This window comes from Coloeus monedula (genome assembly GCF_965178545.1).
Source record: "Coloeus monedula genome assembly, chromosome: 7".
NCBI lineage: Eukaryota > Metazoa > Chordata > Aves > Passeriformes > Corvidae > Coloeus > Coloeus monedula.
This window is the reverse complement of record NC_138787.1, coordinates 29,393,393-29,537,571: the sequence shown is the minus strand read 5'-3', so window position 1 is coordinate 29,537,571 and position 144,179 is coordinate 29,393,393. Positions and strand designations below refer to the sequence as shown.

Below are 144,179 nucleotides of genomic sequence, written 5' to 3'. Positions count from 1 at the left end.
CACATGCCAAAATACCAAACCTTGTCTGTCCAGATTAACATCAACTCTACCCCTCACAGTGGTGGTACCTGTGAGTATGCTCTTCCCAATCAGGGCCCTGCTCCACAAATAGCCCTGTGAATTCCTTATGAAGTATGTGGCTACTGGTCTTGAGGAAAGGGCAGTAACATCTGGCATGGAACATGTTATCTTCACCAACTGAGCAATGAAGCTGCTGCTTGACCAGCATCTGACTAAAGCAGCTCAGTTCCACTTGGCTTCTCTTCGCAGGGGGAAAGATAATGGATTTGTACAGATCGCTAACTCATTTCTGCAGTTTGAATTTTTAAAGGTATCAAAATTAGAGGGATTGTTTGAAGGTCTGGTGCTTTTTTTTCCTTTCTAATCTTATTTTCTTAACCCACGAACATCCTTTTGATTCTCATTCTTCTCTTTTCATGCCATCTGGCTTTAGGGAAGACAGAGGTTGCTCTTCCTTGCATGGGCTATTGAGGTTGTCAGTAATTATGATTCGGTTGGCTGGAAGCTAATATGATTATTTGTTTAGTTCATCCCCTCTGCAGGTTGCTAGCAATGGGACAGTAAGCCTGTCTGCCAAACACAGCCTCATGCTTACAACTAACACAGCTAAAACCCCTTTATTGCTTGCAAAGAGATGTTCCCTCGCAGGTAACCATTCCAAGAGTGCAACAAACCAGTGTGGAATTGGAATTCTGAGGTCTGAGCTCCTGTGCTGCCCATGCTCCTGAGATGCTGAGCATGGATGTGCCTTGCAGGAGCAGTGTTGTAAATGTTTGCACTGCACCAGTGGATGTGCCTCTGGTGGACTGACTGATGATGCCCATGGGGTCTGAAGGACCAGGTACAGTGACAGTTCTTGTGTCTCCCTGACAAACAGGACCTTTACTGCAGGTTCCCAACTCATGAGCAAAAACGCAGAACTGTCTCTTGGTGCAGTGACAGGGTTTTGAGCAAACACAGTTTGGGAAGGAACTTCTCAGGCTTTGGGTCTAGAGCCCTGCCTCTGCACATCATCATGTTCTGTCATTCCATTCCTATTTGCTTTTAGTCATAAAAAAGGAGTGAGAAAAAGTTAAATGAAAGAGAGGAAATGAAAACTGGGAGAGTAAGCACAGCCTGGCAGATGAAAGGAGCAGAGTCCTTCATTGTGAATATTTCAAATGAGTTTTGTGGCTCTTGGTACAAAATGGCATTTTTATGTGTCTTCTGTCTGGTAGTTACAATGGGAAGAGGCTGTAGTAATTCTTTTTTTCCTTTGGTCTGTCAAAGCCTAACCTCTTGGGCCTGGTTCCATTGATTTGATGATCCATTTATTATACAGTCTAAAGTTTTAACTCTCAGGGAAAAATGACCAAAAGATGAAGTTATCTAGACCCAGAGCAAATTAAAGTGGGAATGAAAAACTTTTGAAATACAGATGTTTAAGCTTTAATGAAGATTCTGAAAGAAGATGTCATTCAGGACATTATAAAAAAGGGATCTTGGGCAGCATCTGCATACTGGAAGCAGAAGCCTTTTTACAGCACATGCTATTAGTGAAGGCTCAGCACACCAGGTGTCAAAGACCATATAAAAACTCTTGTGAATCATAGGTAAGACTTTACATGGACTTCAGTGGACTGTGGATAGTGCCTTTCTTGCAGAGCCTTAATCTGTTGTGTTATCCCAGATCACTGCTGTAGAAATGATTGCAACAGCCAACAACAGGGAGGCTTACAGCTTCCAAACAGCAGGCAGCAGGTGAGCTGTTATGAGCAAGATTTTATTTTCATGCAAATGACCTTCTTAAGTGAGAATGAGGAACTGGAGAAAAAACCACCTTGACTAGGAGACACAAATGGAATTGGTTTTCAATTGAACATTTTCAGTGTATGCCTTTATGCCTCACACAAGACATTTATTGCGAGGCAATGAATTGAAATGAATCACTATTGATAGTAATGCCCTATCAAAATAAATCCATCCTCTTAGATATCTGTGAATGTGAGGTTAGTAGACTGCCAGAGGGAAACTGGGGGCATGAACCATATGGTATCATCATCATCTTACTTTCACAAACATCCCACTTTGTAGGATTTCATTAACTAAGTCATTAGTATTAGGAGAGTCAGTGTTAACTTGCTATGCTCAGGTAGTCTTCTGGGATAATGGCTTCCCTCTAACCCTGGGAATTGTGGTGGGAGACAACAGGATAGTGTGTCATTAGTTCATTGAGGCATTCCCAGCCTGCTACTGAGGAGACTTAAGTGAAACGTTCCCTCTATGTATGATATAAAGTCTGGGCAACTGAGCCAGTGGCAGAAGTCCCATTGCCTTTGAAACATCGGAATTTCATTGTTGTATGTAAACACCTTTGTATCTTATTTCACAGTATTTACATACTGCCCTGCAAGACTGCAGGCCCTGTGGCCTCTGTGAGATTTTTCAGCAGTATCATAGTACAAAATGGTATTTACATGTAAACATTTCAATTTATATTGTGTTCTGAGCACAGGGAAATGCTATGGTATCTTTGCATTTTCCACACCATGGTGCCTGATCTACTAAGAATGACAGTGTCCTTCTGAAGCATTTTGATTTGGGTATGCATGTGTGCTGGCATATATTTGTCTTTTGGTATGTGTTTGCTGATGTGGTTTTATCTTTTAATGACATAAATAGGGATATGTATATTCTAAAGATACTGTAAGGATATAAATTAGGTTGGCTTGAAGTGTTCACTGAAAGTATTTGCCAGAAATGTCATTCTCTTGCGTTACGTACATTGTAATGCTTTTCCTGCTTAAAAAAGGGAAAAAAAAGGAGCAAATTTTGTGTAAGTAAATACATTTTTCCTCACCCCTAAGTGTATTGCTGTCAGCTGATATAATAGGTTTCTCACCAGAGTTGAAGCAGATGAGACTGCTCTGAGTCCTGAAGGGAGGCAGACAGCATAGCTATTTTGTTTTCAGATTTCAAATGGTTTTGAGGGCCTGCCATGAGATGAGGAGAAGTCCCAGGCTGTGATGGTTGTTAAATTACAGAGTGCGTGTTTTGACAGCCCAGCAGAGCCTGGGCTGGGTAGGAACTCGTTACACCCTGGATGCAGAGCGTGGGGCTGGCTGCAGCTTCCAGCCAACAAGTGCCGTGCCAGGCATTGCCCAGAGCCCATCACCACAGCCTGCCATGCCAGGCTTTTCCCAGAGCCCATCACCACAGCCTGCTGTGCCAGGCTTTTCCCAGAGCCCATCACCACAGCCTGCTGTGCCAGGCTTTTCCCAGAGCCCATCACCACAGCCTGCCGTGCCAGGCTTTTCCCAGAGCCCAGCAGCACAGCCTGCCATGCCAGGCATTGCCCAGAGCCCATCACCACAGCCTGCCATGCCAGGCTTTTCCCAGAGCCCAGCAGCACGGCTGGTGGCTCTGCAGCTCGGTTACTGATGGCCTGGTCGCGGCAGTGGCAGGGGAGCGCGGGCTGTGATTCAGTGAGCGCGCTGTGAGGGACCCGGAGCCGGCTGCTCCCGGCCAAGAGCAGCACATTAGCTCTATGACATACATTATGATATTGCCAGCAAAGTGGTCAGTGCCTAACTGGGATATGCTGCAGCCTGTGGAGTGGCTGAGGGCTGCAGCACAGAACATATGGAGATTATTTCCCGAATTTATGCAGCACGTGTTTTCCTATAAATTAAATTCAGTGAAAATGTGTATCATAATAGGGTGATGCTCGCAACAGCCTTCCCTGTTATGAATTACAATGACCTCTCTCAGCCTGCTGGGTGCCTAGCGAAACGGCTTCATGCAACTGGAAACAATAGTGTATGTGGTGTCCTGCTCTGAAAGCCTGACCAAAAGGCTCTCTAACGATAAGCAGGGCCTTCCCCGCCCCCAATCCTCCACTGTTTCTCTTTTTCTTCCTTTTAGAAACTGCCCAGTTTCCTCCTGAGGTGCCAAGTTGTCAAGAGTGTGGGCAAATGCCCCAGGGTCTGCTCTGTATTGAACTGGGTGCTGCCCTTGCTGAGGGGCTGCTGGACAGCAAAGGCAGCTCTGGATGTGGCAGCAGCCCCACTTCGTGGGTGAGAGTGCTGTGGGTTACCAAAACAGGAGGACAGGGGTCCTTAGCCAAAGTAACAAGCAAAGCAGCACATGTCCCTTCTGGTCCTTGGGCTGAGCATCCTGAGTCATTTTCTGGGTAAATACTTGATGTTCTGTTGCCTGGGGCTGGGGTAAAATCATCTTTGCCTTTTTCTTGGGTGTGCTGAAGCAACTGAAGGAAAAATACAGTAGACACAGTCATTGTAACTACCTTCCTAAAGCATGAAAAAGAAGTTATGTTCCTTACAACTCTGTATGTGAAATCTTTAGCAGAGGAAATGTAGGAACGGAGCAAACTGGAAACTCATAATTAAAATATAAATGTGTCTGTGTATAGATATATATAAAGCAATGGGTACCAGACATCAAAACGATCTGGGGTTTGCTTTGGGACAAATCACTGTGGAGTCAGTGTCTTCAGCTGTGTGTGAGGGACTTGCTTTTTCATTTGTAGCTGATTACAGGCTAATAGGATTTCAAAGGTTTCTGGGAGGGAACAGTTCACATCTCATTGCATTTGAGGGGGTGGGGTTTTTTTTGATGTTTCATTAATCATACTGATACCTAGCCTTAAAATACATTTTATTACTCTCCTGTTTAGCTTCTTGAACTGAATCTTTCTCCTTGGTCCCTTGCTGCTGTCTAATTGGCAGTTTTCAAGTCATTTGGGACTTTTTGAAAGATCTTATCAGCCTTTTATGTGATAGAGGAGAATGGATCATGGGGATTAAAAATAGTGTTGTGAATGTTTTTAGGTTTAGTCCTCTCTTTGTCTTTCACTAATACGTGCATGATGTGGCTTGTACATTTATGTTTTCTCAATGAAAATGAATGATTTGAAAGCAACTCATGGGAACGACCAATACAGCGGAATTTTATTGGTACAGACTACTTCTGTGACTGATCTTTTCTGTTTAGTAGCAGTAGTAGCCCTAGTTATTTTTCTTTAGCAGCTCACATGTTGGGAACACACACTTAGCCTGTAAATATGGATTCAGGAGGAAAATGAATACGGCAGTGTTCAAAGCAGCCAAAAGCCTAGAAATAATGTTCTGCTGTGACTTTTCCAAACTGACATCTTGATGCGGGGATTATAAATGAAACCATTGTTCCAGCAAAGGCCAAGACTAATAGAAAGCCTTTATTACCAGTCCATTGGCTAATTCTGCTTGTCTAACCCCTTTAGATGGACACAGTGTCAGAAAACAGTCACAGAGGTTGCTTTGTGTGAGATTTGGCCTGCTGCGTGTTTACATGGGGGCACAAAGATATCTCAATGACAAGTGCTCTTTGACTAAAATTTGTAAAGTCATTTTCTTTCCCTAGGCCTTGGAGAGGAGTGAACTGATGTTTAATCTGCAGCTTCTGTGAGTGATATTTGCTTTGTGTCCTATCACCCTTCTATTCATTTTCTTTTTCCCCATCCAAGCAGGTAAACCTCTGCTTAGAAGAAATTGTTTCTTCCGCTGAGCCTCGGTGCGGTTGACAGCTGTCATATATGAGGATTATACTTGAATACGTGTCTTTAGAGCTAGACAGTTTTAAGGGGCTTTAATCTTTTGTCTTTGCACATGCAGGGAATGCCTGGGAGCCAGAGACCCTTACTGTGGCTGGGATAGCAAGCAGAAGCGATGCACCACCATTGAGGACAGCTCCAACATGAGCCTCTGGACTCAAAATATTACTGAGTGCCCAGTAAGTGGAAGGAGTGGAAATATTTTATACATACTGATGTGTGTATGTGTAGAAGGGAGAAGGGGAGGTGAGTGTGTGGCAGTCTGAAAAGGACTGGCTGTTATAAAAGCAGTGGCATGCACTAATATCTGTGCACAGCTTCTTGTTTAGAACATGGAGACCCCAAATGTATTTGTTTCCTCTGAAAGAGGGATCCTAAAGCAAGCATTCAGTCTTCCTCATGCCCACCCATGCCTTGGGTGAAAAAGAATGGATCATGCTGCTGAGTTACTGCTGAGAACCATGTAAGCCCCAGCTGAAACTTGAGCTTGCTGTCTGCAGGATCTTCTTGGCTTCCCTGCAAGCTGGGGAATCAGAATAGCCTGCTGCTCCAGGATGCTAATACAGCACCCTGGGGCAACAGTCAGGTAATTTTCCTCTTGGATCCCTGAGCTGGGCCCAGGAGACAACACTGGTGAAAAGTGTTGTACTGGCAGGAAGAGCCATCTAGACAGCAGCACAAATTACTGCATGTATGGTTTGCAAAGGGAACAAAAACATACAGTGTGTACTAGAGAAATCAAGGGACAGGGAGAGTGCAACTGAGAGAGGGGGTGTGAGAAAGACAATATTGGGTTCTCATCTGACTCCAGCAGACCAGAGACCAAATCTACATGATATTGCAAGGAGATGGCCTTTTTTCCTGGCCCTGGTCTCCAAGAGATGCATATAGAAAAGAAGTGTCTCTGCTTGAATCAGTTTGAGTTGACTCTGCAGCTCCCTTTCCAGCCACCCACCCTTCTCTGATGGCAATATCCAGTTCCTGGCTGTGATCCCCAGAAGCTGTCTGGCCGAGTATAATTCCTGCTGCTTGAATTGTACCTGCATGCTGGCTGGAGAGAAAAAACCAGTCTTGTTAAATGAAGTGAGGGTGGGGGAGAAATTGTCATTAATGTTCATTGTTATTATCTAACATCAATTAGCATGTTAATACTGCTAAGTCCAGTAGATAGGGAGGGAGGACTGGATGGGTTGTATCTTCAGTACGCTATTTCTGTCTGGAGGTGCTGGGATGTTTATTCCCGTTATCTCCCTTACTCCTCAGATATTTTCCCAGGAAATACTAGCCATTACTTCAATCCATCCTCAGCTTGGCAGGCTTAAGTTTTTCACTGCTGGATTCAGAGGCTTGTGTGTTTATAACTCTCCTGTGTTGAACTGGGATGCAGTGCTTCTTGATTGCCCATGCTGTTATCTCGTCCTGCTTAATGCCTGTGTCTGTTGATAGGTGTGTGAGGTGTTAATCCTCTAGTTTGAACATGTCTGCTGTGGTGCACACTAGGGAACAAACTACTCCAGATCATTGTTTCAAGGTCATAAAAATTCAGCACAGAATATTCAGGAGCTTTGGCTGTTCTTGGGGTGCTAGTTTTACATTTGTTTTAGCATTCCATTGTAGATTATTTTCTGTGTAGATGCTCCCATTCTGTTACATATATCAGCCTTGTGCTCCTTGACTGACAGGCTGCCAAGCCGTTTAAAATCCACATGCAAGTACTTTCTTTTTCTTTCACCTCTGCCACTCACTAGAATGAATTCGCACTGGCGTGGAGTGGGATAGCTCATTTAAGCACCTACATCAGCAATATCCAAGTATTTCCTTGTATTCAGTGCAGGACAAAGGTCATGGCCAGCAGAAGAAAGGGTCTAGAAGAGCATGTGCAGATTAGCACTGAAAAGGGAGGGAAATGCAGTGACCCAATGCCAAACTTCACTCCTGCAAAAGACCTGTCTGAGTTTAGTTGGATGAGTTACTGTCATAAGAAGTCCTGGCTTTTCCCACCCCACTTTTCTGGGCTGAGCACCAGGCGCTCAGCTGTGCTGGTACAGCTGTACGTGAGATCACAGTCAAGTGTGAAATTGTGTCGATTAAAAGCACCCCTCCCAAATAAACTTTTCCTAACCCTGATAATGTCAGTGAGTTCTTTCGCAGCCTAGCCCACAAACAGATGTCCTGGCACAGCTGAGAGACTGGCATTCAGCAACTTTTAAAGCCAGAACTGGCATATTATTGAATTATATCCTACATGGGCCAGGCATTTGTGTGAGTCAACCACAACACTAACACAACTTGACTGCTGCTCTTGTGCAAACGGGCTTGTTCAGAGCTAGTCTGAACATCTTTGTACAGCACTACATTGTGCCACAGATTCCCACTCTCCAGCTTTAATATTAAGGGACTTTAGATAGAGGCTTAATCATGTAGTGTTAACACAATACATTGGGTAATGGTTAATATATGTTATTACTAGATAACATCCAGAATTTCCTAAAGGTTCATTACTGAGGTTGCAATGTCAACCATTTTAACATTAAGAAATGGTAGCACACAAATTCCACAAACTAAACTGCTCTTCTGTGTATGTGCCCATGCTTTATCAGGGAATCCTGATGAAGGATTGTATGTGCTTTCCTGGAAGAAGGGAGGGAGGTGCACTTTGATTTTAGAAAAACAGACACATCCTATTTTGTGGTATTTTACTGATGCCAACATGAGCCACCAGCAGGAAAGGAACTTCAGCTTTAGCCAACAAACTATTAGCCAAGCTCATGGTGTCACTGTTGAGGGTGGTTGGCAAGTCAGGAATTGAGTATTCCCAATAAAGTGTACTGTCCTCCTTATCCTCAGCCAAACAATGATCTTCCTTCCAGGTTTTCATTCCAGTCCCACTCTGTGTTTACAGCAAACCCCTATCTTAGTCATATTGCATCTTTTCCATGCTTCCTCATTTTCTTGCTAATCAGTGGCAGTTTCCCCACTCTGGTTTTGGGTGTCTTGTACCCTGCTGTCAATTCACGTGGACTGAGCTGCTCAGAGCTGCATTGCCCAGGGTGATCCTGCTCTGGCCCACACTGAAGCATGTCCAGTGCACAGAAAAGACGTTGGGTGCAGGGATCAAAATCTATGAATCTCTGAAAACCGAGAATTTTTCCCATGTCCCAAGGATTTTATACCCTGGACAGTTTTGAATGGCTTTTCATGGGAATTGAAAAAGGTGTTACAAGGACAAAAATTTCAGTTCCTTGCTCGGAACACTAGTTTGCTTCAAGGAAAATATTGCTACTTATGGACAGTCTTTTTTGCTTTTTTTTTGATTTTATAAATGGTTTAAGTAGTTTCACTGAAACTTTGCAAGACTTTTCAGCTTACATCAAACAGCTAACATGGAAACTTCCAGATTAAGTAATTAAAGCTTGGCAAAATTATAAGCTTTTGATATCTGAATCCTAAGACAAGGAATAGATGAACTGAAAGAACAAGGAATGCTTCAGTCTTACCTGTAATATCAGAATAAACATGGAAAATATCCTGGTAGCAGGGATTAGGAGTGGGCAGTCTGAATTTTTAGATCCTGCACTTGAGCCTTTAGATTCTACAACGAAGAAAGAAAAAGATGAGGCCTTTGGTGTGAGTGTGGCAGTTTATAAAAGACAAGAATTCCAGAACTGGCAATATTGTCAGGTGAGGGAAGGGCATTTGATCAGATGTGTTTTTAAAGATGTCCTCTCTGTCTGATGGGCACTGTGTGGGCTTCAAAGGATTTGCCTTGTAAAGGTATTCCTGAAAAAGATCAATGCATGTGGGTTTTTATCCCACTTCCCAAGTTTGCTCTTTTGAAGATATTTTTTGTGAATTTAAAGATGGAATAATAACCCATATGTAATTTCTTAAGTACAAAAACTTCCCACACTCACAGCGTGACATGTTTATAAATCTCAGCATTTTGGTTATGGTTGCTTATTTGTTTAATTTTTGGGTTGTTTCCCAGTATCACTTATGAGCCAATAATTATTTACCAGCTTTTTTTTTTAAATTGATGACACAGGCCATATCATACCATTGATTTCTGAACAGGAATCTTGCTGGAATCAGCAAGGCTTTCTGGGTCAAAAATGAATAGAAATGATGCAATGCTTGGATTAGGGCTTTTGTAAGGCAGGAGGAAAAAGGACATAAAAATCTAGTATTAAATGTCTCAAAGTACTTCTTTTGACTCCCCCCCTCCAACTTTTAGAAACCCAACTGTATTGATTTTTAAACAATGTTTAAAACAGCAAATTCAACAACAACTACAAAGCTCAGGGATCTCCTCTGTGGGCATCTTGTCTTTTAACCTGCAGCCCAGAGCAAATTTTTACAACTACATGATAATCTCTTGCAAACAAAGGCTTACAGCAGATGCCTGAAACCCCTGGCTGCATCCTGACAAGTGCAGTATCAGATCTAAATCGCTTCCATGCCACTGCTGCATATTTTTGATGCTGCTGTAGATGGGTGAGAGGGGAAGATGACAACCCACCAGAGGCACATTCTGAGTGTTTAACATAGTACCAGTCTTGGAGAGTAAGCACAGAGCTGGAAAGCACTCTTCCCATGGCTGTGGTTGGCTCCCTGTGTGGCTCCTGAGCAGCCTCATAGCCCCTCCATGTGTTAATTTACTTGTCTATAAAGCAGGGACAATCATTCCCGCCCTGGGGCAGCCCAGGGGCCTGCTCTTGCTGGCAGCAGAGCTCAGTGAAACATGGCACAGTGGGGTTTGTCAGGGCAACTGGCTCAGATTTGGGGCCAGGGCTGTTTGCCAGGACCCCAGCCTCTTCCTTCCTTCACCTTTCATTGCGTGTGACACCAAGGCCAAATTCAGTGTTTCCTTCAGCAGTGGTTTTACCAAAGCTGCTGAGCATTCCACCACCACATGGGTGACCCCACAGGCATGAGCCACTTGCAGGTGGCCACCATCTGTGCCATCTGCCTGCAAGGCCTGGCACTTTGGGATGGGGCATGGGGTGGGGAGCATGGAGGAAGCCACCAGGGCAGAAGTGCATGATGGTGCTTGTGCTGTAAAAAGGGAGTAGCTGTACACAGGTAGGGCCAGCACCAATCCCTTTCAGCCTCGTGTTTCTCAACAAGTAGTAGAGGGGATGCCAGGGCAGGGGTATTCAGGGCAGCTTTCAAGACATGGTCTTGGGCTGCAGGATTCTGCAGTAGTGGTGGAGTGGTAACAGGAAGGCAGTGGTGGCCAGGAGTGATCCCAGGAGAAGCAGGTAGCACACAGCCTCTCCAGACAGACTTGGGGACAAGGGGCCCAGCAACCTGGTCCCCCAGCCCTCAGCTTAGGGCTCCCCTAGCAGCACTGGTTAAAACAGGGCACAGGAGAGCAAGCTCTGACACACTGTCTACTGGAGGGTTGTCATCAGTCCTGAAGTAGTTCTGTTTCTCATGCTCTTGGTCTGCCAGAACTACTGTATTTTTCCTTTATTACAGCGTGCAGGAAGCTCTCAAGTCCCAGCCTGTTCAGGGCTGTGCAGGCATGAAGCAAAGGGCAGAGGGGACAGATAGTAGTGTGGTCTGGTCCATAAGTTGTCTTGAGATGAATTCTTGCTCTTTAGGTGACTATGTGATACTCAGCATTAATGCTAGTCATCATCATCTGCTTCACTTTTTGTTCTTCATCCACATGGCCATTTAGCTTAGAAAGGGAGACAGTTCTTACTGCACGTTTGGACAGGGCCAAACTCAGTGAGGCCCCAGCCTCAGCTGGTCACTATGGTTATATGAACACTAACTTGGAAAATACTCTGCAGGAAGCCCTGCAGAGGCTGCAACATGATGGAGTGGGGTCAGCCAGTATTGGCTGTGATGTTGCTTGAAAGACTGAAGCTGTGCAGCGTGGAACAGGGAGTGTGGTGGTTGTGTGGTGTGGCAGATGGATGCTTGCTCCTGGTGTGGTGCTGGCTGGGTCGGCTCGGTGCCTGTGTGCACATGTTAGGTATGTGGTGTGGAATTTGGAGGGTAAATATTGATGTGGCATTGTCTGAAAACAACCCTCTGTTTTGAATCCTGCTCGCAAGCACAGACAGCTCCCCTCTAAGCTGCATCCTAATCCCCCTGGCAGCTTTGTTTGGCATTTCTATTGTGGGCCTGTCTCCAGAAATGTAAACTTGCTATTAATGACCTTTTTTTCCTCTTAAAATTAGGTGAAAAACCTGACAACAAATGGAAGGCTGGGGCCTTGGTCCCCATGGCAACTGTGTGAGCATTCAGATGGGGACAGCACAGGCTCCTGTATGTGTAGATCACGTTCATGTGACAACCCTCGTCCTCGCTGTGGAGGTCGCAGCTGTGAAGGGGCCAGGATTGAGGTTGCAAATTGTTCAAGGTACCTCAGCTTCTTAAGGGAACAAGAGTTGTGTCTGTGCACAGCTTAGCTCCTTCCTTGTGACCATGTCATTGTATCCCAGCCAAAGTGAGGTGTGTGAGGTCGAGCTTGAAGTCAGTGTAAAATGAAGAAACCCAAGGGCTCTGAGTGAAGAGCACTCAGCCAAGGCTCTTGGAAGATGAGCACCCCAAATTACTGTACCCTACACTGTGCCTTGGTTTCCCTCAGTTGTACAGTGAGTAGTGACCCCTCAGGAGGAGGTGAATAAGGCAGAGGTAGTTGTCAGCCAGCTGAACAGCAGACTAAAAAAATCAGAAAGCTCATAACTTCTCAGAGTTTGGGTTCCAAGGCCGCATTGCCAAAAACAAGCAGAGCTCCTTCAGAGCAACTCCTGTAAGGACAGGGCTGAGCCTAGCTCCAGGCAAGGCTTGTTTGCCTTGTTCTGCGAGTCTGTGACCCGTCTGCAGCACAGCCTGTCTGCTGGGCAGGTGAGAGCAGCACGTCATCCTCTGGCAGCGAGCGGGCTCGGGAGACAGCCCGGGGACGGCGCCGGAGCAGCACAGGCAGCTCAGCTTGTGCCCAAATGCTGCCTGCCCACAGAAGCCTGGAGCTCAGCTTTGGCAGTATGGAAGCTGAATGTCCTCCTGTGGGGTGCCCAAACATAGCCATGGTGTTTGTGTCTGTGGTACCCCACCACCCTCAGACTACATCATGTCATGACTCAAGGGAAGATGATGCAATAGTGTAAACACTATTTAACCAGGGTGGGGGCAGCCAGGATTTTGCTAAATATTGGGTCAATACAGTTTTAATCTACTTTATCTTCTCCATAAACATTAATTCCATTAAGGACATCTGCCTCTTGACTCATCCCTGGAGATCAGTGCTGGTCTTGGCACCAAAAATTCAGCAATATTCATGTTTTAATTGGCATCTCTCCTTCCAATTATGGGCTGTGCTGCCCAAAAGGTGTGCAGTCATTCCTGCCCCTGTGCTGCCACCGTGGGCTGAGCAAAGCCTTCCCCAGGCAGGCTTTTTCTGTCAGTGGCAAATGGAAAACATGCCAGTGGGATGGGTTTCTCAGCACTGCTCTGATGGCAAAAGAGGCAGGAGCAGCTTCTAAGAAGGGGATGAAAAACAGATTATTCAATCTTAAGACATAACAAAACAGCATGGTTTGAAAAATAGGGACATCTGGTCATCCTACATCCGCTTCAGCCCTCAAATTTCCTTTAATTGACTTCATATGGCATTGAGATTTCTTTCTGCAAAGAGGGAGTAGGATGTTTAAAAATGAGTTCTATTAGAAAGCTGGAGATCTGAAAGTGGAAGGTGTCTTCATTTCTGCTAAAAATCCTGAAACACAAATAGATGTTAAGAGCTGTTGGGTTTTTGAGGATTTCTTTAGTAGAAATTACTTGCCCTTTTTGCAGCAGTAACAGCAACCTTGCATTTGTTTTTTTTTCTTTTCATGATTGTACATATAATCTTTCTTTTGAGTTAAAGAGTTGGGAGGTAGTAGGTGGTTTAAAACATAGCAGAATAAAATGGAATAGTAGGATTTTTATATGAGTGAATTTCTTGTTCTTTGACCTTGTTTAGGGTGGGAAAGGGGAAGGGAGAGGGATGAGAGAACAAGAAGAGGAGGGGGGAAAGATCTAACAGGGTTCTGAAATAAAGCTGCCAAGAACAGGCAAGAGTTGATAAAAAACACAAAAACTGTGAAGGGCAATGTGGGTTTTAACTTTCATCCTCTGCCCTGATTGGTGCTATGCCAGGAAATATTTCTTGCCAGCAGTGTTATTAGTTCAGTAAATGCTTTGAAAATTAACATCTGTTTTCAAGCTTAGCTTTCAAGTCAGTGAGCACCTGAGTTGTTTTTTGACTAGACTTTTTAGAAAGATTTTTCTTTATAAAAAAACACACCCCAGAAAAGATATTTTTTGGCTTAAGGCACTGAAGTGTCAAGATTAGACAGTTTTATAAGACACAGCATTACCACTGGCTCCATATGAAATGAAACCTGCAGCACAGAAGAGATGAGATATGGTTCCTTCTCTCCTGCTTCAAGGTCCAGTGCTGCCAAATCAGAGGAAGGTGAGCTTTAATAGATGCAAGATTTTAAAGATGAAAATGTTGGCTTCTGTGTAAGCACAAGTTTGAGGTACCTCACACAGCAGCGTGGCAGGAGCCGCCTGCACGTGCTCAGCCTCTCACAGGAGCTTTGGCAATATCTCCAGCGCTGAGGTGTGAACTAGGGGGTTTTACATCACACTGGCTTCAGGCTGTGTTACCACTGTTCAGCAGAGATGTGATCACTCATTAAACCATGAAACTAGATCCTGCCTCTGAGCTCTTAATTGCCTCTGGTTTCTACAGATTTAAGGTCACAGTACAGTGACGTCTGCAGGTGGCCATGAAAGCTAGAAGCAATTATTGTTATTTTTAATGAAATTTGAGATTTCCATTTAATAGGATTCAATGCTGAAGGGTTTTGGAATATTATATATAAGAATATACAAAATATGATGAGGTTTGTGATAAAAACATGGGAGCTGGCAGTGGTGTTGCTGTAAGAGATTTAAAGCATCAATACGTACTGAATTAGCAGAGGGTAGGTTTTTTACATCTGTTGGCACAACTGGCCTTCACGATACTCAAAACCTGAACTCTTTGTGCAGAAGTGTTCAAGACACAGACCTTTGGGATCAGCCATTGGGTCAGAAGAGCAGGGTTATGAGACATGGGGAAGATGATGGGGGAATAGTCAATGAAAGTTACACTAACGACACTATGGCCCAGCAAGTCCTAGGAGACCTTTTCAAAATCATTCGGCATTGTCTTCATTCTCTTCCTTTCCAATTCTTAGAGACTTCAAAGGGAGAAAAGTTAGGCCACTGCTAAGCACTTTCGAAACTCCCTTTTAAAAATCTCCCCTGATACAAAGTCTGGTTGAAATGAATAATCTATTCTCCCATGAGTTCAACACTTCCCCCATACTCTGTTCTCTCTTACCCTCTTTGTTAGAAATGGCGCTTGGACACCGTGGTCTTCCTGGGCCCCCTGCAGCACCTCCTGTGGGATTGGCTTCCAGGTCCGGCAGCGATCCTGCAGCAATCCTGCTCCACGGTATGGGGGCAGGGTCTGCGTTGGACAGAGCAGGGAAGAAAGGTAAGAGTTGTCCTTGATGGTGTGTGTTCATTTCTGTGGCTGTAATGTTGGCAGCTGGAAGTGGTGGCTGGGAATGCAGATTGAGGCTGTTGGGCTCAATGCAGAAAGCAGAAGCAGTCCCAGAGCCTGGGAGGCATGCAGCTGTTTACAAGCATGGACACTCTCTTTCAGTGAGCCTGTGAACATCAGACACTTCAGAGCTGCCCTCGCTCCCAAGCAGGACCCTTCAGGCCTTCACAAGTATTCCTGTCCCACACAGAGGACTGACTTCCTCCCAGAATGCAAAAGCTGTGCCTGCTGTTTGCACTGTAGAGTTTACAGGCACAGTTACTCTGTTCTGATCTGTCCCTGGAGTGGCAGCTGAGTATGTGCAGCTTTCACTGCCAGTTGCACCATTCCCAAGTCTCTATTACTTGTGCTGATGCTCCAAAAGCAGTTCATGACAAAATACAGCTTAACTCACAGATTCAGGGTTGAGTTTTTGTAGGGCATGGCATCAGAAAAACATCTTTTTTCCCCTCTAAGCTACGAAAATTTCACACAAAATTACTAAAACCTAATACTTTCTGAACCTACAGAGCCATCTGCACTATAATGCTTCTTCAAGCTTGGCCCCTCATGAAACACGTGCTTCAAGGCATCCCAGCTTCTTTCCAGGCCTGACATTTCATTAAAGGGCACCTCTACTTGGCAATAGGCTGTTGCTTGTCCCTTGAGTGGTCACTAAGACATATGTCTCTGCATTTCTCAGAATAAAAAGAGCAATTCATTTCATTGCCTTGTTTCAAGACATTTTAATGTTTGGTTTGATTTGTGTCCATTCACAATGGTCCTTTTTGGGTTTGAAGACTACCTCTGAGTAAATTGCAGTTCCGTGTGATTAAATTTGAGAACAATATTGGTTAAAAAGCTGAACAAAGTTACAGTTACTTTTGACACAGAACATGAAGTAGCATTCATGTAGGGCCTGCTTTTAGACGCATATAGCATCTGGTTGCAAACTCCAGTTTCCTAGGGTCGAGGCAGCAGTAAAAGCCAGATTGTGTGAAGAGAAGATTGTCAGGTGTTTAGCACTTGCCATTAGTGACAGATGACTGTTGAGTTGTCCTCCCACCAGTCATCCCATTTAGAATATTTACTATCCACTCTCCCTTTTTGTGACACTTGGGCTTCAGTTTATGAGCTCTTTTGTGGACTCAGTGTTTGTGGAAAAGTTTTGAGACAGAGCACTTGAGAAAACCTGATCTCGACCATTCACTCCAACTGTCTCACTGAGCTCAGCCTGATTAACACCCCCATTTGGTACAAAGGCTACATTTCTCTCCATGGACAGGAATATTGCTAATCTGACATTGTGTCAGTCTCTGCTGGCTCTCTGTGCATGCATCAGTTGTGCCCAAATGCAGTGTGCAGTCTTGCATCTCGCACCATTTTGTCCCTCGGATGTGCTGACGTGGAGTTTTTTGAGCAGTGCTCTTTCTTCTTTCAGATTCTGTAATGAGAACAGTCCATGTCCATTACCGATTTTTTGGTCTTCATGGGGACCTTGGAATAAATGTAGCGTGAATTGTGGTGGAGGGATTCATTCAAGGCAGAGGTCCTGTGAAAATGGAAACACATGTCCAGGCTGTGCTGTGGTATGTATTGTTTACTGACATTGCACGAGGGTCACCTGTTGACAGTAGCATCAAGGAACAGGATATTTAGCTCTTCTCTCCACTGTGGTTTTATTTCTCAAGCAAGAAGAAAATGCTGTCCTCAGCTTTTGCTGGAGAGGATGCTGAAATTAACTTGGAAACAGAGGGGTGGCAGATTTACGGACAGACTGGTGTACAGAGTACTTCCTTAGGCCTCTGTAGGCTGATATCAAGTCCTTCACCTGAAAGCTCTATAGATGTTCTTTTCTTCTGTCCCACTCCCAAGAATTATCCTGTTGAGTCAAGGAGGCCACACACACATCAGAAATGAGTTGCACTGTCATACTTGAGTAAACAAGAGGTCCAACACCCCATCTGCTCTTTTTATTTTCCCTTTCCTGTTCCGGCAGCTGTTTCATGCAGCCTTTTTAATTGATTGTAGGGTTTCCTTTCAGTGTAAGCAGACTTGATCTGGAACCTCCCATTTCTTCACAAGCTGTTTGGCATTTACGCTAGAACCATGAAGTCCTGAAGCATTGCATTTCTTCCCCTCTGCCAGAAAAGAGTTGTTTATTTAGTTACTTTAAATCAAGAACACAAATGTTTATCACTGGAATTCCTTCCACTGGTGATGAGAATTGTAAAACCCTCAAATCCCCCCATTCCCAGCCAGCCAGAATGTTGTCTGTGTTCAGTGGCTGCTGTAGACCAAGGATGGCAAATGGTTCATAACCTTCACTAGAGAGTTTGAAAAGCCAACCAAACTAAAATAGCTGTAAGAAGATCTACTCTAAACCCATATTAAAAATAAAAAAATAAACTTACAAGGAATAAACCTTACTGACATTTTGTCCTCTTGGGGCTCCTCTAGGCTGACCTGAGAACACCATCTCAGGGTCAGAGCAGAAAACTTGTTTGCTGTTATTATTATCTGTTGCCTGAATTATTCTTCTGCCCATAATGAACCAAGCTGTCGAAGCCCCACAGGATTTTGAGTCAGCAAAGAAACACAAACCTGAGGGAGACATAAAACGAGCAAGCACAGTTTACCCTTGAGGTCCACCTGAAGCTATGCACCACCACTGCCTCCGTAGTCACCATATTCTGTGCCATGCCCAGCACTGACTTGTGCCTGTGAGGTCAGAGAAGGTGGATGGGGATTGTTTTAGATCCAGAGGGTACCCCTTACTTTCTGAAGTGTAAATAAACCTCTGCCAGTTAGGCTGCTGCTGTTTAATAAGTAAGGAGGAAGTGGTTTTCCTTCTTGGCAGGAATATAAAACCTGCAACCCGGAGAGCTGCCCGGAGGTGCGCAGGAACACACCCTGGACCCCTTGGATGCCTGTCAACATCACCCAGAGCGGTGCCCGCCAGGAGCAGCGCTTCCGCTACACGTGCCGGGCCCAGCTGTCAGACCCCCATGAGCTGCAGTTCGGGAGGAAGAAAACCGAGAGTCGGTTCTGCCCCAACGATGGCTCCGCAGTGTGTGACACTGACTGTACGTCCTGCCAGCTCTGAGGGACCATGGGGCAGGCCTGGGTGTGGTGGTGCAAGGGGGATCCTCTCAGAACAATAAGACTGTGTCTGCAGTAGTGTTGACATGTAGGACTGGTGTCACTGCAGAGGGGCAGCGATGGGGAGAGCCCTGTGACATAGACAGACAGTTGTGAGCTCTGTGCTTATGGCAGTGTATAGATTTGTTCTTGCTCCTGCCAGGCTGCCCCAACGACAACAGGCGAGTAATGACGGTGTAAAGAAGAGAAGAGCAGTTCTCAGGACAGTGTGTCTTTTCTTTCTTCCTGGAGCTCCCCTTGTGCACTGTCTCTCAGGTTGTTCCCTGCAGTACTGCTGTGATGCAAGGCAGCATCTTGAGGGCACAGTCTGGACTGCCACAATTTGCTGCCCAGGGAGGTCATTTATCAGGGTTATCAGTAAACTCAGTTTGTATGGTACAAATTTCTTTTTCTGTCTAGCTTACTGTAGCTCTCGGAAAAAAAAAACTCTTGCCAAGGGCTTTCAACAGAAGCTATTCTGCAGGGCACATAGATCCTGATTGTATTCATGAGCTGAACCCCTTTCTAAAAGCCCAACAACTGGTTAATCTGTGATCTTATGGTGTCTTGTTTGTTTTCCTTGAAGCTCTTGTTGATGACCTCCTCAAGACTGGTAAGACCTCTGCACGGATTATCAATGGGGGCTGGTCCTTTTGGGGGGCCTGGTCTTCCTGTTCCAGGGACTGTGAGCTGGGCTTTAGGATCAGGAAGAGAACATGCACAAACCCTGAACCTAAAAATGGTGGCTTGCCCTGTGTGGGGTCAGCGATGGAGTACCAAGACTGCAATCCTCACCCCTGCCCAGGTAACCATGATCATCTTCCTGCATGAAATTCAGAGGTGTTTTCCCAAATCTTAATGGTAGAGCAACAACAGCAAAAAAAAAAAAAAAAAAATCAGTATTTTTAAGCTGCCCTTTTTTTTTTTTTTTTTTTTTTTTTTTTTTCATTTGGGGGACTTTCTTTATTTTTTTAAAGCTATTGTAATGACCCATGTGTGTGATCTTTAGTGCTGACTTAGGTTTCTTCTCGGCTCAGAGGGTAACACAGCCACATCCTCTAGAGGAAGTAGCATGGTGGCTTATAGCAATCCTTTGCTTCAGGAAGGTTTGATGCTCCATCCAGTGGAGGGCATCATGGTTCATCTGCTCCCTGATGAGGAGGCAGGCTTAATAAATGTGGCTTAATACTGTTTAGAGATGCTTGCTGTGGCGGTTCTTCTTGTGAACACTTGTTTCTTCCCCCTCTCCTGCTTACGTATTGTTCTTGCGATGGGCATCTACTCTTGACATCAGTTACCATTTCCTGCACAGCCAGCAGGGAGTATTCTTGCCTGGTTTCCTGGTTTTCGAGTTTGTCCTCATGTTTATGTTGCACTCCTGGTCCAGAATAGTAGTAATAGACCATTGACTACTGTATTCTCTCTCACTTATCCTTCTCCTTGCTCTGTAATAACTGTCTAAACTAAATTTAAGTGATCTTACACAAATTACCTTGCCTCTTTGCAGTTCCAGCAATTATCTACCTCTGGCAATACAGTTTGTGGCCTACACTTGAAAATGCTCTATTATAGTAGTACTATTATGATTCTAAAATTCAATACAAAGATAAAATTCAAATGCAGATATGATCAGAATGTGCAGCAAGAGCATAGCAAGAGTGTCAAATATTGCACTCTATGGCCTATAAAAAGGAAATAATTCTAGCACTATAAAGGCAGCTATTAGTACTATTTTGGAAGCTCTTGGTGGCTTTTCACTAATGTCTGTGCCCTTTTTCTGTGCTGTTTTTTCCCCTTGGACACTGATGTTTTACAATCTGTTCCGAGTGCATGATTACTATTTCTCTGTGTCTCCCTCCTTCCCTGCCTCTCTCAATGTGTATACACAAATCTTGGGTTTATTTCACTCTAAGTCACCAGGTTATTATCTTGATGGCATGTGGACCTGCGAACCAGGCAGTTTAGTGGGTGATTCAAGGATCTTAAGTCCCTCCATAGTTTTATTATTAATCTCTTACAGGGTTATGCTTAGATCATAGAGTAGTTTGGGTTGGAAGGGACCTTTAAAGGTCACCTAGTCCAATGCCCATGCAATGAGCAGGGTCAATAAATAAAGCCTCTGAATTTCTGTTTCCTGACAGCTGGGACTAGAGGACTTGGGCCTCCCACAGAAAGATCCCATATAAGCTCCACTTAGGTACTACAGTGCTTTTTTCCCAAGTAAATTTGCTGTTGCTATGAAGCTTCAGGAGACAATATAGTAGTAGTAGTACTAGTAGTAATAATAATAATAGTAATAATAGCAATGCTGTTTTATTAAAAGGAAAGGAATAGAATGGAGTAGAATATTTCAGTGAATATTAATGACTACAACAAAGAATAGTTTCTATTTTTGGCACTTTATGATGCAGAATCTTTTTCTGCACAGACGCATTCTGCATCCACAGGAGACAGTGAATTTGTACCCTCTCTTGATGTGAAGTTCTTGTCAGGCCCAAATGTCCTGGGGTGCAGGAAACTGCTAGCTAGTGTGGGCAGGGTGGATGTGGAAGGTGAGACATTGGGGCTCTCCAGCTTTGTCACAGTGAGAGGAGTAACCAATGGCCTCTACCTGTCTGTGCTTGCTTTTCAATGCCCTCCAGTGAAAGGCTCATGGTCTTGCTGGACTCCCTGGTCTCACTGCTCAGCCACCTGTGGGGGTGGCCACTACCAGCGCACACGGACCTGCACCAACCCAGCTCCATCCAGCGGGGAGGACATCTGCATCGGGCTGCACACAGAGGAGGCCCTCTGCAACACGCACCCCTGCCAAGGTAGCCACTTCTCATCCCTGCTCCAGCTGGCTTCCATGGTGGTGGGAGCAAGGCACAGCTGCAAAATGTTATAAAACAAATCAGAAACACCACCAGTTATGAGTTTTTTGGCCATTCAGTCAATGTCTGTTGAGCCAGGGAAAAAGGAGACAGTCCAGAGTTAATTGCAATGCATCCCCTTTCTCTTTGCCTGTTCACTGGTCCTTGCTCTGGCATTCTGGTGCCCGTCAAGCAAAATCTTGCTAATGGTTGATCCCTTTCAAGTACTAGAAAAAGCAGGAGTTTGATTCTTCTGTGTGGAAGCTGACATGACAAACAAAAGGGGCCATGAGGCAGCAATTTGTACAAGGGAAGGGGATCCTTCCGTTTTGTTTCACAGACAGCAGATCAGCATGTGCTACAGCTCAGAGGATAGGGTTTAGATCTGTGCTAGTTTTGAACTACCTTTGTGTATTTCTGATCCAGTGCAGGCTGACTCCTGCCCTTAGGAACCTCAGCAAAACTGTTAGTGCTCTAATTTGTGCTGGCTGCTTGAGGTATCCCTGGCAGGCCACATCAAAATTTGGAGGTCCTGGTGCAACATTGCCCCACCCTGCTCGTTGTATGTCTTTAACCAGAGAGCTGATCTAGGAGCTTTTAAGGCAACTTGGTTCTGTGCAGTGCTCCACCAAGGGTTGGTTTAGTCCATGTTAGGAGAGCTACAACCTGACAAGTAGGGTGTGATGCTTGCACTGAGAAAATTAAATCCACTAAGGACCCCTGGATTGGATGTGCGAGAGAGGCCCAGGCCAGGATCTAGAATCCTTCAGCGTGGGAGAAGTGTGGTATCTACAAAGCATCTTTTTTCTTCTTGGTGACACTGTATGTGTGTTGTCCTAACCCTGGACTTCAGGTGGCTGGTCAGAGTGGTCAGAGTGGAGCCTGTGTAATGAAGAGGGAATCCAGTACCGCAGCCGCTACTGCGAGGTGCACAGCCCGGACTCTTCCCAGTGCGTCGGAAACAGCACTCAGTACCAGGACTGCCTGTATAATGAAATTCCTGGTATGTACCGTGTCATCCAGGAGGAGAGGGTGGGCCAGTTCAGGAGAGCAGCTTGTGCCTGGACTGTCAAACTAGGCTGAGATTTTCTCTATTATAATTTGGGCTTGGATGCTTCTAGAAAAACAAGAAAACAGACAAACGTTATAAATTCCCTTGTGGCAGGCACAAGGTAAAAGGCATTCCCTTAAGCAGCTTAACATTTCTTTTAAACAGAATTACCTTGATCTGTAACAAATAACTAGTATTGCTTCAACTGCATCGAAGCTTTTAACCTTGTATAGTTTGTCTTAGGATGGGTTATAAAAATTGTCTCTGTTCTCAGTATGCACACAGGCAACAGAAGGTCCTTGATTTCAGGTATCAAAAAAGCATCCCAAAAGAGTGAAGAATTAAGGTGAGGCAGATGGATGTGAAGGTGGGAGATTAATCCAGGGTCTAACAGAGCAACACTGTTGATGGACAGATGGTCACCACCGTATTCCACCCTGTGTTTTCTGGAAATTGAATCTCTCAGGCAAATATCTGATACGGATCTAGACTGAAAAATGCCTTTCCCCATGTTCTTTTTTTGGATTACAGTGCACTGACTTAAAAATCTGAGATCTCTAGGCAATGGTATTCTTTTTCATGGTTTTCTCAGCTACTATCTTTTCCCTATATTGAAGAAGCTAAAGAGTCATCAGGTAACAGTACTGGAATTGTAAGATCTTTACAGAGGTTTTGTTGCATGTATTTCAAACCATGAGCTTATAATTCAATTTAGAGAGACTCTCAGCTTGCTGCAGAACATATGAGCACCTTGAGTCTGGAGCACAGAGGGTTTAATTACTTGAAGAAGTAAAGGGATGGCAAAATGACAACTTTCTCTAATCTTTTCTTTGTTTAGTGATCCTGCCAGCCTCCAGCATTGATGAGAGCACAAACTGTGGAGGTAGGGTACCACTAACTATATATCTTATTTTTATCTTAACCTGACTTCTTTTCTCCCTGTGCAGTATCAACCAAACCATTAATCTATACAGCTCATATCCCACTGATAGCCTTAATTCCACTGGAGTCTTGCTGTCTGAGTCAGACTGGAAGAATGTATTGCATGTCCACTTGTCAGTTCCAAGATTTTTATTTATTTGGAAGTTTGGGTTGGCCACTGAGGGTCATTAATTACCAGAGAGCAATTGCTTGTGTCTCTCTACCTCCAGGGTAAATGGTTCAGGTGGAAGGGTTATTCCCCATTCACCACTGTAAGCCTCCAGCTGTTTGGAGGCAGATGTTTTTAAATAACCTATAAAGATTTCAGTGAACAGGGTCTCTTAGACAGATCCTTTGCTGATATAGGACAAGATTAGAGGTTTATACTTGTCCTTCAAGCACTTCCTTTCATTCAAGTTCTCACCTCTCACAGAAACTGTGTCTCCTTTCTGCATGTAACCTGGAAAGATCCAGTCATTAGTGTCACTTTTCCACTGCCCTGGGAGCCCCTATGGTAAAAATGCAGACTGAAGAAAATGGCAGGTTCCTTTAATGTTTTAAAATGCTAGTTTCACACTAATGGCCATGCCAATTCCTGCTAGCATCACATCCCTGCTTTCCTGAAATCTAGATGATCTTCAGGCTGCCAAAATCTCTTCTCCCTGTAGAGATTATGGCAAAAACAGGCATGCCACCTGTGGCATGGAAATGTGGCTTCTCAGTTTGCAACTGAGGGCAGTCAATGGAATTAACATTTCAGCCCCTGCAATGTAACATTTGGTTTCCTGCGTCACTCCTTCTCCCTCAGAGGGTGCAATGGTTCTGCTTTAATTCCAGGACCCCTCGTCATGGCTTGCACTCTGCTGTTATGCACTGTACCCACATTTCCTTCATTTTTCAATCACCACTGTATTTGCTGTTGCTATCTACATTTTACCATAGCTAATATTATTTATTAATGTCACCTTCTACAATATTTGGCAAAGAAACCAATCAATAGAAATTCTGTTGATGCATCTCAGAAAATCCATATTTTCAAAGTGATGAACCAGAAAGCCTCCCCCCTGGGGACTCACATGCTGCAAACAAAATAATTTGGTTTTCTTCCCCCTAAGATAAAGCCAAAACTCATTTGAAAAATCAGATGGGTGTTTCAAAGGTGAGAGTGAAATATAAGAGAGCTTTATGTTGTGACTTGCAAATGTGGCAGTGAAATGAAACATTCACTGCAATATAAGCAAAGCTGGGCAGGAGACGAATGTGGCAGCATGTCATGTGGCTTTACTGAACACAGTTGCATATTCTGTGTTTTAGGTCTCGTGAGTGATGCAAAGCAAGCAGAGGTTTTTAGAAAGGAAATGTATTTTTGAAAAAGTCTTGTGACATTTAGTAGGAAATTATAATATTTCTGCTGGGTTTTTTTGGACAATCATCCAAAACACAATAGAAACTGGTAATCTTGCAATGGAATTTTATAAGGTGGTTTGAAAAATAAATGTAGCTCATCAGTCTAATAAATTCTGTATGTTCCTTGCTGTAATTATGATTGAAGTGCTTTACTTTGCTGTAGAACTCTATCGGTTTTGTTCTTTTTAAAATCAGGAGGATATTTTTTAACTAAAGATTAGATGAGAGCCATTGACAAATGGGCAGAATCTGCTATTTGAAAAGCATATCACTAAAAATGTAAGATGGCACCAAAAAACTGCACACCGTGATCAGACTGAAAATGAGCCTCATTTAAAGCCACTCTCTGAGTAGTCCCATTTCCCTGCACACAGTCAAGTCAACACAGCAGTCTGTCCAAATGAATTGGCTTTTTAAGTATTACGGGAAATTTACCGCTGCAGTTGCCACTGAGGTGATGTGAGTGACCCCTGGGACAGCTGCCCTGGGGCCAGCGGTCAGGGGGTCCCCTTGGGCTCTGAGGCCTCCGTCATTCCTGTTTGAAAGATGACAGAGCAAAGGCAGAGGAAAGGCAGATGCATTTGTAGTTAAATAGCTGATTTTTTTTCGTATAGTCCCCCCTGCACATAGCAAAATACAACAGGGTTATAAAGTTTTGCCATCCCACATTGCCTCTGGCTGCTTTGATAACTTGGTGGCTCTAAGGCTCACTACTTGTTGTCAGTGGAGATCAGTTGGTGTTGGGTTTTACTGTGGGGTGTGAGACTCAGTGTGGTGAGGGAGGAACAAGGAGTGCTGTTTGACTTTGCCTTCCCCCCACCAGTCAGAGCTGCAAGTTAGGTACTTTCCTGTGTGTGGGATGCCCAGCTACAGCTCCTTCCAGAGTGCTGGCCTTGAAGGGTGCTGTTGCAATCCTGCGTGGAGAGATCTCTGCAGGAGGCTTTTATAGTCCAAGAGTTTTTCTGTTTGAAGTATTTGCACTGTAGCTACCCCACCAGCACCTGCCTGCAACTGATTTCCTATCTCTGCAATTTGTGGAGAAAGCCAACAAAGAAGAGTTTTTCAAGCACTGCCCGCCTTTCCTTTGTCCATCTTATCTTTCCTCTTCTCCAGAGGACCCCTGTTTCACTGCTAGCAGTACAAATACACCTCAGAGGTAGTGCAGACACGGCCAAGGCAATGCCATCCCATGAATAAGCAAGAATGCTGAGCACACTTGGATTACAAGGGGGAGGAATGTGTATCTCCCCCACCCCACACACAGTCCCATAGGCATTTTGGGCTGCCGACAAAAAAGGCTTTCCCCTCCCTTCCTTCCCCTTCAGAGAAACACTGAGCATTTTTATCCCCTTATTTCCATGACACGCACATGCTTTGGAATCCATTAATGTGCATTGTTTGTATGGCTCATTTCTTTAGCTGTCAGCTTCACATAATGTTTAGTTTCAATATCAATAGAGGGGAGAGAGGAGAGACAGGGAGGGAGCTTTGAGAAAACAATGCATGAACCTGTTAAACTGCACAAGGCAGAGCTGCAGTGGGGAGACCGATTTGCAGGGAGATTATGTCAGTTTATGTTAGAACGTAAGACTCTGGCTTCAACAGCTTATTAATGTTGATCCCAAGATGTCACTGCTCTGATTTGCACCTGTGGTCTTGTCAGGGGAAGGAAAAGGGCTGTTCTTTAAAAATAGCATCTCTTGTCATTTCCCTTGCAGGTTTTAGTCTCATCCATCTGATTGCCACTGGGGTCTCCTGTTTCTTCGGCTCCAGCCTCTTAACGTTCGTGATTTACGTGTACTGCCAGCGCTGCCAGAGGCAGTCCCAGGAGTCCACTGTTATCCACCCAACCACTCCCAACCATCTCCATTACAAGGGCAACACAACCCCCAAGAATGAGAAGTACACCCCTATGGAGTTCAAGGTAGGGTACTTGAGGAGAAATACCACAAACAGCTTGATAGTGCCTAAATAAATTCTGTATTCATGTCATGGTTGGAACTGGATAGGTCTGTGTTTCTGTGCCCAGCTGATGGCATTATACATGGGGTTGAAAGGGCATTTAGCTCTGCTGTCACAAAGGGGTTAAAAAGCCTCATTACTGCAGTGGGATTTTGTTCTGTTTCACAGTCCTGATGAATGCCAGTCTGGCAAGTACATACCAAGATACTCCAGCCCATTCTGACTATTGAATGTATACAAATTGTCCTCTAAAAAATCAGTAAGAGCTCAGTTCAGTGCATTGTTAGTGCGTGGTAAGAGGAAATGGAGGGGAGGAAGAATAAAAATGGAAACTTCATTGCACAAATAGCTGGGAAAATGTGCATTGGTAGGATGAGATTTTGGAAATTCTTTGGTAACTGCCAAATTGGAATGAATGAGAAAGCAGAGAGGGTTCTGCCCCCTCTATCAGTACTGGACAGAACTTACCCCAGGCAGCTGTGCAGAATTCAGTGACAGTAGCAGAGTAGGGAGCTGCAGCCTTAGGAGATGAGTGCTGAAGGGGCATGTGTTGTTGGCATGTCGGCTTGCTAAAGTGAGCACCGCCCATTATCTGAGCAGATAGGACCCAGGGTGCTGCAGACAATACCCTGAGACAGCAGCACTTCACTGTATTGGAGCATCAGTCTCCTGGTGAAGTGTGGGATCAGAGCAGTGAGCAGTGGCTTGGATGGAGGGGCTTCATGCCATCACAGGAGGAACAGCCTGCCTAGGGTCACTTGAACAGTGTGGAGCATTATTTGGGACATGAACACAAGCCAGAAGGAAGCCCTGCAGCTGCTCGTTCCTTCATACAACTACGTGCTGTTGACGTTTTGATTGTCTGCCTCTGGTGGTCTGGCCCGGCTTCTCACTGAGACCCAACAATAAGATCAGTGGTGGGACCATTGCCACAGTCTAAACTCCCTGGGTGTTGAGGACGGTTTCTACATAGGAACTGTACAGTGCTGGGCACAGGACAACTCCAGTACATGGCTGTGATTTGCAGTGTGAATGCATGTCAGAAATAAGAGCTTGCATCAAATAATTTGAGGAGGGTCTATGTTGTTTTGCTGTTTTAAAGGAAAACAGTTCAAGCTGGAAAATAACTGACCAGTATGATAATAAGAATGTGGTGAATTCCTTGTTGGGCATTGCAGCCTCTCATAGGATCCTGCTGCCTATAAATGCAGTCTCAAAAACACGTCTTTTAGCAAGCATAAAGCTACAGTTGCATACAGTTTAATAAGAGTCCAGCATCATAATGCAAGTCAGCATAGATTTGTGGAAAGTAAATCATGTCAAGCAAATTGGATTCCTTTTTTAAATTAAATAAATATTGATCTAGATAGGAGGGAAGCAGAAGACATATCGGGATTTTCAGAGACTTTTAACAAAGTTTCATGGGATGTATTATTCTACACGCTCTGCATATACAGGTTTGGTAATAAATTATTAAGACAGGTAAAGAACAGGGACTTGATTCTGGAAGCATCAAACTATGAGAGTAATCCTTTCAGTTATGGGAGTTGCTGTGGCAAAGTCAATAGGAAGACCTAGATTAAAAAGACTTGCAGGAATAAAGAAATGAGCTAGAGTATTCCCTTGTTTCTTATATAGCAAACAATGAAGAAAAGAGACAAATTTATTTTTCTGGCCAAAAGCAGGTAGTTAGAGGGTTGGATTTGTGTTAACATTTTCTTCATGATTTATACTGTGCTATCATGTGTTACCAGATGATGCTAAAATAGGCAGAATGGGTAAAATTTAGAAGGATGAGGTTGTTCACAGAACGATCTTGATCAATTGGGTAAATGGGTTATGAAATGCACTATGTCTATGTCAAGTGGTGCAGTGAAGTAGAAGTAATAACAAAGCTAAGCAAAGTTTAAAATAGCAGCAGATTAGTTAATGTAGTGTCAGGAGGGAGTTGACCTCTTTGATAGATCCATCTCCTAATACTTGATCTAGTGTATAGTAACAGTGAGCAGCTGTTAGAGTCTTCTTTCGAGGACATAAAGAGCTTAGGCATTAGATCAAGTTTTGAAAAGTCTGGTTTATTTAAAGGAAGGCATTAGCTAACTGAGACTGTATGAGTTACGCTGGGGAGAGAAGGGACTTGGACACAAGGAGAGATAGACCAGATGGGGCTTATTTATAGAATGTTAGGAAGTGAAAGAGTTCAAGTGCATAAATCTGCAGTCATTGGACAGACCAAAGCTAAATGTTTAGGAGCAAGGGGCTACTTGCTGAGAAGAACTCAAAGTCGTACAACTTCAGAGTGGTGAATGACACAAAGAGATTTACAGAAAGGGTAAAATCTATTTATCGAATGAAGCCCCTTTTTCTCCATTCCTGTTGAGTATTTCTTTCTGCTCACCTTCTCTATTGTGCCTCCTTTCCTAAACTCTTGGCTGAAAATTTCTCATTTCATACTACAAATTTGCCACTCCTCAGTGTTTCCTTGAAGCATATAGCATTAGTGAAGTAAGAGGAAAGGTTCTGTGTGCTCTGTGCTGTGTAATTGCTTATAGAACTTGTTATTAACCAGGTTTATATTTAGCAATAACTGACAGGTTTTTAAGGGTCAGGAGGGAGTTTTTCATGCCTTCAAGGAGCATGTGTGGTTTTATTGTGATGCCACACAATTAACATTCAAATGATGGAGAAGCTAAAATTCACCTTCTGGATTGGACTGAGTTTGGATATGAGCCTATCTGAACTTAAAATATGTACATATGAAAGAAAGTGGAAACACCTGAAATTCCAGATTCTAAACCCAGATAAGTTTCTATTCAGCAGATACCAAGAAAACCACCCTGAACATTTTTTAAGTAATGGAAGTAAAAGAGTAGTTGTAGGTCTGTGTGTGTGTGTGTGTCTGTGTGAAAGAGTTAGTAAGTCCATGATTAAGGAAATAGAGGGTGTGTAGACTACTTTTCAGTAACAGAAAATGATAATACACAGTGACATGATGGTAGCAGAAGGCTGGCCTTATGCACAAGTCTGTTATTTTCCATTCTTTGATAATAATAAGCCTTCCACAACCATCTTTAGTTTGTTTTCATCTTGAAATATCTCTGCTCTACAACCAGCAGGTGAACACTGTAGAAAGTTTGGCAGTGTTACATTCAAATGTACAGCACTGAATGCAAACTCATAAATCAAGGTAAATTTTATATGAAGGCAGGTTTTAATGAAGGAAGTGCTAGCTGATACGAGCCTTGTTGGCCATTTCAGCACAGCAGTGCAGTAATGCAGATCAGATGTAAATACCGTACATAATGGTGACCTATTGATCATGTAGTTGATGCTAACTTGCATAGGCAGTGTTTTGCAGAAGCATGTTTTATTTTTGTTGGCTTCTTTTCCCTTCCTGTTCTGCTTTCTCAAGAATGATGTGAGGTTTATTATTAGCTATTTTAGCCATGATGTCTTGAAAGACTTAATGCATATGCATTTACCAGCAACATGTTGATTTTGATTTGGTATTCACGGATCGTAGGGGAGAGACCTCTTGGGTCACCTAATAAGCAGTTCATGTTTCATTAATTGGTTGAAGTTCAAACAACACTCTGACAATATTGAAGACTGTGCAGAACAAAAGCATAATGAAATAAAAATTATCTGCTCTTCACATTTTGGCATGACGGGTTACAGAACCACCTACAACCTTCCCAGCACTGCCATGCTGATTAGATAATAACTGACTATCAAAGCAGCGAGGAGATCTTCTTTTAAACATCTTGCTTCGGCTGCTCCATGCCTTGTGTGAGTTACTTACCAGAGCTGTGCTGATGGAAAGCCAGATGATCCTGCAGTAGAAGCAGGAGGATGTAGGGTCAAGATTGAGCCCTTGTGAATTAGGAACTCCTGGAACAGCCACACATGGAGAAAGGGTTTGGACTGAACTTCTTCCTATTGCTAAATCCTCTGCCAATAAAGACAGCCAACATTTTATTCTACATGGGATTTGGACAAGGCGTCTGCATATTGGTCCAAATCCAAAATCCAGTGGCCTTTGGATCAGGCCAGATGGGATCAGTGAGAACTGTAAGTTTGCAGGATGGTTTTGATGATGATTCTGCAGATTTTCTTTGAGATTGTGCTGGACAGACCTCCCTCTGTCCTTCCTTCCTTCAACACAGCTTTAGTCATGAGTCACACAGTAAAACTCTCTGTATTGATGCCTCAAATAAGCTGAGGAAGCACCTGAGTATTGCATCTTCTCTGGCATCAGCACTGCTGTTGTAGGAGCTAAGGGCCAAACACTGAAGCAAAACAGTCATTTATGTCAAGGATTAAATTTATTGTTGGAAAAGATGAGGTGAGAACTACGTGACATTGCAGGACATGGCAATGAAAGAGGGAAACTAAGTGTTTGATGTATCACTTGATATCTGAATTTTCTAGGACATTAGAACAATACACATTAACTTCAGTAGAACAATACACATTAACTTCAGTAGAACTGTGAGTCCTGCATTTGCCTAAAATTATACAGCAAATATAGATGCAGTTACCAGAAAATGGGGGGAATATTCAGTTGATCACTTGGGACTCTGTATAAATTAGAAGCTGCAATGAATATTTTCTAATAAAGTGAGAACAATGCTGTTGGGAAACAAATGACAGAGTGCAGAGCAGACACCCCCTGTGAGGAACTCCGGGCCCTGTGATCCACACTTCATTACTAATCCCAAATAATTCATGGCAATAAAATACTAACATTGAGAGCTGAGAAACAGAAACCAATTCTCTCTTTAGAAGAAGAATCCTTCTGAATAAAACAACAAGCTGGATGTTTGGTGTGGCATTCAACCTTGCAAAAATTAGCAAAAAGAAGATTAGTTCAGTTGGTTTGAGCATAGTGCTAATCATGCCAAGGTTATTCTGTAAGGGCCATTCTCTTGAGAGATGGACTGGATGATCCTTGTGGGTTCCTTCCAGTTCAGAATATTCTGTGATTTTATTCTGTGAGAAAGAAGTAGAGCTTAGGGTGTAGGAAAGTGAATCTCTGTATGGATTTTAAATATCTCTCTCTTGGTGATGGTCATTTTCATTGCTGCTGAAAATCACACCTCTTTTATAGAGAGGAGTCAGCCAGTGGTTTAAGTTAAAGCTATTTAAACTGCTGTCAAGTGCCCTAGAGGAATGTTTGTCAAAGTCAGCCTTGGTCTCTGAGGATGTTTACTTCTCCATGGAAAACTTTGTGTTTCAGTGTCCTGCCACTTAATTTGATGTGTTGCTACTTCAACTAAAATTGGCTAACCCATTTATTTTTGGTGATCACAGCACATACATTGATAGCACTGTGATATAAGCTTTTTTCTTTTGCCAGTGACCCTACCACTGTGCATCATTCAAGCCCCAGGAAGTGGCTGTAAAGTTCATATACAAGGCAGTAGTTGATGATACCCAACATTATCAAGAAGTTATCAACAGTCTCCCTGAAGTATTTGCTTTAGCTGCATGGCATTAGCTGATGTAATCAGCTGGGGGAAAAAAGCCATATATATATATAAATATAGTAAATCAGATTGAAACATAAATTCTGTTCCCAGTGAATTTCATGTTTAACAAAGGCTATTTCCCTTGAACAAAGTGGCATTTAAGAACATAAAGTGCTTGAATGGTAGAGTACGTATTTTTAGTACTTACCATGAGTATAGTATTATTTGAAATAGAATAGTAGGGGCAGGGGGTTGAATTGGCAAAGAAGCATAGTGCCCTTTCTTGTATGATCCTGCAGTTGCAAATATCACTTCAGGGGACTCTTGATTTGCATAATGCCTACTATGAAGGGAAAGAAAGAGAGCTTACTGATGGGGAAAAAAGGATTAAGTGGTGCGTCTCAGTCTAAATCTATTAGTGTCTTTTCTCCCTTTATATCATTGGCTCGAGTCAAATTGAGCAGTCAAGCATGCCTGAAGGTGTGGCTGTCCTGGGATGATTGTGCCCAGAGAGGGATGTGCCTCTCCTGGTGCTGTCCCCACCCCACAGCAGCAGGGGCTCAGCGGGTTGCTGTGTGTGAGTCACAGATACCGCACTCGCATAGATAAAGTATTTAAGAGTAGGGGAGACTGCCAATTCAGATCTGAGTGTTACCTTGCTCCTGCTCCCTCTGGGATACTAAGCAGCTGCTCACAGCAGCCCCGCGATGGGAATTGAGTCCCCGCTCCATCTGCTTTTCATGCAAACCCTTGCGGCTTCACAGGGCTGTTGCTGCTCCCTGTAGGGTGGGAATCCTCACTGTTCCCTTTTCCCCACCATTTTTAAGAGAGTCTGGCTTTTGGGAGGACTTTTTGTTTTTAAGCCACATTACGAAGTTTTGACACTGTGGGTAGATACTTCATATTAATCCTGTCATGTTTTTCTTTATTGATTCAGCTTCTCTGCTTCCTCTTTATAACTAGGTGTATCTCCTCTACAGCCAGGTTAGGGGTATGGTCCATGCTCTGCTTTCCCACAGGCTAGGCTGGTCATCATGGATGCTCACATGAGCCTTTCTTTGGAGTTGTTTTACTGCAGCTGTGATAATCTGTTTGTAGGCAGACAAGTTTTGGTTTGTTTTTAATTAGATCAATGAGTGTAGCTGGAAAATCTGGCAGGTTTTTGAACATGTGAGCTGCTGTTTCAGAACTGAAGACAGATGTGTTCTAAAATTTATCTGATTTTTCCAGCTACACTCATTGATCTAGTGACTGATACTACCTTTTTCTTGCAATTTTCCCCTTTCCTAATTTCTCTGAGCTTGACATGTACATGCCTGCACCCACCCAGCTGTGCTGGAAGAATAATTAATTGAAGAACTATAGGAATGGGCATAGCAAAATTGCACTGGACTGGCTGCTTCTTACTTACATGACTTCCCTCTACCGGTCAGCAGAGGAATATTTCAAATATACCCTTGCCTCATTCACTAGAAGTTAATGGTTCTCCCTTGGTCCAGGTGCTTGGGGTGATTCTCTCCTCTTTGTCTCCTCGAAGCTCTGGCTAGAAGTGTTATGTGTATTAGCTGAACCAGGAAATCCTCAGTGTCACCAAGATGCGCAGGAGGAATTAGTTATGTGTTTGCAGAAGACTTTAAAGGGAGCCAGGAAAGAGGCAGGGAGCTAAAGTAAAGGGAGAGGGTAATATTAGACAAACAATAAATAGCAGAAAACATATAACCTTTGTGCTACACTTGGGGAGTGCCTCTCTATTCTTCTGGAACAGTTCCACTTGCAGAAAATGGATTCTTAAGTAGAGTTATAAAGAAATTGAGATACATGCATACAAAATAAAGATAGCTTTGTCAGTATTCAGGACTAGAGCTCAGTTTCCAGAGTGTTTGGCAGCTCTGAGTGAGGACAGATGAAATACTTGAGCTTTTTTTTTTTTTCTGGACCATGACTGCCCGGTCCCAAAGAGTCATTGAGAGCTCAGGGCTGCTCAGGATGTGCTGGCTGCTGCCACAGCATGGGCTGCACAGACTGAGGCAACACTACAGCCATGGCCACCTTCCCTGATGCATCATTTATATGTGCACGAGAGGTTTGGCATAGGGGAAGCAGGAGTAACTCTGCCTGCACTCCCATACAGCTGGGGGAATCCCCATTAAGTCAGCTCTAATATCGTCCTGAGATTTGGCACAAAGCATGTGAATAAAGGAAAGAACTGAAAATCTGTGGATGAAGGAATCTAGATGGACTGTATCCCAGAGTCTCTGAGAACCAGCTAATGAACAACTCCAATTACCTTTATAAATACCATGGACCTTGGGCAAACCCCCAGTTGCAAAGGTAATACAAAAGTGTTAGTGAGAAAGCCGGCCAATTTCCGCCCTGCTAATTGAGTCACTGTTAAGCTGCAGAAGTCCAACGCACTAAAGTCACACAAGTAGCTCCAGTAAGTCTGTGTGGGAAATGTCAGTTGGATTTGGGGATAAGACAAAACATCTGTGAGCATACGGGCCCACAATCACTAGAGAACGCCTGGACCTTCCCCATTCAACCCAGCACATCAATGGGGTGTTAAATCCCACTCTGTCTGTAAAATTTGGCAGTGGGGGCCATACTAGACAGTGAAACCAGGAGAAACAAATGGGATTGACTCGACTGTACTTTCAGTTACAGCAATGGAAACTCATTGAAACAAATCTGTGTCAGTATTAATATGCAGGAAGATCTGAATTAATATTTGAGAGGCAACACATCACATACGCTGATGAAATGAAAGGTGGTTTGGCTGAGCTGACAGCTGAGCCAAGACCTAATGCTGAGGAGGCAGAAATCAAACATAATCACTTTTTGCACAGAGTTTGAGCTGCAGATTCTCAGCTGGTTAAAAATGTAGCTTCTCTCATCTATACATCTAAGGAAAAGAGGGTGGTATTGGTGTCTTAAATAATCTTGTGATGTGTAAATAGAAATTGGCTTGGACAGGAAGGCTGCTGTAGAGATTGAAACCTGGCTAATGGACTGTGAACATCGGGCAATTGTTAATGGGAACAAACGGGGCTATGGGGAGGAGTTGTTTGGGGCACTGCAAGCAGTAATGCAAGGTTTGGCTTTATTTAATATCTTCATTAATGAGCTTGGAGGGAGTGCAGTTAGTGTGTAAATTAAATGAGCAGAAGATATTAAACTGGGAGGTCTGTCAAAAAAACAGCCACTGGTATAGAAATAATGGAAAATGACCTGAGGAGGTTACAAATGTAGAGAGGAAATAACAAGGTGAGATGCAGCATGGGGAGAAAACAAAGTAGTCTTGAGGAAAATAATCAAAAAGCAGCTATTTAGAGGGTGGGAGAATTTGGAAAGCAGTAAGACTATAAGAGACTGAATGGAGTTAGCAGATGGCAAATTGGGCTCAGTTTTTACTTTTATTTTTATTTTTACAACTTCTTTTTTCACCACTGCAGTTACACCTTTGCAATTCTCAGTCTAAATGTAGCACTGTGGGCTGGCACCAGGCTGCATGACTTGTGTTGGTAATTCACCAGAACAAGCGGGTCTGAGGCCATCCAAAACCTCAAGGCTGCTTGCTCCAGTATGACTTCAGCGTGGCAGTGGGAGCTGCCTCCCCCAGACAGCCCCAGACCAGGTACCATCAGCTGAAGCCCAGCAGAGCCCAGTGCTCCAAACCATCATCTGCACCCAGTGTGACTATTAATGTCAGTTTTAAAGGGCTGTGGTTATACCTCTGGGGAGTTTGTCTGAGTATTGGAGCATGTGCAGGGTCACATGCTGCAGCTGAGGTGCTGAGCCTCTCTTGTAACACTCCTGTGTACGTAGGGCATTCAGGAAGGGCATTCACCAAGGAACAGGAGTGCAGTGAGGAGACAGTTTACACCTTCCCACACAGCTGAGATCATGTCTGCTATATCCTGTGCACCAGCTATATTGGGAAGCACTTGGGGCAGCCCTGAATTCCTCTTTTGTGTCTGGACACCACGTCATGGGTGTTGCTACCACCAAATCATAGTCAAGCTGGGGCTAAATAGCAAGCTTTAGGCTGCACACCTGCACTTGCCAGTGGGAAGATTTCCATGACCTCCTCAGACTTCAGTTTCCAGTTCAGAAAAATACTTCAGTTTGCCTTACTATTAAATGCAGTTTGTTTTGCCATCTTACTCATATGCTTATAGTCAGAGATGTGCCAAAGGATCCTTCTGACAATGGTCCTTTATATTGCCAGCTCTGAAGGGTTTTATAAGTTTAAAATGGCAGTAATATAACTTCGCTCCCTCCTAAGTGCAAGGATAAAATAGCTATTTTCAAACAGCTATAGATAACTTTAGCTATTCATTTTCTGATAATTGAATGTTAGTTCTATTGTCAACCTGAGCACATCTACAGATGCTGCCGTCATTTGGGGGTTGTTTAATTTATTTACCAATAACAGTGAACAAAGAATCTCCAGTCTAAAAATATGGTAAGCTTCCATCCAAAAAGAACATGCAATCATAAGTTTAGTGTCCCAGTGGGATTTTTTTGTATCTCTTTTTGAGATGAATAACCTTCTTATATAGAAAATAGGTTGCTCATCTGTACATCTACAGTTCATTGTAAATCCTGCAAACAGCCTTATTGAATTCATCAGGAAAGAACTCAATACATAAACCCTGGCCACTGCTGCCTTTGACTTCATGTAGGCAGAGCTTAAGAGGTTTTATGAAAGTATCAGGTGAGATAGTTTGCTTGGCATAAGACACTAAGCAAATTCCAGAGAAAAATCAGAAAGAGAAATCATTCAAGTCTTAAAAATCACTCCTAGCTTGGAGTAAATACATGGGTCTCATAAGGTCTTTCTGGAAACTTTCCATCGTTCCAGGGTTATTTGTAACTCTTAGCTTGAGAGGCACAGCGGTGTTGTGGCATCCAGTTGATTAGAAGAAAGGGAGCATGTGGGTGGGCCAGACGTCATGTATTTTCTCGGTGTCAGTTATTGCCAAAAGAGGTTATTTTAGTTGTATGGTTTATTTTGTTGAAATGTAATTATTATGCTAATTATTCCCAAATTCTATGGTTAATTATAATTCTGAGATCTCTGCCCTGGTACTTCCAGAGATGTATAAGCTTTGGAAAATATTTCATAATATTAATATATTTCCACAACCCTGAGTTATTTGGTTAATGTTCCTACAGCACAAAAAGTAACATCCTTTAACATGGCTAGCTCCATGAAACAGCTGATCTGCATCAAAAAGGCATTTTGCTCAATCTAATTTCATTGCAAGAAGCAAACAGCTTAAAAGGAGCACAAAAGAACCTAAATGTTGGATCTTGGTTTCATTACATCATTGCACAATTCCCTTATCCCTCCATTTTCCTGGGGAATGAGGGGGCGTAATGGCCATCCCACTGTTGCTACAGGAGGTCTGTTGGATGCTGTTACAAGAAAAGTTGGAAAGGCTGCCTCAATTCTTTTAGGGATAATTGTGTGACTGAGTTCAGCAGGAGTGTTGTCCCTGATTTCTGCAGCGGAAGGATGCGGGATGCACAGGGGCTTCATTTGGATTTACAAAGAGGAATGGGCTGGCTACAGAGTTGCTGTCTGTTTCCTGGACCCTGATTTTAGACCTTCTCCTGTGTCCACAGTGGATGACCAGGATTAGCAATGACTGGAGTTGTTAGCCCTGGTTCCTTCATGCCTGCACTCACCCTGTGGTGAAGGAAGGGGGAAGTTTTCCTCTGTAGTACACTGGGATGTTCAACATTACAAACAAACGTTCAAGATGAAAACTTACACCTGTGCAGCCCTGGCACAGGCAGCACATCTCTGATGAGTCATGGCTGTTGGAAAGGTGTGCACTGCATTGTTCAGCCTCTTCAGAGGCTGAAGTGGTGGTAATCATAGACACTGAAAAAGAATGGTTTGAAGCTGCCCAGGGAGGGTCACCCAACTTTTTTTTCTTTTTTACCCCTTTAAAGAGGAAAGTCTCATGGGTGGGAGGTAGAAGAAGTGAAACTATAACCATTCACAGAGAAATAGTGGAGAAACTGTGAGGTTGGGGGAAATCGTCCTTGCTCACTGACTTCATTGGGACTGTGGTGCTGAATAGCTGGTGAGGATTAACCTACAAAACTCCTGGGAAACTTGCTGACTCTTCCTCTACAACACCCAAAATAGAAAAGAAGATGTGGAGCTCAGAGAGAATGCTCTGAAAAGCTGAGTGTTTTCTACATGAGCAGATTAAGGAAATCTTGCCATCATATGTTACCCTGTGGGAACTACATAATGGCCCTAATTTTGGTATTTGTTGTACGTGTATCAGATGCTTTTATAGGTATCATTTTCATTTTAGCTTCTCAATAAATACATGGAATTCCTTGTAATTGGGAGTGGGGAGATGCCCATCTACTTTTTAAATCAAGTTCTGAAATTTTCATGACTGTATACTGAAAATTGAAACATTTGATCTGTTTATGTGCTTAAGAAATGTTTACACAGCTTGTATTTGCAGCTGTAGGATGGGAGTTGGGAGTAGTACTGGAAGTCCCATACTGTTACGTGTAAAGATGTTTTGATACATCTGGGAGAATGTAAGCAAGTAGGTCAGTGGATAATGACTTAATGATTTGGAGCAGAGGCAGAATTTGGGGAAGTAGTGGCAAGGCCTTGCTGGAGAAAAAGGAACAAACGGAAAATTTGAATGATGACTTAGGCTAAAAATATCAATGGAGAAAGCTGAACAAAGTTAAATGTATGCATATGGTACAATAGAGTCATGTTTAACACACCCAGCACTTGGCTGTAACTGGGAGAAGCAGCCTGTGAGTGCATGTGAGTGCTCTGCCTCTGGTGTGAGCACGGAGGTGAGCCCACACAAGGGAGGGATCTGTAACCCTGCCCCTCAGACTCCTGCAGTTCTAACTGCAAACACACTAGCATGAGTGATCAAATTGTTCATATAATTCCATAAATATTGAAATATTCAAGATTCTGTTGTGCTTGGCTTGGACATGCAACTCACCAATAACAAGGTTGGACCTCTTGGTTAGTTGACAGATCACATATAATGGAGCAAGCTGCTGCTCTTTTACATTCTGTTAAAGCCATAACCATTTTAGTCCATCTGAAAACATCCCTGCTTGACAAAGCAGAGTTCCTGGGCCAGAGACTTTTTTTATTATATTAGTCGTATGCCAGTGCAGCCGACTAAAGTGTCATTTAAAGAAAGCAATTGAAGTTGGGCCTGCTTTTGAGTCATCCACTTGGCTGGGTTAGAGCATGCTGGTGGCTTTCCTTCTGCTAACAGGCCCTTGAGTTGAGGTTAGGGGTGAACAGACCAAAGGAAACAAATTATATTAGCTGTGTCAGGATGGCATGGCTCATAGTGTAAGGGAGGAAGCAGGTAAAAGAACTAATTATTAGTTGAATGGAGTACTTTTCCTAAGCACATTCCACAGGTTTTTCATATTAGCTCAGTCTGGCCTCACTTTTTATGGGCAATATTATGCTTGCACAAATACCAGAAGCTTCTTTGAAGAAAGAAGGATAGGACAAAAACGAGGGCCTGAAATGCATTTTCCTCAGTGTTTGGAATACGTTGTGTATATGGCACAGAGATTTTGCAGCAAGTAATTTGCAGCTGTAAGCATTGATCAGGCTTTTGGTTCTTTCTGCTTACTGAGCAGACAGTCCAAAAAGCTTGTAGTTGCTGGCAAGGGCAGTCAGTAGTGTTTGATATGGGAGGGAGCAGACAATAAGAGGAAAATAGAGGCTAAGTGTCAGGAAAAGTGTCATGAGTAGGGTCTGGAGGTGCTCAGATGACTGACATGTCTGTCACCCTGGAGGGTGCAGGATATGGTGCAGAAGGGCTCAGGTTGTAAAGGCAAGTCTCTTTTCCTTCCCAGGAGCCTCTGGTGAGGACAGCCTGAGCTCTACTGCTGGCTGGGCTGCTTCAGTCAGCTTAGCTGCTGCAGCCACTGACAAGCCCCTGCAAAAGCACCAAAGGACTGTCCTTTCTGAGAGGACTTGCTGGGTGTTGTCTTCAGGAAGCACTTCTTGGCCCTGGTAGTACTGGGGACCTGGCTCAGGAGTGGCTGAGGGGATGAGACACTGGCAGGAGTTGGGCTGGGAGCCAGGGTCTGCTCTGTGTTGGTTTTTGTGACAGTCTGTAGTTGTGCATTGGTGACAACTCTCACCTTTCCTGTTGGGACTGATCAGTATTGCTGGGGGCATCCATGGGTACTCCAATGAGTTCAGAATGTCAGGAGGCTCTGACCTCAATGGTATAATCCACACAGCATTGGGGAAATGCTTTCCAAAAGGAAAGCTGTTGGCCATCTCTGTACTGTCACTGGGAAGAGCTGCAGGAACAAGAGCAGGGGTTAAAACTCTGAGTAAAGCAGCACAGGAGTCAACCCAGAGAGATTTAGCTCCAACCTCTTCTCCTGCAGTGAAGGCATGAGTGTGTCTGTGTACATCTCTAAATTTCACTGCTGCCTAATTTCCCTTCTACAAAATATCAACCAATTTCTAGTGCCAAGGAACCTAATCATCTGTTTATTAAAATGAGACAGACAATAAGTTTGTGTGGGGAAATGCTAAGGCAGTGCACATTGATCATGCTGATTTAGGACAATACTGCCATCACAGCATTTCCAGAGACAAATTCTTTGCAGCTAATTGCATTATAAATTCCACTAAACCATTTTCATGAGGTATTTCCCTAAGATATAAGCCCTCCATCAAAAATAAAACCAAAAAGAGCAAATGACCAGATGTGGGGTTTTTCCTAAGTAAGTATTATAAGAACATAAGAAGAAAGAGAGGAGGGAAATGCACATCATGTGCATTCATAGTTGCTAATCTGCTGTAATGGGCTAGTTTTAAATACCGTGGAACATGTTGAAACTCATACGGATTTTCCATCTGAAAGCCAAAGAAGTTGAGTCCCAATGTCTTTGTCTTCAGATCAAGATGGTCCTGAGCTGTTTCAGGTCAGGATTTTCATCTCACTAAGTTTCAGAGGTGGCAATCCTGGCATGTCATGAATCTTAACCAACCCAGACAAGGCCTGGATGCTGGACCAGCTTCAAGAGAGCCCAGAGAAACCGTGGCAGTGGGACCCAGCCTTTTCCTCTTCCTTCCTGCTGTGGCCATGGAGTTACAGTGTCTGCAGCGGGTATCCTGGACTAGGAACATCAGTAGGAAACAGCAGCCATCATGTACAGCCAGTGTGAACACCTGTGGAGCTCACCAGAGAGCAGCTCCTCCAAATACTCAGTGGTAGTACTTAGTAAAGTTCCTTTCTACAGGGAATCTCAAATTTTGTTTTTATCAAGCTGGGTCAGAAGACACGGAAGTGCAGAGCAGTTAATTGGATTTCCCAAGGAAGCATAGCAAGCACTAGAGGATTGAGGCTGGCTTCCTTGTTTCCCAGGCTCTAGCACAAAGCAGCAGGCTGTTGGCCACACTATAATATTTCTTTGGGTGACTGGGAGCAAAGCATAAGATTTCCTTTTCTGCTTTCATATTGAAGGGCACAAATTCTCATTTCTTGGAAATATTTGTCACTTAGAGCATGCCTATACAAATTCTCTCCTTGGTTCCTACAAGTGTTGTGCTGTGGGATCATTTGAGAGACTCCATGTAGGGGGAGATCACAGTCGGACCAGGAGGGGGCTGGGTCTCTCCAGTTTTCATGTATGAGATGTTTCAGGCAGTGCTCATTTCTGAAAAACTTATTCAGTGGTTCAGCAATTGGGAAATCTCTTTGTCAGGGTAGCTTTGTCACAGGAAAGCTTTTCCTCCTAACATCTTGTATGAAATTGGGAGTTGTAAGCTCCCAGGGTAGCTGTAGCTGTCAGCCTGCGATTAAAAGACAACATTTTCTTTTCTTCCTCCTCTCTCCCCCTCCCCATGCAGTAAAATGATTTGATTACAAAGAAATAGGGAGATAAATGTACTGCCTGTGGTCTTGTCTTTGAGCCCAGGGGTACCTGATCCTTCCAGTGGTCACAGCTGGGATGTGGATAAACCCTGACTGTGCAGCAGGCATATGCACAGGGCAAGACCCTGCTCCCCATCTATAGGCAACCCAGTGCTGCCAGGTCACCCTGCTGCTGCTGGGTCTGAGGGGGACAGAGCCTTCCCCAGAAATTTCCATCTGCACCTGCCCTCAGGCAGAACAGAGACTTCTCACCTTGCTGACAGAGCCACTTTGCCTGAAGTTCAATGGGGTGAGTAAAGCTAAATGAGCTGGGTAGTTTATGGACTCGAGCATTAGTTAATTAGTTCTCATCTTGCCCTGAGCTGGGTCAGGTATGAGGTGTTTGTCTCAAGGGGGAACTGAGGTGAAGTGGTTCATCACTAAAGGAGCATCAGATCATGGCAGAACAACCATTAGGGCCCAGAACAACCATTAGGGCCCAGGACTAGCTGGCTCATTAGACCTCTCCATCTCTGCTCCTGGCAGGAGAGATGCTCATACTCTCTTTAAATGTGCTGTTAATTAAATGTTCCCTGAAGATAAGGATATGCTGTAGCAGCATGCCTAGTGTTGACTCTCAGATCAAAGGAGTGAGTTCCCTGCACAACAGCCATTAAAGGCTGGAGTGACACAGACCAGAGATAGGCATAAGAAGTTTAAGCCAGGGGTTAGTTGAGAAAACTGTGATAGAAGTATCTCAGACAAATTCACAGAAATCAGATGACTGTGAGGTAGGAGAAAGTTCCATAGAATTATTGCACACACACACAATATGTGATTTTATCCTTGTACATAGGTAACAGGTGGCATAGCAATGGGCTTTAATCTGGGGAGAGGGGGACATCTGCTTGTTGGTGGGAAGAGGGGAGGGAGGAAAAAAAACATTTCTAAATTTTTGTGGTAAAACGGGCATTTGTCATTCTCATTTTTTATGTTATTGTTTCCAACAATTGTTACGTGGTTGTTAAAATTTTTAAAGTAATTTTAGATTTTCCAAAAGTGACCATGATTTGTTACTTATACTGTAGCTTACAGAAGTGACACACTTAATATCGGGGGGTCCAAACCTGGATATCTACCAATGGAGATGGAGATCAGGTAAATGCACACCTGCTCTTCCAAAGAGGAAAAGCTGCCGTTTGGCACCTGGTTTGAGAGGGAGCCACAGGCTGTACCAGGAGCATTTTGGATGAGGTTAGAACTGAGCACTGCCATTAACCACCAACTTCCATGTAGGCCCAGCATGGCTTTGTGTGACAATGGTGTTCAGACAACACGCCGTCCACCAGGAGACTCCGTGTCCCTGGAGAGGGCTCTGGGTCCATCCCTAGCAGCAGCTGAGCACAGGGCCGCTGAGGGAGACCTGGCAGCAGCTGTGGTCCCCCAGACCAGCCCCGTAGTGAGCGCGAGGCACCATCTTGCTCTCCCAGCTGGAGGGAAGGTGGTGGTGGCCGCAGCAGAGTCCGTGCTGGAGAAGGCAGGTGAGAGGGAGGTGTCTGCAGGTAGAAAAGAGAAATTGTGTGGCACTGTGGCCATGCCTGTCATCTCCTCTTCTCTTTTACAGACACTTAACAAGAACAACTTGATACCAGACGACAGGACCAACTTCTACCCGCTGCAGCAAACCAATGTGTACACAACAACCTATTATCCCAGTACACTGAATAAATATGATTACAGGCCCGAGGCCTCCCCTGGAAGGACCTTTACCAACAGCTGATGATGGACAGATCCTATGGGACTGGATAACTTCCTATATGATTTTTTTTTAATTGATTTTATGGACCAAATACTGGCCCAGCCTCTAGATGTAAATATTGTACAGTAGGGTCTTTTTTGTTTTCTTTGGTTAATTGTGTTTCTTGTAAACAGCACATCTCCTTACAAGGACAAAAATGCATATGGACCGTTCTGCAGAGCTTTTGTGGATATTTGGCTGGAGATGGCTGTTCTACCGCAACTGTTTATGGCTGGAAGGTCAGTGTGCTGTCCAAGGCTGAGATTGTCAAGGAAGGGGCTGTGTGCTGGATTTGAGCACACAGTTGTGTGGACTGAGCAGCCACACACAACACATGGCAGCACTCCAAGCAAGGCAAGAGTTAGCCTCCTGGAGCAGGGCTGGATGCATCCTTCCTGAGCCAGGACAGCAGTGGTGCACTGGATGACACACACCTCATGGGACAGGCCGAACAGGACTCCGTCATGCCAACAACTTGAAGAACATTTTCTTTTTCCTTTTCTTTTTCTTATTTTTGATTTTTTTTTAAGTTTCTGAAAAAAAAAAAAAGTAGTAACTTTCTAGGGCACTGTTCCCTGTATCTTCAACAGAATCTTTTCATATTACAGGAAATACTCTCTGCAGCCTTCTTTGGTAATATGCAGTTCTGCTGATGAGAAACAACAGACAAACGAAGTGCATTATCCAAAGAAGCTTTCCAGAATGTTTCCAGTCTTAATTAAAAGAAAATTATACAGGCAGTGAGACACTGAGAAAAATAAATGTTGGAATAACATTGGAGACATGAACTTGGAGTGCCTAACAAACAAAGATGTTTATATCACTGGAAAAAAGAGATGTGATGATTGCCGCACAAGAGCCATGGGCTTTTTTCTTTCTTCCTTTTTCTTTTTTTCCGAGACAGTGTTAACTCTTTTTGTTATAGCTGTGATCCTGATTGTGTCTGCCAGGAGAGGCAAATTTAGAGGCCATGCTCTTCTTGTGGGAAGTCACCATGCTTTGGGCTAATGTTTCCTCTCGTTTTATTATTGGGCTTTAGTTCGTATACTTTCCAAAAGTGAATAATTCTGACTTTGCAGGGGGAAGGTATTTTTTTAAGGAATGTTTCCATAGTCTGACATGACCCAGAAAGTCTGCTGCACATTCTTACAGCGTCTTCCAGTCAGTACTCTATGAAATAGTAACACAGCTGAGTAATGTGCATTGTTTGCCAATATTTCTTTAATTTTTCTGAGAAAAAACAACCCAACAAACAAATGCTGCTGCAGCTATTGAAGTAAATTGGAGTGGTAGCATTACCAAACAGTATATCCAGCCTTGAAATGTAATTTTGTGTATGTGTGTGACTGTGTCTATAAGAACTGTATTAGTCTGATGCAGAAGCCATGTTGTCTACAACCAGATGTTTGTCTGACATAATTGTTTGGCCAAAAGGAAACTTATTGCTGGTGCTTAATGTACAACTACATCCAGTGTGTTAGCAACGTGAACAAGTTCACCACTGTTATCATTCAGTGTTTCTAAATATTTATGATGAACTCCTGATGCTAAGTATTTTAGAATGTCGCAATACTGAGCATGAGATAAAAGTACACGCTGAAATACGCATGAGCTCCACGTGGTCCTGAGCTTGGCTTTGTTGTCTGCATCTTCCCTGAGCAGTGCCTGGCCACGGGCTCGGCCTGTTCCCAGCAGTCCTGTCTGTCCGTGCTTGGTTTCGGATTTTGCTGTGAGCCGACATCAGTTGTTTCTCAGTGCTGTTCCTTTGCAGTTGCTTGTTTGGAAGCCCAGCTTGGGCCGTGTACTCAGCTCTTTCATGTAGGCAGCTGGTAGGAAATGAAGAAAGACTGTTTGCTCGTGACAAGTATATTGCTTTTCCTGCGAGGAAGAGCCAACATGGCTCTGCAAGCCTGTGTGTTATGGCAGTTTGACCAGAGGGCAAGAGTAAAATAGCCTCCCATTTCTAAATTACTTTGTTTGACTTCAGTTTGCAGTGATTGAAGGCTGTAAGGGATATTTGTAATAAAGTGGGGTTATTAGCACTGCCATGAAGACACCTTAGGCTCAGCAGTGCCCATCATTTTCAGCAGCTGCTTTTCTAATTTAGCAGCTCATCCTGTTTCTGCTCTGGTCTCACCAGGTGAAATAGAAGAGACAGAGGTAGAGAGAGAGATGCCCTTAAATAGATTTTAAGTAGTGGAGTCAGGAGCCGATGCAGACCTAGAAGACTGTCTGAAGCAACTGCTGCAACTCTCCAAGTTGGCACAGTGGTTCAGCAGCCCTGAACCCCCAGCAGCACAGCCGGGCAAGAGCAGCAGGAGTGGAGCAGGATCACCAGGGAAGCAGGATAGCACACTGGTAGCAGGTAGCCTGCAGGGAGGCTCTTCCCAGGCCCCTAAATCCCACTTGAGGAGTGATGACTTCATGCCTCATGCCATAAGGAGTTCACCCTGTCTCACTGAATTTCCATATCCCCCTCAGCAACAGTTAAAATCCTGACTTAAAGTAGTTCTAACAAGTATGTAGCCCAGGGGTTGGAAATTATTACATTAGACTATCAGGATGGGATTTCCCAGCTTTAATTTATGTGATTCAGGAGAAAATACTGGCTCCCAAGATCATTCCAGCCATTGTAAAATCAAAGCCATCTCTGAGGTTCCCTGTCAGAAGATTCCCTGTATTAACACACTCTGCAATTACCATGCACATGGCAAGATTGCAGCTGGAGTTTGAGGGGATGCAAGTCAGTCAAACCTTGCAATTATCTCAGTTTTCTATTTTTCCTTTCTCTTTTCCCCTCTCCCCCTTTAAATTTTTTTTTCCATTTTTGGCTTCACAGAATAATATGATGTAAACTGATTTCTTTTTCCCAGAGTACCATATAGCAGATAAAATTATTTAAACGTTCAAGTGACCAAGATGGGTGATTACTGCCATTGTGCTCAAGAGGTGGCTATTTTGTAGGCTATTGGAGAGCAGGTGCTGTGAGGGTGGTGCATGTGGTTATCGTTTCATCAAGACATTCCTTCTTATCAGCCATCCAAATGGATTCAGCCCTTTTTCATATAATTGGCAATCACAGCAAAGGGCTGTAGTCTCCATTCAAGCAGAAAGCAGAATCCAGGAGAGAGTGAAAAAAAGAAATCAGAACACTATATTACTCAATTAATGTTTGCAGGAGAGTGCAGTTCTTTAAGGACGATGTTAACGTGGTGTGAGAGTTGCATTTTTTATGAGCTCTCTAATGCGTGGCAGGTTAATGATACCATGTGCAGGGATATTCTTGCAATCCAGGTAATTTGGCACCTTGAGCATGAGGTCTGTAATATCTGAAGAAGTTTGAGTTGCTCCTGCAGCTGGATGTTACCCTTGCTAAGATTTCCTATTCCTAACACCATCTTAAACTAGAGTGGAAATGCATTTCCTCTGGGAGCATTCCCTTCCAGAAAGTTCATTATGCTATATGCATATATATAAATATATATATATATATATATATAAAATGTTTTTTTCTTTTACTTCTGAGACAGGGAACCCTGGGTGGTTCCTGTGTAGGTCTGGAGACACTGTGTCTCTGCAAACCCTTTGGACAGGATTCAGGTGTACAGTACATGAAATACGATGGAAATCTTACAGCCAAGTATGTAGTAGAAACATCTGTAATTAGGCCATTCTCTCTTTTTCCATGGAAGTGGCTGCCTTCCTCCCAGCTGAGGGGGTGTGCACAGTGCTGTTATCCAGGGATGTTGTGCTCTGGCTGTCAGGCTTTCCTTGAGCAGTTGCCAGTAACTCACAGCTCACTGACAGACAAACCACTTGAGGATCAAACCATCACATAAGAGGTGCTGTTGCTTTAAAGGTGAACTTGAATGTTCAGCATATGAGCCAGGGCTGCTCTTAAATGTATGACCTGTACAGATACTATAGGAGAATAACATTTATTGTCTAACCACCACTGTTCCTACTGCCTTATGTTCAGAAAATGACGTGTTTGGTTTGAAATCAACAGAGAGCAGGAATGGAGCCCGTGTCTGACGCAGACAATTTGATGCCTCCAGTGATAATCCGCTGTTCAGCCCACCTGGAGAGAAAACTGCTGTCCACTGAGATTGATTTATTCTTTGTACCAAATGTAGTGGGGGAGAGTTATATATATATATATAAATATATATATAAAAATGTAAATGTAAAGTTTCTGTAACAACTTACTCTTCTTTTTGTAACAGTGTATACTTCTATCAGTGGATAGATACAGTATATATTTATAATATATACACACGCAATATATATATTTAGCAAAATGCCTGCAGAGGAAACTTAGAATAAGAAAGGCAGTGCTGGTATTCAAATTCCACAAGAACAAACTGAAGAAAAAACCCTATAAAAATCTAATGCCCTTTCCATTAGGTTTAAAAACCCACTTTTGAGGTAAATGAAATATAATTTTTTAATTGAAAAGTAAATTGATTTTTCTAGTTAGAAATGCTGATTATCCCCTAAATCATTCTGGTTAAGAGTTATAAAGAAAGAGATACTTGATACTGTTTATATTTTCATAATAAGCCTCCTAAATTTCTCATGTGTATCACTCTATTGTTTTTGTAATTATAAGTAGGGAGTAATTGTGCAAAGAAAATTAAAATAGCAAGTAGGAGTAACAAGTCTTGTACCATTAGAGCAAAAGACATGCTCTGTTAGAATGGGGAAAATGTCATCTCCCATGTTAAAGAAGTCAGTAACTGCCTGCTGAGTTATTGATCAGCATTACAAGCCTTGCCTTACAGTCACACCAGGAGGTTTTATCTGAAATTTAGGAAAAGAAGCCCTGTGAACCCATGGCTTTTGGTTTTCAGAAGGGTCCAAAAAACCCCACCAGGCCATGGAGGCACCTGGTGCCATGGGTGTCTCTGGAGCTTTCTGTGTCGGTGGCCAAGGCTCTGTGCCCCCTTCTCACCCCACCAGCCCCACGAGCCAGCCCTTACGCACGGCAGGGCACAGCACCCTCTGAGCTGTCTGGCATGGCAGAGAAATACCCAGTAATCAGGTTTGAGGGATTCATTCTTTTCCAACAAATCACTTAAATGTCCTCATGACCAAGGCCTAAACTCCCAACAGGTAAATCTTTCCCTTAAGCTTTTTAGAAGGAAGCTTCAGGTGGCTTCAAGAGCAGTTTGGGGGTAGGTGAGAGAGCTTTCTGTCCAACTTTGTTTTACCTGGTTGTCAGAGCCTTCAAAGCTGGGCAAAAATCCCTCTGGAGCTGGGTCCTTGTGGGACTTATACAGTCTCAGCTGTTCTGCCTGGAAATTCCTTCTTTGGACCCTTTGGGAAAAATTAATGTTTGCATTAATCCTGGCTGGAGGAGCAAAACCAGCAACCCACTATTTACATAGCCACAAACATAAGTGCTCAATACCACTCAATGTAAGTTTGGGTCTTGAACCTGTTACTTTTTCCATTCTGCCTCCAGCCTCAGCTGCAAACTTACCCCTGCTATTCAAGAAGGTTCAGTGCTACAAGAGCAGCATTTGGCTTTCTGCAGGCCCCAGCCACGATTTGGTTTTAAACAAATCTGGTCATGAAAAGTATTAACACTGCCCTCTGGTTCTGATGCCTCTGTCAGCAGGATGCTGCTGATTCTCAGGCCACAGAGTCAAGCAGAGGTCGACGTGGATGGGCCATTAATAACTGGAGCAAAAATGTTATTAGTACCAAAATGTCAAACAATGTAAAAGCCAGCCAGCTGCACAGCAGTGTGCTTTCTTTCCACACCCCTCCTTAGACAGCATCCAGACCTGCCCATACCTAAAAGCCATGTGCTTAATTAGGAGCATTCCCACAGAGGAAGCTTTAGGGAGGATGCATGGTATGTGAGATGAAAATGATAGGATTAACTTGTAGTTGAGATGGGAGAGTGACAGATGCAATACTGGATCTTGGATCCATGAGAAACGATTATGTGAACACAGAATGCTTGCCCCAAAACAACAAAACCTGGAGAGTATTATTGGACTCTGTTGTGAAGGCACATCACCTTTCCTATGCAATCGAACTTGATGGTACTTTAGCATAAAGGTGACCTAGACTGTAATCACTGCCTTTAGACACTGTGAATTTTTTTTGGGTACTCTGTATTTTTATATATTGTACAATGTAAAGAATAATTCAGAAATAAAACAGACCAACCTGACAAGCCTGTGAGTTATTTCCCCTGCGTGGCCAATGCGCGGCGGGGCTGGGGCTCCTGACAGCGCTGGCCGGACGGGCCAGCGGGAACGAGGAGGAGCTTCCTCCTCACCTTGGTAGCCAATGCAATGCAAAATCCACTCAGCTGCTTGAGTGGGATTGGGGAATTGCAGCATCCATCCTTCCTCCCTGTCTGCACTTTGGCTGCATCCTGAGGCTCAGGTTTGGATTATATTTGTCAGGAGTTGTAGTTTCTGTGGACACCAAATTGTGTTACTGAATGTTACACCAAAGGCTCCCTTCCCCCCATCACAAGCTCGGCACCAAACCTGGGGTGCCTTTCAAAAATGGTATTTCTGAGTGAGGTGCCCGCTGAGGTGACATATGAAATCTGGGGTGCCAAATCCTTGTCCAGATCTGCAGTACATGACTCCCCTCTGCTCCTCAGCTCTCCGCAGTTGACACCAAGCCCCCAAGGGCACAACTGCTCTCCATGCCAAGCCAGCAAAAAGATGTTCATCCTCTGCAGAGCCTTTCAGCTGTACGTGCTCAGCTGCAGTGGAATCCTGTCACTGCTGCTGCTCAAGCCCTACATATTGATGCAAAAAGTTATAAAAAGCTGAGGGACACGTTTTGATTGAAGGATGATCGTAGCCTCGTATTGAAGAACGTTATAGCTCTTGTTGCATTTATTAATCAAAGTAAAGACCATGAAAAGTGACAGAGTCAGGAACATTTTAGTTTATGTTCCAATGCAGCTCAAGACTTATATTGAAGTTCCATACAGAAAATTACACCATAATGTCGTAAAAAATAGATTGGATTGCTAATAACCTGAAACGTGCTACACCTGCATGCATAATACTTTAATCCTACTAAATCATAACCTATCATTTGGGTGTTTTCATATTCTTAAGTGCACATACAGGAATTTCTTTTCAATGCAGACCACTAAAAAGTAATTGAGAGGCACAAGATCAGTAAAAACAAACTTGCTGTGAATAAGATGGATTTTTTTTCCCAGTTAGTTTGCATGATAACACAGAGAGGTCATTTCTGAACACTTCTGTTTTGCATCAAGACACCTCTGCATACAATTAGAGCAAAGTATCACGTTGGAACCAACTTCCAATTTCCCTTAAATCTGTCTACCACCACATTTTTTTTAGTTGCTAATTTGATTCATTAACATAACATTTTCACTTGTATCCTCAGTAAATTTTGTTGTCTCACCTTCACTGTGCATCCCAACTGTACCCTTTTCCTTCTGTAATTCTTAACTGTGTGGAAAACAGAGAAAGTTTCGTTATCTTGTGGGTTCCCCATGAGGTGTGGGAGCACCCCCAGCAGTGTGGGCAAAGCAGGGACCCAGGCCAGGCTGTGGAGCTGTCTGGGGAGACTGTGGCCGCACAGCCCCCTCCAACCTGCCTTTGGTAGTGCTCAGAGGTTCAGTATAAAAAATGCAGGGAAAGGAAAAAGCAGAAGTTTCTTCCATGACTCGTGTCTGGTGTCCGTGTTTCCTCCCAGCCCCCTGCAGTCGGGCCCTTGGGGACGTGCTGAGCCAGAGGCTGCAGTGACAAACCCGTCTCAGCCCTGCCCTCCATATGAAGCCCATTTGCTGGTGCTTTCTGCTCTATCAAGGGATGGAAATATCCATGGCTGGTGAGGCACTTGCCTGGGCAAGGGCACTGCCACCACTCGGTGCTGTGGAGGTGAGGAGGGGCAGGGAACTGCAGCCCAGCCCAGGTAACACCGGTGTTAGTGAAAACGCTGGAGCAGGGACTCGGATGAATGAGTTCTAACCACCACAGAGCAGCTGAGCAGATGTGTTTAGGCACCAGGGCATTATCCAGAGCAAGTCAGAGCAAGTTAATTTCCTCCTCTGAACAGGCACCACATCGTGCAGATAGCATGGAAATAAGAAATATCCTGCAGTCTGATTTTAGAATAGAAATAAGAAATATCCTGCTGCCATCCTGCAAAGACCAGCACAGAGAAAGCACCTCCTCAGTGTGTGTGAGAGTCAACCCTCAACTGCAAAAGCTCTGCTCCCCATGGTACCTCGTGTGTGCTTCCCCCTTGAGGGTACAGCTGAGGGACCACACACTCCCAAACACACAGCTCAGTTACCAAAAGCTTTGGAGACTGGTTACAAACTCTTTTACTCACAGCTGAAATGCATTTTGACATGGTTTGTTTTGTTCATTTGTAAAAAAACCACTGACAGTGTTATCATTGCACTTTCTGTTTAAAAAAACTGAGGTTCAAATAAATTAAGAGGGTGACAGAGTTCAGCTGTGCCCAAAGGAAAAAACCCAACCGCATGCACACACCCCGTGTCTTTGGTGAGATTTCAACCCTTCAATCTGCTGACAGTATCTCCAAACCAAACCATTCTCCTCTGGGGAAAGGACTGAACCAGACAAAGGTGATTTTGGTGTTGTGACAGAAATGTAAAGCTGGCTCTTGGCAGCTGGGCAGACTCTCACCTTTCCCTGCTTGCCCCGGTGTGATCACAGGCCGGGTTTATTTTGTGACCCAGAGTTTTATCACCCTTTTTTTGTTCTGACTGGCCCTATGTTGACACCTTACAGCAACTCAAAGGTGTGTAAAGTCAGCTGGTTTTCATTTTAGAACTACTGAGATGACAAGGAAACTTTGTTGTGCTGCACACCAGGCACATCCATCTGTCAGCTCCACGGTGTGGATCACTACAGAATATGGAAGGTGCATCTCTGGGTCCTCTCACCAACTGAGGCAGATCTGGAATCCAGCAACCACTTAAAGCTCCTCCTGTCTGTGGGGAGCTGTGGAAAGAGTCTTCTGGCTGAGCAGCTGTGCTGCAACATTTGTCACCCTTCAAAATAACATCTCTGGAGATTTTCAAGGTCAAACTTCACAGTTTGTAAACCAGCAATTATCTGGAAGCAAAAAGTAGTCCTGGATTTCCATCACTCTGGAGACAGTGAGGTGTCTCCCAGACTCAGGACTAGCATCGACCATGCTGAACAGCAACAGGCTGGTGAGGTTCAATCCATCTAACCTTGCTGTATTCCTTCATTTTAAACCTCCCATAGTCATTTCCTTGCTGTCATGGAAATAATGGAGCCAGCAAAGGATTGCTCCCCTCTCAAGCGCAGGGTAATGAACAGCCATCAGAAACATTTGATATTTCCATGATGTGAAGCATCAATGGCCACAGAGAAAACTGTACCCATTTTGGCAGTACTTAATTTACTGTCACGAGCAAGCGATCTGTACGAGAGAGCAGGCACAACACTGATGCACTTTTATTACCCTGCCAGGAGCCACATTATTGTTTTCTGTTTTCACATTTCTTAGCAACAACATTTTTTTGTTCATAGGTTTTGTCCTAGGAGCTCGGCTGGAATTATTTTTATGTTGTCCCCAATTTACATGCTGACTTACATCAGCCTGTCCTCGAGCGAGAGCCTTGCTTTCTGCCTGAAAGCCTCCTGGCAATTACTGCTGTCTTCTGCTGATCCATCACTCCTGTGGCACTGGAGGAGGCGAACCTCCCTGCCTGGCAGAGCTGCCTGTTCTGGGGAGCAGCTCAGTCCCTGGCAGTCCCCACTGTGCCAGGTGCTGCTGGAGCCAAGGAGGGTTGGGAGTGAACAGGTACAAACTTGTACTCTCAGCATCACTCTGCATGCCAGCCCAGAGCCCCAGAGCCCCCCCAGCTAAGATAAAACCATCTCTAGCACACCGAGTGTACAAGGTGGGATGAGCTGCAGTGCTTGGCCATAGGCTCAGACCTACGCTGAAAATCTCTCTCAAAATGTTCTTTTCTGCACGTCAGAGACAGTGAAGGCATTTCTGTACAAGCTTGTGCTGATCTAGTTCACACTTCTGCTGCTCATCCACTCACCACAAGCCCTTCAGAGCTGCCTTTTCCTTGCCCACCATCACCCTTTGCTCTTCCAGCACTGAAACTCAGCCTCAAAGCTACATCCACAATCCTGAGCCTCGGCTCTGCAATCAAAGGCAGGTTTAGGGGAGCCCTGGGCAGAGTTTCAGGTTCAGAGTATGGTGGGGGCAGTTCCTTGGCTGGGACATTTCCTCTGCCTGTGCTTGCCTGAGCCCCATCCCCCTGTGCTGCCCGTGGGGAGGTTTGTGTCCCCTGCCCACTCCTTTTAGTGCCTGAGCCAGGGACTTACCATGGCAGTCAGTCTGTGGCCAAGCAGATGGATGGACAGACAGAGGGATGGAAGGGGTCCAGCCCATCCTGGTGCCACTGGCAGAGCTCCCCTAGCCCTGGGACCTGCCTGCAGATACTGAGCAAAGAAATGGAGCAAAGCAAGAAAGCTCCCAAAGAGACCTCACTGTGGCCATGGGACCTGCAAAGCCTCCCGGGGCTGTGGGGCCTGCTCCCGTGCTCAAAAGGCTCCTGAAGAGTTAAGGTGTTTTTTGCAGCCCTTAGCCAAGGATGACTTCAGCGGGTGGCTGGCTTGCACTGGGAGAGGAGAGTGTGCTGCTCCTGGCAGCTGGCATGAGGAATCCTGGCATGGTGCACACTCTGGACCTTCCCCTCTGTCGGCTCAAGCTCAAGTTGTGGCAAAAAAAAAAAAAAAAAAATCTGTGGTTGGAAATTTTTGTTCACGTGGTGGTGGGTGCAGAGTAACATCAGTGGCATGTGCCAGCTGAAGGTGAGTGCCTTGGGTCCCAAGTCCCTGATGGGAGCCCAGATCATGCTCTGGGAGCGGGTAAAGCCCTGCAGCTGCTCAGCTCTCATTACCCATGGCAGGAGGGTAAAGGCAGCTCCATCTGCCTTTGGGGACTGCAGCTCATGTTTCCCAGCATCAGCATCCTTGGTGCTGGGCTGCAGCCCAAAGATGCCAAAGCACACAGACCTAGCACTTACAAGTGGCCCCAGCCTTTTCCCCAGCCTCTGCTGGTCCCACGGCCATTAGACATGAGGTATCTGTGAGAGCTCACCCACATCTGGGCACATCTGGGCACAGCACCAAGAGCTTTCAGCCAGCTGGCCCCAGCCCAGCTGCTCCCCCATATGCAACTGCAGCACAGTCGAAGAGGGAGATGCCAGCACCCAGCACTCCCTCAGGAAAGACAGAATAAATGTCATTTCAGTGCTGGGGAGACAGCAGACTTCAACAACAGCAAGGATAAAACAGAAACTGGGGAAAACAACTGAGAAAGAAGGAGCACAGGGGCTTCACCAACACACAAAACTACATCAGGGCTCTGAGGCAGACCCTCAGCTGTATTCCCCTAAGGATGGAGGTTTCTGTAACACTGCAAAGATAAATACAACTGGGAACCGTATCTTTGGAGGCGCTTTAAGCTCCCATATATAGCCTGGAAAGAGACTGTTGCTAAGAATAGTGGGGCCCACATATTCCACGACATGAGAGTTGACAGATTTCTTCCCAGCACTAATAGGATGTGAGGCTATTTTAAACTTGCCCTGGTAAGTAGTCAGGGCGATCTTGAAGAGCTGGTCCTAGAAAATAAACATGGATCAAAAGATGCTGGGTTGGGTCCGTTTCAATTAAATGCGGGATAAACACAAGGAAAGTTGTTATGAGGGGTGTCCTTTCTAAAAGCCCCAGTGGAGACAGCGATGGTGGGAGGCAGCAAAATCAACTGGCCTGCAGCATCCTGAGCCCTGAGCCTGGAGGAATCAGGGTGTGAAATCAGAGTCACGACACTCTGATGGGGCTGCAGATGCTGCCACCACTGCCAGGCCCTTCCCCTCCCTCAGTCCCCTCCCTGCTGGGGACCCTCTGCCCCAGCCCGGCACTCCTTGGTGCATCAGCAGTGCCAGACTCCCACCCCAGAACCTCACTCAGAGCCATGGAAATCTTTCCATTGGCTGGCTTGGGAGGTTGGATGAGGCGACATTCATTTAGACTGAACAACCCCCATTTTGTAGCAGTATCTGCAGTGGGTTTTGGCAGCATTATGGCAGAAATAAACTATTCCCTTGTGCTTTCTTGGAAGTGATGAACAGTGATGGCAGCAAACTGAGTAACCTCTTTAATGTGCAACAACCAGTACGTAAAGTAACACACACTTCATGGTCAGAATCCAGTTTTAAATAGAAATTACACAGTGGACATGTTACATTGACAAGTATGTAGTGGTTTCAACATTATTTTCTCAAAAATAAAAATACACCACATCAGAATATCGCATACAAAATGTAGAATTTGCCCTAAAATAAAATTCTATCAAATCACTTAAAAAATTACAAAAGTAAAATGCATACAAACTCCAGTAAAACTGAACAGTCATACAAGTCGAGGATAGTTTACAAAGATGCTCTCCAACATGTAAAACCCTCTTCCTTCTCCATATGTTCATGCAGTTCAAAAAACCCCAACTGTTAGGTGTGTCCCATAATTAAAAGCTGTTTTTTAAGACCTTATCAAGTACTTCTTTCTAAAATGCACAGCGGAAGACATTAAATGTGGTAGAGGAAAAAGAGATTTTGATCTAGGAAGTATCACAGGCAGAGAAAAGAAACATGTCTGGAAAATGCATCATTGTCCCCAGGGAGCAGGAGCTGATGGCAGGCTGCTTGTGGGGACACCCTACAGCTCTGCTGGGCTGGCTCAGCCCAGGTGATGGCAGAAAGGTCAGGGCACACAGGAGAGCTGTGTGCAGGGAGGGGGCAGGGAACCCAACTCTGGTTTATATTGCACATTCAGGGTGTCCCTGCTGCAGAGGGACATGGAGCATCCCCCTCCCCTGGCACAGGTGGGGACAGCAAAGCACCCCAAAGCCCCTGACTTGTCCCACACAAACCTGCACATCCCCTCTGTGAAGGAAAACATGGGCTTGGGGTTGTTGTGGCTTTAATAAACACATGGACTAAGGTTGGAGAAGTGGCCTCAGCCTGAAAGGAAAAGCTTCCCATAAAGAAAAAAGGTTTTGCTGGTGGTATTTTCTTCATGTAGCAATACAAAGTGAGTGCAGTGAGTCTGTCCAGATGTAACAAATGGATAAATCACATGGAGGAAGCCAGTGGGGAGAGAGATGGTGCAGGGAAAAGCTGTTATTGCAGAGAGCAAGTTCCACCTTGCTGCACCTTGGAAAACCAGCGCCTCCTCGTCTTGTGCCACCACCGGAGGTGTCCCTGTCCCTGTGGCACAAATCCCATCACAAACAGAAAATGAAGGTCAGAAACTCATCCTTGAGGAAGGAAAAAATGAGGGTCTGAGACAACTGGGCTGAAGTGGACACCCCTCAAGTGCAAATAACCCAGGAGCCCAACATCCCCCCTCCTGGGCATCCTGGCTGAGCGCTTCCCTTCTCCCTCTGTGCCTCAGTCCCTGCCCTCTGCCTGAGCTTGAAGCTTCCCACAGTGCTGCTGGGGCTGAGCAGTGAAGGAACAGTGCTGGGGCTGTGGGGGGCATGAATTGATCCAAAAACATTGCAATCCCAAGTAATTGGCAGGAGCCAGCACATCTGTGCAAATATTTGCTTTTGCTTGTCAAAACTTTGGACAGAGTTAGACTTCTTCCTCTATTTATTAGTTTCATCTGTCTTGAAACACAAACTGCAAAAATTGTAAGCAGATTGACATCTTCTTCTGACTTCACTGGGGCTGTGCCTGCTCTGGGGCAATTCTCTGCCAGCTGAAGTGACACTCCTGGAAGCAAGGCAGATGTTCCTGTGCCACCCACAACCCACCCTGCAGCAGTAACGGCGGCAGGGAAGTGAATGGAGTCTCTGTTGATGGTTCTGACCCCTCACGTGAAGCAGCGAGCCTGGAGGCTGCCTGGCTGTCTCTCTGTTGGAAAGGAGGCAGCAGCCACAAGGCAGCATTTCCCTCTTCTCCTGTCACAGCTGGAATGCTGGGACCCATGGAAGGTGACAAAGTTCTTGTGTGTTTTGGCAGGGTTGGCATCTGCCCTCACACAAGCGTGCACCCACACACAGCGACCTCCTTGCACACCCCACATCCCTGCTCTTCCCATGTCATGTGGTGCTTTAACAAGCCCCAGAATGGCAGCATCAACATCAAAAACCAAATCAATACCCAGTACTGGTGTAGGTTTCCACACCAGTGTAGCAGTTACCTCACCAAGTTATTACGATGGTCCATACTTAGTATAAAAGGAACCTCCTCAAAACTAATGAAACATAAAAATGACTTTGTCAGAGATACTTACTAATTTGCAAGTGACCCAACAGAAGAAATGATCAATTAGAGCCCTGCTGTCACACCATTACAGAGCAGTTTTATCCACTGTGCAAACTGTGTAATTCCCATTCATATTTCAGTCACTCCTGACAATTAAATCACATTTCCCTTTCTTGCAACAGCCAATACATGCACATCAATCAATGCAGCTTGTTTGTGTTGCAGCGCAAGGCCACACAGTCATCTGCTCAGTTTACTGTAGAACAAGCCCGACATTAACATCCCCATCACCACAAAAATTCAAATTTTATATGGATTTGATCAATCCGATGCAATATTTTGGCGCTGAAATGCCCCCTGGAACTGGGTGCTTCCCCTTACTCAATCCAACCTGTTGCTCTCCCCAGGTTAGCACTACAAACACGGACAGAGTCTGGGGTTTTCCAACCCAAAGTTGTCCCACTCCCACTCCTTTAAGCTCTGTCAGATGGTTGGGAATAACTGTGATGTTGTGAGCCTGAATATCTGACACATATGGTGCCTATCAGCTCAGCCTCTCTAGGTGTGGGAGCTAAAATCATAAGTTTCAGGTAAATTACCTGAATTGTAATCTGCTTGTAACAGATTATCTATTCACAATATGTGCAGAATCCTTTGGGTCTGCACTTTCTTCCAGCTGGCATGATTTTCTAAAAAAATCCCTGTTCTTATGTATATTAAGTACATGGCCAGCCAGCCCATCCCTGTAAAATTGCTCTGGAAGCAAGGAAGCTCTTCTCCACACCTCCAGCTCAGGGGAGCAGGCAGCCCCAAGGGAAGGCAAAGGATTCCAGGGGAAGCTAATGGGTAACAGCAGTGACCAGAGACAGGAACCAGTGCTGTAAGTGGAGCCTGCATTTTCTAATCCTGAGCCTCCCCATGAGCAGCATGGGAGCTTGCACAGCTCCACAGCTCAGGAGAAGGAGAGCCAGCAGCACTGGAAGCTGGACTGAGGGTGTCACAGAGCCAAACAGAAACCTGAGGAGCAGCCCATGTTTAAAATGAACCATTAGGAGAGAGTGGTCACTATGGAGCATCCTTCCCAGCATTCCCAATACAAACCACAGCACAATTACCTGTGTGTGAAGGGGCTCAGCACTGCTGGGGAAGATGTTCTTCAGGGCTGTGACCTTACAGGCCACAAAGAGAAGGAAATTCCGAGACTTCTCAGGGCACCTTCCTCTGCTTGCAAGTCACAGGCCATGCAGCAGCCAACACTGTGACTGGTACAAGTTAGAGAGACTTCGAACTTTCTCTCATTATTAAGAAAAATATTAACTGTTTTGAGCCTATTCGGCACTATTGCTATTTCATCAGCACTGCTAAGGGCTCTCCCTGCGCTTCAAACTCAAACTTCCAATGAAGTTCAGGTATCCTGGCAGCTTGGACTCTTGCTAAATCCAAACAAGGGTGGACCAAGTGATAATGCTTATCCAAAAAATATTTCTATGGGTTGAGAGTTGCATTACTGACAGGAAATGGACTGCTCCTCCACAGAAGGATGCTGCTGTGGGGCACAGATGGGGATAAAATATTTTTTGTAGATCTCAGCAAGCACATTTACAAACCTCACCTCCATCCTGAGCCAGACTTGCTAATCTAATAAAATCCTAAAGCCTGAACAGTGTCTGTGGAATGCAGCCGTGTCCTGCACAACTTCAAGTTATTTGGGAGCAATCCTTTGACTTTCACTTGGGCAGACTTCCATCAGCCTTGCTGGAAGTCAGGTTGAGCCCTGACTGCAGAGTGAACCCAGAGCAGGTTTCCAGCAGGGCCCAGCCGGGCTGCCCAGCCCTGGAGAACGTCCCTGCTTTGGTGCAGGGGCACTGATGGCTGGAATTCAAGCCACACTGCAGTGCCAGACAGACACAGGCCATGGGCTCTGCACAGAAAGGCTTTGGCAGTGGGGCTGCAGGGGTGATTCCGTGAGAAGCAGCTGGAAGCTTCCCCATGAGTGACAGAGCCAACACCAGCCAGGCTCCAAATGGACCTGGCACTGGCCAAGGCACCCATCAGACATGGTGATAACACCTGTGGGATAACAGATTAAGAAGGGAAAGGAAGTTACTGCACAGCAGCAACTGCAGCTGGAGAGAGAAGTAGCTCTGCAGGGATCCAGGTCAGTACAGGAGGGGCAGGAGCTGCTCCAGGCACTGGAGCAGAGATTCCCCTGCAGCCTGTGATGCAGACCATGGTGAGGCAGCTGTGACCCTGCAGCCCCAGGGGAGCAGAGATCCACCTGCAGCCTGTGGAGAACCCCACGCTGTGCAGCTGGATGCCCAGAGGAGGCTGTGGGCCTGTGGGAAACGTGCTGGAGCAGACTCCTGGCAGGACCTGTGGCACCATGGAGAGAGGAGCCCAGGCTGGAGCAGGTTTGCTGGCAGGATTGTTCCCGATGGTCTGCACCCACACTGGTGAAATTCGTGGAGGACTGTCTCCCCTGGGGGGGACTCCATGCTGGAGCAGGGGAGAATGTGAGGAGTCCTTCTCAGGGGATGAGACTATGTGTGATGGTCTGACCACAGCCCCATTCCCTATCCCCCTGTGCTGCTGCAGGGAGGAGGGAGAGAAAACCACAAATAAAGTTAAGCCCAGAAAGAAGGGAGGGATGGGGTGGAAGGTGTTTTCAAGATTAGGTTTTATTTCTCATTATCCTACTGTGATATGATTGCTAGTAAATTAATTTCCCCAAGTCAAGTCTGTTTTGCCCATGATGGTAATGGGTGAGTGAGTGATCTCTCCTTGTTCTCATCTCAACTCATGAGCTTTCCATTGTATTTTCTCTCCCCTGCCCAGCTGAGGAGTGCAATGACAGAGCAACTTTGGTGGGCACGTGGTGTCCGCCCATGGTCAACCCACCACACAGAGAAACAGCTACCAAAGCATCAGAGTCACAGTGAGCCATTCACACTGACTCAGAAAAACAACCAACAGGGTTTAAAACAAGAGGTTCACTCTTCTCCCCTGACTACGGAGAGCCTGCATCTGGAAGCACTGACAAATATTTTGAATTGTTTGATGCCTTCTGGAACAGAGGCAGAATAGATTATAGTCTGAATACTGTGTAAAATGCTTCTCCATCTTAAAATAGTCAGGAAAGTGAAAGGATTAGAAATCTCTGTCACTCGGGACAGTGCCTGAGCTGTGCAATTTTAATCTTTATATAGCTACAGTAAATTGCAGAAAGAGAGCTCTGAAGAGCCATCCGAGCCTGCAGTTCTGCCATGACAATGCAACTCCAATCAGACTCTTGGCAAGTGATCCTTGGTTTCAGAAGACAATAGGTAGCAGCAGCTACTGGATACTGAAACTATTCCAGGCACTAAAACATAGTAAAAAGAAGCTGGACAGTTAACACTACTCATCTGAAAAGTAAGAGGATGATGCCAGTGGATCTGAACGTGCTGGTTAGACTGATTTAGTTATCCCTGTGCAGGTTAGCTCCACTGCCACAAAGAGCCTGCTTCAAGACAGAAAAGATCATTTAGAGCTGATATAGGCAATGAGCTAAATCCATTTTCAGTTACTACAGTAAGTACATCAATTCCTCTGAAAACATAAAAGCAGGGAACAGCTTGTTTTATTTTACTGCACAGATACACTCCTGAGTTAAATCTTAGAGGTGTATTCTCTCTGCAAAAGGAGGGCAGGCAGAAGGAACAGATCCATGTCTGAAAGGAAGTTCTGGGTTTATTTCAGTGAGCTTACCGTGTTGGTGTCACCGCAGGGGCAAAGAAGAGCCCCACACAGGAGCAGTGTGTTTGATTCAACTTCTAGGGATGCAGAGCCCTGCACAGCAGCCTCCAACACGTGCACCCACCCCCTGCCACAGAACTGCCATGACAGGAGATCATTCACCCCAGAAAAGACTCCCTGTCACGGACAGTGCACGACACGTTCCCGCTCACGGCAGTGACTGGCTTGGTCACAAACAGGGGCACATCACCTTCCCAGACAGGATCACTTGGAGTAAACCTAGGGAAATACATACCCTTGCACAACTTATATATATATATATGTATCTCTTATATATATAAGTTTTATTTGTGTATACATTGATATAAATATGCACGCCCCCACACACACAAACACACTCCCATAACACAAAGCACTGAACACACACATACAGAAATATTTTAAATTATGCTGAACTGAAATCTAAGAATATAATTAAGAAATTATTAGCAGGTTTAAAAATTGAGTTAAAAAACTATTCAAAGTGTCTTTAATATTTATGTTCAAGTAAGGGCCAGAAGGACCACAGATTAGTACCAATAAAAAGAGCTGGCATTAATTTCCCATATTATGCCAGAACTCATGAGTTACTCCTCATTGTCAAACTCATTGTCATTTTGCCATCAATTCACCTCCTCAACTAGAAAGGGTTTTTTAGGAAACAGTGATTTCTCAAGACTTGGGTTACAAGCAATATTGTTTAGGCACCCTCAATCATAAACTAATCCTAAAACCCACACACGCCTTAGAGTATCAGGAGAGAACTAGCAGGACTCAGACACCCACACCCACAGTATTCAGCAGCACAAACAGTAAAAAAAGGCAGTACTGGAGATGGAGGATGGAAAGGTGACACAGTGGTGGCCTTTAGAACAAAAACATTTACGTAGAGTGACACTCCAGTACACCACAGATGCTCCATATTCGGAAGATACGGAACCACAGTGGCATTTCAGAGAGGACTGTGAGTGCAGCTGGGGATTCAGTGGCAGCTAAAGATATTGTTTACTTGTGCTCCAGGGTGATAACAAACACCTCTAATAACACTGCAAGGATTATTTGGGATATTTAGTATGGCTAAAAACCCTGGTACCAGTGTCTCATATCAGAACTCACTTTATCAGAATGTAAATGTAGTGTACAAGCACCAAATCATTTTAGCTTAACTGTTTAATGGACATTCAATATATAAATGACTAGTGATTTTAAAGAAGTTTTGAAGAAAAGATTTTTGTTTTCTTTCCTTATTTTTTTCCTTTTGTTAAGATTATTCCCTATTTTTATTCTGATAGAAGACTCCAAAGATTACTGGTACCCTGGTGTGTATAACTGTGAGTCAGCACACAGGCACACACATACACACACAACATACACCTCACTTCTACATCAACAGCCTCTTCAATAGAGAGCCCCAGCCCTGGCACAGGGACCTGGACAGCAGAGAGATTCTCTTTGTGCATTTCGGTGTAACCATCACCACTCCAGTTCCACATTTATGGCAAATCAAGATGGTCTTAAATGTAAGAACAACCCATCCCTCACCCTCTCTAAATAAAGCCATGAGTAAGTCTTGAAATTTCTTTGTTTTTCTGCTGTTCAGCTGTGCAAATCCAGGCAGATGTGCAGACTGCAAAGCCGACTTCCAGTCTCTTCCAAGCCCTCACCAGTCCGGCGTGATCACACGGAGACGACGACGTCGAGATAGAGTCTGTCGTAGGACTCGCGGAAGCACAGGATGAGGAGCAGGCTGAGCAGACACGACCCTGGCAGGCACCAGTTGAACCAGGAAAACTCTGTAAAGCAGAACAGAGACCCAGCCTCAGTTAGCAAACATGTTCTGTGTTTAAAGCAACCAAAACTCGGACTGATGGCAGGTTTGAAGGAAATTGCTGTGTTCTGACAAAATCCTGACAGCTCCTGATCGATCGATGGTTAACATGGTCTGTGAGCCGTCTCTACAGACACCTTATGTTATATGTATTTATAACCAATGCCTCCAGCTAATGTAAATCCTGCTTATTCAACCTGCCAATGAAGAGAACAGGGAAAAAAAAAAAATCTATCATTGCTAATGGAGAATAAACCACTTCCAAAGACTCTACTCATTAGTCCCTTGATTTCTATGGATTGAGAACTAAAATTAAAAGCATAGGAAGAAGCTGGGGTTGATTTTAATCAAACCTGCTACATGGCATAAGGAGGGAAAACCAATTCCTCAGAAGAAACTTGTGCATAATACGATCAATTCAATTTAAAAGTCGTTGCAAAAACAGGTCCTCAGAAGCCTCTTTTCAGCTGTTCGACACAACATACTGCTCTTAAAACCCTGTGTTCCATATTCAAGAAATCCTATCATCTGATATTTGGCTAATAATTAGCAGTTTTATTCAGGGTTTTCTTCAAACAATACAATTTTTTCTTTTTTTTTTTAATGTGTCAATTTACTAAAGAAGCATTTGTTTCACTGGATTGCATGTTTTACTTATTTTTTTAATATTTCCCATTATTATTATTATTACTCTTATTATTATTTATTTAATTTTACAGAATCTAAACTCTCCCTCAAGGTCTGAGTTAATGAAAATCAAGGGTTCATCACTGCTACTTTCTTAAATTTGTAATTTATACTGCTGAAGGAAAAAGCATGATTTATTTTAAACAATGTGAAAGACAACAGTCAGCCTGAAAAATCAACCCTCCAAAACCAGTAACCTTCAATAACACCCTCTCTGGTCCACCAAAAACCCTTATGGATTTTTTTAGGCAGTAGTGTTATTAAAACCATAGTAAAATTTTTCTAGGCTTGGAGAAGACTGTTATGTGATGCCAGAAGTCAATAGGCAAATGCTTTGCTATTATTTTCCTTACAACATTCCTGCTTAATTGAATTAAACAGACTTTAACTCAAATATCCTAAAAGACAAAATTGAACTTGTGAATCCTTCATGTCTTTTTTGATTCAGAATTTGTGACAGCACTGGTGATGCAGGGAACACATCAATCATGTGAAGCCAAAGGTCAGTTTCCTTTTGTTTTTCCCTTGCAAGTCCCTGCAGAAAAGGCAAAGGAAACCTCATCCAGAGACTGCAGCTTTGAGGCACAGCACTAGCAGAAAGGCTGAGCTTTAAGAAGGTTTACATCCCCACTCTGCTAGCTGAACCAAAATCTTCAGTGCACTGGAAAGCTTCCAAGGTTTGGGTCCTTCACAGCATTTGCAATATCAGTACAAGGAGTAAAAGCAAAATTGGAGTGAAAACTACTGAAAGATTATTTGGCCTAAAAGGAAAGACCAAGGGAACAGGATGAATTTGACTGAGTTCTGATTTATCTGTAAGCTTCTTAAATGCCATTAGAGGATGTATTTGAATCAAATGAAAGCAAATGATTAAGATAATTATCTTCCTTCTAAGGGATTTTTTTAATCAGAGGAGCCAATAGCACCCCTGGCACTGATCCCCCCCAGTGACCACATGCTCTCTTGGACTTTCTATCAAAGAATGGATTGTCTTAGAGCACAAATTACTTTATTTTTTTTTCTTTTGAAGAAATAGGAAAAATATTTTAAGTGTATGAGTATTCCAATTTCAAGTTTATCCTAACCTGCATTTCCTGGTATCTCGTAGGGAAAGAAATACAAGAGACAAAAAATGGTCCCAAATACCCTATTTATAGGGGAATTAGTCCACTTTATTGTAATTCTTTCATCAGAAGTGAGACACCATATCCATCCTCATTTATTATGTAATGCCAAACACTGAAAAAATTCTCAGAATATTCTGTGTCATCTTTCCAGCTCAGGTACAGATGTCAGAAACAATAGTATGTGCGAACAGAGTTCACAGCAATTAATATCAAAAGCATACTTCAAAACATAAAGACTAGCTCTCACACTACCCAAGGCTAGCCCAGATGACATTCAGATTTTACAATGATACAGTTCAGTATCAGTATTAAAAAAATTAAATAATTTTTCTCCGTTTGTGTTCACAGACCACAATTTGGAACAAGGTTGCCATCCTGCCTGCAATTTCCTGGCAGAAAGACAAACCATGCTGAAAAATTGCCCCAAGTTGAAACCTTGATAATTTCTAGCTGAATTCAATATGAAATTTATCACTCTCCTCTTAGTTATAAAACACATCTTAAGAAGTAATAATACATAAAAGCTCACATTTTCTAATGCTTTACAAATATTGCACCATGAAGCAAATGTTTACTGTAATGACAAAATACAAAGAAAAAAATCTGTGTCTTTGAAAACCATTAATAAAGACCACTTCCCTTTGAAAACAAGCTGGGTTCTTATTTTACAGCTTAGAGTAATAATACCTATTACAGTCTACTAAAAAGCAAGTTGTAAGTTATGATTACGAGTTAGGAGGAAGCAAATAATACTTGAGAGATGAGGAAGTCTGAATAAATTGACAAAAACATGAAGCGAAATACTGCTGTGCTGGATTAGGCCACGGGACTACCCAAAGGAATGCCTGCTCTGTCTTTGAGCAGTGGTCAGGAGATTTCTCTGCCCTGCAGGGGGACCTCTGACCCACTGAATGGAGCTGGCCTTACATGAGGCATTTCTGCTCTGCCTCTCCTGAGCAATCCAGTTCTACAGTTCTCAAAGCATGAGATTGGGTGAGCTTTACTGTGGTTCTGAACCCCCAGAGATGCAAACATTATTAATGGTCACGTTACCCATGCCTTTATAAAATATGATGACGGTGTGTACCTTGGTGTTTCTGGCTACAGCAAATTCAAATAGAATTACCTTGCATCTAAGTAATTTCATTTTTATAAGCATGCATACAGAAAAGAACAATTAAAATTCCCCTTCCTTGCTGCCCTTGCCTGGATTCAAACATTTGGTTATTAACAGAAATTGTATGTTCAAGTCCTTCCTTTTACTGACACAGATACATCCTTAAGAAGAGTTAAATTTTCCAAGTGGCTTATATTTCTTACCTGTATGGTAAAATGTGAGGAAAAATAAAAGCACTCCCATGAACACATTACTCAAAAAGGTGACAACTCCACAACTTATTCCTTCTGGAACAGGGTAGACTGTCTCCACAAAGAGCTCAAAGAATATTGGTACGCTGCTGTTGAGGAATATACCCAGCAAAATGCAGGATGTGTACAGTGTAGCTATGACAGAAACAAAAACAGTTATTAATTTCGTGCTGGTGTTTTCCCCCCTATTCAGAGCTGCCAAGAATACTAATATCTGAATAACCAAAAAATGCATAAATTTATTTTTATCCTCTGTGTATCACAAAGAACATCACATCCCACTAGCTTTAGGCAGAATGCATGCATTGATTTGCAAAAAAAAAATCAGAAATACTGATTTATCTATTTATTTAAACAGAATCCATGAAGATACATTCAGTGATTTGGACTTCACTTGTAAGTAAAACAAACAACAAAATTATGAATGCAAAGCATCATCTACAGTTTGATTTACCTCTGAAACAAACAGAAAATATTGTCCTACACACAATTAGGACAGGGAGCAATTAATGCACCAAATTGGAAATGGACATGGATTAACCTTTTGACTTAGCTCTAAAGGTCAAAAACTAATTTTGCTTCCATTTTACAAATAAATACTAATGATCTACCAGCTATCAAGACATTAGTATTCAGCACAGCCTGAGCTGCAACATGTTGAATCCCTTCTGGCTTCAAAAGGAAATGAAGGGCACCCAGCTCCTGACAGGAACAGGACAGATCCGATAATGCAGATTATTCACTGCTGCACAACAGATTGTTTTTCTTGGACAAACCAACACAAGACTGTGATATTTCTTCAGTAGCCTCAACTGTTTTGTTCTACAATTTCTAACACTGCCAAATACTTCACAGTACTTAATATAGAAGCTTAATATACCTATATTATCATTTAATAAACATATTACAGCTATTTCTGGACAAAAAAAAACAACCACAAAACTTCACAAAAATTTAGTACCTATTTAGAAATTTAAGTAAGTTTTTTCTTAGTGCTGTCTTGGACAGGGAAGATTTCCTGACTTGCAACCTCAATAACCCAAGGTTACTGACCAAGTAAAAAGAAGAAGGAAATTATTAGAAGGCTTGAAATAACCAGAAAACTCTGGATTAATTTGTGAGGTTCCCACCAAAATAATAAGAAAACCTAAAGAAAAGATTTTCAGATACAAAAGTGTTATGAAGTCACAGGTAAATTATTTATAGCATCTTTTCACTGCAGTGAAAAGATTATGTGGTACAAAATCCTTAGATTTTTTTTTTCATATAAATATATATGTGTGTGTGTACATATTTCAGTTTAATTTACATTCTTTTGTCTTACTAAGGGGAGAACTGAAACAGCTCTGCTTCATCTTCTGTTAAGCACTGCTCAAGCTTTCAACTGAGAAACTGTTAGGAAGCAGGAAACGTTCAGCTTAAAAAACAACTAAAAATCAGCTTTTTAAAATATGAAGAATCACGGAAAAGAAATAAAGGCATTAAGAAGCAGAAAGGGCTATTTATTGCATCCTCTATTTCATGTGGTTTGCTTCCAAGGCACAAAGACATATTTCTTTCTCTACAGAGGACTTGTCTGGGCAGGAAAAAGGAGGGAGAGCTGGCCCCTGCTTTTTTGGATACACCACAATATTCTGAGCTGTTAAGAAAAACAAACACACACACAAACCAACAAACCCGACCCCCTCAAAATCATGGTAGCTTCTCCTACTCTTGAATTCTCCTGTCATAAACTACAGAATAAATCAAAGAAATTGATGCAAGGTGTGTCCAGAAGCTGACAGAGAGGAAATAAAAATCCCCATACAGTATTAGGATGTTCTTCCTAATGTGCTCCTCTAGCTAACACTGAAGACCTGATTCCCCAGTTAAAAGATCCATAGAGTTTTGCTGCAAGTCCTCACCAGTATTTAAAGTTTCATGAGCCACTCTTTGAACTCCCATTTACCTCAAACACTGCTGCATATTGCTCTAACTCTCTCTAACTGCTGTCAGGTGTAGCCAGAATACCCAAACACACTCAGTGGTTTGAAATTTTTGTACTGGCTTGAGAGACCAACACATAAATGAAGCAAAAGATTCTCTTAAGACAAATGAACATCTGCCTCTTATTATACTCAGTTGAAGACTTGTAACTTCTAGAGAACACCTTCAGAACCTCCCCCAAAGAAGAGAAGGTGGCAGCCAGCTGTAATTCTGTATCAAAAACTCAACCAGTGGAAATAGTTGAGAAGTTGCTGAAAGCCACAACAGCACCATCCAAAGTGGAGCAGCGAACAGAGTGCCAGAAGCAACACCTCTGCAAGAGGGCTGAAACATCTTCCATGAAGAGCATCAGCCAGGAAAGGGAAATCATGCCTCTGAACAGACACAATGTCTAGACGTATAATTTCTAGAAACTTAAAATCAATGAGATGAAGGCAAAAATTACTAGCCATTTAAAGATCGAGACTTCAAATTTTGTTTACTACAGTAGATGCCAAGGTTTCCATTAAATAAACAGAAGCCTTCAAGCTAGATTTGCTAGTTTAAAATATACCAGTTGAATTACATCATTGCTCACCACTCACTAAAATGTATTAAGATGACCAGACCACAAGTGAACAAGGGCACTAACTCTGTACCTTAGAAACAACATCCTTACATTTCCTTGTCATGACACTCACACAAACACACCCACCAGCACACACCTCACATTTCCATACCACAAGGAGGAAAGCAGCTTTACCATCGCCCCAAAGTATTGCCTGCCTTTTGTGTGCACACCAAGAACTGCCAGCTGAATACCAGTAACAGCACCTCAGCTGAGATCACAGGTAATACTGATAAAACAAGGTCTACATAGAGGTGCAGATACACACACCTTTGGAATTAATAAGCAGAAATGTCACAGCAAAAGGACAGACAGAACATAGCATCCAGTAGATGCCAATTTAAGTTCTAACATCTAGTGGAAATGATAGGTTTTAATTGGGAAACCACAAAAAGAAGCTCTGAAAATGAAGAATGAAGGAGATGTGCATGTCTGAAAGCCTTCTTTAAATGGTACATATTGTAGTGACGGAAAACTGTTTTTTATTTCACGCCTCTGTAAATCACCCAGGGATTCCACTAGCTTGGCAGCTAAGTCACATATCCAACCAGTCAACTAGACAGGAACTCAAAGATATGCAGTTTCAGAAAAATAAGTCACAGAAAGAAGTAAAATCAGAGTTCAAAAGTGGTTTTTGCTTTTTACTTCACACACTAAATAGCATATCTCATATTCCAGCTCGTGGGCAACAGGATAGCAGGCAGATACCACCTATTAACAGGGACCATTTGCTTTCCCTCACAGAGACCTTGCACTGAACAAACACAATTACCATGATTTTATACTGCAGAAGAACAGCTGCTGAAGTTACAGCAAATGTTCTTTCAATTAAGACAATCTTAATGACAGTCATTGGAAATGAATATAAGGATCTGAAAGCACTGACTAAAAAAAACAAAAAAAAAAAAACCCAGATGATTCACCAAGAAGCTAACATTATGTCCTAAAGAATAGCAACTAACTTGGATAGGCCTACACTGGAGAAGTGTGTCATGCTACGAGTATAAAAAAAAGGTCACTTTTTCTTAGGGAAAGGAATTAATTAATTGCCTATGAAGTTGCGCACAAAGTTGTGTATCCAAGACAGTGGCAGCTATGGACATCAACAATGGAGCTGGGCTAGGTTTCTTAAAACATGACATTAACTGAAATAGTTTAAAATACGTTTCTGTGCATTAAGCAGCTATTTCTCAGGTTGGCCACTGCAAAAAGATCAGCAAAGGCAAAACACCCATCCAAAGCACAGCTGTTTCACAGAACTGGCCAGGAGTTGCTGCAGCAGGAGGCTCAAGCCATGTTCATGCTTGAGGTATGAGCTAACCCTTGCTATTCCCTCAGCACTCATTCTCCTGACCAGGAAGGAAGCAAGGAATAAAATGTGCCTTGATAATAGCTCTAGAGATGTTACCAGTTAGATGAAGCAAGGTAGTGACTTGGGACTGATGGTGATACAGTGGCTCAGCACAAAGAGGAGAAAAAATGTCAAGAAGGAAGGTTCCTGCCTGGCTTATCTCCTGTATTTGCTATCCATCTCCTGGATGGCAAATCCATGCGCATATCCCAGGAAAAGACCTTCTATTTTCCCAGACAGAAGCTGTGGCAAAAGCTTTATACCAATTTAAAAAAAAAAAAAAAAAAAAAGAGGGGGGTAGAGGGGTGAGGGGGGAAGTTAGGAATTCAAACAGGGAAGTGATTTAAATGACAGCCTTCACTTGGTGTCCTCAGATGAGCTTGCAATGCAGCGGAAGGAGACTCAAGTATCTCTGACATCCAAACAATTTCCCAGAATTTTCCAGGACATTCTACAACATGTTTAGCAATTTACTCTTAAATTATACCATCACTATATGTATAACTACAGAGCCTGATCCAAACCCAATTGAAATTGATGGAAGGACCTCAACTGATGTGACTAGCTCTTATCAACCATTGGCACATGTATCTTAGCTGATTTTTAACAAAGAATATGAAATATTACCATTTCTTAAAAAAAAAAAAAAAAGTTTTCAGATAAATTTACACAGGAAATGCTGTATGAAGTGCAGGCAAGTGGTACAGTATCTCCTTCCAAAGTCCTCTGCCAAGATCTCTTGAACTCTGTACATTTTGTAACAGTTCTCTTCTGAGACACACTCAGCCAAAACTCACACAAATTTTATACAGATAAACAGGAGAGTAAATACAATGGAATATATTCTTTGTTATTGCCCATTATAACTGTAGCTCAAACACCAAAGTGAAAGGATAATGCCTCATGTGGATGCAGGCTTTGTTGACTTTAGTGCTTCAGTATCCCCACGACCAATTTGAACAATTCAAGTTAGCTCCTGCCAAAATCTAAAGTCTTGTAAAGTAGAATGAAACCTCCCTATAATCTAACTCTTGCTGCTGGCCATGGTACGAAAAGTCATGGAAGAAGTCACCCTTAATTTTGCCACAAGAAATGTGACTCCCTCAAGGTAAGACAGTAAATTTTACTGTAATTCATTTATGGGAATGGGAAAACACAATAGAAGAAAGATGTCTCTGTAGTGCACATTTATAACATCAATATGTTTCATTGCCCGGATTTCCATTCCAGCACACACTGATCAAATTTCTATCTCATGATAGAGTTTTGAAAGTAACCAAAAATCTGATCAAATTTGATTTGTTCTACATTCTTCTCATGAGAAAAGCAAGTGGAACTTGCTTTGAAAGCAGAGCATTCAGTTTGGAGGACTAAGAAGTGAAAAAATTACTGAGTAAGCCTCAAGAAATGAAAGAGGAGAGGGCTGGAAATTATACAGTATTTGAGGTTTGCTATCAATGGATATTTAAAGTGCCCAGATTCACAGATATTCATCCCTGAAACGCTCCTCCCAAATTTCAAGCACTGTACACTATTTAACACTGTTTTTTAAGAGAAAATAACCCCCTAAATTAGTTCCTCTTTAAGCACTCTTCTACCTGTGAAGTCAAAGAAGCTGTCAGCAAAACAAAGGCCATTATTGCCATCTTATGAATGGGAAAAGCAGGAGTAGAGGTAATGATTTGCCCATAGCCCCAAGCAGGTTAATGTTTTCAGGCCACTGTTTTCTCTTCTCAGTCCCTCTTGCCTTACACTTACCAAACACATCTTGTTTATAGTACAGAAATTAAACTGAAATAATAAACTAATCAGTATTACAAAATTAACACCTCTCTTTTTCAATACTGCACTTTGTAGATGAGGACAGAGAGACAGATGTGTTTATAATGTCCAATCTGTTGGACCTGAAAATAAAAGTGTAGGCTGCTTAACCTAAATATAGTCATCAGCTTATGGAGTTGCCACTGTATTCAGTGTCTGCCATGCAGCACTAGAAAAGATTTTGTAAAGCAAACTTCTGCTAAATGTGCTCATAAATATTAGAATATTCTTGATATGCTATGCTGAAAACACTCAATCTGAGCTGCGAGCAACTAGTGTTGCATATCAATTTTTGGAAAATGCTAGTATTTGTATCCAGAGATACTACCAGCAATACAAAGTGGCAAGATACTGAAACTGGCAATACAATGCCTTACACAATTATTTTGGGTCGAAGTATCCCATTGTACATAAATTCACATAATGAAGTTCAGTACAAAGCAAACTAACAATGAACTTGGCACAGAGAAACAGATCGGCAGCTGCACTGGGAATTCAATGGAGAAAACTATTTTAATGCGTGATGTGTACATAAAATTGTCTTTGAAACTGAAATGGAAATAATATACATTAAAATTAAAATTTCTTAAAATAAAATTCAGGCTCACTTAAAATATAAACCAATTCCAGAATCAAGGTTTTTGGAGAGCTGTGATTAGCTGATGAGAGGTGTTTTAGACAGATGATATAGTAGCTGGCACTGTATCATTATTGCCCTGCTTTCTTTTCTCCCCACACTGGCTGTTAAAGTTCTTATATTCGACTCTGAATACACTTTTTATAAAATCTTTTGGAGTTACATTAAGAAGTCAGCAAATGACAGAAAACTGGTCTTCTTCCATGGGAGGAGGAAAAATGGAGCATATTATGCAAATACAAAGTAATGCAGGCATTACTCAATGCAAACAATGCTAAACAGTATAATTTAAAAGAAACCACAAATGCAGGCATTGATTTTTAATATCCGGATTAAAGGTCTCCATTCTAAGTAATTACATTTTGTAGGAAATATCTTTAAAATTATGTTGGGCCTATTTAAAAGGAATTAGGAGAATATTATACAAACAAGGTGAGGAAAATACATTTTGCTGTGACCATTTTTTCAAATACTTTTCCTCCCCCAATATTTAAACCAGACATTACTAAAACTGCTACAAAGAACACCAATTAAAAGAGGGATTTGGTTTGCTTGTATTTTAAAAACAAATAGTTGGAGATTTTTTTTCCTTTCTTTTAGAGTGAATAATTGGCCATACTCTCTGATCTTTTTTCATGCTTCCATAAAAACACATCCACCTACTGCTTGCTCTGAGCCCAGGTGGGAGACAGGCAGAGGGTTTTCAGAAGAGGCAGAGGAGCATGTATGCCACCCAATACCCCCATGCTCAAGGAAACAACTGTTTTTTGACCTGGGGAAACCACTATCAGGGCCTGCCTATGGATGCAAACTATTCATGGATCAAGCAGCTGTCAGGTGAGATACAGCAGATGATGATGATGTCATCTAACCAGCCTTCATCTCTGTGGTGAAGCCTGCTTAATGCCTGGGCCACTACAAAGGCTCCCATAAAGTGTCTTGTCTCCTCCCCAAAATGACTGTCCTGTACTGTGCAAGAGCTCCCTTCTAACTGTACCAGCAATCCTTCAGACCGTGTGGATATTTCAGCAGTTTCCAGGTATTGCTGAAGATGGCAGTGCTTGGGGCTTTGTAGGGCAAAGCCTGACTTGTTCAAGAGAAGGAGGGGGCCAAGAGAGGAGGGGGAAGTCCCTCCCAAAATGGGAGCCACATGGTTGGAAGGGAAAACAAAATCTCTTCAGAAGATCAAATGTACACACCCACAAGTTTCCGTATCGGTGTTGAACCCTGCTTGCTCTGCCTCAGATTTGAGTAAGGCTGAAAAGTGCTGACTGAGATCCATCACTGGCTCTGTAGCACTTCCAAGCCCAACACTTGTGCTCTCTGCCACAGGACAGGAGGAAGTGGAGGATTGAACCTTCTAGCAACATCAAAACCTGTTGCCTTCAATAACATAACAATCCCTGCTTTGCAGCAGGTGTCCAGTGCTGCCTGCAAAGTGGCTCTGGAATACAAAGTAGTTTATGGACCTTTTCTGGAAAGAAAAAAAAAAAGAAAAGAAAAAAGAAACAGAAATAAAACAAAAATTTTAAAGAAAGATCAGTGAAGGGAAAGCCCCACAATGATGTCTGCTTTTGTTTTGCACATCTTCCAGCTCTACTAAAAACACACAGAGAATAACTACCCAGCAGTCCACCATCAACACCAGCCCACTGATATGGAGAGGGACTTCCACCTTTACCAGCTACCACTAATCACTTCCAAAAGCTGCCAGCCCACAGCCTGCATTTGACCTCCTAGATTTGTACTCAGATACACTCTACATCTTAAACTTTTAATTAAAAAGAGAAGAAAAAAAGGAAGTTCATCCAAATCAATTCAAATGTACCGTTTCTCCCAATTACTGTGAATGCAGAGGTCATCATCATGTCGCATCATTACATTGAGGAATAATCTAGCATGAAGTCCTATAAATTAGCTTAAATAGCTTGTGTGTTTTCATCCATAGCAGTGTATTTTATAAAGATATACCACTGCTTTTCTGTGTACAAGGAATTAAATTGAACAGGCACATTACATCTATTTTATATGAACTTTAATGAGAACAGCCTGATGCGAACCTTCCCCCACAGCATATCTATGAAATTTAAATGGAAGAAAAAAGAGATCTTATTTTCTGGCTGCACATTAGACTCTGATGCTTTAGACTGCCTTTTTTTTTGAGGAATGCACCACATTCCTGGCACTTCTATTCAAAACAAGCTTATATATTAAAGAAAAGGGTTCAATATTTACAGTGACATATATAAGAACAGCACTGTCAGAAAACTCTGATATATAATTACAACTTAATCTAAGGAATCATCAGTTTTAAGAGAAATGGTAATTGCATGAAAAGTACAACCCATTCCCTGTATTTGAATCAAGGGATGATAGTTTAGGATACTATATATCAAACCTCAAATACCCTACGTACTTTTACGTCCTGACAATGGATCACCTTTCCAAAAAAAAGCAGCACAATGCACCTAAATGCTATAAACAAATAAGAATTCTTATAGAACCTCTGTTGCATGCCAAATTCTTTACTAAAAAAACAATAAAATAAAATCAGAGAGAGCTCCATCAGTTTTGTTTTCAAACACTGGCGAATGTACGTAATGACTTTCCCCTCTTGAAACGTCTCTGCTTCATTCTTATGCATAGACTTGAAGGGTCATTTATGTGTTTGGCTTGTTGCATCAATTCAGAGGATAGAGCTACTGTAAAAATTTACATTACTGCAGGCTTGTAGTGATGAAGCAGGCAAGCACGAGAAAAAAGCTTTTATTGCTTTTATTTTAGATTTGATGGAAAACTGTAGTCATTTAGTATGACAACAGCCATCATGAAATTTGATTTGTTTATTGATTGAATTATGTTTTATTTAAGCAGAATTTCTGAAAGCATTGAAATTTCAAGATAAAGCACAAATTTGACCTATCCATCCAGATGGTGTTACTCCTGAATTGATCATGTATTTCAATTTGCTGTACCCACTTTAGTTTATAGTTGTGACATTTGCAGTGCACCAAGGACACCTACTGAAACTCAAAGTTAATTTGAGTAAAACACTACTCTATATACTACTCTCCACACCAAACTCTTTTATTAAAAATGGACAAAAAAAGTCTTCATTTCTCCTAGAATGCATAAGTTGCTTGTAACAAAGATAGAACTATATTTAAAATGTATCTATAGACTTCTTCACTAAATAAATATATTTTTGAATCTTGATGGCTTAGGTTTTACTGTAATTTGCTACTCTGTTGAAGGTCTTGGAATCACAGGTGGATCAGTCCTTTGGTGCAGATAATAAAGTGAAGGATGAATTTTTAAGAGCTAAGCAGTGCTAGCTTTCAACTAAGGGTACAGCTAGCTGGCAGCCTGACTAGACCTCTGAGCTTTTCCCCCACTCCTGCCAAGAGCTTTTTTCCTTGTCTTTTTGAGGCGCAGGCTGAGTTAATTTTGGGCTGGAAGAGTTCCCTAAACCTGCATGCAGGTTCAGAAAAAGAGGACAGCACTGTGCAGGGACAGATTTAGATGGCTGAAAACACTACAGGTCACCTTGGTTTGAAATGCACCACGTGTTCCAATAACTAATGTAAGTTTCAAACCCCGAAATTCCCAGACATGTCACTGTTTCTTATATGCAACGCTACTCTCATTCATCTGATTTTTCTTGATTTATTTCTCACTTCGGTTATTCCAAAGGACCCAAAACAGAAAAACACTCAGTTACAAATCAAATTTAGATGTGTATTTGGGGTTCTTATTATAGGGTTAAGTTTCTAATCTTTTTATGAAGTTATTCAAAGCCAGTGAAGATATTTCAGATTCAATAGACTTTCTAAACTTTTTTTTTTCATTTTAGTAAAACTACTGTATTACTAAAGATACCAAACCAGGTTATAAGATAGTGGAGTGAAGACTTCAAATATTTGCCTGCAATATCAGTTATAAAGAATAGGAATTAAAATCATTGTCGATACCTGTGGTTAAAGGCAGATGAGTGACAGTAGTTAGACAGGTGAGAGTGAACCAGGTTGATGCTAATGTTGCTCCAGATAAAAGCAGCAGCAGTATGAACTTCAGCATGCCCCTGATAAAATCTGCAAATCTAAAATAAAAGCACACATCAGAGCAGTACAAATGCTGATTTTCATATTATTTAAATGTGACGCTTGACAATTAATTCAGTTTATTCTCATTAAACATTCTGGAGGCTATAAAAACAATTTAAAAGTACTTTCTCATTTTCAGAAATAGAAAAAAGGTATTTTTATAGAATGGTGATATTTCTAGCTGTCAAGCTGAAGAGCCATGGATTTTTTTAGCTGCCACGAAATAACAACCAAACCAGAACAATTCTCAAGTAATTCTCAAGGCATCAAATGAATACACTTGGAGGAAAGTTTTTGTTTCTTCTGCATTTGTTGGACACAATATCACACCACTACTTTCATCGCTGTTTAGTCAGCATTTGCCAGTCTCCCTTGGCAGACACAGAGCTCCATTAGCATATGAGGAGGTTGCCACGTTTTATTCAAGACATAGTTAAGTGTCAAGATTCATTCCTGTGGGAAATGGAAAAACTCCAAAAAATTCCAAAGAAAGCCTAGTTGAAGGTGAGAAGGAACAGCTTCTGAACCCTTGGAGGCATTGGTGATGAAGCTCATGGTGGCTTAGGCAAGGAAGGAACTCTTTACACAGGGGGTCACTCTGCCAGTGGCTGTTTTGGGTTGAAAAGTTCCAGAAACCACAAGCTTGGTGCTACTGCTCTTCTACACAGACACTGGTGACAGACATGGGGAGGGACAGCCCCACAAGTCCTTGGGCAGTCTGGCTGTTATATAGAGGGAATTATGATCTTTATACCACTTGATGGTACAATTGCTTTTTTCATCTTTTTTTCCTTTTTCTTTCAAGGAGCCAGAATGCTCTTGAGCGGTGCTTGTGTGGCAGAATTATCAGTGCAACCACTCTTTTCAAAGGGGATGTTAACCTAACTACTGAAAAAGATATATTAGAAAAGGCAATGTCATTTATTCTTGAGTAATTTGTATAATGTCCTGCTTAGGAGATGTGATTTTGGGATGGACAGGTTAGGTATACATTTCTAAAGCATATCTTCTGCCCCCACAGCCTCCTACCTTGATTAGGCTAATAGTAGCATAATCCACCTAGTTTGGTCCATGATGAAATTTGTCTGTCCATCAGCTAACTGCCTTCTCTGCCCTGACAAAGAGCACTCTACAGGCAGATACCTTATAGCTTACTTGATAAAACAAAAAAAGCTACCAACATTTTGAGAACTTCCACATACACCGTACGAGATGTAGGAGTAACGCAGTCAAATGCTCTCCACTCCCCCAAACCAGCTTCTTTCCTCTTATTTTGATTCTCCCCATGCTTTAATTCCACATTGAATTTAGCAGTGAGTAATTCAATAAGCAGTAGTGGGAGATCAATGCTGCATATAATCTGAGAAGTTTATGACTGCAGTGTTCAAGTGGCTTATGTATTCATCTCCAATACCCAGAGGTCAGCTGCTACTGGTGGATTTTTTTCTGACAATCCAATCTAGGAGTCAGGATTGCCTCACTGGTTTGCCAGTTTCTTTAATTATTCTTTGGGATCACTAGGGTCAAAATCAGCAATTTTAAAAGCTTTGCAGAAGCATCTCAAAGTGTAAACTTTCAGCTTATTCCACAGAGACTCCCACTTTGCCTGCTGGCAGACAACATCACTGTTCTCTGTTCTTACAGGCAAGGGCAGTAACGTGGATCCTGTCTAATGAAACAGTGTGAGAAGTACCAGCCTTCTTCAAGGGACATTCACAGACAACAGGTCTGGGGGTGATCTCTAGAGGATTCTGTCTCTATACCACCACAAGGAATATGTGAGGATTAGAGCATGATACGCATCTAAGACATTCATAACAGCTAAGTGGAGAAAATACCTACCAAGCAGCTGCAACTCTTTTTGACACAAAGATCCCAGTTTGGGCAGCAGTATGTTCCAAAGAGCTCTCAGATATGATAGAATTCCAAAAGGGTCAAAGGTACCCCAAAGGTAAAGGTTTATGCAGCTACTGGATTCAGCCAGCAATAGAAATAATGGCAAAAAAATGACATAGCAACCTAGCCTGAACTTGGTAATTGAAGGACCTCTCTTTCTTGTCTGGTTACAGGAATAAAGAAGAGTGTAAATCTAGTCTACTCTTCAGAATACTTGTTTCAATCAAAAAATATGAGAAATTACTTTTATCCTCAGGCCCAGCATTTGACTTCAAACCTTTGCTCTGTTTAAATCCTTCTTCATCATCTAGCATGTAAGGGATTGTCTGCAGCTGCTAAAACTGTAGGCACAACAGGAGAGAAGGTGCATATTTTTCCAGACACAGACCTCTGAGCCTACTGCTGGTAACAGTCTCCAGCCTCCCAGCAGATCCAGCCCCAGGCTGTATCCTACAGTTAAAATCACAAACCTGCACTGCTGACAACACTGCCTGTTGCTAAGGAAATTATCACCATGCCATAAAGTTTCAGCATTTTGACTAGACTGCAGGTTAGAAACAGGAACTGAAACTGAGCTGCAGAGGACAAAACCTCAGAAATATCTATGATCCTTGGCAAATGTGCGGAAAAAAATAAAAAAAAAAATCTGAGAAAAGGGAATAAAATTATGTTTCCATGCACCATATTCCATTAGCAATATGAATGCTGCTCTTTGACACTGCTTTTCTTCAAACTAGTAGCATTTGAAAGCTGCCAGCAATGGGTACAGCACCTACCAGCTGCCCAAAATAGGCCTGGCTTTTCAATTATAAAAATGCATCAAACACATTAGCTAAACATGTAAGTTCATGGCTATCAGGACAGCAGTGGGTGGAGAGTAGAAGGATTTATGTATAATGCTGAGGAAAACTTGCACCATTTTGAAAATGAGATAGATATACAAATTTCCAAACTGGGCATTATTTTAAATACAGATGATTTAACACCTACTGTGATGTACAGGACCTAATGCTCCAAGGCAAGACTCAGGTTGTCAAAAATTCTTAATTATAGAATCTGCATTGACAAAAATGGAAGGAGCAAATTCCTAAGCTGCACCAATTTTGCTTTGACAAATTAGCAAAAAAAAAAAAAAAAAAAAAAAAAAGAAAAAGAAAAAGAAAAGGAAAAAAAAAACCCACCCCAAAACTAACAGCTTCTTGAGAGGTGGTTAAGGGAGAGAGCTGCCTGCTTGGCAAATCACAGTTCTGACACTGAAATATATCAACTTGTCAGCTTTGACAAGAATCATTACTTAATTTTCCTAATTACAACATTCAGCAGATTACAGTCAGACTCGTCATTGATTCAACCCTACACAGATAAATGCTGAATAGGCCTAGGAGGGAGAGTCATCCATCAGAAGTGACAAATCACCTCCTCCCTCCCTTTCTGTATGCAAACCCTCCCATCTGAACTGTGCATCACCCAAGTTAGAAAGACGTATTTGAAGACAGACTGTTGGTATTTTTAAAATTTATTAAATGCTACAAAATACAGGTATTCTACAAGGTTTGAAATCAATTTTGAAGCAGTTAAGTTAAAGGGACTGCCAGCATTTCCTGAAACTTAACCCAGGCGATATATTAAATAAATTAATCTACCATAAAGACTGAGAATTGCATGTTGACATAGAGTCTGCAGATTCTCTCCTAACAAAGTTAGGTGAGCTTCTAAGCTCTACTATTGAAATGCTGCAAATATACTACAGATTAATTCATGATGGAAAAGATTAAACTGGCACTCTACCTGCTTCAACATGAAACCTATGGCATCTGTGTCATTTACAGCAGTTGCTTTAAACATCTATTCTCTTACAGAGAAAACATTGTATTTGAGCTTGGCTAATCAAAAGCAACTCTTTTTAGAGGAAATCCGGGCATGAACTTTGTTTGGCTAGATGAAGTCCTTTGGCCTGCATCTGGAGTGGATGGGAGAGAAGCGCTTGTTTCTTTTCCCTAGGTCAGGAGTTTTTTCCTCTCCCTGTTGCAGTTGCTAGGCAGCCTGCAAAATGTCAGCACGTGAAACATCACATTTCTTTATGCATTGTGTACTCTGATGGAAGCACAGCAAGTGAAAAAAAGAGGGTTTCGGTTTCTGTCCTAAAAAGATCACTCTCTCCATCCACAACGCCACAACGACGCAACAACTACAGATATCTGCGCATGCGCTGAACTCATTGCAGAAACTGGAGTCCAAAGATTGGACACAGAGAAGCCAGGACAATGCCCAGATATCCCAAAGCAAGGGAATATGTGATTGGTTTTAATCACATGATAAACTCACTGCTCAAGTACCTCCTAAAAGACTTTTCTACCCTCCCACCATCCCTTTTCCTAAAGAGGACCTCAATGAAGAATAAGCAGCAGCCTTTTGGAAGGGCAATCAATTCCTTGCTGTTCCACTCTCCGTGTCATTGGCATTCACGATGGCCAGACAGGGCTGTGTTTGGATTTATAAAAGCATAGGTACACCCATACTGTAGCCCCTAGGAGACAGCAGAATTAGGTTATGCAGGAATCCAGCAACCTGCCCAAAATGGGCCCAGACTGATTTCTCTGTGGAAGAACAATGTTATTGTGGGTAGGCTGCCTGTGCTACATTCCCTATATCCCTTTGGGAATCAATATGCCCAAAAGTGTTGATCAAAGGAGACAGACAATAATTTCTTCAATGCTTTCTGAATGTGCTGCAATGAGGTTCTCCCTCATATCAGGCAGCTGAATTCACCAGAGCCATCTTTAAAAGCAGCATACAGGATGCCACTGTCAGGAATAACAGTCTGACTTCCAAATTCGGGTATATGCATGTGGAGTTCTCAATCCCCAGCAACCACTAACATGGTACAAATGATTGCTTTACTAGAAACAGATTATAATCCCAAAATGAATTTTCCATTTCAGGTTTCTGGAAGATGAGAGAAAACAAGTTCTGTTCTTAAAAGGATAAACTACATGACAATCACAGTTGAAGAAATGGAGAAGGACCTGTAATTATTCCTACCTTGCCATTGCTATGCCAACAACACAACCTCCAACTATAGACCAAAATCCAATCCAGCCTGCATCCACCTGATAGGAAAAAAAAACAAAAAACAAAACAAAACATAGAGAAATGTGTTAAAGCTGAGAAAATAAGATGATGCTACTTTCAAAACAAATGTTGTGCAGGAGCTCCAAACTGCTAACAACAGCTCTCTACAATAATCTGAACTGCAAGGCTTTTTCTAGGAAAGGAAATAAATTCACTACAAGAAAGTATGACTAAGTAGTCTGTGCCCTAAATGTGACCTCTCTTTATGGAATCTGAGTAATGTCCTCTGTTTTTTTATAATACTCTATCAAAAGCTTAGAAATTATCTTCTCCCCACTTCATCTTTTCTACCAGGCATACATTATTTTCTTTCACTAGAGATGCAGCGGCCAACAATACTCCCATTTGTTTACCTACTTCTTCCTTCTTGTCAAAAGGTGTGTACAGTTCTGAAAAGACTCACCATTAATGGAGAGTCAGCAGGAAGAATTGTGAGAGTTTGGATGCCAAAGCTGCAGTTCATTTCGTTTCAAATTTCAGGGAGTACAGTGGTCTATATGTATTAATAGCATGTTAAACATAAAAATCTGATAAAACTGCATGCTAGTGCAAAATAAAAACATGCCACTTACAAAATAGATGCTGATTATCAGTCGGGAGATACTTACTTGGCTTACATGAATGGGTGTTAATATCAAATCCAGAACACCAGACCAGCCTGAGAAAACACCCAGCGGTATCGCGTAAGCTAAAGCAATCATCAAGAATCGGAAATTGCTGTAAAGATAAAACATTGCCATTAGGCTCAGCTTATATTAAAAATTGCACCGAGAATAGCCAGGAGAGTAAATCACACCCTAGAATCTATATTCTGCCCATCAAGACAAACAGCAAAGGTCTGAAGGAGGAGTGAGCCAGGGAAAACAAGAAAGGTATCCAGCCATGTCAACTGAATTTCTAGTAGCTGGTATGTTACTGCCTAAGCACTGTGCTAATAGAAAAAGCCAATCTCTCCACAAAGTTCAAAGATTTCTGTAACATGCTGGGCTCATGTTTCTCATTTCTGCAAGCAATTCTTCCATGCATTGGCATGGGCAACCTACTTAGTCTAAGTGTGTGTTAGCAATAACAAGCACTAATTTAAAAGATGAAAAGCTTATTTCAAAAAAAACCCCAGAGATTCATCCCTCTTGAAGTGTACTTAAAAAATAAAAAAAATCCCCAAACCTGTTTTACTTCTCTTTATTTTGATGAAAAACAAGGAAAGCTCTGGAAATGAGACAGGTACAGTTGCAAGAGTAGAAAATTTTGACAACTTGAACTGGCAAAAATCATATGCAGATATAATACTCTATTCTAAATAGTCAACATGTTTGCTTTTCCCCCTCAATAAAAGTTATTCAACCTTAAGTAGTCAGTGAAGGTGAAACAGTCAAAGCTTTATCATCTTCTTCAATGTATAGAGCTAAACAGGAATTTAACCAACAACTTCCCCCACTCACCATAACTGAAAACAAATGTGAAATCCTTGCTAAGAGACATCCAAGTTTTCCTTAAAAACGTTTCAAATTGGAAAGAAAATATACTTTGGAATCTGAAACAGTGATATTTTAAAGTGAAGAGATTTTAAGGTGATTCCAAGGTCAGGCATCCCATGGGATATCTGTGTAACCCCAAACGTGGCTCCCTCCAGTCCCAAACGATTTACAAAAAACTGATCTTGATCAGTACCAGTTCCTTGGCATGCAGTGGCAATTTAATAGCACACAGGTACAAAAGCCAAGAGGGAGAGAGAGATTCAATTACTCTCCGAAACACTCCTAAGTTTGCAGCTTATGCTGGTTTACTCCCTTAGATGCTCCACACACAACACACCAGCCAGTGCTTTTTGCAGTGTTCTTTTTCACACATCCTCTTCTTGAATAACACATTTCCATCACATGAACATATCCTTCGCTTCCAATACCATTTGTGTCAGATTTATTTTTTAATGCAAAGAAAAACAACTCTCAAACTTTCAGCTCTTCTATACCTTGGTTATATTTCTCTGAATGCTACTGTCTTCCTGACAACTTTTTTTCCTTTAAGAATGCCATAGTCTTATCCAAGTCTATCTTGTATCACCTTGGCATGCTATTTAATACTATCAATATGAAAGCCAATTCAACATCTGTAGAACAAAATAAAAAGGAATTTTGCATGGACACAATAGGGCCATATTGTAGATTGCTAAGAGGGAACAAGTCTGAATGCCGTGTTCTGAAATAACACTTGCTGAATATTCAAAATCTTTGGCAACCTGGATCTCAGCTTCATTAAAGAGCTACTTTTGAGGGAGAACTTTGTCATTTACTTGACCAGAATTTCCTGTGGTGTATCTGTTTTCTGTAACTCAAGCAGCAAGACAGACTGTGATGTGGGATAGCTGCTCTGTGCCACATCCAACTCCTAGTACCAATACCAGATTAACAGATCTGCATGATGGCCATCTCCAGGGACAGAGTGCCTTAGATTATAATATAAAATGTAACCAAAAGTATATATTCTATCACCATCTGTTGAAACCAGGTGGGGCAGGATTCTTTATCTCCTCTGTGACACATCCCTGATAACTCCCTCTGGGGGATATCTTCTTTTAATGGGCCATCCAGCCTCACTGCATGACTCATAAAATTACATCATCCCAATGTGAGATGCTCTGCCCAGGGGGAGCATTCCTACCTGGATATAATCTGAGGTTTGGAACACCACAGTCAGCCCTTACCTACTGGATTCCCAGAGGACAAGAGCTACATAACCACCACTGGACCTTCAGAGGAGGACCAGACCTTTCTACAGGATCACCGCTTCGACAGAACCACTTCAAAGAGGACGGCAGCCACCATTTAATCAGACTGCTGCCACCACCCTGCCCGACAGAGTGTCAGCCTGTATCCTGACTCTGTCAAGTTAAGCCAATATTTCTGTATTATTGCCTTGTTATATATATACACTAGTAAAGAACTGTTATTCCTGTTTCTCATAAAATTGCCTGAAACCCCCTTAATTTCAAAATTACAGTAATTCGGAGGGAAGGGGATTACATTTTCCATTCCAAGGGAGGCTCCTGCCTTCCTTAGCAGATACCTGTCTTTCAAACCAAGACACAGAGGCTGCTCCCCTGCCTAGCCCAGAACAAAGAAGGTAACCAGGAGAAAGGGAGCCTGGCAGTGACAGAAACACTGATCACCAGGCATCATTCTGCCCCCTTGCCCAGCAATATCTTGTGCTGGCTAAAGCCATTTGAAACACACATCCTCAGTAGCAGCTCCACATTTCATGGCTCCAGTCACTTGTACACAGCTTTTGCAATTTTGCAATTGCTCCACTGAAAGCAGAAAAATGTGCTGTCTGTCACACCATCAGCTGTTGAACCCACACTGTTTTCCATCCTACCAGCAATGACAGGATATCAGCATTAGCCTCTCTGTTAAACCATTCTGCTGGAATATGAATTGACTTTTTCTTCAATGTTTTTCAGAAACCTAACGCCACTAGAATCTGTAAGACAGGCTGGTTCAGAGGGGAGCCCCATCAAAGTCAGTCATCATTTTCAGAGTAACTTTGACAGTGCCTATAAACATCAGGCACATTCTGAGCAGCTTCCATTACTGATGGTGATGTTGATGAAAGTGTCATTAAAGCAATAATGATGCATAAAACCCCAGATACAAAATTTCAAAATTGCATACACAGTCCCTAGAAAATATAAAAGCCATGTAACTGGATAAAAGTATCTTATTACTTCAAAACAAAAATCACAACAAGTTTTTTTAATGCAGGTTTTAAGATTTACCCACTGTTTACTTGCATGAAGGTTTTTTTTTCCATTGAAGTTTGTGGAATATTCTGAACTGGGGAAACAAAAAGAACTCATATTTGCTTCACCCAAGAAACTGAGATAGGGCACTACACTTTTTATTATGGAAATTCAAACTACACTTGTCACAGTGTGTGATAGACTGTTAAAAGATTTGGGCTTAGCTCCCAAACCATGACCAATCTGTCATCTCCCACTGTAGGCTGAGAGAGTTGGTATCAGGAGATAATAAGACATCAACTAATTGTTACAATCTGTCAGAAGGAGGAACCCTCCAAATCACAAGGAAGAATCAAGTTCCTAAGAAAGTCCTCCAAAAAGGGCCTACAGGGGACGGCTGACCTCTGTTGATGGTATAATAACTCTGCAAGAAGCAGCTCATGTAGATGACTGCCCAAGGACCTGAAGGCATGAAGGAGTGTGGGAGTTGCAAGGATGTGATAGATCCCTTTGGTGTCCAAGGAAAAAAGGTCAGTGACTTCAATGGTCAAGTTATGCTATGTTGCTTTATTTTGAAGTAATAAAACTGCAGCCTGGGGGAGAAGACAGGGAAATGATGAACATCTCAATTCTCATGAGTGTATCTGGTGCACAGCTGGGTCAGCCACCAGCTCACACACATCCTGAATGCCTTAACACAGCTCTTACATCAGAAGGTAAGTCTACAATAAAGGGAAATCATGATTTCCTGGTAGTCATCTCCTGGTTACCTTCAGTCTACACCACTAAGTCAAAAGAAAGGCTCTCTGAGCCAAGATGAAGCCTAGATTAGGCAGGCAAGAGAGCTTAGAAACCTAATGAACCAGATGATGGATTTCTCTTGAAGCATGGCAGACACCATTTTCTTTTATAAAACTCCCTTGCATGACAGATTGTTACTGAATGGCTCCACAAGATAAGTGGGTTTAATGATGAACTGTTGATTGTTTCATGTACAGAGGAATGAAGAAGTGCCTTTGATAAACGGTAGCATGGAAGAATGCATAAAGACCAGAGGGAAGAGAGATATAATTACCTACCTATCCACATTTTAAAAAAACCCTCATGATTCTCGGAGACACTGTAAATTATTATTTAGGAGTCAAGTTTGTTTTCTGAAGTTTAATTGATTATTGTTAACAGTAAGCCAGCTTTGCTGTTTACATCCTGACCTTACCAGTATCTCAGGTCCACTGTTTACAAGACTTTGAACATGGAATCTAATGGTTATAAAACTCCCAAATGGAGCACTGTCAAATGAAATTTTATATTTCACCTGCGGAGACACTTGCTGTTTGGATTTCTGTTCAACGGCAACATTTTTACAACACAGCCCTCAGGCAGGGTCTAACTGCACACCAGCTTGGGTGCAGAACAGCATTATTGTGTGTGCTAAGTGTCCTTAAGGGAACTGCTGTTTTTTAGTACCCTGAAGAGGTCACTTTGCTGACTAACACCAGCTGTACCAGCACCACTACGCCCAGCTGTACTCACACCTCCTGAGTGCCAGGCTGCTCCAGGATGAATACACAGGATTAAGCATCCTGCCAACTAATTACTCCCCCAAACGAAAAAAGAAAGCCTCTGAAAACAAAAGAAAAGAAAACCCAGTGACAACAAGGGATGAGTTGTTTCCACTGCCTCTAAACACACTTATTGAAAGTACAGCCCACAATAGGTCTGCAGTAACTAAACGTCTAAAGCTCCACAATTATCAAGCTTCAAGCAGCCCTTTATATGCAGATTCAGCTCCTATCACTACATCACTCAACAAACAATTACAGCAAGAGTAGAAGCTTCCCAGTGAAGTCAGTCATATTCCGTACCAGGGAGCAGCTCTTCTCTGCCCCAGAAAGTTCCTCTCTGCAGTATCATGTACAGGGCATGGGCCTTCACAATTATTCACCATTAGTATTTCAGTTGCTTTAGCTGCTCCTCTGAGATCATATTTCCATTACAAAAGATGCTGTACAAACACTGGGGGATGTGGGGCTGTGTCTTACCAAAAGAACCCAAGTGGGAGAAGCTGCAATACTGTCACTTTCTTTATAACCTTTATTTTTTTTTACCTAAAAATTCAAAGGAAGCTAGCTCACCTTTGAGCCTATCCAGAAACACATCTGGAGACATTTTTCCTATTCCCACTTCATATTTTAACGTACAATTAATGAGATTTAACAGATCATATAATAGTTTTAAATAGTTCATTCATTTCTTCCATGGCTGAATGAAAGCAGTTGAATAATCCTTCAAAGGCAAGTAAACCTCAAATTCATTCCAATATAACAAGCACAGAAAAAAAGCAAGTTATAAGTTACTTTTGCCCAGTGTTTTCACTGTTTTCTCACAGCTCACTTTCAACAATCTTGTATAATGTGATGTAACAGAAGCATTGCATAAGAAAAACCATGCTAACAGGAGGACTAAAGCACTGCTGGTGCTGAAGGACTGGCATGAAGTCTGGAGATACACACAGTGGTTTAAAATTTAATGTCTGCTCTTTAGCAGTTAGCATCCTTTTATGTCTTGACATTAATATTTAATTTTATTTTGTTTAAAAGCACTACAAACCAACTTGTTTGCTCAATGAGAAGATTAAAGCACACTTGTTTTTATTTACTTAGGCACTGATCTGCTTTGAAGTGGAAACCCAATGAGGTCCTACCTTAAGAGTCTGCAAAAACTTCTCCTGTAGCTGAGCCGCTGGCTTGCTGCAGCCACGCTGGGGGGGAATGGAGGGCGTGAGGGGAAGTAGGCCAACGCTGCGGAAAATATCAGGGAAACCATTCCAAATTCTAAACAAGAGGGCAAAGAAAAACAAAACCAAGAACAGATGTTAGCATTGAAAGACTTATTTCACTGCAGTGCTGTTATCAGCCAGCCTCCAAGACATAAATCCCACCACAAGTGCTTGACTGCTCCTGACAACAGAATTCCGTAACTTGAAGGAGAAACTTCTTTCTCCTTCTGCAAACAAGATTTCAAATTGAGATGGGGAATCAATGAGACTGGAAGTCCATTCCAGTGATCGGTGCTGCAGAGAACCAGGCTCACACACAGGGAACTCAGTGAAGAAAAAGGAAAGCTTTTGCTTTTTCTCTTCAGAGAGAACTGCAATATGAGGATTTGGCCACGTTTCCTTGCGATGGAAGTAACTCAGTGCAGGTAACAGCATGCTAGAGACTTTAAACAGATGGGACTGGGGAAGCCCCAGGGCATAGAATAACAATTATTCATTGAGCAAGATGATGAAGGCAAACAAAAGGTCAAGCAAGGCAGCAGTTCCAACACAAACAGTACTATATGGCAAAAGAATATAAAGAGCAAAGTGCAGAAGCAGCCATGGCTGATGAATAGAAAAACTACAGGTAAAAGGGGGAAAAAAGAAAGAATACAGCTGTTTGCGGATGCTCTGCTTGTTTAGCAGCAGGTACTCCAAATCTTTGAAAAATTTCATAGCAGAAGTTTGGACTTGAGCTTGAAAAGTGATGAGCACTTCACAGAAAACAGTAAGTCCCATGAGCAGACATTCTGAAGAGAAACAATTCTACCCACAGCCAGTCTAATTAATTTGTTTTACAGGCCTTTTACAATGTATATCATGTTCTCCACAGTCCTCAATCCCAGTATTTCTCCTATCCCCTTTGAAAACAAGATTCTTTTCTGCTAAGGAGAAAAATGTATAGCTGAAGTGTGTTATCTTAAAAGAACTTGTGATCTTATAACAAAGAAGTGTTCACTGACACCACAAATAAATTCCAACAGAGCTAGATATTCAATTGCCTTAATTTTCTTTTTTTCTTCTCTTTTTTAATAAATCAATATGAACATGGCACTTTGCCAGGTCTTCTGCTAAACTAGAAGAAAATAAATTCAGGAAACTGAAAAGTAAATAACACTCAGAGTCTAAATGGATCAGCTGGAGATGGGGAAAGGAAATGAATGCTTCTATTCGGCATATGGGAAAAAAGGCATATCAGGACAATGCCATTTTTCATGATCAAATACCAAAGGATTCATTTTGAATTATGTGGTGTCTCTTCTCCTGCTGTGGTGTAACTGAATGTTTTGAGGGCCAAGGGCACTTTAACTAGACCTTCTCCCTCCTCTGCTCTCCAGAAAATAGATTAATTTCTATCTTTGTGCACGTTGTTTTGGAGACCATGAGCAGTGAATAAAGAACTGGCTGTAACTGATCATCCCAGGCCTAAGAAAGAGATGAGATGCTCTGTCACTACAGGATGATGCAGCTCTTTAGTAAAAGCTGTTTATCCCCCCTCTTGCCTCTAGTCTAAATATAGGTTTATAGGTATACATACATACATGAATACACACATTTAATCATATATTGAAGGAAGATTTAAGATTGAAGACAGGTAAAGCCAATCAAGAATGTGGTCACACAAACCGATAAATTTTTGTCCAAGGTACTCATTATTTAACATTGTTATACTGCAGTGCTGTAAAGGGAAAGGCCAGGGTTTTTTTCTGAAGAATGTGAACCACATTGATAATTTTAAGTCACAGAAATATCTCATAAGAGATGCCCATCTGGAGCCTCATCTATCAACTGCCTCAAGATTTCTGCCATTCAAATTGCTGTATTAGGAGCAGTATAGTAACCCTCTTTTTTTGTTTTTTAATTATTAAGTTCAGCATGCTGTCCTTGTAGTACCTTCTTGCAACTCTTTAATGTTTCCCAGTGTTATACTTTGCAGGCTAACAAATTTGCCTACATAGCTCTGCTCTCATGCACAAAAGAAAAGTGCAGAATTCACTCTGGAAACAAAAGCATTTCCCTCTGGTGAAGAATATGAATTTTTAGTGCCATCTTAGCTTTGTACACAATACTTACACCTCTATCAAAAGTCCAGGTACTGCCAAACACATCTGGTTTCTTACATACTGAAATCCTTCCTCAATAGGAAACCCACACCCTTATCTCCATCATTTACTTTACCAGACTAGAGGAAGAGGAATACAATCTAAAACTTTTCCTGGGCATGTAAGTAGTGAGTAAAAGCAAGCAAAATCGAGAAGGCAAGTAATAAGTCCATGCTGAGAGCAAGGGAGCTGTAGTCATAAGAAAGAAGCTCTTCTTCAGGAGCTACCGGCTTCTCAACAGTGCAACAGATATGCTCAAACAGAGCAAAGCACTTGGACTGGGGAAAGTCATAAATTACTGTGCAGAGACACAGACATGTACATGTATCTCTTGTGGAGGAGTGAAGCTAGAATGCTTCACAGGAAAGCTGGGTACCACACCACAGTGACTTGTGACGTGAGAGATGTCTGCATCTTAGCCTACGAAGCAGGCATCTGATGCTTGTGCAAACCCCAAACAGACCAGAAAAAAAAAAAAAAGAGGTTTACAGAGCCACAAGCCTCCTTGATGCAAAGTATTTTTCCTTCACACAGGCTACTCATAGCACAAAAACCTACCCACTCTCAGAAACCCTTCTCCCCACCTCGTTCTGTGGGAACATTCCAGGGGATATGAGGGCCCCTTACACACACACAAACTTTTTTTTTTTAACAAATAATGGTTTTACATTGATATGTAAGAAAGCACAAGGCTAAAAGCTCTGGCTGCAGTCCAGAATAATTCATGCTTCCTTACACAATTCAGGTAATACAATTCACTCCTGATTTGCTATATCTGTACTATTTAAGCTGTGAACCAGAATGTGCAGCGACACAGATGACACAGAAAGAGGCTGTGGCAATTCAGCTAAGCTCTTAGTCTGTTTGAGATAAAGGAACAGCAATTTATTAAAACACAGAAGAGACTGGAGTTAACAGAGCAATTTCAGAATGGGTTTATAAGCAATTGCTTCATAATCATGTCTGAGCTTAAGTCCTTGGAAAATTTGCACACTCGTGGCGCACTACTGATCCCAAGTTAACAATTCACATTATTACTGTCTTTTAAAAGACATCATCTAACTTTTGGTGGCTGCTTATTTAACGCTACCTCACACAAAAGCAACAAGCTCATTAGAAATGCAGAGTACTTACCCTGTGAAACTGACTTTCCTGTAGTATCTGAAAAGAGAACTCATACCAAACCTGACCACACTGGCTGAAGAAGTGGGGAAGTGGGACATTTGGGTCCAGCTCCTTGTTCTTCTAAAATCTGCAAAACCTTTGCTACTAATCTGTGAAGTCAATTTGAGCCTAGTTTTCTGCCCAGCTGTTTAAGGGGACAAATACTACCCTACCACACCTACCAGGTATTTTTTGTCCCACAGGTGAACAGAGCTGTTTGTTCACTATCACCCACCACGAGGCAGCCATCCTTCCACCTCCGGAGCCCATGCAACACAAGAGAGGACAGGGAAGCTGCCAGCAGGGACCTTGTGCCTTCAGCTCTCCAGTGAAACAGGGCTGAGGTGAGACAGAACAAATCCCATGAAGGATTCAAAGCAAACTCCTCTCTGACAGTTCTTTGCAATTTTAAACCAGTTGGAGGTTTTCCATCATCTCTGTGATTCACTGCAGGCCAGCAATGTTCACAAAGCAGCACTCTGTCATTGTCTGAACAGCTACAGGGGCTGCAGCTCCTGAAAAGACACATCCCATAGGACACAAGCACAAAGAAACCACCTCTATTCAAAGCACTTTCAAATATTAAGTGAGAAATACAGATGCCCCACAAAACACAATTCCTAGGAAGCTGAAGAGCTGCTGTAGGATCATCTCTTGTTGGGACTAGTGATCCCAAACAGGTCTACAAGGGTAGTCCCACACCCTTGCCAGCTCAAAAAGGTAGAAAGAGCCACGCTGAGACATGGGGCAGGCAAGACCTGAACCTTGATGGCAAAATCCATCCCTGTTTCTGAGGAAAATGCCTAGGAAAACCTCCCAAAAGAGAATCGAAGAGAATGTGAATCTAATGCGCTGCTCAAAGCAACATTTCTAGTGCTACCAGACTCAAACCAGTAGTTTCAAGCACAACACGGTACTTCCTTAGGCAGATGAATTCTTCCCTCTCCATGGAAAACCTGCAGAGGGAGAGCTAAAGCACTTCTCTGATTGCTAGGGTTCTCCTCCCCTTATCTACTGCTCCTGAGCACAAAAGGAGCTTGCTTTCATTTTTCCTTCTTTCACACTAGCCATTTTCATCTGCCACGAGATTTTCAGAGCCTAACACCATATTTACTTGTGAAAAAGGCTAAACTTGAATTTCCTTGTTGTTCCATCTGAGTCCAGTAAAAAGTAGGTTACTCAGAAATACTTGTTGAAGTCATGATTCAAATTCTTATTACACTTTCTTTAAAACAAACATTAAAGTGGCCCTCACCCAACAGGAATATTAACTTGACAAATTTCCATAAGAATAATGTCCAGGAATAAATGATCACAAACAGCTAACTCAGTCCCTTAAACCTCCACATAAACTACACAATGTATATACCTTAGGACTTCTGGAACACTTAGGACTAACTCCTGGCTGAATTTCAGGCGATGCAATTATAAGAGAGGAAAACCCCTATCAGATGTGCAACTCTTAATACTGTACCACTCTATATCCACTAAAAATCAGAATGTAGACACTTGAACCACTTAACCAAATCTGTTTCCTTAAAGGTTGCTGCTAATTCTTCTAAGTAACAGGAAGAGGCATAGAATCCATTGCAATAAAAAGAGCAAGGACATAAAATCCTAGTTTTATCAGGTGAATTTTATATCAGTGATTTTTTCCACTAAACCACTGTCACTTCATTGAAATTGCTCACCAGTAAAAATGATGTCGTTTTAGTTAAAAACAAAACCTATTGTGTTTTAATGTCAATGTTAGATTCTTAAATACTAATAATCTAATCACATTTGAAAGGCACGTGCATGTCATAAATTAAGGCTCAGTTAATGCAGAAAATAATTTAATGCTAAAAGACTACTGGATTTCCATCCTTACAGAAACAGTAGAAGAAACCCAACTTGTCATGAAAACGTATTTTTAATGAAAATTCAATAAGCAAAAAACCAGTCTGGAAGCTCAGAGAAACTGTAAAAAGACATCTCTCCCAAGATCAGCCAATACAAACAATTGAATTACTTCCTTTGGAGTCAGTCTGTACAAAAGGTCATTTTAAAACCTTTCCTACACAAAAGGAAAAAAATTAAGCCTCCTGACTTCATTATTTTCCCTCAGCCAGAGACTAGTTCCTGTGCAAACCAGCCACTAGAGGGTAGTGGTTCTCAAGCACCAACCACACACGAAAGTATGCACATTTTCTACGTTTTCAAGCGTTGTGGTTGACCCACACCTGCATAGAGCACAGCCTCGATGCGGTCCTTGATGTGCTGGGTGTTGCTCTGTGACACCAGGTGAGCGGTGCCATTGGGAGGTGGCACCACCAGAGGCCCCACCAGGAAGGCGCCAGCAGAGCCCAGGTAGTTGAGCAGCGAGGCGATGGCCGTGGCCGTGGCGCGCTCGTCCGGGGAAAACCACGTCGTGGACAGGAACGGAGCCGCGTTCATCACCGTGGGCCCCGCCAAGCCATTTAACAGCTGCCCTCCGTGAATCAGCCTGAAAGAGAGAACAGACCACGGCCATTTGGATGAGAATTCCTTGCTGGGATTTGTTAATTAAAAAGGCATGTGAGACATCGAGCGCTGGGGATGGAGCTACTGCACAAAGAAATGGAAGTCCCGTGCAAAAGAAGGGATATTCTATACACTAAAAGAAGCCAAATTAGATTGATTCAAAGAATCTGGAGCTACTCTGATCTCATTACCTCATATAAATAGAGAAGCAAATGTTCTCTTCAAAGCAGAAAAGGGAATAAAATGGACTTTCTTTGCAGCAAAAAGGTATCATGACAGGATATAAAAGTAGCAAAGGTGTAGTAGCAGAAAAGCTTTAAATTACAAACACTGTAAACCTGACCCCTCGCTTGCGTAAATCCCAACAGAAGATTTAAATTAGTTTTGGCAGATCCAAAATTGAAACACTTCAGCAAAATACTCTGCATATTTTTTCACTGCATTATTTATTTTTATTTACACACTCAGATGAGCTCTATGTGCCTACAGATGAGAAGGCCGGGCTGTTAGGGTTTCCAAGAGAGTCGTCTTCTCCAGCAATCTGGCCATTCTCAACATTCTGCTAAAACAGCCAAGTAAACCCAGATTTTTCTCGTTTTTCACACTCATTGGGATTTAACAGATAAGGCTGGTGACAGAACAGAGATAGTACTTCCAAGCAGTGAAGTCTCTGCAAAGTTTGGCTTAATATTAGTACAATGAACAAATACAGAAAGGACTTTTTGAAGGCTCTCCTACACGTGGAATTCAGTCAGAAACTTTCCACTTTGACTTTTCCAAAAAGCAATCAGCCATGGAAGGCAAAACTATTTTTGGAATTTATACAAAAACTTCATGTCTAAAAAACAGCTAGAGAGTCAAATGAGATATTGCAACCCTCCAAAGTAAATCTATTCGTTGTGCAATAAAGTGATGGCAGATGATATTTTCAAATGGGTGGTGTTTTTCTAACCATAGCAGGAATTCAGTGTTATTGCTGCAAGACTTGAGTTGTGAGACATAAGAAGCTATGGCCTGAAAATGGGGAAACATAAGCCAGCATTTAGGCACTGTTTCAAGCCACAAATGGCTGAATAACATACAGTATAGCAGGCAGTTTTTTAAAGCACACAAAGGAATGAAATATGCAAAAGAAATGCCTACAGACTCTTTATCGAATTAAGAAGATAGACTGCAATAGAAAGGAATAGATGCGACCAGTTCTCAGTGGATTAGAAATTAAATTTTTAAACAAAATTTACAAAAAATACACAGGACAAAAAAGCACTATTATATATCACATACAGGAAACACTTTCTGAGCTGGGAAAGCAATTCAATGTTTTGGGGTTTTTTTGAGGGGGTTTTTTTTATGCTCACATAGAAAGGACAGATTTCATTACTGGTGTCGATGATGTGCTTCAGATGGACATCACACCAAGGCATGGTCAGGCCTTTTTAATGCTTGTTAAACTGCCACACATACTAAACCAAAATGAAATAGCTTTAAATAAATAAAAACCACTATATAAACAATGCTCTGGTATAGTTTTCTGGAGGACACATTACATCAATCCCCTATGGTTACTCTATGGTGTACTCGGGACAAACCAAGGTATCCTTGTGCACTTTGGTATTCTCATTCTACTTATCTCACTACAGTAAGTTATTCTCAAACATCTCCTAAAATGTTCCAGAGTATTTGCAGAGCTATGGCACAGCCCAAGAAACAACTGCATTTCAGTAGCAAGTGAGGTAACTACTGTAACAGATAAAGATTTTATTTTAGTATCTCCTCTTGCTCCAGAGTGAATTTAATGTTTAAATTGTGTTCTTGTTATTGTATGTTTGGAAAACTGTGTCACCACAAAATAACCTCTATAGCTTTAGGCACCATACTGCCACTTCTGTTCACTGACACCACTATGATATTATTGTTTTAATTCAAATATGCCTCCTCTGTAGTCATCCTAACAGCAAATAAAACCCACTAAAATCAGAAAAAAGTACAACAGTTCTGCAGCACCTGTAGTCATGTAGGCACTTCATCTGAGAGAAGAAAAGTTTTGTAAAAATACCCTGAACAAACCACCCAATTTATATATTGTGAAAATTACACACACATTCTTACCACGTACTTCAGATTTAGATTATGTCTATCAAACTCCATCATCTGAATAAAGCTCTATAACCAATCTCTGTACTCAAGGGAGCACCAAATGTTAATTTTACTTTGCAGATCCCAAGGGAGAAAGTAGCACCTTAATCCAGAATTTTAATTCTATATTACCTTTCTGTCTTTGTTGTTTTGGGTTTGTTGGCTTCTTTTTTCCAAAGGGTGAGCCAATTTTGCCTCTCTCAAGGTGTCTTCTATTGGTGTTTTCCTGACTGCTCTCTCTCCAGCCTTGTCCTGGCTAGTTTGCTCTCTGTTCCCACAGATTTGCCTTTCCACCTGCATTTTTGGCATTTACAAAGCCTGACATTATCATCCAGGGTAGAGCATCTCTATCTTCATATTGTTTAATTTCTCAAGTCTAACATATTTGAGTTAATAAACACTATTTTCAGACTAAATTGCCATCAATATACAGACTACTACCCCAAATATCTCTGCATATGGTAACAGCCTAAACCTTATTTTATCTCTTTTTCGATACTGGTTTGAATTAAGCTACTTTTTCCTGAGAAAAAGATTATTTGCATGGTTCTTCTGCACATCCTTAACTCAATTCCCCAGAGAGGCAGGGACGAGAGATTCAAAATGCAATTCAGAGCATTTACTAAGCTGCTGCTCTGGGAGATGTATGTAGCAGCTGCTCCACCTGACAGAGAAATATGAACACAATAGTATTGGTGGCTTTTTGCTGTTTGTTACAACATCTTATCAGCACTGCACTAGATTTTGGTCTCGCAGCTCATGAGATTCCTCTCATACACCATCAGTGCTAAAAATTGCTCCAAGACCAAGAGAGGTTTGTTTCTGTTATCCCCTGATTTTCTTCTTGTTTCTGCTACTGAAAAGGTGCAAAGAGGAACTGCATTTTCCCCGTCACTATTCCAATTTCATTCTGCACAACAAGTTTTCTGTTTCCTGAGGAAAGGGATGAAAAGACAACTTTAGCTCAGGATCCTACCCAGATGGAAAAACATTTTTCAGTCTCATTACACTATCGAGTGTAATGTTCATCTGTTATTTATCCAGCTCTGTTTTCAGATGTGTTATTTATCCAGTCATCATTTAATTATTTTCAGGTATCAAAAAGTAGAAAGCTATTGAGGTCAAATGACAGAAAGTAACATGAGTATAAGGCATTTTAATCACAATCATGAAAGAGAAAATTGCAAAAAAGTTGCACCAGAAATTCATCCTCAACTTACAAAATAACTGATGACTGTAGCTTAAAGCAAAAGTGGGGAAGTAAACATCTACCAAAATATCTTGTTTCTAACTGCCTCAGAAGCCAGGTCAGGACTCATTTTGATATGTCAAGGTTTTTGCACACCTGATCTCTCTGCTAATGAATTTATGTGCTCTGCCAAACTTGTAACTTGCAATTGAACAGGAGCCCTTTATGAGCCCTTTTAAAGAAAAACAAAACAAAACAAAATTATTTGGGGACTGTTAGTAAGTGGTAGTGTGAAATCATCACATGCCAGAGCATCACAGTAATGAGTAACTTACACATTTACATTATGCATCTATCTATCTAAAAAAACCACAGATACGCACACATACTTTTGCACAAAATAAAGATCACTTTTGTTCCTAAATTGGCCTCTGAACTGCAAAAATATAGTACAAGGGATGGTTCAAATACAGCAATAGAAATTAGAGTAGAAAAACACTTATTGTACTATACTGTCATCTCTTTCCCAATTTTTTTACCAAGTCACACTATAAATAACTTTAATTATATTGTTTTCACCACTTCCCTGAGAAGACTTTATATTACTATCAGGAACTGACCTGGTTATACCTGCCTTTTTCACTTCTTGCAGTCACTGTTGCAATATCCTAGCAGGCAGCAACAAAGAAAACCATGTAACGCTGTAAATGCTGAAATTACAGTATCACTGAGCCAACTGGGTATGATAAAAGTGAGATGATACAGGAAAAAGGTTCTAGTGATTGATGATAATACCATACAGTTAAGATGGGAAAGCACTTCCATTTACAGTTCGCTTTATTTTTCTTTTTCTCCTTGTAAAAGTTGAAACTTTGCATGCATGGTCACAGCCACATCAGGTACTGGATTTGTTAAGCTATCTAAAAGCTGTGTGTTACATAAATGCTTTTTCTAGGTGAAAAATCCAGACATTTAGTGTTTTTACCACTGTGTGTCTAATGCCTGGACTTAGGAGAATTTTAAATGAAAGAAAATCTCATTAGTTTCTGTATTCAGATGGGGAAAAAAAGGCAACAGTGGAGGGAAAAGTACTTACTCAAAAAAATTACTTTTAATACAACAGATTTAAAACCCACAACACTAAAATAAGTATCCAAAGCTCAGATCTAAGACATGTAAACTGAACTTTTTCTGGGAAGACTAAGACTGGAGAAGTTGGATCAGTATTTTAACTGATTCACGGTATGGAAAAAGCATTTTCACCTTTTCTTTGGCAGACAACACAGTGAAGAGCAGGGCTGTCAACCCCAGGCTGTTGCTTTGACTCTCTGAACACAGTGACCCCAGCCAAGTGGGAAATTCAATTCCTTTGCATCTTAGGAGGGAGTAGAGCTCATTTCAAGAGCCCTGAGAAGATGTGATTCTGGTGCAGGTTTTTTTCATGAAACCTTTACCATGCTTTTCCCACTCACTGCCATGAGAATTGACCACTTAGTCACTATTCAAATTCTGTGCAAATACAACAAAAATAAACTGTAAACCTGTTTTGCCACTGTTGGGCAAAGTGTGAGGAGCAATGAAGTCACTGAGAGTGCTTACTCTGCAGGAAGACAGCACTGTACTGTGCCACTTACTATGGAAAAGTTTAGTACATGAACTGCTGATCCTAACAATGCAAAAAGCAATTCTAGATAAAGAAGTTAATGTTTTATAGAAATGGATGGCTAATATTTCTTTCACATGCCTGTCAATTTAATTCACTGAAACAAGTGGATTGTTCAACTCCTGCTAATTTGTAAGACAAATAGGTTTATGTAGTGATTAGCTCATTGTGGAAACTCCTGGAAGCAAATGAAAGAGACCCTTCCACAGGAGGAATTCAGAGAACTTTTGAAGTGCTGTTGAATTTAGTGTCACTACATGGCAACAAAGCAAGCAAATACCTCCTACTCTAGAATGCCCGCACTGACGTATGATGCACATTGCTTGCCCAGGAAAAGGCATATGAAAAGGCCTGGAGTTACCCACATTATATATTAGGAGATTGATTATATCTCAGAGGGAACCAACACCAGTTTCATCAAGAATCACTTCTGATTTTTCACAATCAACCTACTAGAAGTGGATAGAGCTTTTTCTTTAAACTCACAAAAATAAATACAACAAAACAACCTCCTAGTAAGTGGAACTTTTTCAGGCACTTTTAAGGCAAAGAGAATTAGGGAGGTCAAATTCATGTTTTACTGCAATTCATTGCTATAGAGTATGGGGAGAACCAATGCAAATGCTGTTTTGTTTATACCCCAAAGAGAGCACAGTAACACTCTATGTCTGGAAAAACACTGACAAGAAAAACACCTCTGGGTAAAGCAATGAATTCGTCTATTAAAAATAACATTTTGATAGATGAATTTCATGGAAATATACTTTCAATATTTTCATTAAACGATACATTTATACTACAAAAGCTTTCTGCCTTCCAGATATTCATGCATTGAGGTCATTAGCATTTTTTAGCTTGTTTTTGATGCATGCAGTCATTGATATGTGGAATAATTTAAAGCTGGTTTTTCCCTCACCAGTAAGAAACATTATTACAAGCAGAAAGCTTGAGTCACTGTGTGGTACATTATCTCCAGCAACAGAGTGAAAAAGAAAAGAGAAAAACTTTAAAAATGCACATTTAGCCATTTTCATCAGGAATTAGGCTCCTGTTTCACCTCTGCATGAACCATGGCCTCAGCACAGTCAGTCAGACTATTATGGGAGCAGACTTGGAAGGGACCACAGCATCTCCCAGGCATCCCAGCCTCATGTCTCTTCTCCCACACTTAAAACAGCAAATGCATTTACAGTGGTCTGAAAGACGGTGAGTTTTGGGATTAAATTTAAAGGATTGGAAAACCAGTTACTCCAAAATTTACTCCTGAGAGCCTGCCGAGAGAGACAAGGATTTGCAAGGTGAGGAAGCAGCAATCTCAGGCCAAGACCCTTGAGGACTCCATCAGACATCCTGACAGAGGAAAGGGATGAGGTGGGTGTACAGTGAGACCCCCTGGCACTGTGGTGACAAATTTCCTTGCATCCTCACACCAGGTTACTGTGCAGCCATCACACCTGTCACACAACTGTGTGTGGGGGCATTCTTCCCTTTATCCAGGTTTCATGGATAAGGACAGATAAAGTCAAAGCTGATGGTTTTTTTATTATAAGTTCTGTTTTCTTGTTTTTCTTTTAAAACTAACCCACTCCACAAACCAATTACTAAAAGAAGAAATATTTAAAGCAACATTAATAGTGGACATGCTCATCAAATATGAAAAGACACAAAGTAAGCAACATTGTAAACACAAAGTAGGCAATTACACTATAGGCTAATGAAGCAAAACATACAGAAAAAAAATTATCAGGGACATGCACCAGGACTGGCTGCTATTGGGGCTGCTGTGGGAGAAAGCTGATTAAGATTACTTAGTACAAAAGAGGTCCTAAGTAGGATTTTTTTAGCAAAAGAGTAGGAGTGTACAGGAGATGCAGCAAATTAAGGAATGGGATAAACAAGACGTATTTAAATATTCCTGAATAATTTTTCTTAAGCGAGTGAAAGAGCAAGAGTGTTTTGATTATAATGCAGCAACTTCAATACAAATTCAATTAATATGAATTCTTTAAGGACAGAAATTAGCCAACATAATATGAGTCACAAACTAAAGCAAAGAGCTCAGTATAATTAAAAAATTAAAAGCACTCTACAGTTAAGGATACCACCTGCCATTATATGAGATGAAGCTAAATATCCCACAGAGAATATAAATTCTCTTCCCTTCCAGCATAGGCTTACACTGGCTGAGGCCTTGTAGAAGTGCTGCCCACTAAATACTGCCGCAATACCAAGCCCTTTCTGAGTTTCTTTAATGTACTGGATTCAGTACTCCAAGAATTTACACAGGGTCTGTAAACTGCTAATTCAGCAGCCACGTTGGTCACTGGTGGATGACACCCACAGTGCCATGGCCAAAGTCCAGCACAGGAGCTAAAGGAACAGTGTGTTTATGACCAGAACTGTCAAGTCATCTCCTTTTTCCACTAAAGCTGCTCCAGCTGAAGAAGCCAACTTGGCTACCTCTGGAGTGGTGGCACTGATCAGGGGCTGCTGCTGCATCACAGGACACGCAGCTTGAGCAGTGGCAGGTGGGACCACTGGGCAGCCAGAGGGACACTAAATCATCCCCCACTACCATGAACAAAAAAGCAAAGCTGGAAAAATCATCACCACGTAAGAACAACTCACAGGACCTTTCATGTAAAAGAAATGCTTTGGAGCACAGGTTAAAAAATAAATACCCTGTGTACAAGATGAAGCTGGTGGAGGTAATAAAAACAAGATAAACTGTTAAGTTACAGGAGCATAAAAAATACGTATTCCCCATGTGAACTTACTCAGGAACGACCTGTTTCCTTTTTTCCCCACTTTCCTCTTTTTCTGATCCCAAGAATTAACCCAGCTCAGCCGTTCCCCAGCACTGCAGCACAAACCAGCACCATCAGCACCAGGCAAGTGCTCAATCTTAATGTTTTCCCCCTCGGCTTGCTGAGCTACAACACACAAACAAGTATGTTTATTCACCTTTCTACTCCCAGACCCCCGCTTTAGATTAAATCCCTTTTTCATTTCTCTTCCCCAATGAGGTAGGGAGCACAAAACACTCAGCACACTCTGTCTTTATTTCTTGCAGGCTGATTTGTCTGCCATCCTCTCCTAACAGGCTCTTCTCATTCCCTAGAACACTTTAATTCCTCTTCTCCACAGATGCTCCACTTTGGGTTGGTTGGGGGTTTTTGAGTACAGAAGTGTGTTCAGTATTGCCAGGGAATATGGGAATCCTAGTATGTCTTTCCTTTACTGAAATTACCTCTTCCGAGGTGCCCCTTTGCATTTTTCATGCATAAGAATGGTAGCTTATGGCAGCCTTAGGATCAGAAAAGACAAATAATGAGATGATCCTGTGTAATTCTTCAGGCTTTCAGGGATGAAAAAAGTAAAAATGTGGAATTGTTAAAGGGTAAGTCTAACAAGAGTAAAATACAAACTACGTTGCAACTCTGTAATAGAGCCAAAATGTACCAAAGATGCGGTAATACAAATACAGGGCAGAAAAAAAAGAGTTCATAGCAATGTATCTCAAGAGTAAGAAAAAAATTCAAAATCCCAAGAACTGGTAATACTAAAATGACCCATTTACAGAATCTACCAGCTATTGGTGTGTCTCCAATAAATGACTGTGTAAACAATCACTCTGTTTCTGCGCTATTTTGTTGGGTTCCCAACAAACATTTTAATGGCATTTACTGCCAAGGAGCATCCTCTCACTGCCATGATTCAAGGTCCTCAATAACTACTTCTCTGTTGTGAAATCTAATGTGAAGGACAAACCCTACCAGCCCACAGCATAACAGGTTCTAACAAATTGCTTAATTAATGTGTTCAATACAAATGACAAATTATGTTACATCCTTTACTTCCATGTCTTTAATTATCTTGTCTTTCAAAACATTTTAAGAAGTCTTACATCACACAATCAGTCTTAAAAGCCAAAGATTTACAGCTGTGGGCTGATTTCATCGTTTTATTTCCTTCTTTTTTACACATTTCAGCTCATACAGCTTTTTGCCTAGATTTGAGAACTAAGATGTATGTAAACCTATTCCTAAACACAGAATACAAGGTAAATATGAAGTGCTATGTAGAGGGAAAAAACCAACTCTGATTTAATCAATTAAAAAATGCATCCCAGTAATGTTAATGTTCAGGATAAAATAACCAAATCCTAAAAGAGTTCAATGAAAATATTTACTCAGTGACAAGCAGGAGTCAGAAAGGAAAGGACTGGACAAAACACAGGCAAAAAAGCATTAGTGATGTTCTTGTAACCTCCAGAGAAGGGAAGAAGATCCAGGAAAGGTACAATTTGATAACATCTTTTTTCCTTTTATGTTCTATATAATGTATATTAACTGTGAACTAAAAAAATAGGTGTGGCAAATGAAGTTTTCACAATATTTAGAAAGGAATAATAGTTTGGGGGTTTATTTTTAGAAGTCAAATTTACTGTCACATATCTGGCACATTTGACAAACCCAGAAGCTCTACAGAAGAAAAATTCTTTTTAACGTCCTTGTCTGTATGATAGACTCATTAACCCCACAGGTTACTGGGCTGGGGAGGAAAACAGGTAAAAGCATATGTACATGAGACAGACTCTATTAGTCCATGTAAGGGATGGATCCTCCATCTGACATGCAAGTTCACACTTCAACATTTTCCCCATCTACTCCCACTTCAGCCTGCACTGAATTTATGCAGCTCTGGCATGGATTTCCAGTATAGTTTTAGGTCACACACTGGCAGAGAAAAAAAATTTACCATAGAAAATTCACAGCTGCTTCAAGAGACACACTGAAATGTGCAACTTGAATTTTCCCTCATATGCAGAGGCATCAAATGTACTGAAAAGAGAGGTTAAGGTCTGTGTTTAAAACACGACTCAGATGACTGGAGATGACCTATACTACACACTATAACCAAAAGAATAATTATAGACTGGAAAGGGGCTTAAGAATACACTTGGATATTACAGGTCTGCTTGAGATAAGGAGCATAAAGCAGCCAGGATTAAATGTCAGTCTTAACAGTGATTTCCTTACGTCTATGACTGCTCTGATAGGTGGTGGGCTTTAGCAGCTCTCCTTTATGTTAAATCACAAGAGCTTAGGGAGCAGAGACTGCTACAAAGTACAAAACCCCCGACCTGAACCTTACAAACCTCATGAACATGCTTTTAATTTTATGTATATTAGCTCTGACAGAATTGTCCCATGGAAATCTTCGGCATATTCCCACAGATTACTCACAGACTGAAGGAACACACTACAAAACACGCAAAAGCATTTAAAGAAATTCCAGTTACACTGGCTTCTGAAATGCTTCCAATTAGCTTGTGTGTGATCTTGTCCCTCTGACAGGCTCTGTAACATTCAAATTGTTCTATTAATGCATATACACACTCAGAATAAGTGCATTATTTGGTACTCAGCCAGTTGTGGCTAATGCATTAAGCAGTAATGCTCATCTCAAAAATATTATTTTATCTGGTATCACGCTTCAAATAATGGATGAGAACTGGCCTTAAGCCTTAGCCCTCCAAACAATGCAAGTTACATGGTATAAGGTCACACAGTCTGTACAATTATTTACAAAGTCTCAAGAAACTTCACTGAAAACCATTTTTTTGCTTCACACAGTTGGCCATAATTAATTCTTGGTAGATTTTTAATCAAACTGAGTAAAAGATCAAGCTACTTCCTCATGTAGAGCTACAGTTCTTGAAAATTTCTTTTTTGGGAGTAGGATAAGTAGACAAATTTATCAGTTTCAGCTGGAGATGATACATATTTACACAGCATGAATATATGAAATTATTAACCTTTTCCATCAGGATTCTGTTCATACTCTTTTTTTCCCTATATAGCTTTCAATAAATTTTAACATCATGTTTTATGCATCTCACTCATCAGACTCTATAGAGTCCAAAGCCTTTCTTTTTCTAGTTGAAGAAGTTGTTCCTTGAATGTTTTTCCTTAGTTATGTATTTCATTGTTTTCCTAGACCTCCTTGCTGCAGCTATGCTGGAAAACCTTGTTTAAAGGTGCTAAGAATTTGTGGAAACTCTCCTTCGCATTCCCCAAATGATACCTCACATCTCACTTGGGAATTTTCATCTTCTCAGATATTTACAGTCTTCATCCTTGTTTTGGTAAAGCCTAGGGCAGCACATGTCTTCACAACACACCATAAATGAAAAGCTACATAAAATACCACATTTCATTGCATTTAAGTCATCTGTCCCATTTAAAAGCTATTGATATTTAACCCAAGACTGATGAGAATGAACAAACTGAAAGTCGAGCACCCCTTGACATTTCAAGAAAATGCAGACCAAGGGTAAAATGAGGACAACTCTCCCTGGCCACCCAAACAGTACTTTTCCTCAAAAGGGTCACTGTGAAGGGTAGCACAATACAGTTAGCTCAGCCTGCCCTGCTAACAGAGTCCTTGAACACCCTGTGAAAATGGGCAACACTGGGCAACCAACATCAGGAGCACCTTGAGTGCTTTGTTATATGCTCATTAGACACCTAAGAAATTGCATTCCCCCTACCTGACACACTGCTCTTAGTTTACTTATGGGGGCTAGTTTTACAATTAATGCGTTTTTTACATACTCAGTTCTCTCTCTGAACCTCTTTCTTTGTTTTATCCATGGTACCCAGTCATCAGCTTTCAACTTCACACCAAACATTTTCTTTCTCAGCTTAAAAGGCTTCCAAACTGATTTTCAGCTTAAGCAATACTAACAGAAAAAAATAAAAGAAAACAAAAAACCCAAACCCAAATAACTTGCTTAAGTAATACCAGGACTGCCTGGTAGAATTCAAGCTGACTAGAATTCAAGGGGGGAAAAAACCCAACCCACATAAAACATTTTATTTTTAAGCTTTTCTGAGTGTTTACATATTATGCAAGCATAATTAGCAAAGAACCAGTGCTACTGCTTTTTTAAAGTAGCAGGAAAGAGTAGTAATGCCTCCATACTCCCACCTCCTTCACACTAAGAGGCAAAAGAAAGTTACATGAACAACGAGGGATCCATATTCCCTGGCTGTACAAAATAAGCCCTACTCCTGTACTTACTGAGGATCCCCAGATTCAGGATATGCTGATGGAACAATTGAATTGTTTGGTTTGTGGGATTTTTAGGAAGGAGTCTGTTTCTATCACAAATTCTTAAGGTGCATGTGTACAGTAGACAATCATTTCACTGCAGAAGAAGTACAAAGCTACTTTGGAACATGGACTGGAAGAGACTACATGAAAAAAGCCATTTTGCACAAATTCATCTGTCTCACGGCATGATGCCATACATTTGATATGAGAAAATGAACTAATTATTTAACATTTGCATACAAATTACTTATTTTTGGGGTTTGAGGCATGACTCTCTGTGTGATCTTGGGCCAGTTCCTGAATTTCTCTAAATCTCTGGTTCCTTATTTGCAAAGCATATTAATATTAGTTATGCAGGATGGGGTGAGGCCCAATTAACTCAAGCTTGTAAAGGGCTTTCTGATCTTCAGATACTATGGAGAAGAAGGACTAGAAAAACCCATTTAAGACGTGAAGAAGCATGTAAAACCATGGCCACACAACAAACATTTGGCATATCAACTTCATACAGAAAATCTGCACTAACATTTCTTTGTAGTAGCAACAAAAATTACATTAGCAGAAAGAATAAAATATGTATATTAAAAATAATTAATTCACTTACTTCTTCCTAATTTCTAGGTCTGAAACTGGAACACATCTCAGGCCAGCTCCCAAGACCATGAGGGATGATGTTAGTAACACTGTTACCCTCAGACCTAAGATGAAAACACAACAGTATTTTACAAGTTAAGTCAGTAATGTTGCAAAAGAAACATTGCTTAAATATATATAATATATACACATACTTACATGCAGTCTCACAGAAATAACACATATTTCTTTCAAACCATAAGCACTTTGGTGCTGATATGAATTCTAGACACATTATGAAATCCTGAGTTATTTTCTACACTTACACTCCAGAATCACAAAGGCTTACTCCTGGCATAGTAATGCACAGGAGTGTATCCAAAATCTTTACAGACATTCTTGAAAGTGAAAAGTGGTAACAAAAGTATCATCGTAAAGTACACTATTCCCTTTAGAATTAGAGGCATCGGGGAACATGCTCTACTGCGTCATCTGAAATCTAGGCAGACACAAAGAAAAATCTGGACTTGTTCATTCTTCTCCAACCACTTAATGAGCACAGACACAGCACTGTTATTGTTTTCTTTCATAATGCAGACACACATTTCATCCCAAAGAAACAACCATTTATTCAGGGGGAAAAAAGTGCGAGTATTTTTTTGCAGTCCTTGCAATTAGGGCAGATTTTTGCTGCTCTCAGCTCAAATTGTCAGAGGTTGTAAATATCATACATTAGAAAAAAGCCACAATTGACTGATTCCTTGAATATGTTTTTTCCTCATGCGATTTTCAACCGAGAAGCACTTAGATTAGAAACAACCTTATCTTAGTGCTGCAATTCCTTTTGCCAGCAGTTGTTTGCTGCTGCTAAGGTGTTTCCATCAGCAGCAAACAGTGACAGCTGAGGGGCTTAAGCTCCAGAATCTTGCAAAACACCAAAATCATAAATATGCACAATTAAAAACCACAGAGAGAATCTGCATCTGTGAAGCTGTAAATTTTGAAATAATTTCACAGCAATAAATAGAAAATAAAGGGCTTCCATGTTCTTAGTAGAATATAATAAAAATCATTAATGATGACAAACACGGAGTATCTCTAACATTTAGATAAAACTAGTAATTATCGAAAATACAGATGGTGAAAGAACCTGTCCTATGATAAGTCACCTATCAAACAAAATACCTTGATTCTTTCTAAAACTGCCCATTTTCAGAGGAGTGCTCCCTCTGTGACTCCTGTAAACAGTACGCTTCAACTAACAGTTGCATTAAATATTTTGTCTCCACGTATTTTACTAAAATGTAATTTTACTGATGAGACATAATTTTGCTCATATTGTGACAGCTCTTAGTGAACCTCACTCATGGGTATGCAACTCCTGGAGCTGGACACTGCACAAACCAAACCTAAGACAAGTTTCTCTCTCAATCAGCATAGCCCAAGACAGCCCAAACAAAATTAAGTTAGTAAGTTAAGTTACAGGTTTTCTGAACTGGAAGTCTGACTTCCTTTGGTAAGGCTCAGTCATTAACAGAAGGAATGCCAGCTGCAGTGATGTGACTCTGAAGGACACCTCACATCCCTAATGCCCAGGAGAAGTATCATCAGCCAAAAATATTTCTTTCTTGGGAAGATTTCCCAATGCCTCCCTGACTTAGTTGCTTCACTCTGTGGTCAACCAGCAAATGCTGCTGTTAAACTGGTTTTTCTAGTGTGTTCAGAAAGCCCTAAATAAATGCCCACTTAATATGGCTGTTCAAAACCTTCAGGTTCTTATGTTTACTGGGCCACCTGAGTCTTCATGCCACACTTAAGTCCACATTACCATATTGTCTATGCTGCGGGGGCAATTACTTGTACCTGGATTGCATACATGATGCTTTTGCCTTTTCTTCTTGGAAATGTATCTTTGTTAGCACTCCTTTTGTGTACAATGAAAATCTGTATGCAGTAAGGATTGGAATTTTATTGATGGAGGATTGAAATACAAATCTTTGATCTGAAAAACCTGAAGTTTTCCATTAGGAAATGCTATCGAAACGTTTCAGGAAAGCTCTAGTAATGTACACATCACCTTACTTTCCATGCAAACTAGGATCTTTTTGAACATTTCACAAAACACGGTGTGTTCTGCCTTTCTAGAGACACAAGGACAGCATGGATAGTGCTGCTCATGGGGCGCTGCTTAAGGTACAAGCCAGGGGCAAGCCCAGGACACAGGAGTAAATGAGAAACAGAAATTTAAGTTTCAATCACCACAAGAAACAAAATTATTGTTTCCATATAAAAACCTTCTATTTGATTTCTAATTTTTTTTTTAAATCCCTAAAGCAAAAGAAGCAAGAAAGTTCTAAATTAAATCTGCACAAAAATTTCCTTAAAAAAACCCCCAACATGTAATTTGGTGAAAAATTAATTAGATGCTGAAGTTTGCCTCCAGCCCTAAATCTAAGCTTAACTTTAATGTCAACCTCACATGTCAGGTAGTTTTAAAGTAAAATTATCTGTTAAAGCCTCAAAATCATGTATGCCTGATCTCTCCATTCTTTGAAGTCCTAATCTTGAATATTACTTACTGTAAGGTGTCCCTTTTAAATGTTTTGATTGCACAGATTATTCTCTGTCCTTTTTTTCTGTTTCCACCTTAACATGTAAGCATACCCCTCAAAATTCCTTCAGTTAATGCTGCATGTTGAAAATGATGACACCAAGATGAACAAACAACTGCCAGACAAGCAGCATATTAGACATTTTCTTTGCTAATTACACAATATAGTTTTACCCTCTAAGAACCTCTGCCTTTTGTTTTGCTTTACATTTTACCTCTTTTTCATCTTTGTTAGAAACCAGTCTTTTTATTTATTTCGGTATTTTTGTTTTGAACACTGCAGTTGTCCTGACACTGAATTTGACATCTTGTATTACTCTAAAAGGTTCACCCCAGAGTGCTTAAGATAGCAACCATGCATCATGGGGACTATAAACCAAAGTAACCAGCCAAGCTTGAAAAACAGTCTGTGAACCCTGCAGAAAATTATGTCTCTATTTTAAAAGATCTAAGTAATTCACTCAACCAAGAGATTTTGTGTAGATGTAATTAACTTCATTAATTCTACCCTGTAAATGCAAGCAGTAATTGGAGGGAGGGAGGAAGGAGGGTACAGCTTCTTAAAATCCATCATTCAGTTTCTATCCCTTTCTATCCGTGGTTTCTGAAGGGCTAGAAGGGGAGGAAATTCCTTTAAACGAGATTTTCAGCCAATGGGTGAAGTTGTGTGTTCTTTACGCCTTGTCTTCTTAGCTGCTCATTCCCATCCTGTTCTTGCAGGAGGTTTCTGGGCCCCATAGGTGGTAGTGACTCTTGAGCAAACTGCGGCCTCATTCAGAACAGCCAAACCTCACTGACAGCAACAGAAAAGTCCAAGCAAGCAGCAGAAATTGAGTCAGTAATAAAAAAGACATATTAATTATCATTTATGAGTGTAACAGTCAATATTGTTCAACTGTTTAACCCTCCTGTGGCTCGTAACACCATCTGCTTTATGACTTCAGCAGTCAATGCTGCATTTGCAATTCTTTTTAAAACAACTGTCTTCAAACTCCAACTACTATCAGAGATTTAACAAACTCTCAAGCCACAATCCCCCACCACCCACAGCCCAACACAGAGCGCAAGCAGAACCCCACCATGCTGGCATGTGGGGGAGCGGCTGCCAGTGGCACCCAGCTGCTCTTCAGCTCCCTCACAGCAACATCAAGCGAGAGCATCCACTACATTGGTGCTGATCCCCCACAACTCCTCCAGCATGCCTTACTTTCAAGATGCTTTTCAAAGTATATGAAAAGAAAATGCATTCCCCCACCCCCCACATTACTGACTTTAACCCAATGAGTGAATTACTATGCTCAGTTTAATAAGAAACTTAACAAAAGATGTTGTATGGCTACAATGAAGTCCTCATTCCAACAATTTACACATTACAGCTTGTCATTCACAAGGAGAATGTGATTGACTCGTTCCTGTGCATCGCCCACCTGAGCCCAGCCCAGCAGCTCCCTTGGTTCCCCACTACTGCTAGAGAGCACCGCAAGCAGCCCCTTCTAGCTCAGAGCATCATACATGGCAGACATTGTTTGAGTGTGGTTTCCTCCCTACAATGAAGCATTCATCCTAGGGGAAATCCCAGTCAGATGGGCAGAACAGACAAGTTTTCACCTTTCTCCTTTTATTTAATGGAAGTTTGGCCAGAGGAAAGGCTGCTGGATTCAGCCCTTCTCCGGGCACGGCAGCAGTGATTTCCCTCACACAGATCACACAGCCTGCTCTTAGACGCAGTAACATTTGAGGGGTTTTCCAACTTCCCCTGTAGATACTAAAAGTGGTTCTCACAAATACCAAGTACAACAAGGCTCTGAGTAGAAACAAGTGACATCAGCCTGCTGCATTTTTTCACAGTTTTTAAAGACCAGGATGAAAAGGCGAATGGTCCCTTCTGACATTGAACTGAAAGCATTTGCTTAACTTCCCTATCATTTTGACTAAAACATATCTAGCTAAGAGAAAATAAAATGTAAAATTCTGTCTTGGTCCACACACACCAGGATATTAAAAAATCATCAATTGCAACAGCTGTTCCAACAATTCACTGTTAAATTGTGCTTTTCCTCCCAATTTAAAGCAAATTCAAAGACATTCTTGTTTTGCCTTTCTTGACAAAACAAACCCCTGTTCCTGCAGGCTTCCTTCTACGAAATTTAACCTAAAAAAAGAACTTTTACATTTGGGTTCAGTAAGCAAAGTATTGAGCTCCAAGTCTTCCACAATTTTTCTTTGGACTTTTTTTATGTCTTCTTTAAATGCCCTTCTTATTGCTCAAACATTCTTTTTTAAATGGGTTTCTTTACTGGATGCTAATTCTCTGATTCATATGATGGGTCTGCTTTTGTCCCTCTTAATACATGCCTATACATTTAGCTATAATTTTAAAAAGGCTTAATTAAACAGCTCCCTTTATCAGGGAATCCTGAAAGCATTGCATACACTCACCATCCTCCAGAAATCTTTGGATTTTGAATGTAATTCTAGCAAAATTATACTAATAGCTGCAACATTTACTCTCATAACATCAATTATCTTTGCCATTATTGAAATACCAAAAAAAATTGGCTTTCTACTAAACACGGCAAATAAAACTTGCATTGTGCCTGCTCTTTGCCAAATTGACTATAGTCATTAAGGAGGATAAGTGGCAATCCTCTTTCAGAAGAGGCGTCCTTGCATCAAGCAATACAATTTTCAAAAGAAAAGAACCTTTTCACTGATGTAAAAATACTTTGTAGCTGAGATGTGGTCCCAATCTTTCTGCTAACATATGGAACAAACTTGAAAAGTCAGTATATTGGGCCTGCCTCAAATTCCACAAAGGCACTTGATTGCAGAGTGGCATAAATTGTGTTTGGAAACTCAATGGAAAATAAATACATTCTCAAGAACAGCATCAATAAAAACTGGGAACCAAATACCAACACTGCATGCAAGAGAGAACAACTACCAGGTCATACGTAGCTAATCCAAAATTACAGATTCACAGATAAATTCTGAGGTGGAAGGGACCCACAAGGACTGAGTCCAACTCTTAAGTGAATGGCCCATACAGTGATTGAACCCACCACCATGGCCCATACAGGGACTGAACTCACAACCATGGTGTTACCAGCACCATCAGCACCATGCTCTAATCCTGGTTTGGTGGCCAATATATCATTGGTGCTATTAATTGCTGCTTCTATCGTTGGGTGCTATTAAGCACAACCTGGACCTCCCTTTCTCTCTGGCTACTTGATGCCGATGCTTCTGTTACTGCCCCATTCCAAACCTCTGTTTTTAAAACAAGCTGAAGCCAAGTGCGTCCATTCATTCCCCTGGCTTTATGTGGCACTGCCAAGACAGCATCCAAATTTCAGCTGGAAAGATTTAGGACCTGGTTTTTTTTTTTTTCCTGATTGAAAATGAAGCCAACTCAAACATTCTGCAAGCCAGGTGACAGCATCCTTCTGGCATCAAAATGAAAGAACCAAGCTCTATCACACAGAACCTGTCTGAAATAAATTAAACCCAGAGCTACATTTTAACCCTCAGTCTTGTCTAGGGCACAAGGAGATATTTTCCTGTTCTAATCCATAACACATCCCAGTTCCACCTTTCAGTGGAGAGTTGCAGGGCTGATTCCACCAGACATTGCTCCAATTTCTGTCTGACATACACAGTTGGCAGATTGAGATGACCAGATGAAACATACTAGAAACTTCCTGAAATGTAGATGTAGGAGGTAATGATCTTCAGAGGGGCAATTTCTCTTTATAGTATCTTGCAGCTGTTGCAACAGAATCTGTCAGCAATTGCTGCCCAGTTAACAGCAAGGCTATCAGCAGGAGTTGGACATTTCTATAGAAATTGATTTACTTGCAAAATTTAAATTTGAGGAAACTAACTCTGTACACAAACACAACAAGCTGAAATAAAACAGTTCCTGTGATTTGGATGAGCTTTCTCATCAGGGTCAGAAATTCAGTAGAGCCAATATCCCAGAATATTCCCCCCATCACCACTGATGGGGGGAACCCACAGGTAAGTCCCTGCCAAATCAGGAAGACAGACAGGTGCCAACAAACAGATCTGACCCAAAGATAAAGTCATATCTGCTGCTTGTGGGACAGACACAGTGAGGCAGTGTGCAAACTGAAAGCATGAGGGCCAATACACACCCTTTCTTTTTTCCAGTGTTCCTCTCAGATGAAGAACATGCATTCTCTGCACAAACATAGTCATGTGCATCCTTGTAAGGAGAGTATCCCTCCCAAATTCTGAGGCTAGTGAAGAATCTTGTAAAAAACCTCAATATAGCTCAGAAACTCAAAGTACAAAATTTATCCAGTCAAGTGTTTCACAGAGAAGACACTCATCTTGAGGGAAATGACTGAATACATATAAAACAGATACGGAAGCTGACAGAATATAATTCTGAGAAACAAAACTAAATAGAATGCAATTGAGAGTTATTATGACAATCACACAAACACTCCACAATTCCTGAACTGCTGCATCTTTCTTTATGTGCACCCCGACTGTAAGGAAACCAAGACACTTAAGTACACACTCCAATTGCACTGCTCACTTCTGGTTTGTATTGTAAATACTGTTCCTGTTTTTAAGTTATTTTTATTCTTTTCCACACACACCCCTCCCCAACATTCATTAAAGCACATTAAAGTCCTTATTTTTCTGTTTACTCTAGATACAAGAACTTGACTGCACCTGTTAGAAAGAACAACAAGCTCAAACAACCACATCAAGAGGCTGCAGGGTGCTTTCATCTCATTTGCATGGATGAAGCCAAGCCCATGTGAACAATGGACTTACTCTGTTTTAACATTATCCCAGTGTAGTAGGCAAGCACATAATCAATCTCTAAAAATAAGTCAAGGAAAGTATCGCTTAATTCTCCTGCTCTCTACTCCTCTACATTCAGTTATCACAGATTTAATGACTCAAGTTCTTTACAGAGTTGGCTGCACAACCACAGATTTAACCATGGTTGGTGACACACTACACCTGTAAATACAAAGCAAGTATTTGAGAGTTTGTGCAGCAATCTAAAAGTCTGGTACTGTAAATAAAATAGTCCTGTTTTTAAGAACTGAACAGGCCTTATCTAAGCTTTCGGATATATAAAAAGGTAGTTCACAACTAATGAAGCTTTCTTCCATGTGGCACTGAAGGATTTTGAAGCATCCTCACAGTTTAACATCAACAATGGGAAAAAATGGAAAAACATGTAAATTAGAAATCTGCACTGCAAGTTTATACAAGTGTTGCAAATTCTATTCAGCAATCCAGAGACTGACATTTTGCCTGAACAGATAAACAAAGCGCTCAGCTGAATGGTATTTGCCTGAAGATCAAAATGATGATTTTAGAATCAGTTATAGACCCTTTACTAGAATATCTCCTATTGTTTAATAACATGTTTCTTGCCTTCAAAGGAGACCAATTATTTTAGCCAATAATTGTTATTATACATTTTACATGTTATTATACATTTTACTGAAGAAAGCATCCATTTTATCTGCAACTAATCCAAGTGCAATGAACCTCTCTAAATGGTTGCAGAGCATCTCTGAGAGAAGAGAGCACTAGCCTGGGGCAGCAGGACCTGCCTTATGAAATTGGGCAGGCCATTTCTCTTCTGCTTCCCCTTTCTCTCTTCCCCCTGCCCTCTGCCTTGTTTATTCAGGCTATGAACACAGGGAAACAGGAGCCAATCTCACCATTAGTATTAGAAAGTCTGTTAAATCAGGTTTTCTCTTCACCTGAGGTGAGTGCAGTGCTGGGACACAACAAAAAAGAGCTATTTGAATGCTTACTAATCTGTGACATTAACAACACTTGTATGAGTTGTTCTTTCTTCTCTTACCACAGGTAGCTGCTTTCTACTCTCAATATCAATATCTAATAAAACATGAAGATTCAGGTGAATCATTAAAACCATCTTTGCCATTTGATAAAATTAAATCTACATAGTGGGACATCCTAATGTGTACATACAGAGAGATGTAGAGCAATCACCAAAATATCCAATAATGCAGTCGGGGGCTAAAGCTCCTCATTAATTCTGAAGCTAAAGTAGGGATGTCATTAACGAGTTGACAGAAAGCACAAGACAAGATGCTTTCACTCTAGCTCTCCCTGTTGTATTCCTGAATGAACACCAACAACTTAAGCCCTTACAGCACCACACAAGGGGAGGGAAGCACTTTCTTTTCTCTTTCCACTCCTTTCAAGGACTCCCAATTGCACAGCAGGCTCAATTACCACACCACTAACTACAGAGCCTTACCTGTGGCAACAGAGAGCAAAAACAATCTCTATGACACACATCTACCAGGGAATATGTTCTGTTGTTTTCCTGGTGGTACTTGCTCGTACCACTCAATGGAGCTTACTTTTTAAGAAGTACAGCGACATTTTGCTTTGCCTCGGCAGAGTATCAAGAAGCAATCATGCAGCAAGGATTGGCAGCTCCATTAAATACTGCCTAGTGCATCCGCTAAGCAGGACACTAAGTGCAAGATTTCTCCTTTTTATTATTCCTGCTGCAAATGGGGGAAATAAAGAGCTGGAAGAGCTTCACTGATGTAATATCCATGCAGGTCTTGTGACTTATATGAAAGGTCACTGGAGTGAGCTTTCAAATTTTTTCTGTGTGAACAGTTTCACTGTTACTTTAGCAATAAAATGCATCAAGCACTATTTAGGGTACATAGTTCATTCCAACAGACATCTTCTGCAGCACTATAATGAGTCCTAAACCCATCATATTTTTTAAGGTTCTTGATAAATTCTTTAGGGTCATGTGATTAATTAAAACTATAACACCACCACCTTTCTCAAGTATTCAAAAGGAATGGCTCTCATCAAAAAATGAAGAAGAAAACCAAAAATGTTTCTAACTGCGGTTACACTTGACGTCCTGTATTCCAGAAAAAGACCAGCATTCTTTGCAAAAAGCAGAAGACCTCTCACTTTCAGAACACTCTGGCTGAGTCACAGTTCTCCAGCTCTGAAAACAGGAAAAATCTAAAAAGTCCGCTCTACTAAAAATCTGCATGAGAAAGCTTAATTTACAGCTTTTGAGGAAGTTGGAGCATTGATCACAAGCTCCTGCAGCACAATTAACAGCAACAGCACAGCTACAGAGCCACAACAGCACATGCATGCGAGAAGCACCAAAAAAACGAAATTACGGCAGGAAGTGATGGAATAGCTCTGAATGACACCATTAGGAGAAAGGCAGGGCAAGCCACAATTTCCCTGGCCCTGGGAATATATAATAATATAGGTATAACTAAAAAACTTCTTAAATTTGTATCAGGTCCTTGGTCTGCTCAGTTAAGGCTATACCATGCTGCCACTGGGAAAAATCAAATACTCTCCAAGAAAATTTGTAAAATAATGAAACAACTGCCAAAACATCATATTTCTTCAATTTACTTCTGCTCTTCTCAGCACTGACCATGGTTTTGGGGGTTTGGGTGTCTTTAAACAAGTATTTTATATAATCCAAATATTTTTATTTGACAATATCAGAGTACAAATTTTCACAACAGGGAAGATTATTTCAGGACCTGTGTTATGCACTGTTTCATCAGTCTGGAAAGGCAGGCAAATATCCCTGTTTTACATAGCTCCTTTCCCACAAGCAAAGCATTTCTTACCAGAACAAAAAATGCACAGGTGAAAAATCAGCAATGCAGAAAATATCCAAACTTCATTAACAAGTAATGAACCTCATTTTGTGTTTGCTTCAGACTTGCCTTTCGCACCTAAAACTTAATACGAAACTAATTCCTAAAAACAACATCTGCTGAAAATAATGAATAAAAATTGTTTAGTTTATGCAGTTGTGTAATGCTTTTACTGGAACTCAGAAATCAGTAAAGCAGGGTTAGTTCAGCATTACCAAATGAAAATGGTCTTTTTTTGTTCATACTTAGCTTTTTCTGAGAGAAAAAAATAAGTATCATGTTAATTCTTTGAAGAAAAAACTCCGTTTTCTTTAAAGGAAATAGATTCAGCTTTTGCAGAACAACAGCTGATCTACTCTTCTTTCTCTTTAATAGAATTCTAAACTAATAGCTTGGAATGATAAATACAGTATAAACATACAGCTAGCAAAATGAATGCAATACAACTTTCCTATGTACTTTACTACTTCCATAATAAAAATCTATGAGAAAGCCCAGGGGACTTTGATAAGAGTGAAATTATTGTTGTCAATCACATTATGAAAGTTAGCACCAGCTACCTTTATGTAGCATGGCTGCCACACTATTAAAAACTCCCAGAAGAAAGGAGACTGGCAAAATGTCAATGTTTTTAAAATGCAGCAAGGCAATGGAAAACAAAACAGTATTTTAGCACTTTTTGTCCCATTCCACAAGGCTTTCCAGAAGGGCAGAGATACCAGCCAGAGGGGCCCCAACCTCTTCTGCATCCCACTGGTGCCTCCATCACGAGGACAGACATCCGTCACCACCAAAGCCACACAAGAAGGAACAGCCACCCTCCTCTGCGTCAGCAGCGCCCGGAGAGCCCTTCAGGGAGCAGGCGGCTGTGGCCCGGGACACCTCCAGAGAGGCAGGGATGAAGGAAGGATCAATTCATCCTCTGGCTGACAAGAGACACTGCCAGGCAGAATTCAGAGTGTGAAGAGGCCAAACACTGGGACCTTGTTGGAGATAAGAGAGGCAAAAAGGTCAATTGTGTCCCAAAAGATTCCCAACTCCTGGTTTTAAAAGCGCCTCTCAAGGCAGTTCACAAAAGCCACGCTGCTGACCTACAGTGCAGTGCAGGCATCTGCCCCCTCCCCATTTGCTGCTGGCTACCTCAGTCTCATTTCCTACTGCCTCTTGCAATATCCATCTCCCTGTGCCTCCTGCTCAACTCGTTCCTCCACCTTGCCCATTCCATGCACTTCTTGCTCTCTGGCTCCAGATCTTATTTCTGCATCTGTGCCTCCCATACTTCACCCACTACCTTGCTCCATACTCTCCCCTTCTCATCTATCCATGGGTTTTTCTCATTCCTTTGAGCCCTTTGAGCTTCTTGCATTCAACCTCTCCTACTCCTCAACAACCAAGAGGAGTGGAGAACAGAGGAAAATAGGAGGACAAGATGGGGATACCACAAAACAGGTGAGGTAGGAAGTAGAGAAGAAGCAGTCATTAGAAAGAACTTGGATCAAGAGAAGGTTATGAGGAGCAGTAAAAATACATGAGCATACAACACAGGAGATAGGTATCAGTGCACAGCTGCCCTGGCATTATACCCTTTGTAGTCAACTTCTAAAAGCTACTGTTATTAACAGTTAGATACTAACAACATATCTTCCTGTCTGTCTTGATCCAGTTCAGGGAAGCTTCAGTGCTTTAATTCTGCTTGTGTTAGCAGCTGCATAAAAAAAGCAAGGGATCATATTTTACACTGGTAAATGTTTTCCCTATTCATCAATTTCCCAACATCATGGTGTATCAATTTACATACAGAACCACAAAGTTGTTAGGGTTGGAAGGGGCCTCTAGAGATCCTCTAGACCAACCCCTCTGCCAAGGCTGAGGGTCACCTGAAGCAGGCTACACAGGATTGCATCCAGATAGATAACTGAGTGTCTCCAGTGAGGAGACATGACTCCATGACACTCCTGGGCAGCCTGCTCCAGTGCTCTGCCACCCACAACATAAAGTTCTTCCTCATGTTGAGGTGGAACTTCCTGTGTTTTAGTTTATGGCCATCACCCCATGCTCACTGTGCTTGTACGTGCAGTGCACCAAAGCCTCAGAAGAGCGTTATCCCCAGATAACATGGCCATTACTATTGCCACACAAGCTATATGCAAATGTAATTATTTTACTTCCCATCATGGAAAAGTTCTTTCAAATCAAGCATGCAGCTTCCTGATATGCTTCAGCACGTAGTGTTTAAACAGCTGCCCCAGCACCCCTGCAAAGACCTGTGTGAAGAGTGAAAAGGGCACAGCACTTGCATAAAGGAGAGCAGCATAAAGAGAATGTATGGAAACACAGCAGCAATCAGAGCTGGGGTGGAATCCCACCCAACAGAAAGGCCTAGCTCCAGTACAGGACATCTATCTACAGCCATGATTGATGCTTTTCAGCTCAACCTGGCCCAGCAGGAGGTATGAGGATTGCTACTCAGAATCAAGATAACATTGCTATGAATCATAGCAGCATCAAGTTAATACAACCCATCAGCTCGTAATTAAAGCACTCTGTGTTGCTAATGACTGCATATCAAGTGGTCTTTTGCAGCATACCCGACCCCAAGGAGGGTGGGCCAATCAATTCTCTAATGAGCCTCACTTCGTGGACATTCATGTAGCCAGAGTACATAAAATATAGCAACAAAAGCCCAGTTTGGTTCAGTCTTCCTTTTTCTTTTCTTCTGATGATATAGAGGAAAAGTATGTCTATACAAATAGGCACACCAGCACTCATCAAAATAAATTTTGTAAAACCAAACTGATCAAATATCTGCTCTAGTGGGATTTACCTATATTCAGCTCTCTAATTGCTTCTTTCATCTCTCCACATGAAAAGCAACACTTCATCTCATTTCTTCCAAGATTTGTTAGCTTAGGAAAATTAATCACTTTCACAGAATTTGATAGGTGTGGATCAGTATCACTTACAAGATAATGAAATATGCATCATTAATAGCATGCAGTAGATGTCTACAGGATGAGAGAGACAGACTGGAGTAAAGCAGGTAATTTTCTTTCAAACTTCTTTTGTATTTGGCTCAAGTACATCAACCGCTTGCATTTTCACCAAATACATGCACCTTTCACTTCTTATGAGTCAATGCATTCTCCCCCCACTCCTTTCTTAGCTGAAGCACTAAGTTCAGATTTAACTTTCATTCAATCCAAAAGAGCTTCTTGCTGCTCTTGTTGGAGTTAAAACCTTTGCCATTTTTAAGAGGCTTAAAGGTCATAATGGCCTGAAAAACTTTTAAGATCACCAAAGGACTTTGCCCACTATGGCAAACTGTATAAAGAAGCAATTGCTCATCTATGACCACCCCATTGTGCCCCTCCTCCTTGAATATGCCTCCATGAATTCCTGGAAATTTGGACAGTAAGTTATGCCACCTGATGGGAACTTGAGATAAGATAAAGGTGGTACCATTTTCTGATTATCTCAGACTAGGAAGAAAGAGATAAACAAGCTGGGGGAGCACTGGTAATGAACACAAAGAATCCACAGGAAAAGCCTACTCAGCAACTGGGCTGAAAATCAGCTCTGACTGCGTCCAGTAGGTGGAGGCCATAGCCCACCCATTTAAGATGGGAAGCCCACCAACTCAAAAGAAGAGAAAGACCGAGCATGGGACTAAATAGAGGGAGAAGAGAGGGAATCATTTAACCAATAAAATAAAAAAAAACCCTGTGTAGCCAAATTATTCCTTTGTTTGCTAAAATGCATAAATGGTGAAACCCACCAGTGAGAAAACCAGAAGAGGATCAACCAGATGTTGTCTGGATCCATGGTTGGTGATACCTTTCTACTTTATCTCTCTGTCACTCCCTATCTCTCTCTACCTCACATTTACTGTTAAATAAAATCTGTACTATGGACTTGGACATATGGTCTCCTTTGCACCTTAATTTGGGCAGAGGCATCTCTCTAATAATCGTAACAACTGGATCCTAACACCATAAATACAAAGCAGAATCAGCTGTTTATGATGAGACTACTCTCTCATCTCTGCATCACACTTCCCTTTCTTACTTGCTCCCTTGCCATCCTACTCACATTTTTGTATCGCCAAGTTTTCCCATGGGTATTTCTTGTAGGCTGTACTAACCTACCAAAGTCACAATGCCTAAAAACTTCTGTTGTTGAAGTGTGTAAATCCTTTTGGCTTTATGTCACTAAGTTATATTAAAGTCTTACAGGCTTACGCCAAGTCTTACTGATGTTTTTAGCTTAGACTCATGCTTGAACTTAGCACATGAATTATCAAATTGGTCATTTCAAAATACTGGGCACTCATCTTGCAGTCATGAATCTGAGAAAAGTCTGTTTTTGAGATCATGACCAAAAAGATATGAAAATGCATTTCTTTGCCAAAGGTGAAAATTCCTAGACTTTCAAGCTTCACAAGTCACCTATTTCATCCTTCTGTTAAGCACCTGTGACATGACAGAACTATGAATAATTCCATCAAAAACTCCCATTTTCTTGTGAGTGCCGCCATGGAAGTACTTCACATAATCCATCTATATCAACAGTGGAACCCATCAGCAACTACACTTGCGGCAATTCTTCTGTGTTATTAGTAACACACTCCAATTTATATTTACATTGTCCAAAAGACTGAATGACAGAGAAGGACTCTGAAATGCCAAGCACGACAGAAACACTTAAGAAAATCTTTCCCACCTGCTGGATTCACTTGGCCATTCATGTTTTCACCGACTTCTGGAACAACAACCTGCTTCCTCTCTGTACCCACTTTCACATCTCCCAAAATAAACCCAAAGGCATTTAACAAACACTTCCTAGACTAAAATCTCAGGGGAAAACAAGTTCACTTGGAGTCACCTCCCTTCTGTCCCAGTGACCCTAGATGTGAGGCAGAGGTATCCAAAGATCCCCTGAAAGCAAAACCAGCACTTACATACTTTCAGCACCAAGTGACAATCCAGGAACTCCAAACATGAAAGCTGCCATGCACAATTCTGTTTATCCATCATGTGTAGTTTATTTTATATGGAGAACAGTTATTAAGACATTTTTATATTAGTACGGTCCGATTTAGTGCTTGTACTCAATATTCATGACAGTTTTGTCAGACTGCATTAAAGGATTTAATCTCAAAATTCCCAGGTGGAACAGAAAGAACTATCAAATGTCTCAGAGAAGGAAACCAAGATGCATGATTTAGGAGACAGCAATAAAATAAAAAGGTTGATATTCAGGAAATTAATAACTACTCATAAAAATAAAAACTTTCATGATGTCAACAGACAAGCCAATCTTGATTAAAACCAGAATCTGATTATTGAAGTTTTCTCTCTCCTTCATAATGTAATCACTAGAATAACATTGCTGTGTAAATTTAATTTCAGCAAAATAAAGTTACTAAGATGGTCCATGCAACCCACGTAAGCATAAAGAATTTTATAAAAAAGGACCAAGAAATAGATTACATTCCACTTTTACAAGTAATGTCTCATCTTCAAACTCAATATAAACTGTGTTCACTGTATTCCAAAAATTAATGAAAAATATCACTATTCTATTCAATTTGTTTAATGTAAACTATCATAAAATATTTCATTCTTCATTGCCTCTTCTTGCTTATATGGGAACATAATGAAGATTGACATATATTGCTTCTAGGTCTCACCTTATAACTAGGAACTTAATAAAACCCCCTTGGTGAACCAGATCCAGGGAAGTACGTAAGCTTTTGATTTCAAGTTAGATATATAAAGATCCTAACAGTCCTGTGTGCTTGTATTTACAGTTCTCAGGAAATGAAACACTCAAGGCACAAAATGTACACAAACATTCAAGCATCATGTGACAAATTGTAGCTAATTTTAATCATGTAAACAACAAGGGTCCATTCAATAGCACACTGAAGTAATTTCCCATTTAATTTCAGTCTTATTAAATCTGTAAAGATAATTAGAATTTAAACAAGGACTTTCTAATCCTATTGCTAAAGAAAATGCACCAAATAAGACACATGTACCTCCATGGCACCCTCCATCTTTTCACCTTTCTTCACTAAGAAACCAACCAAGACAACACCTATAATCCTACACATAGAAAAAAAGTTTTCAAACCCACCCAAGATGGCACTTACTCAAATATGACATAAGCAAATATAATTCCTGACTTTCAACATGCACCCATCCCAGAACAGGACTAAGAAACATGAGAGATGCCACCGCTGTCCTTATACGGCACCCAGCCAAGGAGGACGGAAACCCCCAAGGGTGCTCAAGGGCTGGCACAAGTCTCCATTCAGCCACAAAGCTGGGAGGCAGGAACAAGTGTTGCGGTGGTTGAGGACACCGCAGGAGTGACCAAGGAGCCACAAAGCCCCAAGACAGTTGATGTTCGTTGGTGGGCCAGCACTGATGTCTAAACACACCTTCGTGGTCACGGCCAGCTCCCACAGACCCTTGCTCTATAATGTAGATTATCCACTTTTGGTTGGCCTGTTGGCCTACCACCCCTTTTATTCCCTATCCCTTGTTCAGCACCCATTGGTTCTTGGTTCCCTGGTCCCTCCCCTCGCCTTCCCCATTGGTTACTGTTACGTCACCCCATGTTCTCTCCACCCCTTGGTCCTCAGTTAATTGGTCTCAATGCTCTGCCCGCCCCTGTTCTGCCCCCCTATAAAACCCTGGACCCCTTGGTGCCCTGGGTCCTTTGTCGCTGGATCCCTCTTTGGAGTAAACCCCTTGGAACTCCACACAAAGGATCCCTCCCACCTCTGTCTCCAGCTGTGCTAGAAGAGCTATCCTGCCTTTGTGAGTGTGTGTGGCTGCGTGCCATCACCTGCGCTGTGAGTCTGGGTGCGTTGTGTGTATGGCACCCTCAGCAGATCCTGCGCTGGGACGCTTTCGGGAAGGACGTGGCATCCATTCCACCAACCGCATCTCACCGCGTCAAACAGGAAGAGCTCATTCCCCAGAGAACTTTCAGCTGTGATATGCGAGCCTCACTATCCATCTGAAAATGATTTCTGGGAAGGACAAGAGCTCAGCAAAAATACGAAGTAGCATTCAATTTAAACAGCTTAGAGAGATAGGGGCTAAATCCAGCCTTCCTCCAGTGCCTCAAAGACCCTTTAACATAGCGTTGAACACTCTCCAAAAAATGTCATTTCCAAGTCTGTTCAGATCTTCAAGTCAGATTTTTTTTTGTGAAGCCTTGTGAAGACCATCACAACTTGCCTGATGAAAAATCATCCTCAATTTCATAAAAAACATTATATCCCTATAGATCCATAGGAACATGGGCTTAAGTCAACCAAGACTTTTTGTCATGCTGCTTCTGGCACCAAGACCCCTTCTGGATCATCCTCTGGGGAGGCAGCTGCCAGAAGTATTCCTCAGGGAGCCAGAAGTGACACCATCTACACATCTTCCCCAGTCCACATATTCTTCCCATTCCCCAACTGCCTTGCCTGGGTCAGCTGCACCCAGACCTTCAGAAAGAATCCAGGAGATTCTTTCAGCAGGTCAGAAGGAAAAAGGTCACAAGAAACCTTCTGAGGTTAGAAGACCAAAAAAATTAATTCCTCCCTTCTAGAACCCTTCTGTACAAAACTGAAGAACAGAGCTTATTTAGCACACTTTTCACTAAAAACAAACACTGCTGTCCTCTCTTCTCAGAGGACCCCACACTTCTCTGAGAAGGTATAATGGAACTTGATCACAGAGTCCAAGAAATGCTTCTTGTAACTATTAATATGCATATTCATTAATATTTAATCTTTCAACTTCCAATTAGTTAAGAAGCTAAAAAAAGAAGAAAAAAGTGACCAAATTCTTACAAGCAGTATTGAAACAATGAGCAGGTGCACAAAATGTACAGCAGAAGCTTGGTATGGATACAGATTTATGCTGTGAACTATGTGCTGCAATAAACAATTAAAGCCAAAAAGACCAATACCTCTTGAAGTTCTTCTGAAGCATCGTAACACAACATCAGACTTAAGTGACAGCAGGCAGCTACTTATCAGTTAGATTTACCTCTGACTGTGAAGCATAGGACTACCTAACAGCAAAATCTCCTCTCAGATTCTGGCATGCCTCATCTACAGTGTCATACTTCTGATACATGCCAGGTTTTATATGTTGACGCTTCACAAATACATTTTTTCCTGACAGCTCCTTTACTAGCCAACTCAAATGACAGATGATTGAAGTCAAAGAGTAAATGGTGTAGCTTTTCCGGAGTAAATCTGGTGTAACAGCAAGCAAGCAAAATACTGCCCTTGCAACATCAGATTCAACCAACTTTACAGCTTCAAAGCAGTAGAGTCAAGACCCTCCTGGAACACGTGTACTCCAAAGGGCAGGTAAATCCCCACAACATGCCTCCAGTGTAAATGTGCCCCATGGCTGACTCAGGCTCAGCAGCTCTCCTCTTTGCTCCTTGAGCACCCAAGTTGCAAGACTTCACCATTGCTTCCAAAGTGAACAGCACCACAATCTCTGTGGGAATCACCCAGACTCAGAAAACACCATGAAACAAATATCAGAAAACAATCAGGGCCCTCACAAAACCTGCTGATCTGGAAAGAACTTGATCCAGTGCCCATATGTACTCCTTATGCACACAGCCGATGAGTTGAGATGCTCTGTTCAGGTTACCTACCAACATTCTCTCAACAAGGAAAACAACAAACCAAGAGCAAAGGGGTTGTTTGTATCTGCACCTCCAATGAACACGGAAATAAGAAACAAACAAACAAAAAAAACAGCCAAAAAATCCCTCCAAAGCAATCAGTTAAGGAAATGAGAAAAATACCTCTATACATACTCTCATCAAAACAACCTATATGTGAAACTAAGAAATCCCACAACTACACTAACTAATCACATTAAAAAAGAACAAAATACTAACATTTCTTTCCCCATTAGTTATTTCAAAACTTTTCCAGTAATATTTTGCATTGCTCAGGATCAACTTCATAGAAAAAGGCAAAAATAAAAATATAGACTCAGCTCTCTAAGCACAGGTTCACATTTACCTTTATTTCCTTCATACCATGAGCAGAGTCAGTCTTCACTGTACAAACCAAAATAACTTACTTTAAGATAATTAACAACACTATTATATATCAGTCTAGACAGAAATTGCCAACTTAAGTCTAAATTGCTTGAAAGAAGACTGGATGTACAGCCACCATGGACTCATTTGAAGAATGTATTTTCAGCCCAGTAAATTTTATTCCCCCAGTGCCTCTTCAGTTTTAGGAAAAGTAATTCCAATTTCGAGACAGGCCTTCTCAAATACAACTTTTCTCCCTTCCTGCTTTCACTTTCCCTTCCTCTTCCCACAAATGAGCTATTAATTCCTAAATAAATGGAGTAAGTAGCACTTAAGATCAGGAGCCACAAGGGTCCATTGGCGCCTGTCTCCTGCTTAGAGGTCTGTTTAAACAGGAATTAAAAGAAATCTCTTCAGTGGATTTAGACCCAAAAGCTGAAACCTGCAAACACAGGTACTTGACCTCAATGGAATGGTCCCCTGGGTGACCACAGAGGAACCAGGCAGACCTTGGAGAAGTCATCTAGAGACAAATACCATTTTCGGAAGTTTACTACCGAGGTGCAACGGTCTGAATACAAATTAGGAAACTCTCCCTTGTGCTCCTCTTCGAAACACTGAAGTGCAACTTCTCTCTCTGTTACCTTTTCATCTACCTCACACAATGAAAACCACAGACTTCATGTCCAGCCTGCTTTTAAAAATGAAGCACTTCTTTCAAGATGCAATGGCCACCCTGAGCAATGCCATTACTTGATCCAAACATCAACACGTGTTTGTTTCACAGCTGATAACCAGAAATCACGACCATCTCCAGGTCAAACAGCCGGACGGCAATGCCGGACTGGAGCACGCTCCTCCACACCCACACCTCAGCTGCGACGTCAGATGCCCTAATTCCGTTTAGCTTAAGTATCTTCCTTGTGAATGTACTTTGATGTGGCTTCGTTTGGGCAGTGTACTGAAAACTGCAGTCATGATGCCTTTAAGTATTAGTCAACCCTTTTCAAGGCGGAGGCCACTGGCCCCAGGACCGCGGCGTCGGGGGACACGGCCACGGCGGCCCCGCCTGGCCCGGGGAAACCACAGGAGCGGGTCGGGGAGTCCCGATCCCCCGGCCCCGCCGCCCCCGACCCCGCTCACCCTTCTTGTCCATGAGCCACATGAAGAAGAAGCAGGGCGCGAAGCCGATGGGCCCCCAGAAGACGAGCAGGGCGATGTCCCAGCCGCTGAAGCCGAAGGCCAGGCGGGCCGAGTTCTGGATGGGGCCCCAGGTGTTCCACACCAGGCCCTGCGCGAAGCCCAGCAGCGAGAACAGCAGCAGCACCAGCCACCGCCTCCCGTACACGCGGCCCGACAGCGGCGGCAGCCGCCCCGCCGGGCCCCCCACCGGCCCCCGCGGCTGCGGCCGCGGCTGCTGCGGCGGCGGCGGCAGGAGGGGCCGCCGCTCCTCCGCGCTGCTCCAGCCTAAGCCCATCTGCGGGGGCGCTGCCGGGGGCCCGCAGGGGAGGAGAGAACGGGGCCGGGGGAAGGGACACCCACACTTCAGCCCCCGAGCGCGGCAGCGCTGCCCCTGCCCGGCACTGCCGCATGCGCGGTCGGGAAGGGCCGGCGAGGGGAGGAGGGAAGCGGCGCCGCGGAGGAGAGCCGGGCCCGCCGCCCGTGGGGAGGGAGCCGCGCCAGCGGGCAGCGGAAGCGTGCAGGGCGGGGAAGCCGCCGGGCCGTCACCCCGCGGGGAGAGGAAGCCGGGGCGGGAGCGAGGCGGCCCGCAGGAGCAGCCGCCCGGGTGTCACCGGCAGGACCGGGGAGCTCCGGCCGTCACGCTGCCACCCGGCTCCGCCCCGCCGCCGCTCCGGGGCCGCGCTGCCCCTTCCGCCGCCGAAGGCGGTGCCGAACGGGGCCCGCCCGAGGTGCCCCGCAGGCAGAGCTGCCGGAGCATGGCTGGGGCGGAGAGCCGCCGTCCCCCCGCGCCGGGTAGGTGCCCCTCGCCCCCGCCCGCCTCGGGCCCCAGCGCGGCGCGGCTCCAGGCCCGGGCCGAGGGCGGACACGGGGAGGGCGAAGCGGCGGCTGAAGCGGGGCCGTGAGCGGGCCCGCCGAGCCTCTCCATCGGCTCCTCCTCCGACATGTCCCTCTCGGCCGCGGGCCCCTCACCGCAGTGTGGGTACCTTCGCGCAGGGAGGTGCTGCAGCAGGGCATCGCCCGGGTGGCGATCCCTTTAAAGAGAGAAGGAAATCATGTTGCTTTGGTGGATACAAATCAACCGTGGTCCGAATTGGGAGGAAGAAAATAGTAGGGTTCAGATACAACAAGCATTGAAATCCACTTTAAAATAACTCGGGTGAATATACCATCATGTGGGGAACACTATGCTCATTAGTATTATTGTTTAAATAGATTGAAGTATATATTCATTCGGTTAGGTTATGTGAGAATTTATTTGTATATCAACCATCTGCACTTGTCATAAAATTAATGGCTCGTATGCTGCACAGTACTTCATCTTCCCCAAAAAATTGGGTATTTCAGCGTGGCTTGATTAGGCATTCTGTTACAAAGTCTGCAAGTTGGCTTGATAAGTGTCCGTGTAATTAAATGGGGAGAGCTGAACAGTGGGATCCCCACAGACTGGTTTTAGGTCCAGTGTCAATGTCATAACTGTTGATGTGCTGGGCAGTGCACAGCTGAGTTTCACACGTGGCCCTCATCCCACTGTTTTGCAGCCAAAACCACAGACTCCCATGAAATTCTTCTCAGAACATAATAGACATCGGGCTTTGTTTAGTCCACACAGCTCCATTTCCTAGACTGAAAGGGCAAAAAGGAAGTATATGCTAGCTGAAATCAGCAGAACTATGATCAAAAGAAAATTATATTTTGTTTACAAAAGTTCAGGAAATACCCTAGGAAAAATAAAATTCACGCATAATTAAATAATTGGAGGACATAGGATAGCAAACTCAAATTTGAGCCTGCTGTGTACAGCTGTAGTGACAAAAGCACAGTAAAAATACCGGGTGAGATTCAGACTTGCTCATGACTGATGGATATTCCCGTAGTGCTTTGGAGCTCTAAATAAGATTAATTCCTCATTTTACTAAGTCTTTTTCATACATTACTACCTCAGCATAGTTTAGCCCATGCCAAAATGTTCTTTCAATTTTAAAAGGGTATGTTACTACTATAATTTAAGTGATTTGGTGGCATTCATCCAAAGACAAAGTGCTGTTATTTTCAGAAGTAAACAAAGTGAAAAAGTACTTCTCTCTTTGAACATTTTTCAATTAACAGTAGTAATTGTGGTGGTTTCAGGATTCTAGTGGCAGGAAACCCATCCAGAAATAAGGCAAGTGGGGCTTTGTGGTGTCCTTTTAACTTCAGAACTTGCTTCATGCCTCATTATCTGCACAGTTAAATGAGAACTTGAATATAAGTAGGTTAATTCTGATAACTTATCTAAGCCACCTCATCTAATGATGGGTTTCAAGATATTTTGATTCTTTCCTGGGTCAACAAGAAAGAGAAATTTCTGAGAAACAGCAACAAACTAAAGGGGTTGTCAAAATGGGCTCAAAAATATCTAAGTGTATTTATTATTGACTTAATGATTATTTAAATAATTTATTCTAATTGCTTGATTTGAAATCACTCCATCTTTTCATAGCTTCACAACCCATATGCGCATCTTTCAGTCATAGCCTGACCTTTTCTATTCCAGCTATTTAATTAACACAATGTAATATTCTGTGTGAATTATTCTTGTTTGCAGGATATGGTATCGGTTAAATTTGTTAATGTAAAGGAGCAGTGTATTGTTGATAAACTGTTGGAAACCAAATTAGCTTTATCTTGCAGCTAGCTGATTGCATTATTTCACTCATGGGTATAATACTCCTCTAAATATGCTAATTTCACTCTTTTCTCCGTGTGGTGACATTTTTACTGTTCTCATTACTGACATTTGTAATATTTGAGGTGGGGAAATTTTTCTTGGTTTAACCTCATTATAATGTAGCTAAAGAGATTTGAATATTATCAGATGAAATGCACATATATTCGGGCAAGCAGAAAGGTTATTTTCTCTCCTGGCCCATAACTTTCATGTCTATAGCAGGTCTTGCATGGACTGAATGACAGCTAGATCCAAAACTGTGATACAGATGTCCATCCAGGTACTAATTGCCTATGCACAGTAGTGTGTCCTTTGTAGGTGCCTTCATTTCCAACCTACAAGCTCTGAGGGTAGTTGTGTGACCATATTCATGCCTGTCTTCTGCCTGTGTCTGACCTAAAACATTCTGGAATTCATCTTAGGAGGAGTTGGTCGCCTGGAGCTCTGATAGACTAGTGGTGACAGACAAAAATTATGTGGCTGAGGCTGTTTTTGCTTCCAAATGCTCTTGCAGTCCCCAGGGTGGGCCTGGCAGATCTGCTTGCAAGTTGGCACCTGCAGTGTGCCGATTTGAAATTGGCTTATTAATATAAACTGAGGCTCCGATGGGTTTGTTACAACCTTGAGGCATCTGGAGAGTCTAGTTCAGCTAAAACACATCTATCATGTAATGGCTGAGCTCAGCAGTCCAGGAGAGCATCCCCCCATGGGGCAACCCCCAGTTCCTAGCACATTAGAAAGTGCCAGTTGCTCTCTCCTGTCTCCACAGTTTTGACAGATTTGCTCTCCATGTGACGTTCTTCAGAGAGATTCAATGAACTTCAGAGTCCCCTTTGTTCTTGCACCTTTCTCTCAACAGTTCCTAATGTCATGTATACAATCTTGTCCTTTCTTGTGTCAACTCGTACCTTGCCATGTGACAAGCAGCAAGTGATTATATACCCTATAAAGGTTAGAAGGATTTTGGCACAAAATGGGCAGAACCCGAAATTAATTTGAAGATTGAAAAGTGGTATTTAGCCAATTCTGAATATTCCTTGCAGCATCTAAAAAAAGGTCTCTTTACCAGGGATTTCCCTCAATTTCTAGACTTCAGCTGGAGTTGTGACAGTGCAGTTTCAGAGCTGCCATAAACAACACTGGTGTAGCAGGGAGCTGTAATGGGTGTGTTCTTTACACCCCATCTTGGAAAACACCTCTGAAGGTGAGCCTGTGAGGTGTGAGCAAATCCCGTTCTTCCTTCCTCAAGTTTTGACATCCCTTTTCTTCTAATTGCTCAGGAACAGGTTGTTTGAAATCTGCTCTGGCTTGGGCTTGGCTTGGGCACCTTCCAATCTGTGTATTCAGTAACTTTCAGCATCTTTTTTTGCCTTTTTTATTGAGAAGTAGGTAAACTCCAGCTCTAACGTCATACAATGATTTCCTTGTCCTTCAAGTTTTGCAGTGCTTCCTTTTCCTTTTTTCTAGTATCAACAAGAAGCAAAAATACAGACCAGACAGATCTTCAGCTTATGAAAGCTGAACAGTTTTATTCTTAAAGTCAAACGTCAGCGTTTTCCAGTGGGGAATTCGTTTATACCTTTTGATTGCAGGCTGTGTATATTCCCACTGCAAAGTGACCATTGTAGTGTAAATGATTCCAGGTTTGTGGTGAGCCAGAGCCCATTGCAAGGTTCTCTAGGGAGAGGTGGGGTAGCTCCTTTTTCTTGTGGAGTCTGCATTTGTGGCTGGCTAATGAAAGACATGTCATTAGATTCCCTGTACTCACTGTAGATTCCTTACTCCAGCTCGAAAAAGGAATATGCAAAAGTCACATCCGACTTGGGCTTTGAGCACATTTAAACCATTTTGTGCTCCATTTCTGCTTGTTCTGCCATTCATCACCTGCTTAATGATGAACATGTAAGTGATGATTGTATATTCTTTGAGGGGGAGGTGGAGGCTACATAATGTCTTTCATCAAGGTAATTTTGTTGGCTACTTCCCTACCTCACTTAGCCTTCAGGCTCCGTGTCTTAGGCGTTTTAGGGAGGTTATGTTGGAACTCCAGCTTCAGCAGACTACTGTCCCTATGTTCTCTCATTCAGGACCACCGTGTGCAAATAACCACAAACTACATCAACGGAGTATTTTACACACCAAAGTTATCTTAAGGAAATTCAGTTTCAAAGACTGATGGTTTCCTCTCTTCCTGAAAACCTGAGAATTATGCAGATGAACTGAGTCACGGGGATGGTGGAGGACGTTAAGCTTGAATTGGGAAACACAGGGTGAAAATCTCCACCATCTCCTTGGGCTAGGACTGCCTCAGTGCAGCTCTCATTGTCTCTGATGCCAGCAAAAAGAGATAGTCATGGTGCTCTGGTACGGGTCTGTCTGTTGTGTCTCTGGTGCATGTGTTTCTCATTTCTTATCAGCCTGTGCATTGTTCTCCTGTTGTCTTACATCGAAGCAGCAAGGGGTAACTTAATTACCGCTCTGCTATAATTAACAATGTAGACATTAGGGAGTTTGTTTCTGTTGGTCTAGTCACGTTTAGCTGTCATACAATAGGTATGCTGTGAGCTCTGCAAATGGGTCCTCTGAAGATCTGACTGTCTGGGTGGGTGTTTGGGATCAAATCCATATTGAGGACATAAAGCTCACAAAATGTTGTTTGTCTCTTTGAAGTGTGACCGTATCATGTAATTCCATTTACAAAGAAAAGGCTGAATCAATTATTTCTGTGTCTGTGCTTTTCTGAACGGGGACATACACAAATAAAGTTTAAACTATTCTACACTTTGTGGTCACAGATACAATGAAATTCTTGGGAGTAGATATAGTAGCATGAAATTTTGGATTCTCTAAGAGTATTCTTAAAAAGAGCAATGGTAAGGTAGTTTGGATGTCTTGGTATAAAAGTGCAACTTTAACCTTTTGCAGTTTTATTATTTTGCTTAGGTTCGGGGGTTATCTTAAATTTCTATGTACCATGTGCTTTTGAAGACCTGACATAGAAGACATCATTCCTTCTAATACTGGTATTAAATCAGACAGTAGTGAGTAGAGTGATGCTAATGTTTAAAAAGAATATGAAAATATTGAAACCCTCTATTGAAAGGAGTTTTCCATATATACTGATAGGTTGAAAAATACTGAGTTTTGGTAGATTTTGCATATTGCAAGAAACTTCCAAAATTCAAAGCAGTAGCACTGTCATAGTTTGTTGTATAATTAAAGGTCACCTTCAGTCTCCAGAAATGCAGGTGCAGCTGATTAGAACAGAAGTTCATGGAGATCTGAGTAGAGACTTGGGCCTGCAGTGCTTGATCTTTTCTGATTTTTAGTCATGGTGTTTACAGATAAAGAAACTTTGCAGGCAGTTGTTATTTGAAAAAGAAAATAGAAAGGAAATCTCTGGAGGGAAAATGGTAAAGATACGTTGACACCACTAGTAGCAGCTTGTTCTATTACAAAGTTTTGAAATATGATCTTCTATGTAAAAGGCTGAGCTTTTTCAGCTAAAGAGGAAGAGTTCTTTTATGTTTAATAGTTACATTAAAAAACAGAACTAACATGAACAAAACGTTAAAGTTGAAAATTAGATTAGAAAACCTTGGTTGTTCACATTTTTGTGAGCTGTTTTGGTCGTATATTCTGGACATTATGTCAAAGCAATATTTTTACAGTCTTTATATGAACCCCAGGATTCAAAACATAACCTGTTAACAGTTTTCACAGACAAAATTCATGTTGCAGCATGAGAACCTTTATAAACAGAAATAGCAATTTGAAGCAAAGATTAAACGCACTTCTGCTTGTTTTACCCACGCTGAAAGAAATGGAATGATGTAAACAATGGAATAATAGCCATGCTTTATCTTTGGTACTCCTATAAAAGTGGCAATCCCTGAATCTAATACCCTTATTGTGCATTTCAGAAACTGTTCTTGAGGTTCACGTGGTGGGTCTCTTTCAATTCAATAATTTATGTAATTCAAAAACTTCTTTTACTCTTTTAAAGTATAATTTCGTTCTGACAATTAATTATACCTCTAATTGACTCAGTCATTAATCATAATTTGTATCCTGTGCAGTATAATCGTGAACAAAGTAATGTATACGACCATCATAACCCTTTCATGGATGAAATGCAAAAGGCTCCACTGTATTAATTACTATTTATTACAATGGCTTGTAGGAAAAAACCCACATATTTTGAGAACACTTTTGACTATTTACTACAATAGCTTATGGGAAAACCATGTAAATTAGAAGACTTAGATTCTTTTGGTGTTGCCATTTTTAAGTTCTTGTCAGTCAAGTTTACAGGACTGAACAACAATAAAGTCACAATTGATTACAGTTTCTGACAATGAATTTTATACAGTGTATTCATCTATTTAACAGTAGTGCTTTCATACTACTGTCAAGGAATAGAAAAAGAAATACAAATAAGCTTATAATATGAACAAGTTTTTTTTTTTTTAGAAATAAACACATCAACTCCCTGACTTGCCAGTTCCCCTTACCTTCAATTATAATGTTATATTAGTTTTAAGTTTTGTATTAAATTTTCTGTTTATTAGGAAATGTCAGAAATGTGTATCAGTGCCAGTGGGGTACTGGGAAGACATGGTTTGGCTGCTTAATCCCCTCAGTAGCAGGGATGTGTAATTTACACTCCACAGACTGACAGAAAGGTGGAATTTTGGGAGCCTAGCTTAAGGAAGAATAATCTTATCTTTTTATACCCTGGTGGAAGGTTTTGATCAAAGACCATAGTATTTTCCTTCAAGCAGTTCTTCTACTGGAGGAGACCAGAGGAGCTGAGGTCATTCGACATTCAGTTCATTAGCTGAAAACTGGCACAACTGCATTCTAAACCTGCGGTGCAGGATGGAGGAGAGACATCAGGCAGAAACTGGCGCGGGGTTCAGAAAGAGCTTTCGAGGAAGAGCCTTAGGGGATTTAGGGGAAAAATTTCCTAAACATGCTTGAGATGATGCGCTGTCATTTGGAGCGGGGTGGGAAGTCCCTCCCAGTGCTGTGTTCTGGGCTCAACCCTTACTCCCTCCAAAGGAGTCTGTCAGCAATTCCCTTTGCTTTATCGGAAGGACAAGATGAGATTTCAGCATAGCCCACACTCCTGTCTTACTTCATGTCTGAAGTCACTTCGACTTCCTGTAGGAAAAACTGTAAGATGCTCAGCTCTGCCACAGGAGCACTGGAAAGTGAATCCAAATTCCTCTTTTGGCCTGTTTCTTTTCTTACTTTGGCTGCCGTCCTTCCACAGTAGCAGACATGGAGAGTCAGGAAGGGTGTGTTGGCTGCAGGCTACCAGAGTGAGCTTCAGGTGCCAGTCTTACCAGTGCAGACTGGTCTGTCCTGAGAGTCTCCATGCAACTACCACCTCTCCTTCAGTAACCAAAACATCTGCTAATCTAGGGTAGCTGCCTGCTGGCTATGTGCATTTACAGTTATTAACATTCCCAGAGTCAGAACTAATAGCAGCAGCAATAGCTGGTGAGGAAGTAAAGAGTTGGTGCAGCCTACTCTGAAAACTACACATGTATATTTAGAGGCATTCTGTTTGCCCAGAGTAGGTTGATTATAGTGCATAGCGTTGCAATCACATGCAGATTATTTAAAGTTGTTTTTTAATTTACAGAGTTAATGTACTGTGAAACCATTAAGTTTGACCTCCAAACCAAGTCACTTATATTTGGTTCGGGGAGTTTGCCCATCCTCCCCCATACCTTCTCTTTTCCCACTCCTGGCTGTTGGAATAGTTATGATTCTGGAGGTTAGGTGACTTTTTTTACTCACCTGGCTGGTCTGTATTAATGTATTCAAAATGGGTTTTTTTTTATTTTATTTTTTATATATTTTTAAAATAAAAGAAATAAGGAAAAGGGAGCATTACAGATTTGCAAGAAAAACAATTTGATGATGCATGTACCAAATGCATCACCAGGATTTCCTTGTACTCCCTCTTTTAGAAAATAATTTTAATACCTCTCAATTAAATCTCATATTTAAGCAGCAGGGTGTTTTGGCAGAAGCCAACTGCTATGCACTAATGAACTCTTATAATTTGCTAAATTATTTAAAATGAATGACAGTACATTTAGCTTTTTAATGACAGTACATTTAACTTCTGAACAACTTTGATCAAGTCCACTTTTAGTTAGACTGCCTGCTGTGTTAAACTCTTAATTCCTAAGCCCCACTCAGTTATTCAGAAAAATTGATAATCAGAAACATTAAATTAGTTTCTCTTTCAGAAGCACAAAGTCTGCTGGAGAGTACTTGGCTGATTCATCACTTCTCTTTTACCTGCCCTCAGTGCTAAGTCTGGATGAGTCTTCATGTTTGACAGTACCTTGTGTAAAGACAACTGAAGAGCTTTCTTTTGTTAATTGGGAGATCTCTATTTTGCAAGGTGTTGCCTTTCTAAAGAACACCTATGTTTTTTGCCAATTATATAAGCTGCCACAGTTACAAAACTTGAGCTAAAACTTGGTTCATTTTTTCAGTTCATGGCTGGATTCTGTACATGCCTTGGGTAAAGTCAAAACATGAGACAAATTATTCCTGCTTCCTTTTGTACTGTGAAGTCACACCATTTGTTGAGCCTGATAGAAAGAACTAAGCTAAAGTATTCCTTTTCTCTTGTGGATCAGAGTACAACTGAGAAAATGAAGACTCCCACAGAGCTTTTCTTTTCAAAGGGAATATGCATTTCTATTCTCTCCTGCTACCCAATCTCCCCTAGGAATTTGATATTTAATGCCAAGATTTGCAGTGGATATTTTACTCCTTTGCTACACATTTTATTTATTCGCCTTTTACTTGTGCACATCCAAACTGTATGTTCTTATATATGCTACACAACCTCAGGTTTTGCTTTCAAATCAATTACCGTCAATCTCAAGCTATAAAATACCAAGAAGCAAGAACCCAGCTTATAAAGTCTTTGTGAAGCTATGATAACAATAACTGAGAAAAAGGTTGTTTTAAATTATAATCCTGCTAATCTCTCTTCAGTTCTTCTATCTTCAGATATCTCTTTAAATTACTTTTTCCCACTCCTACAGCATATAGTTCCATCAAAAATCTCTGTTGGTCTTGAGTAGAGTTCTCCAAATTACCATAATATCTATTTGCTGTAGTATATTATATTTACCTTTTATCATGTGTCTTTTCTCTAGCAGGCACTTAGATATGCATGACAAGTATTATTTGAGAGAATTATGTTTAGCTGACTCCATTCTCACCAAGGAATGCATAGAGGTGAATCAAGACACAGATTCTTCACTCAGATTTAGCAAGAATCTGCATTTGTCTTTGCAAAAACCCCTAATGTATATTTATTTAAGTCTTTAAATTTTCTAAACATTTCAAACATCACTGTGCATTATATCATATGTATTGTATGTGATTATCAGGAGCAGATATATACTTATTTAACAATGGTTTTAATACCGTTTGAAGATAGGAAATAATAGCATCTTAGTAAGACAGATTGTCCTCTTTTATTGTTTCTTAATTTTATAGGGAAATATGTTTACAACTGGACATGGTGACATGACAATCATTCAGTAGACGAGAGGCTATTTAGCCTAATTGTGGTTTTTTGTTGGCCTACTCTCCCAGTAGCTTGAGCTCTGAGCTTCCCACTGTGTGTGTATGCATTGTGGTTAAAACCACACCTTGCAAAAGCATGATGTGCATGTGGAAATCACATTAGAAAGCCCCACAGAATCAACAGTTGGCTTCAAAGAGCCTTCCTGTCTCTTCCAGTAAACTTTCTGCTTTCATAGCACATCCCAACTGTTGACTGAAGTTACAGGATAAACCTGAAGCTTTTGCAATAAAAGTCAGCTTTACAAAATCCTCCAAAAAAGTGTCACCAGTTTCTTGCATTTATTAGGGTTTACATTCTTTAAAATACTTAAATGTATTGCTCTTAAAGTAAAAGAACCCTGAGTAGTTGAAAAGACAGCCATGCAGTGATAAACATGGCCTAAGCAGAAGTAATTTCATTTTTATGAGCTGGAAAATTTGAAAGGTAGATAAGGCCTGCCAGCTCCCACATGGTGAAAGCCACCTCTGTATGGTATTATAATTGCACTGGTGAAAGACAGAAGTTTTATAAACCCCCTGGGAGTGTTCAGCTCTGGACCAAGTTTTGCCTTAGCTCTTGAACAGAATCTCTGTGAAAAAACATGCTGAGCTTTAACCTCTTACCATGCCTCCAGCCAGCTCCTGGTGGCTGCACCAGCACATGCCCTTGTGTCTGCAGATGGTCTTTCTTCCTTCTCTGGGCTCGCTGCCTCTAGGTATACTAACCTATTTCTTGGAAAGCCCCAGAGCCTCATCCCGGGGGTAGGGAAGACCATATGGTAAGACATACGGTCCCCGTGAGGCCTCCTTATGTCCTGGTTGTGTAAGTTGCTGGAGTGTGAGACTGAAGGCCAAGTGTCAGAGAGATCTCTGTGTCACAGCAACACCATCCTGTCAAGTGTTGCTCTGCATATGAGAGGAAATGTGGAAAACAAACCAAAATCCAAGCTCCCTCCTGTCATCTGCCTTAGGAAAGAGAAGCCATTTAAAAATTTCGTATTCCATGAAGATAAAATACCAGAGGTCTTTAGTTTTAAAGCTTCACAATGGAGTTTTGGTGAGTGAAAAGTAAGGGATTTGGTTTCCCTGGAAGTCTATGGAAGAAGAGACCCGTTGACTCTAGGAAACCCCAGCCCCAATACCTCCCACTGAGTTTGTGTGCAGATAGCAGCTTAATTTAGAAAACTAAAAAGCACAGCTTTTAAACCTTATGTGGGAGTATAAACCCTGTCAAAAGAAGGGGGACTCACATAAGTTACCAACAAGATACAGCACACAACGTGCACAGGACTCCTCTTATTCCTGCCATTCCCACTTCAGCATCCATAGATTTATTTTGGTTTTTTGTTGCATTTGAGTTAATCCTGGAGAAATTTTCTCAGTGACATTGTTCCCAGTGGGTCATCGTCTTCCCTAGCTGGCACCACAGGGTTGCCCCATGTGCGACTGGCTGGTTTTCTGCTATCTCCCACACATGGGGAGGAGTGACAGGCAAAATTAGCACCAGCAGAGAAGGAAATTTTCTTGGCCTGTATTTAATTAACTCATTGTGCATGCCAGACCATCATTTGACCCCTAAATGCAGTGATTGAATTGGTTTGTTTGTTTTAAATAAACCGCTGGAAGTCACGGGGAGCCATGTGTATCAATTCAGTATGTTAAATCTTAGCCATTATACAGATACAAATTCTAGATGAGCTAACTTCAATAGAGGTTAAAATAATGAATGGGTTTTTTTATGTTCTGAAGCTGTAGTCCACCTCTTCAGCTCTCTGGACATGTTATTCCTTTTAAAAAAACCCAGATTTTCCTTCTGAATATGTCCCTAAAGAAAACTTGTTCTGAAAATGCTGAGTTAATTCAAGATTGCCAACATTTCAGCTTGACAGTTTCAGTGGGGCATATAAATCTCTAAACAGCAAAGGAATAAATGGAAATCTTGGGTTAGTTTAGTTCTTGGACCGGTACAATTTCCTTTTTCTAAAATTCTGTTGATGAAACTTTAAAACACTTCAAAAATACCTGCTGGTTGGTTATGCTGCCGTTCCTTGGTTTAAAGCAAACACATGGGGAGCTGGTTTGCTGTCTGTGACAATGCACTACAATTTTGGAAAGAATCCCATGCAGAAAGACTGTTACTCATGAAATTTATGTTCTCTAAACTCTGGACGTTATTTGCAAGTTTATTTTATTGTTAGCCTATTTCTAAGCAGTTTGGCTACAGTGCTTTATTGCCAAAGATACAAGTGAAAATTCTGTTTTTATTTTTTGTTTTACATTGTATGTGCTCATACACCACTTTACACTTTAATTTAGTTCTTCCAGTGCTTGCAGAACAACTTTGATTTGAAAAAAATCTACAAATGTAATAAAACAATCAGTCATAAACAAAGGAGGTCTTAGTTCTTAATGTTTTCTGTCCCATGGAAGATGGTAGGTAACACTTCATGTATGATAAATCATCTCTCTCCATCTGTTTTTTTTTCTTTACATAGATGAAGATGTCAAACCATTTACTCCTGAGAAAACCAAGGAAATTGTGATGTCTCTACAGCAACCTGCAGTCTTCTGTAACATGGTTGGTGACTGGCCAGCCCTGCACTGGAATGTGAAACACCTTTCTGCTGTGTTGGAGGGAAGGACAGTCCAGTTTAGGCTGGGCCTGAAGACGGTGAATTTAGGTGAGAATGAGGTGGACAGGCATTAATGTCACAAGTCTCTTTTTTAGGTCCTGCAATTATCTGCCTGTTCATTATAACTGTTCTTTCTCTAATGTATTGCTTTTCGTTGCAGGCTTTTTTTAGGACATGGAATTTGGCCAGCAGTAGAAGTCTCCCTTGTCTTTCTCATGTGTTTATTCTTAGGAGGAAGTCTGGTGGGTAACACCAGCATCTAAGAATCAAGCCTCTCAGTTTTCCTTCCTTGCTTTGTTGTGTGTGTGTGGTCCTGGTCTTACACATGATTAGATTGTTCATGTGAGTTGAGCTTCCATATCCATTAGCCTGACTGTTACGGAATTAGCTAAATAATTAGCCTGATTTGTTTGGGTTTTTTTCTGTAATGGTGGTAATTCTCACCTTCCTCCAGAGGTTTTTAAGACTTAGGTGGTTTTCAGTACTTAAAGGTCCTGTGATGAAAGTCATGATGGAAGTATAAAGCATGAAGAAAATCATTTGACACCAGTGCAATAATTTCACTGCTAAACCTCACGTGCCATGGGAGAAAGACAATTTTCCAACTTGATTTTAAATACTACAACTTCATCTCTGTCTGTAGCCACACACTAGTGTGTCCATGGACAGACTGAGTTTCATACCATGGAGGGAAGGTACAAGAAACATGTTCCAAGGTGGCAATCTGCTATTCACTTGAAAGGTTATGCACTGCTTTATTCCTGCCCTTTACATCCTTTGCTGTCCCAAAGACATACCAAAATGCATTTTGCCATGCACTTTCTCCCTTTTGCCTGAAAAGTATCTTGACTACATTCAGGATTTTTTTTAACCCTTAGGCCAGAAAAATCCACTTTAGAAATATTTGATACGTCATGGTCTTTCAGACCCCACCCAGTTATTCTTTCTGTAGTCTTCTAACCTTTTTCAGTTGGACTTTCTCTTTCTTGGAATGTAGAGTCTGCACAAAGACTCCAGATGAGGATCTGCCAGTTCCAGTGAAAGTGGTAGGATTACATCATGCTATCTTAACACTGTGAAATTTGCTTTCTTCACAGCATCACAACCATGTTATTTCATGTTCAATTTTTGCAAGAGAAGTGATGAAACAGAAGTGTTAGAGGGAAAATGCTTGGCATGTTAGGATTTCAAAGCATTTTACCAGCATGGATTAGGGAATAGATATTATTTACTCACTTTCTACAGATGGGAAAACTGAGGTGTAGAACTAAAACCTTGGTACGTATCTTCATAACAATATCTCTGTAGTTCAGAGAGGTACCACCCAATTCTTGCACTATGTGTGAAATGCATCCCAGTGCTAATAGAGAAGGTGTAGCATATATATATATATATATATATGTATGTATGTGTATATATATATATATATATATGAATGACGCTTTCCTTGATACCTTGTTAATATATCTCAGTTGTAACATGCAAGGCCTACCACATAAAAGAATAGTTGTGGTCCTGCTCTCCATTAGTTAGTAGGCACTTTTTGAGAGCCAGATGGATGTGCCAACTGGCAGAGTTTTTGATGGGACTGATGGAGTATTTTGTAGCTGAGTCACAGATTGATGCTACCAAGTAGATACGAGTCATCACTTAAGAATAACTTGTCATCACTAGAGATACAGAGTGGATTTAAATTGGAATTTATATCTTGAAGCATCCATCTGCATTTTGCTTTTTCCTAAAGGCATTTATCCCTATGCAGCAATCAGTTTGTCTCCAGGAACCTCCATTATATGTAATGTGGGCTAGAAGTGTCTTCAAGGAGCTGGGTACAGCCTTCGGGTTATATTGTAACTGAATGAGACCTGTGATGCTATAAAAAATTTGCAATGTAAGAATATATTAGTGAAGCCATTATCCAAGCCATCTCAGAGTCTGAAGTAATGTAATACATTCCATGGGCCACTGTCATTTGGAAGGTGGTTGCATGCTTAAAACTATTACTACTCTTGCATGCTTAGAACTACTCTTAATGAGGGCCTCTCTTTCTTAATGTTCCTGCTCACTTTCATAGGTGAAACAGAGCCAGTCATGTGGTTAGAGAGAGAACAGAACTTGTATTTTAGAATACAACTAAAATTGCATTGATCTCTCTCTGAATATTCCTTCCATGTTCACAATAGGTTTATTGCCTTAAGACTAAGTGGGAGCACTCCTGCTACAGAGTTGGAAATGTAGAAGAAAAAATCCACTCTCCTGCTTAAAGGCATATTTTGGTGAGACTCTAAAATGGCAGCTTCAGAGTTTCTGAGGTTTTTTTAGCTATGAGGTTCATCTGGAAGACTCAAAATTAATTGAGACCTCTTACTACAGCAACTCCTCATCTTTCTCTAGTGCCACATCTGCAGCCTGGATGGGTTTCCCAAGCTAAAATTCCTTAATGAACAAAAGTGAGAATTGCAAATGGGGAAGTATGGTGGGAGTTGCATGGATTTTGTATTTGCTTTTCTTACTAGTTTGTAACTTCCTGAGGCATGTGGATGGCGCATTTGAAACATGGAAAAATGTGAGAGCTAGCAGTATTACTCCGTATATTATTTGTATCTAAATGTGTGTTTGATAGTATTATGTCTGATTACACAATTTAAACAGTTTATGTCCATAAGAAGGGGAAAAAAATACGATCAGAGGGCTAAGCATTGACAAAGATACCTTCAAAGAGAGTACCAGAGTTCATTACAAGAGCAATGAAGGTGTTATTAATCAGGAAATCCCTACCCATCTGGTTCCAGCCACACTAAAAGATTTATTTTTCTGATGTGGGATAAAGGATAGGCCAAAGCTACAGAAGTCTTGTTCCTGACAGAGAAAATGCAGCATTACAGCCCTTCTGTCTGATAGCTACCTGGAGCACACCAGCACAAAGAAAGCTTCCACAAAACTGACTTCTATATGCAGCCATTTCTTGTTTTGACCATTTTCAGTAGTTGCATAGTGAAATGAATCAACAATGAGATTACTGTGAAGAAGCTGGAGGGAACAAGGAGTTGTCATGCTGATCAGTTTCTGAGTCACAAGATCTCTGGAGGATGTTTCTCTTACTGATGCTGGATAGAGCTGATGCTGTCAGATAACGCAGTTGGATAGGAAAGGGCTGTAACTTGACCATCTTGCCAAGAGGTTTTACCACTGAGCATAGCAAAAGAATTGAGGTCTCTGAGGTTTGATATAGAGAGACTGCAAAGGTGGCTGTAGAATCAGTAGCTGAATAGGAGGCTGAAAATACAGTACAAATACT

General features: G+C 41.8%; 2 protein-coding genes across 2 annotated transcripts in view; one reads left to right on the top strand and one right to left on the bottom strand.

Annotated features, from left to right (window-relative positions):
- The window catches only part of SEMA5B (semaphorin 5B), a gene marked incomplete at both ends in the record, with an annotated part of 130,900 nt that extends 87,198 nt beyond the window's left edge, over positions 1-43,702 (top strand). Inside the window, 11 exons of the mRNA XM_082285215.1 lie at positions 5,673-5,790; positions 11,806-11,987; positions 15,015-15,158; positions 16,648-16,795; positions 18,067-18,292; positions 18,934-19,152; positions 20,990-21,160; positions 22,053-22,202; positions 23,089-23,133; positions 26,297-26,502; positions 43,547-43,702. Of these exons, the coding sequence (XP_082141341.1) occupies positions 5,673-5,790; positions 11,806-11,987; positions 15,015-15,158; positions 16,648-16,795; positions 18,067-18,292; positions 18,934-19,152; positions 20,990-21,160; positions 22,053-22,202; positions 23,089-23,133; positions 26,297-26,502; positions 43,547-43,702 (1,765 nt within the window). The remainder of the gene's footprint in view (positions 1-5,672; positions 5,791-11,805; positions 11,988-15,014; positions 15,159-16,647; positions 16,796-18,066; positions 18,293-18,933; positions 19,153-20,989; positions 21,161-22,052; positions 22,203-23,088; positions 23,134-26,296; positions 26,503-43,546) is intronic.
- An 18,392-nt stretch (positions 43,703-62,094) lies between these two features.
- SLC49A4 (solute carrier family 49 member 4) lies at positions 62,095-128,355 on the bottom strand. Its single transcript, XM_082285528.1, has 9 exons — positions 127,892-128,355; positions 107,394-107,487; positions 94,400-94,662; positions 88,795-88,924; positions 82,960-83,068; positions 82,262-82,329; positions 77,192-77,319; positions 66,771-66,953; positions 62,095-63,601 (listed from the first exon to the last, which is right to left on the bottom strand). The coding sequence occupies exons 1-9, from the start codon at positions 128,223-128,225 to the stop codon at positions 63,486-63,488; spliced, it is 1,425 nt and encodes a 474-aa protein (XP_082141654.1). The 5' UTR covers positions 128,226-128,355; the 3' UTR covers positions 62,095-63,485.
- Positions 128,356-144,179: the final 15,824 nt, after the last annotated feature.

What these genes read in the sequence shown, in the direction of transcription:
- SLC49A4 (XM_082285528.1), bottom strand. Translation starts at nt 128,225, where the DNA reads ATGGGCTTAGGCTGGAGCAGCGCGGAGGAGCGGCGGCCCCTCCTGCCG. An exon ending in GTGGCTCATGGACAAGAAGG is followed by an intron (nt 107,488 to 127,891) that starts GTGAGCGGGGTC and finishes TTTTCATCTTAG; the next exon opens with GTCTGAGGGTAACAGTGTTA. An exon ending in CACCCATTCATGTAAGCCAA is followed by an intron (nt 82,330 to 82,959) that starts GTAAGTATCTCC and finishes TTTTCCTATCAG; the next exon opens with GTGGATGCAGGCTGGATTGG.